Here is a 144,179-nt window from a genome sequence, read left to right as displayed (position 1 = left end):
CACAGCTGTCCAACAGCCTGGCAGAAGGGAGGGGAACATCCTGCTTCCACCTATACCCTCTGCTATACTCTGGGGTACAAGGGTGGTGCCCCATATTGAACCTTGGGGTATGATGGTGATTTCCCACCCCAGGTTATACTCTGCTTGAAGTGGAACCATACTGCCTGACTCCCCCAGGACCATCAGGATCCTCTCCCTGCCAGTGACCATTGTAAATGCATCCAGCCATCAGTGTGGTAGCAAGTGGAGTTGATCCTAAATCATTGATTTAGGATTTAAATATGTATTAAGTTTGTTCACACTGTGAATTAAAATGCAGACTTACTTACATGTTTTTGTTTTACTGTGTTTTTGCTCATTGAGATTTTCTATATTTTTCTGAAATGACTGTGCATTGCTTTGTTCATAATAAAAAATTAATGATTTTTAATTATAAAAATTGAATTAGTTTGAATTAATTCATGAAATAATTTTGAAAATTTCACAGAGAAAGGGATGAAAAATGAAAAAGGTACATGTCAAGAGATGGAATGAGAGATGAGAGATTGTCAAGTTCTTTAACTGGTTTGTATTGCATGGCTTGTTAAAATAAGCCAAACAATAAAAAAAAAAAAAAAATTGAAGAAAACCTAGGAAAAACTCTCCTACACATTGGCCAAGGTAAAGAATTTACAGCTAACACCCTCAAAGCGAACACAACAGAAACAAAATAAATAGGACCTAACTGAACTAAAAAGCTTCTGCACAGCAAAAGAATCAACAGAATACATGGGCAACCTATGGAATGGGAGAAAATATTTGCAAGCTATACATCTGACCGAGGCCTAATCTGAATATCCAGAATCTATAAGGAACTCTAACAAGTCAGGAAAACAAAGCAACTCCACTAAAAAGTGGCAAAAGACATGAACAGACATTTTTCAAAGTACGTGAAATAAATGGCCAAAAAACATGAAAAATGCTCAGCATCACTGATCATCAGGGAAATGTGGATTAAAACCACAGTGAGAAACCACCTTACCCCTGTCAGAATGGCCATTCTTCTCTTTCCTTTTTTTTTATTTTTTTATACTTTTTTTTATTAAATCATAGCTCTGTACATTAATGTGATCGTGAGGCAACATACACTGATGTTTTTGTTTGTTTGTTTATTTTTGTAATTTGAGAATTATTTTATTATCCTAGATTTTATCAAACACAATCTTTTTTCTTTTTATTGTTAAACCATAACTGTGTACATTAGTGCAATCAAGGGGTACAATGTGCTGGTATCATATACAATCTGAAACATTATCATCAAACTGTACAACATAGCCTTCATGGCATTTTCTTAGTTATTGTATGTAGACATTTGTATTCTGCCTTTAGTAAGCTTCACCTGTACCCATTCTAAGATGCACCGTAGGTGTGGCCCCACTATTACCCTCCCTCCACCCTAACCTCTCCCCTCCCTTTCCCTTTGTTGGCCCTTTCCTCATAGTCTTGTGCTATAGTTGGGTTATAGCCTTCATGTGAAAGCTATAATTTAGCTTCATAGTAGGACTGAGTACACTGGATACTTTTTCTTCCATGCCTTAGATACTTTGCTAGGAAGAATACATTCCAGCTCCATCCATGTAAACATGAAAGAGGTAAAGTCTCCATCTTTCTTTAAGGATGCATAATATTCCATGGTGTACATGTACCACAATTTTCTAGTCCATTCTTGGGTCGATGGGCACTTGGGCTTCTTCCATGACTTAGCAATTATGAATTAGGCTGCAATAAACATTCTGGTACAGATGTCTTTGTTATATTGTGACTTTTGGTCTTCTGGGTATAAACCTAGTAAAGGAATTATAGGATCGAATGGCAGGTCTATTTTTAGGTCTCTAAGTATTCTCCAAACATCCTTCCAGAAAGAACATATTAGTATGCATTCCCACCAAGAGTGTAGAAGTGTGCCCTTTTCTCCACATTCACGCCAACATCTCTGGTCTTGGGATTTTGTTATGTGGGCTACTCTTACCGGGGTTAGGTGATATTTGAAAGTAGTTTTGATTTGCATTTCTCTGATGATTGAGGATGATGAGGGTTTTTTCATGTGTTTGTAGATCGTGCATCTGTCTTCTTTAGCGAAGTTTCTCTTCAAGTCCCTTGCCCACCCTGAGATGGGGTCACGTGTTCTTTTCTTGCTAATACATTTGAGTTCTCTGTGGATTCTGGTTATTAAACATTTATCGGAGGTATAACCTGCAAATATTTTCTGCCATTCTGAGGGCTCTCTGCTTGCTTTACTTACTATGTTCTTGGCTGTTCAGAGGCTTTATAGAATGATCAGATCCCGGGAGTGTATTTTTGATACTGCTTCAATTGCCTGGGGAGTCCTCCTCATAAAGTATTCACCCAGGCCGATTCCTTTAACAGTTTTTCCTGCACTTTCTTCTAGTATTTTTATAGTTTCACGCCTTAAGTTTAAATCTTTTATCCAGTGAGAGTCTATCTTAGTTAATGGTGAAAGGTGTGGGTCCAGTTTCAATCTTGTACAGGTTGCCAGCCAGTTCACCCAGCACCATTTGTTAAATAGGGAATCTTTTCCCCACTGAATGTTTTTAATTGGCTTGTCAAAGATCAAATAATGGTAAGTAGCTGGTTTCATCTCTTGGTTCTCTATTCTGTTCCAGACATCTACTTCTCTGCTTTTGTGCCAATATCATACTGCTTTGATCACTATCGATTTATGGTACAGTCTCAGGTCTGGTAGCATGATTCCTCCTGCTTTGTTTTTATTGCTGAGTAATGTTTTGGCTATTCGAGGATTTTTCTGATTCCATATAAAATGAAGTATTATTTTTTCAAGATATTTAAAATATGACAATGGAGCTTTAGTAGGAATTGCATTAAAATTATATATTGCTTTGGGTAGTGTAGACATTTTAACAATGTTGATTCTTCCCAGCCATGAGCATGGTATGTTTTTCCATTTGTTAACATCTTCAGCCATTTCTTTTCTTAGAGTTTCATAGTTCTCTTTGTAGAGATCTTTCATGTCCTTTGTTAGGTATACTCCCAAATATTTCATCTTCTTTGGCACTACTGTGAAAGGAATAGAATCCTTGACTGTTTTTTCAGCTTGGTTATTGTTGGTATATATAAAGGCTACAGATTTCTGGGTGTTGATTTTGTAGCCTGATTCATTGCTGTATTCCTTGATCACTTCTAAAAGTTTTGTAAGTTTTAGAATCCCTAGTGTTTTCCAGATATACGATCATATCACCTGCAAAGAGCGAAAGTTTGATCTCTTCTGAACCTATGTGGATACCCTTGATCGCCTTTTCTTCCTTAATTGCAATGGAGAGAACTTCCATTACAATGTTAAAGAGCAATGGAGACAATGGGCAACCTTGCCTGGTTCCTGATCTAAGTGGAAATGATTTCAATTTAACTCCATTCAATACAACATTGGCTGTGGGTTTGCTGTAGATGGCCTCTGTTCATTTAAGAAATGTCCCTTCTATACCAATTTTCTTAAATGTTCTGATCATGAAGCGATGCTGGATATTATCAAAAGCTTTTTCTGCATCAATTGAAAGAATCATATGGTCCTTATTTTTTAGTTTGTTTATGTGCTGAATTACATTTATAGATTTACGTATATTGAACCAGCCTTGAGACCCTGGGATAAATCCCACTTGGTCATGGTGTATAATTTTTTTGATGTGTTGTTGGATTCTGTTTGTTAGGATCTTATTGAGTATTTTTGCATCAATATTCATTACTGATATTGGCTTATAATTTTATTTTCTTGTTGGGTCTTTCCCTGGTTTGGGGATCAAGGTGATGTTTGTTTTGTAGAATGTGTTCGGTAATATTCCTTCTTTTTCTATATTTTGGAAGAGGTTTAGTAATATAGGTACTAGCTCTTCTTTAAAGGTTTGGTAGAATTCTGACATAAAGCCATCTGGTCCTGGGCTTTTCTTTTTAGGGAGATTTTGTATAGTTGATGCTATTTCAGAACTTGATATAGGCCTGTTCAACATTTCCACTTCATTCTGGCTAAGTCTTGGTAGGCGATGTACTTCCAAGTATTGGTCGATTTCTTCCAGATTTTCATAATTCTGAGAGTAGAGGTTCTTGTAGTATTCGTTAAGGATTTTTTGGATTTCTGAGGGGTCTGTTGTTATTTCATCATTATCATTTTGATTGATGAAATTAGAGATTTTACTCTTTTTTTCCTGGTTAGGTTGGCCAGAGGTTTATCTATTTTATTGATCTTTTCAAAAAACCAACCTTTGGATTTATTGATCTGTTGTATAATTCTTTTGTTTTCAATTTCATTTAGTTCTGCTCTGATTTTGGTTATTTCTTTTTTTCTGCTGGGTTTGGGGTTGGAGTGTTCTTCCTTCTCCAGTTGCTTGAGATGTCCCATTAACTTATTAACTTCCTCTCTTTCCGTTTTCTTGAGGAAGGGTTGCAGTGCTAAAAATTTCCCTCTTAGTACAGCCTTTGCAGTATCCCAGAGTTTCTGCTAATTCGTGTCTTGATTATTGTTTTGTTCCAAAAATTCAGTGATTTCCTTCTTAATCTCATCTATAACCCATCTATCCTTCAGCATAAGGTTGTTTAGCTTGCACGTTTTTGTATGGGTATGCAGGTTCCTGATGTTATTGAGTTCAACTTTCATTCCATGATGGTCTGAGAAGATGCAAGGAATAATTTTTTTTTTTTAATTTGCTGAGGTTAGATTTTTGGCCTAGAATGTGTTCAATTTTGGAGTATGTTCCATAGGCTGATGAGAAGAATGCGTATTCAGTTTTGTTGGGATGAAATGTTCTGTAGATGTCTGTTATCCAGATGTTGAATGGTTAAGTTTAAATCTAAAATTTCTTTGCTTAGCTTCTTTTTGGAGGATCTATCCAGCACTGCTAAAGGGGTGTTAAAATCTCTAACTACTATGGAACTGGAGAAAATCAAGTTGCTCATGTCTGTCAGAGTTCCTCTTATAAATTGGGGTGCGTTCTGGTTGGGTGCATAAATATTAATAATTGAAATTTCATCATATTGAGTATTACCTTTAACAAATATGAAGTGTCCATCCTTATCCTTCCTTATTTCAGTTGGTTTAAAGCCTATTGTGTCTGCGAATAGGATTGCAATGCCTGCTTGTTTCTGCTTTCCATTTGATTGGAGTATAGATGACCATCCCTTCACCTTGAGTCTATATTTGTCTTTTACTGTAAGATGCGATTCTTGTATGCAGCAGATAATTGGCTTGAGTTTTTGTATCCAGTCAGCCAACCTGTGCCTCTTTAGAGGACAATTTAAACCATTCACATTAATCGAGAATATTGATAAGCCTTTTAAGAGTCCGGTGGACATTTTTAATCCTTTTGCGACTGTGGAAATTGGAATTTGATCAAAATTTTCTGGGTGGGTTTACTTTTGTGATGGAGGATAGGTCTGAGAATATCCTGGAGAGCTGGTTTAGTTATGGCAAATTTCTTCAACATGTGAATGTCGTTAAAGTATTTAATTTCTCCATCATTAATGAAACTCAGTTTAGCTGGGTACAGGATCCTGGGTTGAAAGTTATTTTGTTTTAGGAGATTAAAAGTCGATGACCATCCTCATCTAGCTTGAAAGGTTTCAGCAGAGAGATCTGCAGTTATTCTAATATACTTGCCCTTGTAGGTGATGGCTTTCTTTCATCTGGCTGCTTTCAGAATTTTCTTCTTCATATTAACTTTAGTGAAATTGATTATGATGTGTCTAGGGGATATCTTATTTGAGTTAAGTCATGCTGGAGTTCTGAAACTGTCTGCTATCTGAATTTCAGAATCTTTTGGCATGTCTGGAAAGTTCTCCTTCATAATCTCATGGAGAAAAGAAACTGTGCTTTTTGAAGCCACTTTGTCGCTTTCAGGGATCTCTATAAGACAAATATTGATTTTCTTTGAATTATCCCAGCGCTCTCTGAGAGAGTGATCTGTTTTTGCCCTCCATTTCTCATCCTCTTTGAGAGTTTGGGAGCGTTTGAAAGCTTTGTCTTCGATGTCAGAAATCCTTTCTTCTGCTTGCTCCATTCTGTTACTGAGGGATTCTACTGTGTTTCTCAGATCGTTGAGGGCTGCAACTTCTTGTCTCAATGTGTCAAAATCTTTGGTCATTTGGTCTTTGAATTTGTTGAATTCTTGAGATACCTTTTGGGTTACTGCTTGGAATTCTAATTCGATCTTATTTGCTATCCAGATTCTGAATTTGATTTCTGACATCTCAGCTATTTGTTTGTGCATGGGATCTAGTGCTGTGTCTGCCCCATTGATCCTTAGGGGAGTTGATCTACTCTGATTATTCATATTGCCAGAGTTTTTCTGTTGATTTTACCTCATGATTGTTTTTCACCGTTGCCTCTGGCCATCTTCAGAGTTGCAGAGGTGTCTCTCCAAGATTACACCCCAGCGGGATCACTCTATTGTTGCTGGATCTTTATAGGGAGTGACTCTGTGTAATTCCTCTGGGGCTGCCCCAGCCGGGGAGTTCTGGTTGTGGAAGCAGCTCCGGAGTGTGACCCACACGTATCCAGTAACAGGGTGGGAGGTAGTGCACACGGTTCTGTGATTGCCTGGCGTCCAGTGACTTTGGAACAGAGAGCCCAAGGCTCCAGCAATCTCTGCCCAGGAGAAGGGCTATGCGCAGAGGCAGGGAGGGCTCTGGTCTTTGGTTTTTGTGATATGGGCTAATCTTACTGGAGTTAGATGATATCTCAAAGTAGTTTTGATTTGCATTTCTCTGATGATTAAAGACGATGAGCATTTTTTCATATGTCTGTAGGACATGTGCCTGTCTTCTTCAGAGAAGTTTCTTTTCAAGTCCCTTGCCTAACCTGCAATGGGATCACTGTTCTTTTCTTGCTTATACATTTGAGTTCTCTGTGGATTTTGGTTATTAAACCTTTGCCGGAGACATAACCTGCAAAATCTCTCCCCATTCTGAGGTCTGTTTGCTTACTTTACTTACTGTGCAGAAGCTTTTTGGTTTGATCAGGTCCCAGTAGTGTATTTTTGAAGCTGCTTCAATTACCCAGAGGGTCCTCCTCATAAAATACTCGCCCAAACCAATTTCTTCAAGTGTTTTCTCTGTACTCTCTTCTAGTATTTTTATAGTTCCATGTCTTACGTTTAAATCTTTAATCCAGTGAGAGTCTATCACAGTTAATGATGAAAGGTGTAGTTCCAGTTTCAGTCTTCTACAGGTTGCCAGCCAGTTCACCCAGCACCATTTGTTAAATAGGGAATCTTTTCCCCACTGAATGTTTTTAATTGGCTTGTCAAAGATCAAATAATGGTAAGTAGCTGGATCCATCTCTTGGTTCTCTTGTTTTGTTCCATACATCTACCTCCCTGTTTTTGTGCTGTTTTGATCACTATCGATTTATAGTACAGTTTCAGGTCTGGTAGCATGATTCCTCCTGCTGTGTTTTTATTTCTGAGTAATGTCTTGGCTATTTGAGGTTTTTTCTGATTCCATATAAAATGAAGTATTATTTTTTCAAGATCTTTAAAGTATGACAGTGGAGCTTTAATAGGAATTGCATTAAAATTGTATATTGTTTTGGGTAGTATGAACATTTTAACAATGTTGATTCTTTCCAGCTATCAGCATGGTATGTTTTTCCATTTGTTAACATTTTCAGCTATTTCTTTTCTTTTCTTAGAGTTTCATAGTTCTCTTTGTAGAGATCTTTCACATCCTTTGTTAGATAAACTCCCAAATATTTCATCTTCTTTGGCACTACTGTGAATGGAATAGAGTCCTTAACTGTTTTTTTCAGCTTGACAATTGTTGGTGTGTATAAAGGCTACTGATTTAGGAATGTTGATTTTGTAACCTGAGATACTGCTGTATTCCTTGATCACTTATAAGAGTTTTGTAACAGAATCCCTGGTGTTTTCCAGATATACAATGATATCATATGTGAAGAGCGAAAGTTTGATCTCTTCTGACCCTGTATGGATACCATTCATTGCCTTTTCTTCACTAATTGCAATGGCTAAAACTTCCATTACAATGTTAAAGATGAGTGGAGATAATGGGCAGCCTTGTCTGGTTCCTGATCTGAGTGGAAATGATTTCAATTTAACTCCATTCAATACAATATTGGCTGTGGGTTTGCTGTAGATGGCCTCTATCAGTTTAAGAAATGTCCCCTCTATACCAATTTTCTTAAGTGTTCTGATCATGAAGGGATGCTGGATATTATCAAAAGCTTTTTCTGCATCTATTGAGAGAATCATATGGTCTTTGTTTTTTAATTTGTTTATGTGCTGAATTATACTTATAGATTTACGTATATTGAACCAGCCTTGAGACCATGGGATAAAATGGACTTGGTCATGATGTATAATTTGTTTGATGTATTGCTGGATTCTGTTTGTTAGGATCTTGTTGAATATTTTTGCATCTATATTCATTAGTGATATTGGTCTATAATTTTCTTTAGAACATGTTGGGCAGTATTTCTTCTTTTTCTATATTTTGGAAAAGGTTGCATAATATAGGTACTAGTTCCTCTTTACAGGTTTGGTACAATTCTGTCAATGCCATCTCATCCCAGGCTTTTCTTTTTATGGAGATTTTGTATGGTTGATGCTATTTCAGAACTTGATATTGGCTTGTTCAACATTTCCACTTGATTCTGGCTAAGTCTTGGAAGGTGACGTGCTTCCAAGTTTTGGTCAATTTCCTTCAGATTTTCATATTTCTGAGAATAAAGTTTCTTGTAAAATATTCATTAAGGATTTTTTGAATTTCTGAGGAGTCTGTTGTTATATAGTCTTTGTCATTTCTGATTGATGAGATTAGAGATTTTACTCTTTTTTTCCTGGTTAGGTTAGCCAAAATTTATCTGTTTTATTGACCTTTTCAAAAAACCAACTTTTTTGTTTATTGATCTGTTGTATAATTCTTTTGCTTTCAATTTCATTTAATTCTGCTCTAATTTTGGTTATTTCTTTTCTTCTACTGGGTTTGGGGTTGGAATGTTCTTCCTTTTCCAGTTGCTTGAGATGTCCCATTAAGTTGTTAACTTCCTCTCTTTCCGTTCTCTTGAGGAAGGCTTTCAGTGCTATAAATTTCCCTCTTAGGACTGCCTTAGCGATATCCCAGTGATTCTTATAATTCATGTCTTCATTGTTGTTTTGTTCTTAAAATTTGGCTATTTCCTTCTTAATCTCATCTGTGACCCAGCTATCAATCAGCATAAGGTTATTTAACTTCCATGTTTTTGTATGAGTATACAGATTCCTGTTGTTACTGAGTTCAGCTTTTATTCCATGGTGGTCCGACAAGATGCAAGGAATAATTTCTATACCTTTAAATTTACTGAGGTTAGACTTGTGACCTAAGATGTGATCAATTTTGGAGTATGTTCCGTAGGCTGATGAGAAGTATGTTTATTCAGTTTTGCTGGGATGAAATGTTCTGTAGATGTCTGCTAATTCCAAATATTGGATGGTTAGGTTTAAATCTAAAATTTCTTTGCTCAGCCTTTTATTGGACGATCAATCCAACACTGCCAAAGGAGTGTTAAAATCTCTGACTATTATGGAGCTGGAAGAAATCAATTTGCTCATGTCTGTTAGAGTTTCTCTTATAAATTGAGGTGCATTCTGGTTGGGTGCATAAATATTAATAATTGGAATCTCATCATATTGAGAATTACCCTTAACAAATATGAAGTGACCATTCTTATCCTTCCTTACTTTTGTTGGTTTGAAGACTATTGTGTCTGCAAATAGAATTGCAACACTTGTTTTTTCTGATTCCCATTTGCCTGAAGTATGGACGACCATCCTTTCACTCTGAGTCTATATTTATCTTTTAAGGTAATATGAGATTCTTGTATGCAGCAAATATCTGGCCTGAGTTTTTGTATCCAGTCAGCCAATGTGTGCCTCTTTATAGGACAGTTTAAGCCATTCACATTAATAGAGAATATTGATAAGTGTGGTAAAATTTTGGGTATTGAGTTTTTCGAAAGTCCGGCAGACATTTTTAATCCTTTCACCACTGTGGAAGTTGGAGTTTGATCAAATGTTTCTGAGTGAGTTTACTTTTGTGGTAGAGGATTGGGATGGTCATTATGGAGGATAAGTCTGAGAATATCCTAAAGAACTGGTTTGGTTATGGCAAATTTCTTCAACATATGAATGTTGATTTGTTGTTTAATTCATTAAAGTATTTAATTTCTCCATTATAAATGAAACTCAGTTTAGCTGGATTCATGATCTGGGGTTGAAAGTTATTTTGTTTTAGGAGATTAATAGTCAATGACCACCCTCTTCTGGCTTGAAAAGTTTCAGCAGAGAGATCTGCAGTCATTCTAATATTCTTTCCTTTGTAGTTAATGGATTTCTTATGTCTGGCTGCTTTCTGAATTTTCTCCTTCATATTAACTTTAGTCAAGTTAATTATGATATGCCTGGGGGATGTCTTATTGGGATTGAGTCGTGCTCGGGTTCTAAAACTGTCTGCTTTCTGAATTTCAGAATCTCTTTGCATGTCTGGAAAATTCTCTTTCATAATTTCATGGAGAAGGGCCTCTGTGCCTTGCAAAGCCACTTCATCACTTTCAGGGATTCCAATGAGGTGGATATTAGCCTTCTTCGAATTATCCCAGAGCTTTCTGAGAGAGTGACCCATTTTTGCTCTCCATTTCTCTTCCTCTTTGAGAGTTTGGGAGCGTTCAAAAGCTTTGTCTTCAATGTCAGAAATCCTTTCTTCTGCTTGTTCCACTCTGTTACTGAGGGATTCTACTGTATTTTTCAGATCTTTGAGGGCTGCAAATTCTTGCCTCAGTGTGTCAAAATCTCTTGTGGTTTTGTCTTTAAATTCATTGAACTCTTGAGACAACTTTTGAATTTCTCCTCGAATTTCTAATTCCGAATTTTGAATTGCTCCTCAAAATTTAATTCCAATTTTTCCTCCATTCTATTAATCTTGTTTGCAATCTGAATTTGATTTCTGACATCTCGACCCGCTGTTTATGAATGGGATCTTAAGTTACATCTGCCATATCTTTCCTTGGGGGTGGTGTTGGGGTTGATCTTTTCTGGTTATTCATGTTACCAGAGTTTTTCAACTGATTCCACCCCATGATTATTTTATACCATTTGATTTGTTGCCTAAGCTTTGTTGAAGACCTGTACAGTGCTACAGCCTGAGAAACTGGGGACCTGTTTGGAGTGATGGGGCTAAGTGACTCTGTCTTGTTTTCAGCTGTTCTCTGTCTGACCCTAGTGAACCGTTACTCTGGGTTGAAGTCTCAGCTGTGGAGAAATACCAGCAATTAAGTCACCCTGCCCTCCACAGGTAACAATTGGAAATGGAAAATCAAACCTGCCTATAACCATACACCCAGGACACCACTTGGACTGTTCTCAGGCAATTGGATGAGTTCAAAAGGTCCAAATCAATTGTCTCAGTCAGCACCTGTCTCAGGTGGGAGAGTTTCAAAGGTCTCTGGCAACTAGATCACAGGAGTCTGCTGACAACTCAAATATGACTTGCTCTGGTGCTCCGTGAAGTCAGGAGGGCCCACCCTTGCAAATAGATTAGTCTGGGAAGTTTGATGCCTCCTTCTCCACCTTGCACCTCTGTCACACCCAGTCACTGATAACCCCACAGGGCTGTGACCCAGTTACTTCAAATGAGCAGATACTCCAGGGGATTGCACCTGCCTAAATCACAAGGACATCTATGTCTGCTCAGCCAGGCCGCTGCTCTCTGCCTCTATCCAGCAGGGAGTGTTGAGGCCCCACAACCTCAGGCACTTGATGGAGGCTGGGGGGTGTTCACTCAGTTCCAGCCCCACCCTTGATTGATGTTACTGACAGAATAAAACAACTTTGCGGGAATTTGTTTCTGTCCATGCTAAATTCCCCTGCAGAAGAGAAGCTGTTTTGAGTTCCCAGAACCTGTGCCTCAGGCACACAGCCCTGTCTGTGCTGCTGTACAGTCTCAGTTGTTTGTATTCGCAGCACGGTTACCTGTCAGATCCAGCCTCTGCCTGCCTTCCTTTGTTTAAGCTGATGGTCCCCTGGGGGCCGGGTGCATCCTAGGCTCAGTAAAGTGGTCTTCTGGGTCAGCCCCACCCTGGAAATCTCCTGGCTTTGCACATGCGTTTTCTAGTCCCCGTGCTCCACCCAGGCTGGTACTACCTCAGGCAAACCCTTTACTCACGGGGCCTGCGTTTCCATCCCAGATCTGTTCCACGGTGGTTGCCACCTGAGAAGATGCCCGGCCTCCTCTGGTTGCCCAGAGAGACAGGGGGTGTGACTTCAGAATATCTGGGGGTGAGCCCTATTGTTACCAAAAACAGCTGCTAGTCTGCACCTCAGGGCACCACCGCTCTTGTGTCGTTCCCTCTCAGCCGACAGTCCTTTCCTCACTCCCGTGCCACAGAATCAGCACTGACCAGCTGCAGTCCAGGCCCTGTCCACACCCCTCGAGAAATCACCCACGAATATGGACTCCTTGGGGACAAGCCTCCAGATCTCAGAGTGAGAGTGGAGGGGAGCCCTGGGAGCTCAGAATTACAGGTAGAGAATATATACAGTTTTACACAGTTTTATGCCTGGCAAGAGAGTGCCAGGGCACCCTAGTAGGGGAGGTAGGTCCAGTTTTTAGAGGGTCTCTCCCATGGAGTATAGTGAGAGGACCTTTGAACTCTGCTCGTTTGTTTGTGGGGCACTCCAAGCTGTTCTCATGGGGGAGGGGACTCCCAACCGCTTGGTGATGGATTTTGTACCTTCTGTTTGTATCCTTGGGTCATAGCTTGCCTCAGCGGGTTTGATGTGTGTTCTTCAACCTTCTGTCTTGGTGCATCTCTAATCCACCAGGTTACTTGCTAAATTTCTGTTCTTTAACTCTCCTTCTGGATGGGAGCCTCTGTGGAAAGCTGGCTTCAGTCCTTTTTTTAATAGGAAAGAGTCTCACTCTGTCACCCCTGGAGGCAAGGTGGGGTCCAGTGGCATGATCATAGCTCACTACAGCCTCAGACTCCTGGGCTCAAGTGATCCTCCCACCTTAGCCTCTTGAATAGCTGGAACTACAGGCTAATTTTGCAATTTTTTGTAGAGACAGGGTATCTCTATGTTACACAACCTGGTCTTAAGTGGCTGGCCCCAAATTATCCTCTTGCCTTGGCCTCCCAAAGTGCTGGCTTAACAGATAATGAGCCACCATGGCTGTCATAGAACTCAAAAAACAATAGATGCTGGCACAGATGCATAAAAAGGGAATACTTACCCACTTTGCTGGGAAGGTGAACTAGCACCACCTCTGTGGTAAACAGTATGGTTACTTCTCAAAGAACTAAAAGTCGACCTACCATTTGATCTAGCAATCCCTAGATTGAGTATCTACCCAAAGGAAAAGAAATCATTTTAAAATACACCTGCACTCATATGTTTATCACAACACAATTCACAATTGCAAAGATGTGAAACCAACCTAAGCACCCAACAACTGTTGAGTGGATAAAGAAAATGTGGCATACTATAGAATACTACTTAGCCAAGAAAAAGAATGGAATTTCTTTTGCAACAACTTGAATAAAACTAGAGGCCATTATCCTAAGTAAATAACTCACTTTACATTATGAGAGAGAGACAAAATGGACATCAGAGACTCATAAAGGGGGTGCAAGATGAAAAATTACCTATGTACACTGTTCTGGTAATAGGTAACCTAAACACCTAGACTTCTCCACTATACACCTCATTCATGACCTGCCTTCTACAGTTAACAAATGTCATTTTTTTTCACATTTGCTTCAGATCTTTAAAAATAATTGTGATAATCAAATACTATGATTATTGGCTGCCCACAACCCAGTGACAACTGCTTCCCTGAAGGTGATGTATATCTTCCTGTCCAATATTTTACACAGATATATCTAAATAATTATAAATATTTAATATAAATATATATTTATATATTTTTTAAATATATGTTATTTAAAATATATATTATATATATTAACATAAATAATATATTTATATTTAAATATATATAAAATAAACACAGATTATATGTGTATATATATAAACAGCTGTGTGTTAGCTGTCTTTTGTGTTTTATTTTTTATATCAAAATAGAGCAATTTATTCAAGGCACTGAATATGATCTGTTGATTCTCTCTTGAAACAAATGAACTACGACACACAAGGTGATTCTTATTATTTTTTTTTTTCCAAAGAGCATGAGGGTGAGCATGGGTGGAGAAGAGAATGGAACAGGGGTGGATGTCGTTTGAACAGAATCTGGAAAATGCTGATGGAGAAACATGTCTGGCTATACGTCTGACACAGACAATAAAAACCGCAGAAGCCAGAATTCAAAACTTCAGGGAGTGGTGGAAAGAACATTTCTGCATCGGACAAGAAACACAATTAAAAAAAGAAAAAGTGAAACAAAAGGTTAGAAGAGAGGAAAATAACAAGGAACAAGCAGACCCTTATGTCTGACAAAGTGCACTTGACTTGGCTCCATGATCTAGTTCTAAAAAGATGAAACAAGTCCAGTCCTACAGTGCTGTGGGGTCAGAGGGTTGAGCCCTGTCACGTCCGGCCCGTTTGGTCCCCCGTGGGCAGCATCCGTTTCCCAGGTGTCAGCCACTGCACACCCAACGAAAGACCTCAGAAGGGACCCTTGCGCTGTCTGCTCTCAACATTACGTTTGGTCACTAACACACTTTCCTCACCATTTTTTAACAGCTGTAAATGACGGACAAAAACATTCCAACCAGGCCACCCCCTTGATGACAAAGATGAACCTGCCAACTTTCCGGCAGCAGAAGGATGAAGGCGGGCACTGGCCACGTCCTCATGCTGGGCAGCCCTCTCGGCTAGCGGCAGGTGGGAAGCCGGGATGCAGACAGTTTCCATTCGTCCAAGGGTTCCTCACAGGCACAGGCATGGAGCCTGAGTCCAAGGTCACACAGCCCCAGGCTCCAACCTGACGATGACGATGAGGTTCACATACAAAAGACTACAGCCGACACTGGAGAGACCCTGGCTACGGACACTCATGTGAAGATTATCTATCTTCACGTCTTTATCAACTTTTTATGAGATACATGTGACTGTGTCATTCATTTTTTTTATTAAGTCATTTGGACATAGATCATAAATACATTTATGCCATTATGGAATTCGATGTATTGCTTATTTGTACAAATTGGAGTGCTTACATCCTACTAATCAACATAGCTTTCACCCCATTTACCCAATTACGGCATTAAGACATTTGTGTTCTACACCTGATAGATCCAACTTGTACTTGCAATGTGCTGCATAGGTGTGGTCCCCCTACTAACCCTCCCTCTATCAACCTACCCACCTCCCTTCCCCTCTCTCTCCCCTTCCCTCCTTCATCCTAGGCTATAGTTGTGTTTCGTTTTTCATTCATTTTAGACTGCCTTAAGCAGTCTATTATATGACTCTACCCCAATTTATCCATTGAGTGGATTGTCCAATTGATGGATATTTAAGACATTTCTAATTTTTCTCTGTTGTAAAATTTGCTACATTGAACGTCTTTGTTCATGTCTTCTTGTGAACTCAAATCAGAACCCACCCACAGGATTTTCCTAGGAGACGAATTGCTGGTCCATTAAAAAACATTTTTAAATATGAGTGAGAGAGAAAAAGAGAAATGGACAAAGTCTTAGCTTTTCTTTAAAAATTATTGATTTTAATAAGGATTCCATGTCATCTCATTTTGCCGAAGGATGAATTCTGCAATTCTCTTTGTCACTTTTCTCCCAACTTTGAAAACTGGAAAACCTCTTAATCAAAATGCTGATTATGAAGAATTTCTTATTCGGCAAAGAACTACCTCATCCTGAAGCTGAACTGAAAGGGAGACATAAATTATTTTTCCTATCCTTTCTCTCAGAATTTTGCATATCAATTTAGAACATATTAAACAAGACATCAAGACTAATGAGCTTGTTCAAAAAAGAAAATAAGTCCTGGTAGATAGAATGATAAATTAAAAATTCTGAGTCTTTATGAATCCAGGCTGAAAAATGGCCTCTCGTCTGAGCAGCATCCTGTGATGTTAGTTTATGAACCTTCTATAATAGTATTTTTTCCCTTCTGCTAGATCAATTTCAGCGGGTTGGTTATCAGCAGATTCTGGGTGATGGATAGGCAGCTTCATTCTAATAGTCTGTTGGTATAGGGTGACCTGTAGCCCTTCCAGAAGAGGTAACATAAATTCTCTGATTATTGCCCTCTCCTTCCTCACTCCAACCCCATCATTAATCTCCAGTCCTCCTGATCTGAATTCCCGACTGACAGACTCCGGGAGGATCAGCTACTACCTGGTACCTGTGAGCACCTGCAGTTTCTTCAACCCCAAGTGTAAGCAACTCTGGACAAAGGTCAACAGCACCTGCCACAGATCTTCCCAAGTTTGTCCCAAAGTGCGATATATACACAAGGTGTGATATGCAACAGGAACAAAAGTGGCCTACTGCTAGGTGTGTTGCACTTTAATAGTTATTAATTTTATTTTATTTTTTATTTATTTATTTTCTTTGAGACAGAGCCTCAAGTTGTCACCCTGGGTAGAGTGCCAGGGCATCACAGCTCACAGCAACCTCCAACTCCTGGGCTCAAGCGATTCTCCTGCCTTCGCCTCCCAAGTAGCTGGGACCACAGGCGCCTGCCCCAACACCAGGCTATTTTTTGGTTGCAGTTGTCATTGTTGTTTGGCGGGCCTGGGCTGGATTCAAACCCACCAGCTCTGGTGTATTTGGCTGGCGCCTTATCTGCTTGAGCCACAGGCATCAAGCCAGTTATTAATTTTAAGACTTACTTCATGGATGTTGTTGGAGATGGGGCTAAAATAGCTTTGAGCTAAAGAAACCATTCTTGATTAAAATATATATATATATATATATTAAGTATGTAAAGTTGCATGTGACTGTGGCAAGCATTATGATGGTATGCAAATGACTACATGTAGGGGACAATGACTGAAGCAAAGTGTAGTCTGGCTTAGAGTCCTGGAAGTCCCTGGATTTATGTCAGTATTATAAATGTGTGAATGTTTTCTTTGGACACATCTTTTCAGTTCCTTGGTCTCAATTTCCTTACCTGGAAATACAGGGGTTGGACTAAATCAGAGATTCTCAGTCTTGCTTTCACCTTCGAATTACCTGGGACATTATTTAAAATACTAATTCCTGGGACCCTCTCTCAACCAATTCAGTTAACAACTTTGGAGGGTTAGGACAGGCATCAATATTTCTTCAAAGCTCTTCCAGTGATTATAACAAGTAGGCAGGATGGAGAACCATTAAATAAGATGATGTCTGAGGTTCCTCCCTGATCGAAGATTAGTTGATCTTCTGATCCCTTGGATAGACTATCAATTCAAAGTAAGTACCAATTCAGTAACCGTGGAGGAGGCTCTGTCCCCTTCAGGCACAGCCATGACAAGAGTGATATTTACCCACTCTCCAGATCTGGGTCAACACTGATTTAGAAGCTCTCCAAGGGCAGAGACTCTGTCCTTTACATGGGTTTTACCAGTCCCTACCACAGTGCTTGGTATAGAGAAGGTGCTCAGTAAATGCTAGATGAAAAAATGATAGGCTAAAGTTAGGAACATGGTTTTATTAGGGATTCTAGAATTAAGTGGTCAGATGTTGTTCTGTACTAATCAAACTCACAAGAGACTGAATTTTATATCAGAATTCCAATTTATTAGCTTGTAAAAGGAGCTGTTCTGGGTCCAAGAAATAGAACCAATGTCTATTCCAAAGCATTCTCTTTCTGATGAATGTGATCAGAAGGTCACTTGGTGAGCACAGAACAAGAATTGGGTCTTATTCTATGCTATTTCTTTTTTTTGTTTGTTTTTTTTTGTAGAGACAGAGTCTCACTGTACCGCCCTTGGGTAGAGTGCCGTGGCATCACACAGCTCACAGCAACCTCTAACTCTTGGACTTACGCGATTCTCTTGCCTCAGCCTCCCGAGCAGCTGGGACTACAGGCACCCGCCACAATGCCCGGCTATTTTTTTTTTGGTTGCAGTTTGGCCGGGGCTGTGTTTGAACCCACCACCCTCGGTATATGGGGCCGGCGCCCTGCTCACTGAGCCACAGGCGCCGCCCTATTCTATGCTATTTCAATTGAACAGAATCTCACTTTATCGCCCTTGGTAGAGTGCTGTGGTGTCACAGCTCACAGCAACCTCCAACTCCTGGACTTAGGCGATTATCTTGCCTCCACCCCTGAGTAGCTAGGACTATATGCTTCTACCACAACACCCGACTATTTTTTGTTGCAGTTTGGCCAAAGCTGGGTTTGAACCCGCCACCCTTGGTAGATGGGACCAACGCCCTACCCACTGAGCCACAGGTGCCGGCCAGAGCCTCCTTTTCCTTAAGGCTATTTCTACGTAAAGTGTCAGGATCAGTCACCAGTCTTCCTGTTGGCTCTCCTGGTGACACAGTAATAGATTTTCACTTTCCAACTTTCCCTTTTCGAATGTTCAGGCGACCACTACCTTTGCCGTTTACACTCCTTGTTACCACAACACAGTTTCCTAAGTGCCATGTTGTTTTGCTGCTTGCTAATGACATACTTGGGAGAAGCACTTTAATCTCCTCCCTAAGGTCACTCCAAGTCACTCTGCAAGATGGGTTCCTCCTGGAACGCTGTCCTGTAGACACCTAATCCTGTCCTTCTTGCAGGCTTGACTTACGAAGATGGCATCTGCTGACCTTACGCTTTTGAGAGCCATCTTATTTTGAGGGCTGTAGTGCTCTTCCCACCAGCTACAATTACCACGACTAAAAATACTCTGGAGGGTGAAGAGTCTTAAGGAGACCTTGCAGCCCAGAGTATACGCCTTCTATTCTGGTACCATATTTCAAGGCAATAGACATCATGCTGCACTGAGATGCATATCCTACCACACCAATATTCCATTTTAGAGTTTATTGGAAGCTAGTCTTTATGCTGAAACTTATGATTATGTCACCTTTCTCCCCTAAATGTACCCCTGACAGCACCATCACCAGGTAGCCACCATATGCAGAATTAGCTGCCTTCCGGGTCAGCGCTGCGTTTCCCCACGGAGGTGTGAGCTTCTAGCCAGAAAGGCATAACCTCCTGCACATCATCTCCATGTCCCATCCCCAACAGAGTGAAGTCGGACAATTCAGTTCGCCAACTCCTCCCAGATAAGGTGCTGCATACCTTACTGCTTGAATATCACTATGGTCACCTTCCAAGTATCCCTTCTTGGCCATCTAATAACCGTAGTGATTGATATTCAACAATGACAAATGTAGCACTTTTTGTAGGATGAGTTCGTGAACTCAATTGTCCAGCCTCGTGTAATTTGGGAGAGTCTTCATAAACCTAGGATTAGAGAAACAGAGACACCTTTGTGTTCCTGGGATCTGGTGTTGGTCTAGAGATGGGAAAAATATGAAGTGTGTAGCTGCAGGTCCAAATTGAACTGTAAGTTTCTGTCTTTTTAAGACATTGACTCCATGAATGGTCCGAACAGTCCCCCCATTTCTGCAAAGTTGGCTCATTAGTGTCACTCAGAGTCACTCATGTGCCAACAGGCTGCCGCCCCCTAGTTTCAGGCATTTACTTGTCAGGCTTCACCATGCCCTGCCCACTTCTTAGTGGGTTTAAATAAAAGGAAGTGCCTCTACCATATAAAAAGGTTAGAGTAACTCTGAGGATGTCTTCTCATATTGAGGAAATTCTTTCTTAAAAGTAATTCACATTTTTCTGCCTAGATTGTCAGTCTAACCAGACCATTAGGGAAATGTGTGTGTGTACCTGAATTTCTGGAATGATACACAAGAAGCTGCAAACAGTGGTTACTTTAGGGAGGGACCCTGATGAATTGGAGTACAAAAGACACTATTTTTATTTTCAAGCCTTTTGTGCTGTTTCAAACTGCTTCTTCATCCATTAAGTAAAAAATTAGATTTGAATTGTCGTATGATCTTCTGAGCCCCTTCTCTAAGAAGCTGTAATTCTGCGAATTGGGGCTATGTTTCCATACTTCCTCTAATCTTTTTCCTTTGCTGAATTCAACCCTGTTGATAATATAGAAACACATCATTTCTCAAGCATTACCTGAGAATAAAATTTTCCACATTGAATTCTCTAGATTTATGAAGTTAATCTCTTTATATTGTTGAGATCTGAAGTAATTTCTAAAAGAATATGTATAAGCTGCGTTCTTACCTTCATAACTTCTTTTTTTATAGCTTTAGGAGATGTATTTCATGTGCCATAACATTTATCTATTAAAAGTTCAGTGGTTTTTAGTACAGTGTATTCACTGAGATGTGCAACCCTGACCACAATCTAATTTTAGAACATTTCAACATCCCCCAAAGAAACTCGGTACTCATTAAGCATTCACACCCTTTTCTCCCCTTCTCACAGCTTGTGGCAACTACTCGTGTGTTTCTTTCTGTGTGGATTTGCCCATTCTAGGCATTTCACATAAATGGAATCATATAGAACAATAGAACCCCCATAGCTGACCACCTACCTACATCAACCATCTCCTTAAGTTGACCTGGTTTTCATAGACCAGACATGCACCCCATGTACATATCAGTCTAGGAGGCCTACTTCCTTATGTTGACACCTCTTTATGTTGACCAGTTGTTACTGTCCCTTGGGTGGTCAACTTACAGAGGTTCTACTATATAGCGTCTTTTGTTCCTATCTTCTTAAAGTACAGTTAGTAGTATTTTACTTTTTCTTTATGATTAAAGCTTATTATTGACAGCATGCCACACTCATGGTGGCCTCCGGAAGTAATGAGACAAGACAGCTGTTTGTCTAGATGGCTCAGTAAGGTATTCATAGCCGTGTCCGGGCTCTGTAGCTGGGCCATCAGGGACTGCTTGAATACCTTGTCTTAGGATGCTTACCTCTTCGTTTTAACTATTATTTCCTTTCTGGTTCCCCCATGTCTGCAAGGTTGGCTCATTAGTACATAAATGAGATCAAGCCTAAGGTTCCGTACCTTCTCTTGACCCAGGCTCACAATGTAACTCCACTGTGAATTCTTTGGTGTGTTTTTCTCTTTCTCCTGGAGTGATTAAACAAGCTGAAACCTTCCTGTCTTTTATTGCTATCTTGAGCATCTTGTCTCATTCCATCTTAGTGATAAATCCCCCACAAGTATTTTATGATCTCTCTGTTTTGAGCAGTGTTAAATCCCTTGATTCCTGGTATCCTTCCTCTCCTCTTTCTTAAAATAGTCTGTAGCCCTCATGTCAAGGACCTTATTAGCTTCTCTTTCTCTAAAATTTCATAATCACCCCACTCTGAAGCCTGAAGGCTTGAGCTGCGGCAGTACAACCGGGCAAGAGTCTGGGAGGAACTGAATTTGCTCGCTGCCGACTGGGCTCCCTGCGGCTCAGAGCCCCTGCTGGCTCTGGGCTCCTGGAGCTCTCCCCACCCTCGCTCTGTGCTCTGGAGACCTGAGCACCTGCCGTGTGGCCGGGCAGGGAACTGGGTGGAGCTGAGTCTGTTCACTGCCTGGCTGTTCTGGGCTCCAGCCACTCCCCCCAGCCAACCCCCCCACTCTGAAGCCTGGAGGCTTGGGCTGCGGCAGTGTGGTGGAGCCAAAGATTGGGAGGAAAGGAGTGAGCTTGCTGCCAGTGGCTCTGAGCTCCCAGAACCCCACCCCACCCACACTCTGGGATCTGGAGGCCTGTCCCCCGGGAGTCTAGATTCTTGAGGGATTTGTCGGGGCGTGGACAGTGCCCGAACTGCGGCTGGTCGGTCCTGACTCTGGGACACAGGATTGAGGCTGGGGGAGACCCACATCAGAGCGGCAGTTCCCTGAGGCGGCTGAAGCCATACCCCCTGCCTCCCTGGGCAACCAGAGGAGGCTACCCCTGAGTATAGGATTTGCCTGAGGTGACTCACAGACCCCGGAAACATCCAGGGTAGGGCCAACTCAGAGAAGTGAGACTTCAACCCAGAGTAAGTGCTTCACTGAGGTCAAACAGAAGCCAGCTGACAATAAGTCAGAACCACTCAGCCCCACCACACCAGATGGGGCCCCAGTCTCTCAGGCTACAACACTGAACGGGCCCTCAACAAAACCCTAGGGGAAAAATCAAAGGGAGTAAAACAACCATGGGGCAGAATCAGCGGAAAAACTCCGGTAACACGAATAACCAGAATAGATCAACCCCCCCCCCCCCGCAAGGAAAGAAATGGCAGATGTAATTGAAGATCCCATTCATAAACAACTGGCAGACATGTCAGAAATTGAGTTCAGAATTTGGATTGCATACAAGATTGATAAAATGGAATTAGGAATCCGAGGAGAAATTCAAAAGTTGTCTCAAGAATTTAACAAATTTAAAGACAAAACCACCAAAGACTTAGACACACTGAAGCAAGAATTTTCAGCCCTCAAAGATATGAAAAATACAGTAGAATCCCTCAGCAACAGAATGGACCAAGCAGAAGAAAGGATTTCTGACATCGAAGATAAAGCCTTTGAACACTCCCAAACTCTCAAAGAGGAAGAGAAATGGAGAGCAAAAATGGATCTTTCTCTTAGAGAGCTCTGGGATAATTCGAAGAAGGCAAATATACAAATAATAGGAGTTCTGGAAAACGATGAAGTGGCTTCAATGGGCACAGAGGCCCTTCTGCATGAAATTATGAAAAAGAATTTTCCAGACATGCCTAGAGATTCTGAAATTCAGATAGCAGACAGTTTCAGAACTCCAGCATGATTCAACCCCAATAAGTCATCCCCCAGATATATCATAATTAGCTTCACTAAAGTCAACATGAAGGAGAAAATTCTCAAGGTTATCAGGCGAAAGAAAGCCATTACCTACAAAGGTAAGAACATTAGAATGACTGCAGATCTGTCTGCTGAAACTTTTCAAGCCAGAAGAGGGTGATCATCAACTTTTAATCTCCTAAAGCAAAATAACTTTCAACCCCAGATCTTGTACCCAGCTAAACTGAGTTTCATCTATGATGGAGAAATTAAATACTTTAACGACATTCAAATGTTGAAGAAATTTGCCACAACCAAACCAGCTCTTCAGGATATTCTTAGACCTATCCTCCGTAATGACCAACCCAATCCTCTACTACAAACGTAAACTCACTCAGAAACTCCTGATCAAACTCCAACTTCTACAATGGTGAAAAGATTAAAATTGTCCACTGGACTTTTGAAAAACTCGATACCCAAAATTTCACCAAACTTATCAATAATCTCCATTAATGTGAATGGCTTAAACTGTCCTCTAAAGAGGCATAGGTTAGCTGACTGGATACAAAAACTCAAGCCAGATATTTGTTGCATACAAGAGTCACATCTTAACTTTAAAGACAAATACAGACTCAGGGTGAAAGGATGGTCATCCATATTTCAGGCAAATGGTAACCAGAAAAAAGCAGGTGTTGCAATTTTATTTGCAGACACAATAGGTTTTAAACCAACAAAAGTAAGGAAGGACAAGAATGGTCACTTCATATTTGTTAAGGGTAATACTCAATATGATGAGATTTCAATTAGTAATATCTATGCACCCAATCAGAATGCACCTCAATTCATAAGAGAAACTCTAACAGACATGAGCAACTTGATTTCCTCCAACTCCATAATAGTTGGAGATTTTAACACTCCTTTGGCAGTGAGGGATTGATCCTCCAACAAAAAGCTGAGTAAAGAAATTTTAGATTTAAATCTAACCATCCAGCATTTAGATCTAGCAGACATCTACAGAACATTTCACCCTAACAAAACTGAATACACATACTTCTCATTGGCCCACGGAACTTACTCCAAAATCGATCACATCTTAGGTCACAAATCTAACCTCAGTAAATTTAAAGGAATAGAAGTTATTCCATGCATCTTCTCAGACCATCATGGAATAAAACTTGAGCTGAGTAACAACAGGAATCTACATACTCATACAAAAACATGGAAGTTAAATAACCTCATGCTGAATGATAGCTGGGTCAGAGATGAGATCAAAAAGGAAATTGCCAAATTTTTGGAACAAAACAACAATGAAGACACGAACAATCAGAACCTCTGGGACACCACAAAGGCAGTTCTAAGAGGGAAATTTATAGCACTGCAAGCCTTCCTCAGGAGAACGGAAAGAGAGGAAGTTAGCAACTTAATGGGACATCTCAAGCAACTGGAAAAGGAAGAACACTCCAACCCCAAACCCAGTAGAAGAAAAGAAATAACCAAAATCAGAGCAGAACTAAATGAAATTGAAAACAAAAGAACAATACAACAGATCAATAAATCAAAAAGCTGGTTTTTTGAAAAGGTCAACAAAATAGATAAACCGTTGGCCAACCTAATCAGGAAAAAAAGAGTAAAATCTCTAATCTCATCAATCAGAAATGACAGATGAAATAACAACAGACTCCTCAGAAATCAAAAAAATCCTTAATGAATATTACAAGAAACTTTATTCTCAGAAATATGAAAATCTGAAGGAAATGGACAGATACTTGGAAGCTCGTCACCTTCCAAGACTTAACCAGAATCAAGTGGAAATGTTGAACAGGCCCATTTCAAGTTCGGAAATAACATCAACCATACAAAACCTCCCCAAAAAGAAAAGTCCGGGACCAGATGGTTTCACATCAGAATTCTACCAAACCTTTAAAGAGGAATTAATACCTATATTACTCAAACTGTTCCAAAATGTAGAAAAAGAAGGAAGACTCCCCAACACGTTCTGTGAAGCAAACATCACCCTGATCCCCAAACCAGGAAAAGACCCAATAAAAAAAGAAAATTATAGACCAATATCACTAATGAATATAGACACAAAAATATTCAACAAGATCCTAACAAACAGAATCCAGCAACATATCAAACAAATCATACATCATGATCAAGTTGGCTTTATCCCAGGGTCTCAAGGCTGGTTCAATATACCTAAATCTATAAATGTAATTCAGCACATAAACAAAGTAAAAAACAAAGATCATATGATCCTCTCAATTGATGCAGAAAAAGCTTTTGATAACATCCAATATCCCTTCATGATCAGAACACTTAAGAAAATTGGTATAGAAGGGACATTTCTTAAACTGATAGAGACCATATACAGCAAAGGGACAGCCAATATCATATTGAATGGAGTTAAACTGGAATCATTTCCACTTAGATCAGGAACCAGACAAGGCTGCCCCTTGTCTCCATTGCTTTTTAACATTGTAATGGAAGTTTTAGCCACTGCAATTAGGGAAGAAAAGGCGATCAAGGGCATCCACATAGGGTCAGAAGAGATCAAACTTTCGCTCTTTGCAGATGATATGATTGTATATCTGGAAAACACTAGGGACTCTACTACAAAACTCTTAGAAGTGATCAAGGAATACAGCAACATCTCAGGTTACAAAATCAACATTCATACATCAGTAGCCTTTATATATACCAACAATAGTCAAGTTGAAAAAACAATTAAGGACTCTATCCCATTCACAGTAATGCCAAAGAAGATGAAATATTTGGGAGTCTATCTAACAAAGGATGTGAAAGATCTATATAAAGAGAACTATGAAACTCTAAGAAAAGAGATAGCCGAGAATGTTAATAAATGGAAAAACATACCATGCTCATGGCTGGGAAGAATCAACATTGTTAAAATGTCCATACTACCGAAAGCAATATACAATTTTAATGCAATCCCTATTAAAGTTCCACTGTCATACTTTAAAGATCTTGAGAAAACAATACTTTGTTTTATATGGAATCAGAAAAACCCTCGAATAGCCAAGCCATTACTCAAAAATAAAAACAAAGCAGGAGGAATTACGCTACCAGACCTCAGACTATACTACAAATCGATAGTGATCAAACAGCATGGTATTGGCACAAAAACAGAGAAGTAGATGTCTGGAACAGAATAGAGAACCAAGAGATGAACCCAGCTACTTACCGTTATTTAATCTTTGACAAGCCAATTAAAAACATCCAGTGGGGAAAAGATTCCCTATTTAACAAATGGTGCTGGGTGAACTGGCTGGCAACCTGTAGAAGACTGAAAATGGATCCACACCTTTCACCACTAACCAAGATAGACTCTTACTGGATTAAAGACCTAAACTTAAGACATGAAACTATAAAAATACTAGAAGAGAGTGCAGGGAAAACCCTTGAAGAAATTGGGTTGGGTGAGTTTTTTATGAGAAGGACCCCCCGGGCGATTGAAGCAGCTTCAAAAATACACTTTTGGGACTTGATCAAACTAAAAAGCTTCTGCACAGCCAAGAACACAGTAAGTAAAGCAAGCAAACAGCCCACAGAATGGGAGAAGATATTTGCTGGTTATGTATCTGACAAAGGTTTAATAACCAGAATCCACAGAGAACTCAAACGCATTAGCAAGAAAAGAACAAGGGATACCTTCACAGGCTGGGCAAGAGACTTGAAAAGAAACTTCTCCGAAGAAGACAGGCGCATGGCCTTCAGACATATGAAAAAACGCTCATCATCTTTAATCATCAGAGAAATGCAAATCAAAACTATTTTGAGATATCATCTAACTCCAGTGAGACTAGCCTATATCACAAAATCTCAAGACCAGAGATGTTGGTGGATGTGGAGAAAAGGGAACACTTTTGCACTGCTGGTGGGAATGCAAACTAATACATTCCTTTTGGAAAGATATATGGAGAACACTTAGAGATCTAAAAATAGATCTGCCATTCAATCCTGTAATTCCTCTGCTGGGCATATACCCAGAAGACCAAAAACCACATCATAACAAAGATATTTGTACCAGAATCTTTATTGCAGCCCTATTCATAATTGCTAAGTCATGGAAGAAACCCAAGTGCCCATCGATCCATGAATGGATTAACAAATTGTGGTATATGCACACCATGGAATACTATGCAGCCTTGAAGAAAGATGGAGACTTTACCTCCTTCATGTTTACATGGATGGAGCTGGAACATATTCTTCTCAGTAAAGTGTCTCAAGAATGGAAAAAAAAATATCCAATGTATTCACCCCTACTATGAAACTAACTTAGGACCTTCACATGAAAGCTATAACCAAGTTACAACCTAAGAACAGGGGGAAGGGGGAAAGCGTGGGGAGGGAGGGGGGAGGAGGGTAGTGGAAGGGGGATTGAAAGGATCACACCTGTGGTGCATCTTTCAAGAGTACATGTGAGCCTTGGCAAATGTGGAATGTAAATGTCTTGGCAAAGTAACTAGGAAAATGCCAGGAGGGCTATGTCAACTAATGAGATGAAAATGTGTCAAATATTCTATGAAACAAGTGTATGGTGCCCCACGATCATATTGATGTACACAGCTATGATTTAATAAAAAAAAAAATAAAATTTCATAATCATATAAGAAAACTTTCCTTAAAAAAAAAAACTGCAAAAAAAAAAAAGAATACTTTATTTTCCTTGAGGAGCATATGTTATCAAAACATTCTTAAATGCAAACCTTTGATCCGGGTGAGGCAAGGGAGCCCCTGAATCAACAGGCAGGTGTATTCCAACTCTTTGAGCATTCGAATGTGTGACAGTGAGAGAGAATATTTGATATCTAAACTTTCATGGGAAGTAGAGTCTCTGTGAGTATTTTCTTCACCTCTTGGTAGGAGTGGGGTGAAGGGGGAAGAATCTGGTTTATGGCATTGTCACAGTTCTAGGTCAGACTCTTACGGGGCCATTTCAGGTTTGATGAGTCAGCCTGGCAGGGAGGGAATTGTTACTATTCTGAATTTGACCAAGGGCTCATGGCAGGATGCAACCATGAATATGTTATGCAAATTTGAGATTTGGGGGTTCTCACCTTATGCTTGTTGTAAGGATAAGCCCAGAAGTGGGGAGAGGGAAGGCTGAGTCTGAATCTGAAGAGACCAAGAAATTTCAGTCCATGTCAGAAAAACCAACCCTTGGTGTGGCCTGACTTGGGCCAGGGAAGGGATGGCAAGTGGAACAGTGCCTGGCACATGGCAGGCACCAGAAATATCGGCCGAATGACCAAATCACTGATGTCAGTCTGAGCAGGTGGTAGTGACTGTCTGGCATGAGATGCTGGGAAAGATTCTCGGGCCAGGCTTGGTCGGAAATACTGAACTTTAGGATTGATCTTCCATGGGTGCAGGTGAGCGTGTGGACAGGAGCACCGCGTGCAGCGCCCGCTCTGGACCTCAGGACAGAACCAGAGCCTGAAGATGTTGAGGTGGCGGAAACTGCAGGTGGGGAACAGAGAGCTTGGGTACATCCACCTCTGTATAACCTGACACCAAGGGGCCTGCTGAGCTCAGACCTGGGCAGACTAGCAGACAGGACACCCTAGCCTCAGCCTGAGGGGTTAGAGTTGAGGCAGCCTCCTGGCAGCCAGCATGGCTGACTGGGAAGTAACTCCTCATAAGTGGCCCAGCACTGCCCCCTGGCGGTAGTCTCCATAACTGCATCTCGGTTTAATTCACGTAAAAGCCTTTTTTACTGACATTTTAGCAGATGCCTTCAGCATCTGGGCTTCTGGACTGATAGTACTAACCTGCACGAACCCAACCAACACTACCATGCTGTGAGTATAAGAGGAAGGAAAAGTCAGTGCATTTCGTTCCTCTGTCTAAATTCACCAATTGCCTGAGGCAATTCAGTTATAACGTGACAGACATCAAATGGGCCCCTTATTTGTCCTCCCATGAATGGTCTAGGGTAGGTAATCTAATTATTCACATGTTACAGAGGAGGAAACTGCAGCACAGAGGAGGAACATTCACTGTGGCTGCAAGGATATGACCTACAGTTCTGGGTGTCACCAACCTGTTGATGACCATGCCTCTCCACCACCCCTCACCCCACCGTCTGGACAGTGGGAATGAGAGGAGCACAGACAGGGCCGAGCATTTTTTTTTTTTTTTTTTTTTTTTTTTTGTAGAGACAGAGTCTCACCTTATCGCCCTCGGTAGAGTGCTGTGGCATCACACAGCTCACAGCAACCTCCAAATCCTTGGGCTTAGGCAATTCTCTTCCCTACAGATTTTTAATTGTAGACTAAATTCAGGTGTTACTTCACCAGTCTAGTATATCCAGAGGTGCAACCAGGAAGGAGGGCAGGACACAGGAATGAGGGCTCTTTCACCTTGACAGGATGTGGTTTTATAGAAATAGGGTGGCTCTCTGATGATCCTTGAAGAGCTGACAGTAGGTTTGTTCCAAATGTGTTTCCAGTGTCCAGACCCAGGACCGGGGGACAGAGTTCCTAAAAATAGTTAGCTGCATGTGGTAACATGCAATTGCTAGTCAGTCAGGGTTGACCCACTGCTGGAAATAGTGCACTGGGGGGTACATGTTCAGAAGGGTTTGAGTTGGGGGTGGGGGGGTCACCAGGGAGTTACATGGGAGATTCAAGGGTGAGGAGAAGAATGGGTTCTAAAGCTTTAATGCCTCTGATGTTGGGCTGTCCCTGACTGTGGTCCTGTGGGGGCAGCCTTGGCTCTATGGATCCCAAGCCCTGGTCCCCGCCCTTGGCTGGACACTGTTTTCGTCTCAAGGTTTAAGGTGTTACAAACCACTGATGCAGCCCCAAAGGCGCTGATGGAATTGGTCTTGGGTGGGACCTGAGCATAGGGGTTTTTAAAAGCCCCTCGGGTGGTTCTAAACCAGGGTCGGGAGAGACTGTGTGCGTGCTTTGAACTTGCCATTTCTGTGGGTGCAGTGGGCAGACTGTTTCACTTCCTTTTCTGTCCCTGTGCTCTTCAAGGAGCCTGAACCTACAGATAGAAACTGGAAACATCGTCACCAGAAGCTACACAGAACACTAGCTCATTAAGATCAAGAAAATAAAAAGGTCCCTCTTAAAACAAGAAATAGAGAAGAAACAGAAGCGCAAACCACAGGGGAAGGCGTAATAGGCATTTAATTCCCTCAGGAAATGAATTAAATCAAGCCATGTGGGCAAGGGAACATTCTAGAAGGCAGGGTGACACTCAAGCTCAGTAAGAAATGGGTGATTCACAGGGAGAGTAAGGGGCCTCCCAAGCAAGACTTTTCCTGACAGCAATTGGGGTCCTGCCCATGACAGTGAACAAACCTCACCCAAAGCCTCTGTCCCCAGGTATGGTGGCCGCTCTCAAGTCTGTCTTCACCCAACATCAAGATCTCACAGGAAGAAGAGGCCGTTGACAATGACAGAAATGGCTATGGCCATAATGCTTTAAAGCATCAGGGTACAAACCACACAGCCATGGCCCAAGCCTGGATAGGGCAGGCAAGGGACACCCTCTTCAGGTGCAAAATCTAAGGGGGCTCAAAAAATTCAGTGATCAAGACTAATCATACTGTATTGCAATATTTTTAATTCAAAATTAATGCAAAAAAAATTAACATACAAATTTTAAATGAAGGTAGGGTTGGTCTTGTTGCCTGTCCCTCTTGCCTTTACTCTGGTGTAGCACAGCGGAGCTCTGGACCTCTCAGTCATCTACTTCTCGCCCACCCTTTGCCAGAAGAATGGGTCAGCTTTGGCACCTCCAGAACTTTAGCACTCACAGCCATGCCTGGCTGGGGACCATGGCGCCTGGCAAAGCAGCAGTGCCACCTAGTGGGAGACTCTGGTGCCAAGGAGTGAAAGGTGATGCCAGGCAGAGCAACAGAGGTGTCCAAGAACTGTCCAGGAGGGACAATTGTCTGTGGGCACTGGGACACTACTTGAGAACCTGCACGGTTGGCAGCTGAGGTGGGGCAGCCGGGACTCTGTGTGGACATATGGAGCAGGGAAGAGAGTTAGCAGCACTGAAACCGTCACTGTCCTGCAGGCAGTGCCCCCAGGAAGGAAATTCTCCCTTGCAAGTTCAGCATTGCTGCCAGCAGGTGGGATGACCTTGAAGCAGTCACTTACCCTCATCTAGGAAATAACGAGAGGCTCGTCGTGATCCTGGCTCTCATCACTATCGTCCCCTTCAACATTCTGTACGCAAATCTAGTTCCTTCTTGGGCAAGTGTGAGAAACAGCTTCTGAAAGAAATAAAACACTCCTATCAGGAGCTGCAGGCTGCTTTTAAAATTTTTTTTTAATTTCAGATTTATAGAGAAGTACAAACAATTAGGTAACATTGTTTCATTTGTTAGGTAAAGTCCAAGTTGCAGTTGAGCCCTTCAGGAGGTGTGCTGTACACCCCTACATTGAGCCCGCCCCAATTCCCCACCCTCCCCCCACCCCACCTTCCTCTCTTCCCATTTGAATGTAGTTGCGTTTTTCTCTCGTGTGGGGGTGTAGTCATTCATCTGCTGGTTTCATATTAGTATTGAGCACATTGGACATTTGTTTTTCTTTCTTTTTGAGACACTTAGTCACCCTCAGTATTGTGGCATCTTAGTTCACAGCAACCTCAAACTCTTGAGCTCACATGATTCTCTTGCCTCAGCCTCCCAAGTAGCTGGGACTATGGGTGCCCATCACAATGCCAGCTAGTTTTTTCTATTTTTAGTAGAGATGGGGTCTCGTTCTTGCTCAGGCTGGTCTCAAACTCCAGAGCTCAAGCCATCCACCCATCTTGGCCTCCCAGAGTGCTAGGATTACAGGCGTGAGCCACTGTGCCCGGCCTAAGGATAATTGCTTTTCTATACCTGTGATACTTTACATAGGAGGATGTCGTGTCCAGGTAAGTACAAAAAATGTAACAGGCCACTTCTGAAGTCCTGAGAGTAGCATCTCCTGCCACAGGGTGTCCAAGCAGAGGGAGAGAAAGGAGGAAAGGATTTCCCCACACCCAGCCTCAGGGTGACTTTCTTGAAACTTTTATAACAAATCGGCCTGTGCCAAACAGCCATATCTGTTTCTTAACACTTAAACAGTTATACTGATAATTAGTTCATAGGATCTTAGACACTCAGGGTGCATAAATAGGATTTTGTGAGTGCCGAGTGCCCAAGTAGATCAACACACACAATGGAGAGGCTTCACTCTTAGAAGTAGAGTTTTGGGAAACCTTCCAGGGCCTGGTTCTCCAAGGACAGTCCTGGGACCAGCAGCATCGATGGCACCAGGGAACTGCTGGAAATGTAAGTCTCAGGCCCCATCCTAGACCTGTGGGTCAGAAACAAGCTGTCAGGTCCATGGAGTGTTTAGGTTCGAGAGCCACAAATCTAGAGCCTGCTCCTGAAACCCTGAGGTGTCTACCAGTCGCCTGGGATCGTTTTAGACAGATTCAGATTCGGGAGCCCAGGGAGGAACCTGCAATCCCTCACTTCTTACCAGCCCCCAGGTGGTACCATGCTGCTGTCTCTGGGCTAGTCTGTCACAGGGATCCAGGCCTGTGTTTTCCAGACCAGTCTTATGATAAAAATCACCTGGACGCTCGCTAACCACACAAGTTACTGTGTCTCTGCCCTAGAAATGTCCATTTAGTGGATCTAGCTTGAGGCCCAGGGATCTGCTTTTTAAAACTCCCTCTCTAAGATCATCAGAATCACCAGGGAGGCTTTCACTGAAGGATCTCAGCCCAACCCACTGAGTGGAACTTCTGAGGGGTAGAGCCCTAAATCCTGAAGTGTTTTACAAAGTACACCAGGCAATGCTGATGCCCAGCTAGATTTAAAATCCCCTGGGTCATTCAGACCCAAAAACCTGGAAAGTGAGCTGCCTGGGATTATAAAAGAAACTGGAAGTAAAGTTAAGACTGGAACCCAGATTTTCTCATTCTCTTTCTTTGAGTGCTCTTCAGTGACTATCTTCACCCTGTGCGCACACACGTGTGTGTGTTTTGTGTAATTTCGAAAATACAGTAGAACCTCCCTAGCTGACCACCTCCTTACATTGACCACCTCCTTAACCTAATTTTCATAGACCAGAATTGCACCACGTGTACATGGCAATACAGTAGGCTGGGTTCCTTATGTTGACCAGCTTGTTACAGTCCCTTGGGTGGGCGATTTATACCGTACAAGATATTGGGGCAGGCACAGTGATATAAAGGTAAGACAGTAAGTCACAAGTGCTCCTCAGGGAGAATAGAAGGAATAAAAAAGTGTTCTTAGACATGAACGCAAAAGAGTGGGGCATGACCATGGGTGTATGCAGAGGACAAGAGAACCTGAGGTGTGTTAGGATTTGGACAAGTGGAGGCGGCTGGGCAGAAGGAATGAAGGAGAGCCACGTCTGTGGGCACATAGGAGACGCCAAGCTAAGGGTCAGTCCCAGGCAAGTGTAATCAGCTGGTAGACCAAGGGGCTATCGATGGTGTCTGGACAGAGTTGTGTTTCTAATAGGCCTTGTCTGAGGAGGGTATGTTGTATCAGCTAGTTTGAACAGCCTCAGCGTGACTTTGCCTTGAACACCACATGTTCTTTGGTGCCAAGTAGTGAATGAACCCTGCGTACTTCATATTACCAGATCTTCATAACACCAGCTTTTAAAATCCAGAACCAGTTGCAGTTGAGTCATGAAATACAGTAACAGACCTGTCAAGATAGCTTCTTCTTTTTTTCTGTAGAGTAATGATTAATGTCTTTTTTATCTCAGGAGCTCAAGATGATTTAAACCATAGAACTAGTCCATGTATTAACATTTCCTTACAGAGGAGGAAAGTGCCACAAAGAAAGTCCCACATTCATCTCCACATAGCACCCATATTTTAGACAATGGTACAAAGGCAATAGATTGCTTGGGATTACAAGGCAAGACAAAGCATGAGGAAAGGAGGACAGGAGGGAACCAAGGTGGGATGTGCATTAACCGTGTGCTGGACACCAAACCGGTCGGGCAGCAAAAACATTCCTGACCTCCAAGTCAGGAATTCAATTCTTGCTTGTGAGGCTGTTCTGGGGTTTAGAGTTTGGGGTCCCTCCTTGCCTACAGAACCCACACCAGGTTTGGCAGCCTAGCTGGTGTTGCCTCTCTGACCCCTCCCTCAGGTAGGCGTAGGGGGAGTGTGGGGAGGAAGCAGGTGCCTGGAAGATGCCCTATTTGAAAGGTCCCTCTACTTGTAATAGGACCTCTGGAGGCCACAGGTGAAGAGCTGACCTTCCCAAAGGGAATGGCCCTTATTCTGTTGTGTCCTGTAGAAATTCTCAAAGGACAAGGGTGAATCCCACGGGGCTTATTCTCTTGGCCCCAGAAATTAATTGTGGCCACATCAGATTAATTAGTGAGTCCATTGATCATCTGCTACATGGAGGACCCTGTGTGGTCAGGATTGACTGTGGGGCAGTAAAAAAAAAAAAAGCAAGGCCCTTAAAAAGGTAAAATTCATGTTCTTTTATTTACTTTTCAGTGAGAATGTCATTTCTGAAGGTTCATGGCCTTTGGCTGCCTTATGGGAGGGAGGCAGAAGTCACCCTGGAGGGTGTTGGACAGTGTTATCCATAACTGGCTGCTACTGTCCCGTCACCAGGCCTGGGCACTGGGGATACTAAGCCTCAGGGTGTAGCAGTAAGAGAGGGGCTGGCTTGTGTCTCCTCGACCTGACTCTCCTTGTTGGCTTTTCGGGAGCAGAGCTGATTGTGAGAGGAATGTATGCTTCACCCCTCACCAGCCCAGGGAGGGATGTACGTCCCAAACCTACACCCTTTCCCAGAGCACCACCACAAGCTGAAGCAGGTTCTGACAGCCTCAGCATGGTGGGCGCTCAGGAGTCAGAAAGGGGGGGCTTTTCACATTTTCAGCTGGAGGTGATGAATTGAAAGGTTGGCTTTGCTCCTGGGAATGGTGCCCAGACACACTCAGAATAACCTCCCAGGTATTTTGCCATCCTTCAGGTCTCAACACCTGTTGCCCTTGGGACAGAGACCTCCTGCCCAAAATAGGTGCAGCTGCTGTGGGTGCTGTCTCGCCCCAGCTGGGCCATATTTGGAAATGACTGTCCTTCCATGCCCGGCAGACCTCCCCATATGGAGCCCTGGGAATCTAAGACCTAAGTTCTCTCTCCTCTTCCTGGTCTAGCTTTCTTACAGAATTTCTGCTTCTCCCATTACCTGTTCCTGGGCACATAGAAAGCAGTTGGTAAATGACAGAAGAATGAATATATATAAAAGAAATACCCAAAACTTCTAGTGCAAGCCTGGGGGAGCTGAAGGCTCTGGCCTCAGGGCTCCCTCCCTCACAGGGCGGCACCTCCGCCCCGAGGGCATCCTCTTGGATAACCAATCCTCTCTTCAGATTTGTGAGCCAGTGTTAATTTCAAACAGCCATGCTCACTCCCCAAGTCGAAGATGTCAAGTTTATGGTCAGGCTTGATGGGAAATTTGTAAATAACCACTTCTGGGCTGTTATTATCTCTTTATTACTGATATGTGAAGGCAAAAAGTCAGAATAGAAAGAATGTGTTTTGCCCAAGGGCACAGATTGTCAGACCACTTCGCTTTTCCTGCTAGGAATTCAGTCCAGTGGGTGCATTGAGCACTTGCTGTGTACAGAGCCCTGTGCTCCCAGGCCAAGGGATCGACTTTCTTTTGATCTCTGACTATAAAATCAGGTCACCCTGTCACTTTCCTCCATTACCCAGTGCCTCTACGGTTTTTGTTTTGTCTTGTTTTTTTCCTTCATCATTATTTGGGAACTTATATTCCCTTTACTGTCCTTGAGGTCTGAGGTCCTGTTTCTTTCATCTTCTTATCCTGGGCTCACTGGGGAGTTCTGTGGGCCTGATCACTCTCTGTGTTCCTTGTCTCAGCTGCCGCTTCTCTCAGGAAGCTGGTGTCAGGCTTCTCCACAAAGGTGGCCTAGGGGTCTTCACATGCCCTCCTGAGTCTCCGCAGAGCTCCCAAACAAGGCCACATCCCGTGGAATACTCCACAGAGAGGACCCACAAGTGCTCAAGAGTTGGGGCTTTTGCTGCCATGGAAAGGATGAAACATCTTAGATAAAAATAATCCATGCCTGGCTCCTCCTGGCCTGCTGTCAAGGTCTCTGAGCCTCCAGAATGTCTCAGCATTGTTGAGGGTAACCGGACTGCTGCCAGATCCAACAAGCAGCCCCAGAGCCTCTCTGCCTCAGCTGTTTTTAGCAGTGGGATCATTGGTAGGGGTGTAAATAGCCCTCCATGTTCTGGGTGGCTTGCTCACCCACATTCCTAGGCACACTTGTTTTATTAAAGCTCTCAGCTGTCGGGTGATCCAGGCGTGGAGAAATGAAAGGCTGCCCTCACCGGCAAGTGGTGGACTGCAAGCTGCAACCAACGTTCCCCCATAAGGACATGTTACTCCTATTAGAAACTGTGTCCCTCACATGTCCTTAAGAAGGGGCCATCTGCCAATCACAAATCAAGATCTCATCCATTCCAAATAAAGAATGAGTCTTCCCTGCTAGCTGGCGGTCCTTTTATAGTTGACCTTTTTTTTTTAATCCTGTGCTTGGGCATGTATTTCTTGTGTAATTAAAAAATTATAAAAAATAATAAAATATAGAATCCACTGCTAAGAGATTTAAGACTCAATAAAGAATTCAGAACTCCAGAAGTTTCTGGCAAGTATAAGGTTTATAGGGAGAAAGTAAATGAATTCTATGCCTAATACCTGCCAGGATAATAAAAGAGAAAAGCAAGGCTATTTAAGAAAGGGGAAATCAATTGGAAATGGCCTTTCATTTAGAGATGGTGGGATCCCACCTAAAAGTGACCCAGAAAAGGAGATGCTCCTTATTTTCTTTTTGCCACCCTGTTTTGGAGCTGGTGGACATCACAGATGAGCTACAGGTCATCTAGGTGCCCACTGAATGATCACATGGCCTGTCTGAGCCATGTGAAACAGGATGGGGTGGTCAAGCTGGTGCAAGAGGAGGGTTAGACTGAAACCTCGCAGGGGAACTAACAGACGTGGTCCTCAAACAGAAAACCCAAAGTGCACTTGGAGTGTGATGAGCTCGGGTGCGGCACACTTTTGCCCCAGACTCCCCTCCTTGAGGAATCTCTCCTGTCTCTTGGCAGGTAGATGCTAAGTGCCTGGCAGGTAGAGTCTCCGGATCTAGAGAGAATCCCAGATCTGCCACTTTGACTTTGAGCAAGACTCTGTTTCATAATTTCTTCACCTGTAAAACAAGAATTATAAGGTCCACCTGGTCCTTGCTGAGGCTTTATAAGGATAGTGTGAGATAGGGCGCAAGGGAGGAGTTCAGTAAATAGCGGACGACATCGTCCTCCTCCTCTCCCAGCCAGATGAGACCTCCCTTCGGCCTGTGTGGCCTGGCAGCTCCTTTTTTTGGAATGAGATTCCTGCTTTCATTTTTCTGTGCTCAGTAACGCAACTTGTATTTTCTATAGTTGTGAACATCTTTTGCTTTGTGGAATGAAAGGAATGGTAACATTGGACGTAATATTGATTCTTAGAAAATGAATTGTTCTCATTTATATCCTTCACAAAATCAGAGCCTCACAGAGATAGTCATAGAGAGCTTCCACAACCAAATTCCACACCTTCTCGCTTGTGTGAAATACTACATATCACACTTGTCCAATAAACGGACATATCTGGTCCTACGGTCTCAGAGATGGTCAAGTTAGGGGTCCAGTTCTGCATAAAAGGCTCCAAGAGCCCCCGTAATTGATCCTTTAAGTCTTAAATTCTGTAACACAACTTCACTTCAAAGATAGCTTGCCCATTCTTCCTTTTTGATCTGTAAATGTTTTGTCATATATTTTTAGAAGAAAAGAGCTATATTAGGAAATATAATCACGCCATCATATTATACCTTAAAAATGAACAATAATCCCATGTCACCATCAAATACGCAGTCGATATTCAGATTTCACCAATCAGAGGATGCGCGTGCATCTCAACAGCTTGTCCATTCAAATCAAAATCCTCACAAGGTCTGTACCGTGCAATTAGTAAATAGCTCCAGTAAGCCTCTTTAAATCTGTAAGTCCCCTTTCCGTTTCATTTATATTTTTTCTTGCAATTTATTTATGGAAAAATCAAGATTACGTGTTCAGCTGAGCTCTCCTGCATCGTGGACTTCACTGTTTGCATCACGTGTCTCTGCCCCTGTATTTCCCACAGATTGCTAATAGTCCCACCTAGAGGCTTAATCAGACCCAAGGCAGATGGTTGGGCAGGAATTCTTCATAGGCAATTGTGTGTTCTTCTATCCAAAAGTGTACAATGTCTGGCTGTCTATCTTTTTGTGATGCTAGGAGCCATCATTTTTTCAGGGCTCTTACTTCATATCAAAATAGTGATATTCCAGTTCTTTTGGTCTCGTTGAAATACCCCTTACTTCCAGGTTGGAATATACTTCCTAAAATAAGAAACTTCATTTGCTTTCTCTATGTCCCTCTTTCCGTGGAAGGAAATTCTGTAAATTCTGAATGACTGCCAACCTTTAGGCCTGGTGTCAAGACTGGGCATGGGTCAGCCTTGTTCTCATTGCTGTGACTTCCTCTCAGCAACAACCACCACCAGCAAGCAGTACAGGTCAGTTTTGAGTTATAGTGCTGCCATTAAGTATTGAAAGCAAGTTGAAGACATACCAAATGAGTTTGCATCACTAATAGGCCAAGTCGGACGCTGATGGTGACTTGCTTTCTACGACAGTGACAAATCCCAGCAGGTGCGCAACTTGGTGCTGGGAGCTACAGAGAACTCCCCTTGGTCTTTCATTCCCACCTGAATCAAACAGGGTGTCTCCCTGATCTTCTAGAATCAGACAAAGAAGAGAACTTGGTGACTATTTCTGGTCAGTTTAATTATGACAATAAACAAAGGATCCCAGATTAGAAGATGCTGACCAGCAGCAGATCAGCCAGAGGGTTATTTTGACTTCCTGCCATATTCTCCCTCTGAAGGTAAGGACAGGTCCACCCCAGGTTAGGGGTGGGACTTTCTGTGCACTGCTTTGCAGTGTTGTAGTTTAGATCGAGCTAAGACAACAGGACTCAATGGCAGATTCAGACTGAGAGGACTGAAGGGATGAGGTATTATTTTATTCATTGGTGCATTCCTAGTGGCACAGTGATTGTGTGGAGCAACTGCCCAACAAATATCTACTAGATTCAAGATCTATTTCCCCAGCAGAATGCAGAGGAGGAGAATTTATCAGGGCCTCTGCCTTATAACCCTGTCAGCCTGAAACAGGGTTCTCTTGAACCTAATCTTAGTTTTTCCCTTGTCTCATATTAAGAGATGACTCTTTTGAAACACCCTTCCTCCCACTCCCACCAAAGCCATGGTTAACTTAGGGTATTTTTTTTCTTCTTTAATTTAATCTCAAATTTAAACCAAGGGTGTTCTCTTTTTCCCCCACATATACACAACCAATTGGGTTTACCAAGCCCCGTCTTTACCAAGATTTCTACAGTGGGCATAAAAGTCACCAAACAAGAAACCATTTCCATGAGGGGAAGAGGAAAACGAATACCATGAAACAGCCCCAAAGTGAAAACCGAGTAGAGTTTATTGCATGTGAGAGTCCCATGGAAATTAAGTAGCACGGTCAGGAACATGAAAATACACATTTTGCATATCTTCTGTCCTGAGCCAGAGGCCGGCTCACTCTTCACTCTCATGGATCACCATCTGGAAAGAAAGTATGCACCTGGAGTCAAGTTGGGGGACAGAAACACATTTCCAGCCCCCAGTTCTTCCACCAAGCATCAGGGAGTTGGCTGTGTCCTTCAGGAGGATGCAATGATCTTTGGACATTAAGAAAATGCATGACTGCGTAAGTCAGTGGTTCTCAACCTTCCTAATGCCGCAGATCTTTAATGCGGTTTCTGTGGGTCACGACTCACAGGTTGAGAACTGCTGGCATAAGTGAAGTCACCCCATAGACTGAGAAAGTGGCCCTGAGAAAGAACAGACCCTACGCGCCAGACAGCACCGGACCCCTGTGTGCAGAGACTGGGCTCTCCTCGCGCTCCAGGATGCTCCTGCAGCAGCCTGTGTTTCTTTTCTGTGACCTGCAGTCCTGGATTCTGGCAGGGCACTGCTCGGCTAAGTGACCTTCAGCAAATCCCTTCTCACTGTGTGCCTGGGATGCCCCAGCTCTCAAGTAAAGGGTTCTGTAAAGTTCCTTGCAGCTCATAAGCTCCTCAGTCCCTGGGGTCTTTCCCTCACCCTGCTGGAGGTGAAGTCGCGGGTCTTGGCGCGCAGCTTATTGACTTGAGACTCTGCAATGTCCGCCCGTTCCTCAGCCTCCTCCAGCTCATGCTGAGCTTTTCGGAATTTGGTGAGATGAGCATTGGCTTGTTCATCCTGAAACCAAAGCACCCAGGTAGGTTAGAGGAGCATGCACCTCCGTCCATGGGCCCCAGCCCAGGCTGCCCCAGGGTCACACGCTGATCTGACTTACAGCCTCCTCGGCCTGCCTCTTGTAGGACTTGACCTTCACTTGCAGTTTATCCACCAGGTCCTGCAGTCTCAGCACATTCTTCCTGTCCTCTTCACTCTAAAAATGAAAAAATGAGAGTATTATTGGAGGGGGGAGGGCAGAGTCACACAAGGCCTGGCCAGTTAGTGAAGAGTCCAGGGTGGCATTTGCAAGTGACAGAGAAAATGACCGTTGTGTTTTCTTTCCACTGACCTGATACGTCAGCTCCTTGACCCGCCGCTCATATTTCCTCAAGCCCTTGACAGACTCTGCATTCTTCTTCTGCTCCCCTTCCAGCTCAAACTCCAGCTCTCGGATCTGAGGAAGACGGTGGGGAAATGGGTCTGGGGCCGAGGCTGGGCAGTGCCGCTTGTGCCCGCCGTCCCAGCTGCATACCCGCGTCTCCAGTTTCTGGATCTGCTTCTTCCCGCCCTTCAGCGCCAGCTGCTCGGCCTCGTCCAGACGGTGCTGCAGGTCCTTCACCGTCTGCTCCAGGTTCTTCTTCATCCGCTCCAGGTGGGCGCTGGTGTCCTGCTCCTTCTTCAGCTCCTCAGCCATCATGGCGGCCTGTACAGCAAATCAGACCCACTAAGACACAAAGCTTGTGTGCCTTGGAGCTGTCAAAACCTGGGGTCCCCCAGAGGGCCAGAGCTCATGCTGAAGAAAGAGGAAAGTAGGTGACACCGTGAGGGAGCACACCCTTCACCATGGAGTAAGACAAGAGCTACACACAGTATATAAAATAACCTAAAAAATGGAACCTTCAAAGACTCGGTGGGAAATAGTTTCTTTCCTTTCTTTCTGGGGACTTGCCTTCCCTAGGAAATTCTTTTTTTCATTATTACCAATATAAGGTTTCAAAGGAATCTGAGATGTAAAGAAGAGGGATTTGATGCCTGGCATCACAGATTTGGGGACAGTGAGGATCCAGGTGGTGTGTGGACATGGGGGAGAGCTTGGAGGTACAGTTCTCACATCAGGCAGTAGGGGGCACCACTGGGACACGGCTCGCAGGGAGAAGGCTGCCCAGACCCAGGAAAGTTAGGAGGAGGTGGGAGAACTCTGGTGCCTGTTGGCATCTGAAGGTCTCATTGTCATATTTAGAATGAGTCAGACTTGAAGGAAAGAAGAGCACGCTTGTTTTGTTCTTGAGCAGAACGAACAGGAGATGGTCTCTCTCCTTTTCCTCTGTCTCCCTTTTATATGTGCCAAAGGGAACAGGTGAATTTGAGGGGAGGTGGGAGCAGTTTGGAGACAAAACATACACCAGGTGTGTCTGGGAGAGACCTCATCTGCCTAATGTGAGCTATGGGGTGGGGGGAGGAAAATGGGGACTTGAAAAGACTATCGCCCTGGCAGTCAAGGACAGGACGGTGACGCCTTACGTCGGTGATGGCCTTCTTCGCCTTCTCTTCTGCATTCCTAGCGTCCCTGCTGGCATCTTCCACCTCGCTCTGGAGCTGCGTGAGGTCTGTCTCCAGCTTCTTCTTGGTGTGGATGAGGCTGGTGTTCTATGGCAAGAGCAGGGAAGTCACCAGGGTGTGTCTGAGTTGAGACCCTCACATCGCCTCTTCCCTGGCCCTCCCCTGGGTGTGCACCCTCACCTGGGTGTGCAGCAGCTGCACTCTCTCATTGGAGTCCAAGAGCTCCTGCTCCGCCAGTTTCCGGGCTCTCTCCGTCTGCTCCAGAGTGGCCCGCAGCTCCTCCACCTCGGCCTGCAGCAGGTTGGCTCTGCGTTCCATGATTGCCAGCTGCTCCTTCAGGTCCTCCTGGCCCCGGAGAGCGTCATCCAGGTGGATCTGGGTGTCCTAGCCAGAGAAAAGAGGAAAACAGTATTTGACGTTGAGGCTGTAAGGCCATGGGCCTTGTCTACCCTCTGAGTATGAAGGCCGGGAGAGCTCCCTCCCCACCCAAGGGAGCTGTCTCAAACCTTCAGCTGTCCCTGCACGCCCCTGAGGTGTTTGAGGGTCTCTGCAGCCTGGCGGTTGGCGTGGCTCAGCTGGATCTCGATTTCGTTCAGGTCCCCCTCCATCTTCTTCTTGATCCGGACGGCCTCGTTCCTGCTCCTCACCTCGGCGTCCAGGGCGCTCTGCATGGTTTCTACCGTTCTCTGGTAGTTCCTCTTCAGCTGCTCGGTCTCTTCCTCTTTCTCAGCAATCTTCCTATCAATTTCTGATTTCACTTGTGTCAATTCAAGCTGGATTCGGAGGATCTTGGCTTCTTCGTGCTCGAGAGCAGCCTTTAAGGAACAAAACACAACAGTGCCACTGCCCTCCAGGAACAATACTGCAGTGGGAGAGTCCTAAATCTAACTTTAGAATATTCAGAACTACTTTAAAAAAAAAAAAAAATCCCTGGGCGGTGCCTGTAGCTCAGTGGGTAGGGAGCTGGCCCTCTATACGGAGGGTGGTGGATTCAAACCTGGCCCAGGCCAAACTGCAGCAAAAAAATAGCCAGATGTTGTGGCAGGCGCCTGGGCCAGCTAAACAACAATGATGACAACCTCAACAAAAAAATAGCTAGGCATTGTGGCCGGCGCCTGTAATCCCAGCTAGTCAGAAGGCTGAGGCAAGAGAATTGCCTAAGCCCAGGAGTTGAAGGTTGCTGTGAGCTGTGACGCCATGGCAGTCTACCAAGGGCAATAAAGTGAGACTGTCTCTAAACAAACAAACAAAAAAAAAAAAAGTCCCCAAGCCAGGTGGGGTGGCTCACACCTATAATCCTAGCACTCTGGGAGGCTTAGGTGGGTGGGTAGTGTGAGCACAGGAGTTCGAGACCAGCTTGAGCAAGAGTGCAACCCCATCTCTTAAAACATAGCCGGGCATTGTTGTGGGTGCTTACAGTCTCAGCTACTCAGGACGCTGCAGCAAGAAGATCGCTTGAGCCACAGAGTTGGAGGTTGCTGTGAGCTATGATGAACATGGCACTCTACCAAGAGTGATAAAGTGAAACTGTATTTGAAAAAAAGAAAAATCCCTAATTTGGGTGGCTCAGTGGGTAGGGTGCCAGCCACATACACGGAGGCTGGAGGGTTCGAACCCAGCCCTGGGCCAGCTAAACAACAATGACAACTGCAACAACAACAACAACAACAACAACAACAAAAAACAGCCGGGCGTTGTGGTGGGCGCCTGTAGTCCCATCTACTTAGGAGGCTGAGGCAAGAGAATCGCTTAAGCCCAAGAGTTTGAGGTTGCTGTGAGCTATGACTCCATGGCACTCTACCAAGGGCGATAGCTTGAAACTGTCTCAAAAAAAAAAAAAATCCCTAATTTATCTCAGTACTGAAATAAAATCTGTTTCATTGCCATTGGGTTTGGAATATACTGTCAAACAATAACAGCATTGAAATTATTATATTTCTTGGGAAGATAAAACACTTTATAGATGTTTTAAATCCATCTTAGATTTTGCAAAATTTCACTTTTAGACATATTTTAATGTGATGTTTTTCTGCAATAAGTTCAAGGTAATCTACATATTATCCCGTTCAGCCTCACACTCATGCTGTGTGAAGGGAGAGGACAAGGCATATGGACTATGACTTGAACACACAAACAGAGAAGGCCCACCAGCTGCCCAGGCCACAGCGCCACCGTGACTGCGTCTGTTCTGCACCTGTCACCCCAGCAGGGCTCACCTCTGCTTCCTCGAGGGCCAGCTGGATATCAGCCTTTTCCAGCTCCATCTGCTTTCTCGATTTCTCTAGTTCATGGATGGTTTTCCCATTTTCAGCGATTTGTTCTGTGAGATCTGCTATCTCCTCTGTAATGAAATGTTTCAACTGCATATAAATGCCTCTGCATGGGTTTCCAGGCATGAAAAGCACTAACCCAATGCTTTTTAACTAGTTCATTGTAATTCTAAGGACTCCTGTTCCTAGAGATAATATACTGCATTAAAAGAGACTCAAAAATAACCTCTCAGACAGTGAACACTCTCTGTACAGACATTAACAGACATGCATGTGGGGGCCTGAATAAAGGAGTCACAGACAGGTCAGCAGCACACTCTTGGGCAATAGAGCCTGAGGAAGGAGGTTTCAGACCATTTCAGACTATTTCAAACGGCTTACGCTCTAAGTTCTTATTTTCCCGTTTCACGGTTTCAAGTTGATCTAAGGCTTCCTCGTAGGCATTTTTCAGTTTGAAGAGCTCAGTGCTCAGGGAGCGAGACTCCTTTAGAGATGCCTCCAGCTCTGCTTGGCTCTCCTCACACTTGGTCTTCCATTCAGCCAGCACCTGAAACACCAGGGTGGAAGGTGTCTCCGCTTGTGAGCTCCCCTCCTCCAGGCTTCTAGCTAAATATTACCACTAAGTGTAGAGCCAGGCTACCATCACCTGCCTGGATCCTTGTGATTGATTATTGGACTAATCAAGACTTACTCAAGGTAATCAGTCAGTAACAATTGTGATCTCAAAAAAAGCAAATAGATCCTTTGAGAAGGAATTAGCTGGGTATAAATGTCCCTTCTCTAATGCTAAAATGGCCCTGCATAGCCAGGCATGGTGGCTCATGCCTGTAATCCTAGCACTTGGGAGGCCAAGACAGGTGGACTGCCTGAGCTCACAGGTTCGAGATCGGCCCTCATCTCCAAAAATAGCCAGGCTTTGTGGCAGGCACCTGCAGTCCCAGCTACTCACGAGGCTGAGGCAAGAGAATCTCTTGAGCCCAAGATTTTGAGATTGCTGTGAGCTATCAGCACTCTACTGAGGGTGACAAAGTGAGACTTTGTCTCAAAAAAAATAATAAAATAAAATAAAATGTCCCTGCACTTCCAAGTATTTTATTAAAACATTGGTTTGAATCAAGCTTATCTGCCATCAGAATGGGGGCTTCCAGAATGGCCCCAGCAGTACCCAAGTCAGAGTCTGCCATGTCAGCCACCTTCATGTCAGCCACCTTCACAGAGCACCAGGCTGGGGGGAGGGAAGATGTCTGGAGCTGAGCAGTGACGCAGACTTCTCTCCACCCACACTGTTGGAGGAGGTCCTCGACCTGCATCCCTTTCCCATTCTGTTTGACAGATGAGGGAGTCCAAGCCGGGGTGGGGTTCAGGAGCTGGCCCATGGTCACACTGCTGGTGGGGGTAGAGTCAGGCTGGGACCCAGCCTCCTCCTTCCGTGACTACTAGAAATCCCCCTGCATCATGGCATTCAGCCAGCACGGAGCTGACCCCACACCTTGTCGAAGTTCCTCTGCTTCTTGTCCAGAGCGGCAGCCAGGGAGTTGGCTCTTTCCACGTCGACCATCAGGTCCTCCACCTCTCCCTGCAGCCTCTGCTTGGTCTTCTCCAAGGAAGCACATTTAGCATTCACCGCCTCAGCCTGTTCCTCAGAATCTTGAAGACGCTGAGCAAGTTTTTTCCTTAACAAATATGAAAGAGAAACAGATGCTATTTATGTTTCAATCTGCTTGAACATCACTACTCATCACATCGGAATCGCGACTAATCTATGTGATTCAAATGCCTGCATGCCTTCACAGCGCAGGAGAATTTCCTATCTGCTTAAAATCCAGGACCGATGATTTGTCTTGCCCCTAACCAAGATCAAAGTTGTTTGTCTTAATGAAATGTTCTAATGCCAGGTGAAGAAACATGAGATGGGAAAACATCTAATAACAAAGACAAATTCATCAAATTCATTCCCAAGTCGTTCTAAAGCTAGCACCCTTGACCCTGGGACTATGCGAGGGCTCTGGTTCTTCTAAAGGCAAACAGTCGCGCACTTGGCCTCCTCCAGCTCCTCTGTGCGCTGGATGGCGTCTGTCTCATATTTGGTCCTCCACTGGGCAACCTCGCTGTTGGCCTTGGACAGCGCCCTCTGCAGCTCAGCCTTGGATTCCTGCTCCTCCTCATACTGTTCCCGCAGCAGGTCACAGTCATGGCGGGAGGACTGCAGGGCGTGGGCCAGGGCGTTCTTGGCCTGCAGAAGTCAAGAAAGAGGAGCCCCCCCCCAGAGCATTTAGTGCCACCTGCATGATACAAGCCAGATGTGCTCCTGCCATCACCCCTACTGCAGGCAGTGTCTGAAAATGAGATCGAGGAGGCCTCCTTTGGGTGCTATACCTTGTTCTCTTCCTCCAGCTGCCTCTTGAGCTCTTCTATTTGTTGGGTAAATGCTTGCTTGCTCCTGGAGAGTTGGGACACTATGCTTTCCTTTTCTTCCAGCTGACGACTCAGCTCACCTGTGAACAGAGGGAAACATTTTCATCATCCACCAAGTTCCTCTTACACTATTGGTGTGACGCTACTTACTGGTGCAAGGAACTGTGCTAAGATCGGAGGAGGGAGCAAACTATATGATGTGGGCCCGTGCCCAAGGGATGTGTCTGTTGCTGTAAACTACTGGAAGCCGAGCGACCCCTGTCAATAGAACCTACTGAGAACAATTGTGAATGTAAACACTGCAGGGGAAACCACACGATTCCCACCAGGTTGCCCCAGTGGGAGGTGTTTCCAGCTGTTGTTGATTTGTTATCAATAATACTTAGAGCAGTAGTTCACAACCTTCCTGATGCTGTGACTCTTTGATACAGTTCCTCATGTTGTAGTGACCCCCAACCATAAAACTATTATCATTGCTACTTCATAACTATAATTTTGCTACTGTTATGAATCGTAATGTAAATATCTGATATGCAGGATGTTTCCCTTGTTACAAAGGGGTCGCAACCCACAGGTTGAGAACCTCTGACTTAGGGGATTACTTAGGACTTTATATCTCCAGTCATTTGAATTTGGGAGAATATGGTGTTTAGATGCTTAGAGAAAAAGTGGGGGAGGAAGGCGGCTTTATGACCACAGAGTTGAATCCCCAAGGTTATTGTGGAAGTGACAGCTAAACTTCTCTTCTCCACTCTCTTGGCTGTAGTTGCTGGTAAAGGATTGATTCACCAGTGCTGGATGGAGCCATATTTTCTAGGTGAAATCTCTACAGACTGCTTCCTTACATTTTTATTATACAGTAAGAACCTGTAGAAATTGGCCATGTGTTTCTCTTTATTCTCCTAAAACACTTGAATGCAAACAATAAATCTGAATTAATGTGCAGAAAAAAGCAGCAACACCGTGGGACTTAGTTTCTAGTCCTAGTTCCGCTGGGATTCTGGATTCTATCTGATGTATTAATTTTGAACGAAGTTTGAAGTAGGTAATTCTTGGTCCCTTCTCACTCAGGTCTGTTTTTCTCTCTTGTTCTTTTTTATCTCAATGTCGTCTCACTTCAGGACATTTGAATGGCCCTTTCTGTGGGTTATTTCCATTACTCCTCTCTTGAAAAATATACTTCACCAGAAATTCTCCCCCAAATGCACATGCTCCCTTAGCTTTGCCCGGCTGCTCGCTGTGTGAGTCCATGAGTTTTCTGCCCTTCTGATTTCCTGCCCCCAGCTCACCAGCCTCAGACTGGAGACGAGACTTCTGTGTGGTCAGCTCACTCAAGCCCCTCTGAATTTCCTCATTCTTGCCCCTGGCCTCACTTAATTGATCCTCCAGGGTTCGGCATATTTTTTCCAGATTTGCCTAAAGGATTGAGATGGGGTAGGGGGAGTGGAGGAAAGTCGGTCTTTGACCACAGAGTCTCCCCTCTGGAAAGCCTGGGTCCCTCCCGCCCCAGCACCTTGGACTTGGACACGCTCTCCATACTGCTGGACAGGTCATCAATCTCCAGCTTGAACTCGCTCTTCTCCTTCTCCAGCTTCTGTTTGACCCTCTGCAGGTTGTCGATCTGCTCCCCGAGCTCGGCCGTGCTGTCCGCGTGCTTCTTCCTCAGGGCGGCCACCATGGCCTCATGCTGCAGGGTGGCCTCCTCCAGGTCCCGGCGCAGCTTCAGGAACTCGGCTTCCCGCTTCTTGTTGAGCTCGATCTGTGTGGAGGTGACGCCTCCTGCCTCCTCCAGCCTCTCGCTCAGCTCCTCCAGCTCCCGGGCGTAGTCACTGCGCTGTTTCTCAGTCTTTGCGCGGGTGGCCCTCTCTGCCTCAATCTCCTCTTCCAGCTCCTCCATCCGAGCCTGTAGGGGACAGCCAGTTGCCCAGGGATGGTCAGTTTCTAGGGGGATGCTGAGTGTCAAGAACAGGCTGGTTTCCATCCCCATTAGACAAACCGAGTCCCGAACTTTCCCCAGAGAAATATGAATGTCGCTACTTTCCTTTCTTATAAATCTTTCCTGATCCATCACAATCATTACTCCTACAGTGACCAATGCAGGATATTTTTCTATTCAACTAAATGTTGATCCCAAGTACTTTAATTATGTATTTAACTGGAAGTTATGGGGAAATGGTTCATCTTTGCTGCAGCAACCTAGCAGAAAGAGAACCCACGAGGCAGCCCCGTGGTCCCGCCCGCTTGCTCTGTATGGCTTGTGGCAGAGGGCTCCCTGCTGACTGTGCGCAACCTGACATGAGAAAGAAACCCAAAGGCCGCTTACCTGTAACTCTTTGATTTTCTTCTGAAACTGGAGGCCTAGCGTCTGCTCATCTTCCACTTTGCTTTGCAGCTGACTATATTCAAAGTCCTTCCTGTGAAAGGAAATGGAGACTATATGAAGATGAAATACCCAGTAACTTTCAAAACTGAAACCCGTGGTGGTGGGACGTACTTCTTGAGCCTTTCATCCAGCTGCTGCTTGTCATTCTCAAGGTCTAATATGGACTCTTGGGCAAGCTTCAAGTCTCCTTCCAGCTTCCTTTTGTGCCTTTCCAGGTCTACACGGAGCTTCTTTTCTTGTTCTAGGGAGCTTTCCAGCTGAAAAAGATACCATTTCCTTTTGGAGACAAATGCTTTGCAAGAGGACCCTTGGGTGCTCTTCCAACCCTGAAGTTCTGGGACTCCCGAGTAGCTCTATTTACTTACGTCATCCACTTGCTGTTCCAGTTTGCTCTTGATTTTGCTCAAAGAATTGACTTTGTCTTCTTCAGCTTGGAGGTCATCCAGGGTCTGCTGGTGGGCCTCTTGGAGAGCCTTTTTCTCCCTGGTTAACTTTGCAATTGTTTCATCTAATCCGGCAAGCTCCTCAGTAAGGTTCTTAACCTAGGAAGAAGCCACAAGCAATTATAAGAATAAAGTTTAGTTTGCCGTGACTACATCAAGTTAGAAAGACCCAGAAGAAGAGTACCTTGTTCTCTGTGGCATGTTTCTCCTTCTCAACCTTGGCCAGTGTCAGCTCAAGGTCATCAATGTCTTTCTTCAGTTCTGAACATTCATCCTCCAGTTTCCTCTTCTTGGCCGTCAGCTCAGCATTGAGCTCTTCCTCATCCTCAGCTCTCTCGGTCACCTCCTTGATCTTGGCTTCAAGTTGGAATTTGGCTTTGATCAGCTGGTCGCATCTTTCCTCAGCATCCAACAAGTTTTCACTTTCCTTTTTAAAAAAGAACCGTAATTCCTTTTAATGAGATAAAGTTTGTGACATGCCAGTATTTTGTTATATATAAGTTTTTTATGATACATCATAACTAAAAAGCAAAAATCTCCCCCCAAGAATGCTGTTTTCTTAAATAAATAATCAAATTTAGAGTGAAAGTTTAAAAAAAAATTAAGAGCATTAAACACGCACAGCTTGTACTTGAAGCTGCAGGTCATTCTTCTCTTGTACCAGAGTCACCAGTTTTTCCTCTAGCTCCTTCCTTTTTGCCTCTGACTTGGCGAGCTCATCTTTGGTTTTCTGGAACTCTTCCTTCATGGTGGCCATCTCCTTCTCAGTCTCTGCACTCTTCAGGAGGGGCTTGATCTTGAAGAAGAGTTTCATCCAGGGCCAGTGCTTGACGTTCATAAAAGAGCGGATGTTGTACTGGATGCAGAAGATGGACTCCCTAAAAACAAAACACGTCTTATTCGCAAAGATACGGCTCATTCCCCCACCCCCAAAGAGCTCATGTTTGTGCAAAGACCCTGCTCGACCTCCTCTGCACCATCTTCTGGAACTCCACACGCATGAGAAACCCTCTGCACACAGCTTGCGTCCGGGTGATCAGTTTGGCCAGGCGGTCATCCCGCATCTCTTCCAGGGTTCCCAGCAAGCCAGCTTTGAAGAACACCTTAGTGGGGAGAAGGAGGACATACGGCCACTTTCCTGAAGAAGTCACGTCAAGAGGACATAAAGGCCAGCATCTGTCAGAACTGATGCATCACCTTGGTGTGTCCAAATTTGTACTGAGTGTGGTCGATGTCGATGGATGCCAGAAGCTTTTCACAGGCCTTCTTGCTGTCAATGAATTGTCCCTCAGGGATTGCACTGGCATTCAGCACTCGGTATCTGCATTATAAACACAAAATTCCCTCTCAAATTCCAGCATCTGCACATCTCATCAAGAAGCAATACACAGGGCAGCGCCTGTGGCTCAAGGGGTAGGGAGCCGGTCCCATATGCCGGAGGTGGTGGGTTCAAACCCAGCCCTGGCCAAAAAAAAAAGAAGCAATACACAATATTTGTATCGCGCACCTTTGTTTAAAATCCCCATAGAGAATCCTGTTTGGAAATCCTTTCCTACAGATGCGGATCCCTTCCAGGACACCGTTGCACCGTAGCTGGTGCAGGACAAGGCTATGTTCCATAGCCCCTGAGGACAAAGCAGGACACATCAGCTTCATGTAGAATTTTTTGAAAACTGAACACCATCGAGAAAGCCAGTGGGTGTCTCACCTGGGGTTTTGGTTTCATTGGGAATTATGCAACGCACAAAATGAGGGTGAGTAGTTCTTAAATTTGACATTAGCTTATTCAGATTTTCCTAAAAAAAAAAAAAGATTAAATTTGACAACCTACTGTGGACTTCTACAAAGACAGAGGTGCATAGTAATGAAAAGTGTGTGTTTTAAATTTATAAGGAATTGTAAAGAACAGTTCATTTAACTCTCTCTTTTAATACTCCTGTGGCCAGAGGTGTGGGGAAATAACTGATGTAATAATCTTTTGCCTGCCAGTGAACCAGAGGCTCTCCAAGTACAAAATGCTTTCTGAAATCAATTCAGAAGATGTATCTGGCTCTACTAGGAGCCCGGTGGTCTATTGCTTGTGTCCTTAAGGCAAACTGGAGAGTTCATACTGGGACCTCACCTCCCAGGCCAGCCAACCCAGCTACCTGCAGTACAGAATGATAATGAAATTCTGGTCCCATACTGGTTAGACCTCATTCAGACATTATCACTCTGTTACTCCATCTCACTAAGTGGCAGTACTCAGATTAAGATGACATTATTACCCTTGAATAAAGCAAGTTTAAAATGTCTGCATTAATTATTTTTATATGACTTAAACCAATTACAAGTAAATGAACTTGCATTTTTCTTACCCTGAAAAGGGCAGAGACAGTTTGGAAGGAAGAACCTTTCTTCTTGGCAACTTTCTTCTTTCCACTATCAGCTGAGAGAAATAAAGAAGGGCATGTTTTGTAAGTAGATCTGTAAAGTTTTTTCCGATGCTGTGTGACAAATGGAGGGGGCATTTTCTGTACTTACTATCTGCTGTGGCAAAAGTGGCATAGAGGTGTGCCAGGAGCCTGTTGGAGGACTTCTGGTACAGCCCAACAACAGTCTCGTTCAGGGGGTCCTTGTTCTTCTCCAGCCAGCCCGAGACACTGTAGTCCACGGTGCCTGCATAGTGAATCAGCGAGAAGTGCGCCTCTGCCCTGCCTTTGACAACCTTGGGCTTCTGGAAGTTGGCAGACTTGCCCAAGTGCTGGTCATACAGCTTGTTCTTGAAGGAGGTGTCTGTTGCCTTGGGGAACATGCACTCCTCTTCCAAGATGGAGAAGATGCCCATAGGCTGGATTTAGGGCAAGATGAAGTGTGTAAGGATAAGTATGAGCTGCAGTGACAAGAAGCAGAGCTAATGAGAAGTAGTCACTGGGTGGGTAGGACAGGATACCTTCTCGATGAGCTCGATGCAGGCGGCCAGGTCCATGCCGAAGTCAATAAACGTCCACTCGATACCTTCCTTCTTGTACTCCTCCTGCTCCAGCACGAACATGTGGTGGTTGAAAAACTGTTGCAGTTTCTCGTTGGTGAAGTTGATGCACAGCTGCTCCAGGCTGTTATACTGACACCAAAATAATAATGTTCACATGGCAGTTACACTTCTTTCAAAGTCAAAGACCCATCAGTGCTCGTCCTTGAGCCTCAGGCCCTCACCAAACTCACTTATCCTTTCAGATACGGTCACATTCTTCAAGGCCTGGCTCATATCACCTCTACCCCTTGGAGTCGTCTCTACACTTCCAACTAGCAGGTATTTCCCCTCACCTGAGTTCCCATGGTCTGGGCATCTCTGTGCACTTTCTCTTATAGTTGCTCCTCTGTGTGCCTTGTAGATTTATATATATTTTTTCCTCTGCAAGTTCATCTTTTCCTTCCCTAGCAGATCTTGTTTGGGGCAGATATCAAATATATACTTTGATAAATGGCTACGTGCATCTGCCCCAACGCAGGAGGATATTTATGTGAAATATTGTGTGATTGACTTCTTATCAAATTATCAAATTTTTTTCTAGGTCTCCCTAAATCAGTAATTGCATTTGAGTTTTTTCTTTTATCCTTTCAATGATGTAATTTAAAATTCTGCTTGAGGGCAGTCTTCTCCACTCCTAAAATAATACAAACTCTCCCAACTTCTCCTCTACCTGATCCACTGTCCATCTGGTTTCTTTTAAGAAACCCCAAGATGGCCACCTTGGTGTCATTCCCTTTAGGAACATGCACACTAACCCTTCTGTACAAAGCCATATAAATATAGGAACATAAGTAACCCAAACCTCAAAGATCTCAAAGCCTGCAATGTCCAGAACACCGATGAAGTGTTGCCTTGGTAGCTTGGTGTCCAGTTGCTGGTTAATGCGCGTGACCATCCACAAGAACAACTTTTCATACACTGACTTGGAAAGGGCATTCACAGCATGGTGAACCTTTAGGGGAAAGATCAGCTCTGAGCATAAGGGCAGCAATCTTCAGCCTGCTTCCCTTCCTGGCCTTGAGGCAGTTACCTGATCCACAGTTTGGCCTTTTGTAACATACTCATTTCCAACTTTCACTCTAGGGAAGCACAAGGCTTTCAGGAGATCTGAAGAGTTCAGGCCCATCAGGTAAGCTGTTTTGTCAGCCACTAGCAAGAAAAAGAAAAAGATGCTATGGAAAGTAAAAGAGCCACTATGAAGGTCATCCAGATGTTTCAGAGCCTGGCCAAGTTTGCCTTGGTATGTGGTACATTCCATATTCATGAACTGTTTATATGTGGCCCATGGGGAGCTAAGTCACTCAGAGAATATGATTGACTTCATGAAGAGGCTGGGCTCTAGACAGCCCTGGTCACTTCTTCATTACCCAAAACTACCCTGTTTCCCCGAAAATAAGACAGTGTCTTATTTTAAGGTGTGCTCCCAAAGACGCGCTAGGTCTTATTTTCAGGCGACGTCTTATCTTTCCTGTAAGTAGGTCTTATTTTCGGAGGATGTCTTATTTTCGGGGAAACAGGGTAGTAATTCCGTGATTCAGCAAAAATGAGTGCAACAGTGCCTATAGGCTTCGGAGACCCCAGAAACATACAACCACCTCTCCAGGTGGAAGAAAGATCAATCATTTTCAGAAGAGGAACAAAATGGTCTCAGGTGAGCAACCACCCTGCTCTGGCTGGCGGCCCTCTGTGGAGTTTGTACCTTCGGTGCCGTCTGGCTCTGCCTGTTCCTCACGCTGCTTCTGCTTGAACTTCATGTTCCCATAATGCATGACGGCTCCCGTCAGCTTGTACAGCCCAGATTTCTCCTCTGGGGTGAAGCCCAGGATGTCAATGGCACTCTGGCATTGAAATAACAGCTGGTCAGGCAGTTGGCCCCAGGGATGGGGGAGGAACACCCACCCCTTTCGGTGGTTCCACCTACATCCGTAGCCAGCAGCTCCTCAGCATCGTCTATGCTGGCCACCAGGATCTCACCCTGGCTGATGAACGGGTAGTCGTAAGGGTTGGTGGTGATAAGCAGCAGCTCTGAAATGATAGGCAGTGTGAGGGCACACAGGTGCAAAGAGGACGTCCACCGTGTGGGATGAGCTCCCACATCCTGGGCTGGGACTTTGACTTCTGGACCCCAAATAGAATTTAGAGTTAGAAATCTCTTTTAAACAGCTTTTTGATACTCAGGCTGTCCCTGAAAATACAGTCCAAGCAAGACTTTGCAGTCCCCAGTGCAATGGAGAATTAAGAACCCTAGAAAGAATATTTTAATTCTCTTGCTTTCCATGTGAATGGTGCATGTCAATATTGGCTGGGAAAAGTTAACAGGAAAACCCGCAGAGTGTGGGTCTTGACAGGAACCCACACTGGTAAGTACAAGCTGTTGAAAAGAAGCAGCCTGTCTCCAGGTTGGAGATCTGAAGCTTGAGCAGACACAGCCAAAAAGCAAAGACAACTGCACGAAGGCCCCTGCCAGGACACGGTGGACCGTTGGTCTGAGTGTGCCTCCGTCTGGCGATATGTTGGTTTCTGTGCCAAGGCACGAGGGGGCGCCAAAGGACAATTAAATGCTCCTGTTGAGCCTTGCAAAGCAGCGCTGAAGTCGGCAGCGGTTTAATCTGTACCATCCATTTGATTAGGTTTTTCAAATTGGCATGTCATAGCCTAAGTAGACACCTACTGTCTCTTTTTAAAAAAAAAAAATTTATGTTTAAATGTATTTTATTTCCTATTTATTATTATTATATTTTTTAGAAACAGAGTATCACCCACGCTGGAGTGCAGCCTCCAGCATCTGGGCTCCATCGATACTCTGGCCTCAGCACGACCAAACAACTGGGATTATAGGCGTGTGCCACTGCACCCAGCTTGCATCTCATTTCTAAAATAAACTTCCTTCACTAGCTATAGAGTCACCTATGCAAGGACATAATTCTCCTCAGTCTGGTGATCTAAGGGCCAACATGACTAAAAGTTCATTCTCACCTATGAGCTCAGGCTTCTTGTTTGAAAGAATCTGGTAGAAGATGTGATAGCTTCTCTCAGCCTTCAGCTGAAAGGTGACTCTTGATTTTTCTAGCAGATCTGGAACACAAATAAATAAATACAGGATGCTCTTCCAGACTGTTCCCCATCACTCCAAGACATCGTCAGATCTCTGTGGATATACTTACAAGTTTCAATATCAGCAGAGGCCAGCTTCCCAGTGGTTCCAAAATGGATTCGGATGAACTTGCCCTGTGTGGGGGGAAAGGAAGACCAGATTTTGCCATGGCTCTGATTGTTCCTACTGTCTCCTGGTAATGTGAATAGGAGATTTTTCCCTTTATAATTTTTAACTAAATATGGCTTCCCTCTCCCTTCCCCATTCAATGGAGTATTTCCCCCTTTTTTCCCCATCCTTTTTATTCTGTGCTCTTCCCTCCCCCTGTATCTAGCCAACAAAGCAGCTAGAGGGATTTTTTTCAAGATGTAAATCAAACCATATCACTTCCCTGCTTACAGAATCCTTCAGCTTCCTGTTCCACTTGGAATAATATCCAAACTCCTTCTCATGGCCTACAGGCTCCTCTGCAGCTTCTTCCAACTCACCTCATGGGACTTGTCCCTGGCCACACGGACCCTCTCTAGGTCCCATGATTACACCAGGCCCTTCCTCCACTCAGGACTGTACAGTTGTTCTCCCCCTTTCCGCTTCTCCTCTCTGTCATTTCAAATATGGCTCCTTCTCCCCAGCAGATCTTGGCTCAGCCCCCCCAGAGAGGCCTTCCCTGCCATCCCATCTCTTGGAGGCCTGGGCCCCTGTCACGCTCTCACGTGCCCTTTTTATTGAACTTCACATGGCTGTATCATTGTCTGGAATCATTCTGTTGAGTTGTTTTGTCTTTTCATTGTCTGTCCCCGCTGGTCGCCACACTCCCTGAGGATGGACATCTTGCCAGTCTTGTGGGCTGCAAAGAAAATCCCGTCTTAACAAAAGTCAGACTCACAAAGCGGGAGGAGTTGTCATTCCTCACAGTCTTGGCGTTCCCGAAGGCCTCCAGCAGTGGGTTGGCGCTGATTATTTGGTCTTCCAGAGTCCCCTGATGCAAGAAAGTGAGGGGGGAAGGTAAAAAAACATTTCTTTAAGCCACAAAATGATAGCAAAAAAAAAGTTCTCACCCACCTTGTGAGTCTTGCCTGCCCTGGCTCCACCCTGACTTTCCAACTTTTGGACCAACCAGAACAGCAGCACATCTTACTCAGAACACGTTTGCTGTTTTGTTACATTTGTCTAAGACTGGTCTCCCCTCTTAACATTTAGCCTGCAACTCCTTGATTCTCCACTTAGGTGGGTCATCTGTGTTCATTTCATACCACCGTAATAATTTGTTTCAAGGGAAGTATATGCTATGATTCTCTCGCATTGGGATTCTGCCATCAAGGAACAAGCTCTTTGAGTCACCCACAAATTGACCTTCCTTACTTAATTAAGTCTTAGACTTAGAGCTTTGTCTTCTTAGAAATCACAGGGTCTGGTCCTGTAGGGTCAACCCCACACTGTTGTCAAGGATGGCCAGCTGCCCTGCAAGATTTTAAATCCTACCCTGCTCTCTTGTCCTTGAAGTGTGGGAAATGTGATGACATTTGGCCTCCTTATTCCGAGGTTAAGACAAGGGTTAGAAGTGGAAGCACAGCTCAGCTTCCGCTCCCTGCCATACCTTCATTTTGGAGTCCTTCTTCTTGGCAAGGTCTCCAGTAGCTGCAATTGTTGCAAAGTACTGGATGACCCGTTTGGTGTTCACAGTCTTTCCTGCCCCGGATTCTCCACTGTTTGGAGTGATCAAAAGAGAGAAAGAAAAAGAAATGAGTTGTGTTAGTAGACACAGGTGAGGACGTAGTCTGAGCCATGTCTCACACAGGCCTACCAAACAAGTGTAGGACACCACTGGAGGAGACCAAGACCCCAGGGAAGACCCCAGAGCCACGGGCTCAGCTGACCTAAGGATGTGTAACTCCCTCTTACTGAGCCCTTCTCCGTACACCTTCTCGCCCATCTCCAAATCGATCTTTTCATCATAGACTTTCCTCCAAATGCTTTCTTTTTTTTTTTTTTTTTTTTTTGTAGAGACAGAGTCTCACTGTACCGCCCTCGGGTAGAGTGCCGTGGCGTCACACGGCTCACAGCAACCTCTAACTCTTGGGCTTACGCGATTCTCCTGCCTCAGCCTCCCGAGCAGCTGGGATTACAGGCGCCTGCCACAACGCCTGGCTATTTTTTGATTGCAGTTTGACCCGGGCTGAGTTTGAACCCGCCACCCTCGGCATATGGGGCCGGCGCCATAGAGCAAGTGGCACCTTCAGTCACAGCTATGAAACCATTCTATGCCTTGGATACTTACGTGATCAGAATAGACTGGTTTTCACGATCTGTCAAAGGGAAAAATAAAATAGAGTTGATGGAAACATAAAAAGAGCTTCCAAATTCTACCCCATTCATTTCTCAAGCAGTCAGCATTAAATGACACAATTCCTCCCCCCTTTAATTTTTTTCTTTAGCCCTAAGTGGGAGTTTGAAGAGCCTCCTTCTTACTTTATAACTTTAAAGTTTTGTTTTTAATTGACAAGTAATAATTCTGTACATTTATACAAATGGTGTTTCAATATGTGTTTGTTTAGTAGAATGATTAAAACTCTTTCAGATCCTATGCTGGACCTTGTCCAACATAATGATTTTCCTGCTATGTTCTGTTGTTGGAAGACGTCCGACATGTTTTTTGATGTTGTTGCACTCTACACAAGCCCTCAAGCCCTTGCTTAGAAATTGCATACAATGAAAACACATATAACAACAACAGTTATGGCTTCTAGGAAGGATTTTCCAAGTGATACTTCAGGAATATGAATTATGTGCCTATCGGTGTAATATGAAAAATGATGTGCCTCTCATCCCATGACAAGAAGTTAGTGACAGTGCTGAGTACATTCTTTATCCCTCAAACACAGTTGATCACTGGTTTAGAAAGAAACAGCCTGTTTGATTGGAAAAACCAACAGTCATTTTAGAATAGTCAAAGTTTCTGGGAAGAGTGGACAGAGATCAATACTGTAGATGTCACAGATTTATAAGGTCTTACAAATGGTGAAAAATTATCCTTCTGGCTGAGAGAAGTTGGAGTTGTGAACAGCTACATCTTTTACTCATTAGATAAGGCGGAGCATGGAGAAAAAGTGCGGACACACCTTTCTTACAGGAGAAACCTCATCACTCAGCTGTGAGCAATGTGAGGAACAGAAATTCAAGAAAGAGGGGAAGACCATCGTCTCTGACATGAGGAAAGGCTAAATGGGAAGACGCATTTTATAATGTAAAATGAGAAAAATAATCAATGTAGAATTGTATGCTTTGCAGCAGAAGACATGAGAAAGGTGGAGGAGAGAAATCATATTCTACTGTGAGACAAGCAAGAGGAAGCTTAGACTTCATCCTGGAGATTGTATCAAGAAGTATCACACTCAGGCCAGGCACAGTGGCTCACACTTGCAATCCTAGCACTCTGGGAGCCTGAGTGGGTGGATTGCTTGAGCTTAGAACTTTGAGGCAGGCCTGAGCAAGAGTGAGACCCTGGGCTCGGCGCCCATAGCACAGTGGTTACAGCACTGGCCACCTGTACCGAGGCTGGTGGGTTTGGACCCGGCCTGGGCCAGCTAAGTGACAATGACAACTGCAACAAAGGAAATAGCCGGGCATTGTGGCAGGTGCCTGTAGTCCCAGCTACTTGGGAGGCTGAGGCAGAATTGCTTGAGCCCAAGAGTTTGAGGTTGCTGTGAGCTGTGACCCCATAGCGCTCTACTGAGGGAGACATAGTGACACTCTGTCTCAAAAAAAAAAAAAAAAGAGTGAGACCCTGTCTCTAAAAATAGCCAGGCATTGTGGAAGGAGCCCATAGTCCCAGCTACTCAGGAGGCTGAGGCAAGAGAAATTCACTGAGCCCAAGAGTTTGAGGTTGCTGTGAACTATGATGCCAGGGCCCTCTACCAAAGGTGACAAAATGAAACTCCATCTCAAAAAAAAAATAAGTATCACACTCAAAAACATTATAAACAAAATTAAAATACTTTATTTTATGTAACCTAAAATAGATAATAAAATTATCAGGTGAGTTCATATTTATGTTTTTCTCTTTTAAAACTGCAGGATAATTGCAAGTAATCCATCAAACTCTTTCCCACCCAAAATAAATAAGAGCTGAGGAGTATGTGGGTGGCAGAAAAATTGGATTGGAAAAGCTAATTAACAAAGCCATCATCTCACTTATCATTTTTTTGTGATGAAAACATTTAAAATCTACTATTTTAGCAACTTTGAAGTATACGATGTATTATTTCTAATTATAGTCACCATTTTGTGCTAAAGGTCACTAAAGCTTATTCCTGCTGTCTGAGACTTTGACTCTTGGACCCACATTGAGAGCCTCCTTCTTAAGAATAAGACCCAGAGATGCTAAGCCCTTGATTAAAACCATCCAATGGCTTCTTATCCTTGATTAAAACCATCCAATGGCTTCTTACAGTTACAGTTACAGTGCTGTGGCTATCTACTCCCCTGTTGGGTTGAATCATAAGAAATTGTCAACCCTTATTTTTTTTGACCCATGAAAAGTTCAGTTTTGTTGTTTTTAGCCAATACTTGCATTAACCTCAAAGTTGTCACCAGGGCCTGTGAGGCCTTCCCCCTCCTTTCCCTTGTGCTGGACACCACACAGTGTCAGGCCCAGCGGCCAAGGGGCAGCAGTGCCCGCACCACTACCCCCTCCTCAGCCTTCCTCCCGGAGACATACCAGTCAGCATGAACTGATAGGCATTGTCAGAGATGGAGAAGATGTGGGGTGGGGCCTCCTGGCGCTTTTTGCCTCGGTATCCATTCACCACCTCGGGGTTGTACACCGGCAGCCACTTGTAGGGGTTGACAGTGACACAGAAGAGGCCCGAGTAGGTCTATGGGATGAAAAGGTATACATGTAAATATGTGCACGTGTGTGTATGATATGAGAACTTTAGCCTTTATGATTATCTCGTGGGTCTTTATGATACCCTTGGAGGGAAGACACGATTTCTATAGATGGGGCAACTAAGACTCAACGAGGGGAGCAGCTGAGCCTCCCACGGCTGGCGAGTGCCAGTGCCGAGACCCAGCCTGGCCCCATCTTTCCTCCTCCACCCTCCTTCTAGCTGCACCTCTTCTTTCTACTCTACTCGTCTCTTGCTTACTCATCTTTTTTCTTTCTGTTTCCCTTTTTTTCTTTTCCCCCATTTCCCCTGTTTTGTTCAGTGAATCAGGCACCAATCTCTGTAAATCCCGGCACCCACACACACATCTCCACCTCCCTCCCAGCCCCACGTCAGATGTCCCCGAGGAGAACCTCACTGACATAGATCATCCAGGACGTGTAGCGGTCCTTGAGGTTGTACAGCACGGCCGGCTCGTTGAGGTGGGTCAGCATGGCCATGTCCTCGATCCTGTCAAACTTGGGGGGGTTCATGGCATACACATCCTCTGGCTTAACCACCAGGGTCTGAAAGGGAAGTCACAGAGAGTGCTGTGGCTATCTACTCCCATGGAGACTCTCGAGCCACAAGGACCAATGCTAGAGAAAGCCCAGCTGATGCAAGGTAAGGAAGGTTACGGGGTGGCTTGTGGTAGTGGCTGTTTCTGTTACTCAGGGCTTTTTTCCCCTCTCCAGTGGGCCAGAGGGAAGGGAGGGAGGAAGGATGACAGAAATGACAGAAAAAGATCACTGTGAGAGCGTACGGATGACAATGGCAGGGGACTGTAGCTAGCTCAGTAATGCTACAGTTACAGTTATAAATCCAGTTCCCGCCTCCGAAGGGCTCTTTCCTGTCTAGTCAGAGGACAGGGCACATCCAGGGGCCAGCCCTGGGGTGGGGGGGAAGAGAAGGAAGCTGCTGGCATGGACGGCCAGGCTGGTGCCCACAGAGTAAGCCTACATTCTGAGCTTTCTGACAGTGGCCTGGACACCCCCGGCCCCACATCTTGCTCCCTTCATCCCCTACCCTGAGCCCTGCCCCACCAGATGCCTCCCTGCCCTTTCTGGGGACAGAGTATTCCAAGCCAGGTGAGAGGCACCCAGAGGCAAAGCAGGGGCTCCAAGCACTGGTAAGTGTCTGCCCTTCACTATCAAGGAGAGGCCAAGCCCCATGCCCCAGGCTTCTTGTCTTTCTTTCCTCTGCTCTGCCTTCTTCCCGCCTCTGAAAACACTCAACTTTCCTGGTCCCATCTCTGGGCAATGTGAGTGAGAAGCCTGCCTTCTAACAGTGCCAGGCAATCGGGGCTGCTACTAGACAGTCTTTGATGACCATTCACTACCTTTAGCCTTAGCCTTGCCTGCTGCTTTATAAGCCTCAACTTCTTTATTTGAAATATGCACAGAGCCACCTTCTGGGAGCTTCAATGCTTGGTAGCAGTGTGAGCAGTTCTTAATGCCTTTTCCCTTCATGCCCAGCACGACGACACTATTTCCTTTACTTATCTTTTGGGTTTCCTTTTTCCTCTCTTATTTTTAATCACTTTTGTTCTTTCTTCCTTTTTTTTTTTGTGTGTGTGTGTGTGTGTGTGTGGCTTTTCTTGGGACATTTCCAGAGTCTTCTGGTCTAGACTCCAGAAAGTAATGAAGTCCAGAGTTCCTCCCCGCATTCCCACAAGGGCTTGGGCCAGACTGTAGAGGGCTGCAACGCTCAATGCCTTCCTGATACAGGGAGGCTGCTATTTGAGCTTGTGGTCCACTAGGGTCCCTCACACGTTTTCCCTACTTCCTCAGTTAGATGGTCATTTCTAGAAGAACTAGGGGGGAACCTAGGCTACCAAAGGACAGTGCTCTGGCAGAGCTCCCCTAGTGTCAGACTCTGAGCTCTGCACTCTTGGGACTCAAGGAGCTTGTCCCCTCTGCCCCAGAGTGACGTGAACATTGACAAAGGCACTTGGAAACTAATCAGGTTTCTGGTGGATCAGACACAGTCAGACTCTTCTCCCACCCTGTAACCTGAGGGCAGTATTTACTCTGCTTTCTCGGAGGACACCTGGGAAGCCTGAGGCCGTGTCATACGAGGCATTGCAGTGCCAGAGCCACCTCTGGAAGCGGCCGGGTGGGGCAGGTGCACATACAAGGAGCGGCCTGCAGAGGGAGTCTTACCCTGCTGTCTTCGGTTTCCACGGTGACCTTCCCGTCTTGAGAACTCTTAATTTTCCCCTTGGCATATTCTTCCTTTGAGTCCACCACAAAGCAATACGTTTTGGCGTCAAAGGGCTGGTTCTGAGCCTCGATTCTCTCTTTTTCCGACTTTCGGAGGAAAGGAGCGGCTATGCCGAACACTTCCATTTCACTGTCACTACTCATGGTATCAGCTGGAAGGCAGACCCACCAGTGACCCAGGCGCCCCCGGCAGCCCCCGGCCTGTCTCTGCACCTGCCCTGCCCCCGTCAGCCGCAGGGGCCTTCAAAGGTGGGGCCCCGGCAACAAGGCTGACCCCCTGCCCCGTGGAGCTCAGCCCAGAGACCTTAAGTGCCGGGAAAATCACATTGCCACTTGTTTGCTGCGTGGCTACTTTTGGCAAAGGGCAAGGGGCCCTGTTTCATCCAAGCTCCTCCATTATCTGAGGCTGGAACTGATGAAGGGGCCTTGGGGACCTCCTTTTCCTCTTCCATAACACCCAGGTGTCACTGAGGGAACATTTAAAATAAACACCATTTAAAAATAAAGAGTGGGCGGCGCCCGTAGCTCAGTGGGTAGGGCACCTGCCACATACACCGAGGCTGGCGGGTTCAAACCCGGCCGGGGCGGCTAAACAACAATGGCAAAAACAACAACAACAAATAGCTGGGCGTTGTGGTGGGCACCTGTAGTCCCAGCTACTTGGGAGGCTGAGGCAAGAGAATCGCTTAAGCCCAAGAGTTGGAGGTTGCTGTGAGGTGTGATGCCATGGCACTCTACCCAGGGCGACAGCTTGAGACTCTGTCTCAAGAAAAATAAAATAGTGTACTTAAAAAAAAAGAAAAGAGTGTACTAAGAGGCACATAACTAAGGAATTTTTGAACCTTCTTGAATCAAGGTGGTTACATCCTTGCACACAAGGACCAGACTTTGCTCCCTTCAGGAGCTAAGAATAGCAGTGAGCACCTGACCTCAGCATCTGAAAGCGTCCGCCCACCCCTGCCCCGCTTCTCCTTGTCTTCCCAGCACCTCTGGCTCTCTGTGCCTCAAAACCAGCAGGAGGAAGGAGGACTGGCTCCCTTGGGTCACCTGGAGACTTCCAGCACCCAAAGGATAGGGTCCGAATTCTCACCTAAGTGTCCCACCTGCGGGAGAGCAGAAGACAGGAGCGGCCGGGGAGACAGCAGACCTGCGGCAACAAGCAGGGGTGCAAAGGCTTAGTGACACCTCCTTCCTCAGTAAATGGTTCTGTTCCCAAGCAGCTCTTGGCAAGGTAACTATCAAGGATAAAGGACTAATAATGTGAAGAGGCTGGCTGGAGGAGAAGGTGGGGCATGACCTACTGGTAGCCTGTTAAGATGGGAAAAGCCCTCAACTGCCCGGTTAGTCCCTCTCTGGTCCCTCTCTCAGCCTGGACAGCCTCATATTTTTCTGCATGCCTTCCATTCAGAATCATGTAACAGGGACTGAACCCCTATTAAAAATCCTTTTTCTCTTGAGACAGAGTCTCACTATGTCACCCTTGGTAGAGTGCCGTGGCAACACAGCTCACAGCAACCTCCAACTCTTGAGCCTAAGTGATTCTCTTGCCTCAGCCTCCCAAGTAGCTGGGACTACAGGTGCCCGCCACAACGCCCAGCTATTCTGCTGTTGTTGTTGTTGTTTAGCAGGCCTGGGCCAGGTTCTAACCTGACAGCCGGCGCTCTAACGAATGAGCTATGGGTGCCAACCCCCCATTAAAAATCTTGAGGGACCAGGCCAGGGGCCGGTCTCCCTGCTTTCTGCAAACAGGAGAACTCTCTGAGATGGGCTAATTTATACCTGGTGGCACAGGCCAGGCAGGAAAGGTGAGGTTGGGCAAGTCCTGAGCCCTTCTGGTCACTTCATAGTTCACTGAGACCATGGGAGAATGTCAGGTCATGGTGGACAGGTTTATGGGGTGTCCAAAGAGGAGGACAGGGGAGAGTGGGAGGTGGGTGAGGAGCTGGAGGCACCTGGGCCCAGGGAGACTCGCCCCACATCTGACTAATCTTACAGAAACCCCTCAGTGAGAAAGGAGGCACCACCTTACCAGGGCCACAGCACAGAGCGCTGGGCCACACCAGGCTGGCGCAGTCCATGCCGCAGAGACCGAAGAGAGGAGGGCTATGACTTACCTCTGTCCACGAGCAAGTGAGACACAGAGGGGCGGCTGCTCCCCTGGGCTTTTATAGGCCTCTGCTAACCCCCATGGCCCATTCCTTCTCTATATTTGGAAAAAGAATGACCTACACCCCTAGCTGAGAACCGGCTTCTTCCACACGTGTTTTTTATCATTGCCAAGGGCAAGGTATATATAGAAATGAGCAGGGTCCGTAACCATTTTCCATCTGCATTAAGTCGGGGGGTTGGGATGCCTTTCTTTGAACTTGGGGCTGGGCTTCTTCACTGGGCTTGATGGAACTGCCTGGCAGTGGTGGGTGTCACACTTCGAAGTCAGCACGAGCTCCTACCTCATGGGGACAGAGGACATTCAGTTGGGTGGTTTGCTTAGAAAATGAATAAAACTGGGATGTAAAAGTTGAAATCTTCTTGGAATTTTAAGCAAGACTTTTGTCACAACCCAAGGCTGTGACAGGGGTGTGTGATTGTAAAATTTGTGCCAGGAATAACAACAACAACAATAATGATAATTCCTCCTCTCCTCCCATCAGCCTCCCTTTCCTCCCTGTCCTCATTTTCTCCTTCTTCCTCTTTTGTTTTCTTATGTAAGTTCTGTCTCATTAGTAGCATTATTAACTTAATCCTTTCTTAAGCATTAGTAGGACCAACAAGGAAAGTAATGATGGGGAGCTCTGCCGCCAGCTGGTATTTGCAGCAACAGCTGCTTGGGAACGCCTCATTATTAAGATGCATCACCAGTTAGGAAAGCCCAGCTGCCGCCTGGGTGGGGGGACGGGATGCTGGTGGCCTGTGGAGTGGGGGGGCTGTCTAACAACTGTGGTCATTTCTAAATCAGGAGTGGAAAAATAAAGCCCCAGGGGAAGAATAAGGACGTGTTGGACAGTTTTGCCCATTCCCATTCTACTTTTTCTTTTTTTTTGACCCCTTTTTTTTTCCTGACCAACTTATTGGGAGGGTGGCTGGATGGGCAGCCTATGGGGGTTTATTCTAGACACAGACTTTCAACATTTCCCACTTAAGGCTCAGGCACAGTGGCTCGCCCCTATATTCTAGTACTTTGGGAGGCCAAAGCAGGTGAATTGCTTGAGCTCACAGGGTCGAGACCAGCGTAAGGAAGAGTAAGACCTTGTCTGTACTAGAAATAGAAAAACCAGTTGGGCACTGGGGCAGGCAACTGTAGTTCCAGCTACTTGGGAGGCTGAGACAAAAAGATCACTTGAGCCCAAGAGATTGAGGTTGCTGTGAGCTAAGATGATACCACTGTACTCTACCCAGAGTGACAGAGAGAGGCTGAGTCTCAAAAAAAAAAATTTTTTTTCCACTTGTTAATGACAACTGTGCCCAACCAAAACAACACGGCCACACCCAGCCCAGACATGGAGGCTACACGTTTGGAGGGTAAGGTGAGGCTACAGGCCCGAGGTCCCTAGAAAGAAGGGACGTGTACACATACAGAACAGCCACAGTGTTCTGGCCCTCTTCAAAGCAAGTGGAGGATGAGGGCTTTCCCCAAGTAGTTTGTATTCTAGACAATATAGACTCATTTCTAAGATCGCAGCAAATTGTGTTATTTAGAGTCTGTTCTGCAAATGCCAAGCAGGTCAGTAGCTGCCGGGGACAGGATTGCCCCCATCCCACTGCCCCTTTTCTTCCAATTTGGCCTGGAATGCCCATGTGGGGAGCCTCTCCTTGTCCACGAGGAGAGTACTCCGCAAATGTCCCTCTGTGACCTGAAAGGGAGTGGTCTCCTGGGGCTGTGTCCTGCTTGGTGACATACTTCCCCAAGCCATTGTGCCATTGGCTGGCCATCTCCCTGACAGACCTGTTCAGGACAGCCATGGGACAGGTAAATGTCACCAAGGGGAGCAGAGGTGTTCACAGGCTGCATGGGGCCAAGGGACAGTGCCAGGGGCTCCAGATGCCTTTTCAGGAGTGGTGTGTGTGGGCCAGGCCATGGCTGGGCTGGGTGCTTGCTGTTCCTGTTAGACAGCCAGCGCTGTTGCCAGGAGGAACTATTCAGAAACGAAACATAGGTTAATTTTTGAGATGCTGCTGGCCTCCTGCCCCGGATTTTCCAAAATGATCCTTCCTTCCATCAAACTTCTGAATCTTCAACAAGCAAATATAAGTAAGTCTGAGAGAAAACTTGGAGGAATCCTAGAGTGGACCTGAGAGATCCTTTGCTAAACAACCCTCTTTTGCATGTGAGAAAATAGAAGGCAATGGGAAGCTTGCTGGAGGCCCTAGGAAGAGGGTCAGGGTCAGGGGTGGAAACAGCTCTCAGAAGAAACCCCAAGGGAGTGAGCAGTGACACCTCCAGAGGCAGCAGCTTAAAAGCCAGATGTCGAGAATCAAAATATCTGGCCATTTGGAACATGATCTTTAGGACAGGGGAGAACGTGTAACCCCTGCAGCTGCAGGTCGCAACAAGAAGGGCACGGAGCCTTAGAGCCACCAGGCCTGGGTGCGAATCCCTCCTGGCCACCCATGCTCCCTTGTGACGGCCAGTGGTGTGTTTCTCTGAGCCTCCGTTTTCTCATCTATAGAGTGGGTTTTCCATGCCAGCCTCACAGACTAGCTATGTGCACCCAGCAGGACATTAAGACAAGAGGCATGCCATCCTAGTGCTGCATTTGTTCAATTTGTTTTGTTTTTTGAGACAGAGTGTTACTCTGTTGCCCTCAGTAGAGTGCTATGGCATCATAGCTCACAGCAATCTCCAACTCTTGGGCATAAGCAATTCTCTTGCCTCAGCCTCCCAAGTAGCTGGGACTACAGGCACCCGCCACAATGCCTGGCTATTCTTTGTTACAGTTGCCACTGCTGTTTTAGCTGGCCGGGGCCAGGTTTGAACCCACCACCCTCGGAATATGGGGCTGGTGCCCTACCCACTGAGCCACAGGTGCCGCCCCGTTTGTTCCATTTGATAGATGTGAGCTCTCTTCTCCACCTGAAGGTACAGCACAGCATAGCTGGTTTTATTAGTGATCGCCTTGAGCAGACTGTACTGAACACCTCACTTATCGAGACGGGGTGGGGGAGACCCTTATAATATTTTTTTAAAAAGGATTCCATCCAAAGAGAGAAATCTTAAAGAAGAGAACTTCCTGCTGCTTTAAGGGGCCAGACGGATACTCTCTTGCTGTAGAATTCCTCCTCTGATGAACAGGGGACAGATGACTTATTGGTATATTATTAGCCAGCTTTTGGGAACAGAAGGAGCCCTTATTCTTTCAGCCATCACACAACCAGAGCTAATCCCCGAAGCCAGGGCAGGGAGCTGCATTTCTCTCTCGATGAGCTGGAAAAAATATGTATTGCGTCTCAGGAATGCAAGCCAGCTTAGGAGGCGGCTGCCTGAGCAGCTGCACCCCTCTGTGACACTTGCCCCTTTCTTCCCATCTATTTGAAGTCCAGTCTCAAGGATGGACACTGGGGCTCCCAGCCACGAGGCAGCTTCCCAGGACCACTGTCTGCCAGAGCATGAAGTCAGTCTTGGAGAGCACATGACTCTCGGGTCAAGTGCTGTCTCCATGTCCCACGGTGAAGGGGATTAGATGTTGCTGGAAATGAGGAACTGGCTTATTCTGGGCCAAGACTGCTCTCTGGCCCTGAAGTGAAGGGTGGGAGTCCTGGGCCAATGCCCAGAGTCCCAGGAAGAAATTCAAGCAGAGAGGGGCCGCAACTCTCTTTCTAGTTTTTCAACTGAACACACTTTCTAAACTTTCTATTACGATAAATTTCAAATGTACAGATAAGTAGAAAGTGTAATAAGCAACACCGATATCCAAGTGCAGCAACTGTTTGTACATTGCACTTTGCCATGTGTTTTCTCCCTCTTTCCCGTCTCTCTCGGCCTCCTGTGTCTTATTGTGTTGTCCCAATTGAGAGTCAGTACTAGACCATCATGCTTCTTTGCCTTTGAATACTTTAGTGTGTAACTTCTAAGAATAAGGGCAATCTGCACAATGCCATTTTCTCGCCTAATAAAATTAACAATGATTTTATATCATCTCTTGGGTAGTCCTCAGTTAAATTTCTCTAATTTGCTGGACACAGTGGCTCATGCCTGTAATCCCAGCACTCTGGGAGGCCAAGGCAGGTGGATTGCCTGAGCTCACAGGTTTGAGACCAGCCTGAGCCAAAGCGACAAAAATAGCCCGACATTGTGGCAGGTGCCTGTGGTTCCAGCTACTCAGGAGGCAGAGGCAAGAGAATCACTTAAGCCTAGAAGTTTGAGGTTGCTGTGAGCTGTGATGCCACTACACTCTACCAAGGGCCACAAAGTGAGACTCTGTCTCCACAAAAAAATAAAATAAAATAAAAATAAAATCTCTAATTGAAATAGAGATAACAACTGGATAGCTGAGTTCTCTCCAGCTCCCCCATCAGGATTGAATCTAGTTTTAGTCATTATAATTGTGGTTCTGTCTCTTTAGTTTCTTTTTGTCTAGAACATTCTTCCCATCTTATTAATTTTTAGTAACATAAACATTATTGAACAACAGCCCCAGGGAGATATGCATGCAGAAGGTTCAGTGTCTGCCTCTGAGGAGGTGGCTGTCTCTAAGGGTGAGAAGAGGATGGAACATTTGCCCCAACGAACGGTGTGGTACAAGATCAAAAGTGACCCGCGGACCAAGCTGGCATGCATGCTTGCAGCATTCAAATGAAGGAGAAAGAAATCCCAGCTGGACACGGTGGGCAAAGGGCCCCAGGGAGGGAAGACAAGGGTGCATTGTGATGAGGTGGCAGGGTGGGGCCTGGGAAGTGGGAAGAGTAGTTTGAGTAGCCCCGTGGCAGGACAGCATTCTAGAGGGGGAATGGCAGGACTCAGGCCTGAGGTGACACAGGGCTCCTGAGGGGCTGCTGTCCAGGGAAGCCAAGTCAGTGGGCACCAGACAGCTACTGAGTTCTCAGAAGCTTCCTTTCCTCTGGGAGAACTGGGTGGCCGAGGGGACAGAGGACAGGATCAAGACTTTCTTTTGACCTTTGCCACTTATATTTTTGTAACTTCAGAACAATGTGACTGGTATACAAAGTTAGACAAAATTGAGTTTGCAAACTTATCCTAGAAAAAAATGCCACCTACCTCATTGTTGACTATCGCTATGGTCACCTTCGAGGTACTCCCCTTGGCAGGCTATGCACCAAAGCCAGCATCTAGTTCACCTTTCAGAGCAATTCTGCAACTCTTTTTCTGGAATGGCCAGTAGAGCTGTTGTACAAGGTCTGACAACTAAGTTCACAAACTCATCCTGGAAAAAGTGCTACATCCCTTATTGCTGAATATTGCTATAGTCACCTTCACAGTACTGCCCTAGGGAAGCTATGCACCAACACCAGAGCCCAGTCCACCTTGCAAAGCAATTGTGAGGCTCTTTTTCTGGAGTAGCCATCAAAGTTGTCATCCTATTACCCTTGACGTCCTGAATGTCATCAAAATGTTTTCCTTTTACTATTTCTTTTATCTTTGGGTAAAGAAAAAGTCACTGAGGGCCAGATTAGGTGAGTAGGGAAGGTGTTCCGATAGTTATTTGTTTACTGGTTAAAAACTCCGTCACAGACAGTGTGTGAGCTGGTGTCTTGTTGCGATGCAAGAGCCATGAGCTGTTGGCCAAGATTTTCAGTTAAGAGTTTCCTGTTTCTCTGTCAATGTTTAACTTGGTCTGCTGTGCTTCTCACAGCTGATGATCTTGATGCATGATTTAGCACACTTTTACAAGGTTTACTGGCCGCCCTGACCTCTCTTCATCAGTGATGGTTTCTCTCCCCTTAGAGAAACTTTTAACCCTTTTGTACACTGAATTTTACTTCATGGCATTATCCGCATAAATGTGGGCTAACATGTCCCTGATTTCACTTCCACTCTTGCCAGGTTTAACAAGAAATTTATGGATGTTTGTTCATTGCTCTAGTTCAAGCTCCAACATTCTCATGACGGCATGCAAAAACACACAACGGCAATAATGAGTTGCCATTCAAGAAGACACACCACGTGTTGGCCCGGACGTAGTGTGAGACACTGATCTACCAAGGCTGTTTGTGAAGTGCTGCCAACACAAGTGGACAGTGGTGAGTCCACAAACTTAACTGTCGAGCCTCGTGTGTTTTAATATTCAGCAGAATGTCCTAAGGCTTCTCTTTTGGCAAGATATTCTTTACCATACATGCATGAAATTTAGAATCACCTTCCTAGAGCCAAAAGAAAAAAAATAGTATTTTGTGGGGATTACACGAAATTTATATATTAACTTGGGGGTAATTAACATCATTATGATGGTGAAGTATCTTTTTTTTTTTTTTGGCTGGGGCAGGGTTTGAACCCGCCACCTCCGGCATAAGGGACTGGCGCCCTACTCCTTGAGCCACAGGCGCCGCCCGATGGTGAAGTATCTTATCCAATTGGAAGGAACGTCTACCCTGTGTCTTGAAGCTTTAAGGCTTCACACATCTCCTGTTAATTTTATTCTTAAGTATTTTTTTTTTTTTTTTTTTGCAGTTTTTGGCCGGGGCTGGATTTGAACCCGCCACCTCCAGCCTATGGGGCCAGCGCCCTACCCCTTTGAGCCACAGGTGCTGCCCCCTATTCTTAAGTATTTTATCCTATAGTTGCTGTGAGGTATTTTCTTCCATTTGGGCTCATATCTTCCAATAAATTATATCGACCATTTTCTTTTTAACAGCTCCTCAGGTAATTCTAAGGTATAAAAAACCACTGCTTCAAATGAAAATTCATTGTTATCCTTCAAAGGAAAAGTTATGGCTTAAATCTTAATTCCCCAAATTAGTCACCTTTCTTCCAGATTCTCTGTTATTGCAGAGACCTTTGTTCCCATTTCATCCCCTTGGTAACCTCACAGTGATCTCTGATCTTTCCCTTCTGTGCCCCACCTATAGCTGTGGACAAATCTATCTGCTTCCTGCCTGTGGCACTGTTCAGACATTGCTTTTAATTCCTATCCCCAAATCCCCTGGCAAGGCTCTGTGCCACGTCTGCATCTTTATACCCTACTTTCCCTTGGAATCTGGCTCCTCCTGTCCTGCTTGAAGCCTTCTCCCCTGCTCTGATCACATTGCTCCATGCTGCGGGCCACAGGGTCCCATCAATCACCTGCTTCCAAGGCAGCCGCCAGCTGCCCCGCCTCGGGTATGCGGTGCTCTCTCTGCCAGCGAGTGCCTTGGCCCTGACTCTCGCCCTCCTCTGCGGTCCTCTCCGTAGGTTTCCCAGTTCTCTGTGTGGCGTTATTGCCTTACCTGGACACCTTTCAGCACCAGCTCTCTCTGTCACTCACAGATTGAGGTTTGACATGTTCAAGAAGTTTGCTCTGGTTAACTTTGCAGACTTTCTGGTTCATGTCATCCATCTCCTGATTTCTTCCCATATAGCCAGTGAAGTGGTTCATAGTGGGGTTTGGACGTCAAACTAAACTCTATTATAATCTTGGCCCCTCCCACACTAGACGCATACACCAAGCGTATTTCTTCACTTCTCTCATGCCTTGGTTTTCTCTTCTATAATACATAGTTATGGTGCCTCTTTCACAGAATTTGTGTGAGCATTAGATGAACCAATGATCATACAATCTTTAGAGCAGTGCCTAGCAAAGGTGAAAAACTGCTGGCAAGCTTTACCCTGCATGAATAGTATGCTTATATTATGCTATATAACCCTCTGGAAAGCAGGCCTGATACTCCTTTTTATTTTATTGGCAGTGTGGGAACCATACTTTATATGATATCTTTTTGAAAACATTAATTAATTAGTTTTTGAAATAGGTAATACATAGGCATTGGACAATTAAATTCATGAACTCATCCTAGAAAAGTGCTACAGACCTTCCAGGTACTCCCCTTGGGAAGCTGTGCAGCAATGTCAGTGCCTAGTCCACACTTCAAGGCAATGTTGGAACTCTTCTTCTGGAATGGCTATCAGAGTGTCATCATCTGAGGTTAGACAATTAAGTTCACAATCTCATCCGAGAACTTAACTGCCAGACCTCATACACTAGGATAAAGTCTGTGTAATGAAGAGTGTTGTACAGGTGCAGGAAGAGACAGACTAACAGAAAGAACATCACAGAAGGTCTAAAAAGAGGCCTCAAAACATATGGAACTTTGATACAGGAAGGTGACATCGTAAGCCAGTGAAGCAAGATGGACTCTTTAATAAGAAGCAATGGGACAATTGGATGATTGCTTGGAAAAAGATGAATTTGAATCCTCACACCGTACACCAGATTAAATAACAGAAGTATCAGATCGGAATGTGAAGAAATGAAGCAAGGACTAAAAGAAAACATGGGTGAATTCCTTTATAAACAGGAGTGAGGAAGGCCCATTATGACTCAAAATTCATAGGGGCAGCAAAATAAAAACTAGATAAGTTCAACATCATAATAATCTTTATAGCAAAAAAAAAACACAGTGAAAAGACTAAACAAAAGAAAATATTTTCATCTTACATCACAAAGAGTCGAACCAATCTCCTTAATACATAAATAGTGCTTAGTTTAAAAAGAAAAAGAAAAAACAACAAAAAGCCTGGGATAGAAGAAACACAAACCAGCAGATTATAGGAAAAGATACGCAGATGGTATTAAAATGTCTGACAAAATGCTTCACTCTTCCTTATTTTAAGAGAAATGCATATTGAAAACACACCCTCTCACCAACTGGATCACAGGCAGCACATCCTGTTGGCAGACTGGGCCAAACGGTGGGTAAAAAACTATACAATTGCTATGGAGGAGAACTTAGTAAATACTAACAAAATTATATATGCAATTTCCCTTTGACTCAGCCAAACCACTTCTAGGAACCTATTCTTAAGATACACTTTCACAAATACTGAAACATTGTAAACGCAAGGTTATTTATTGTGGCACTGTTCTTTTTTTTTTTTTTTTTTTTGTAGAGACAGAGTCTCACTGTACTGCCCTTGGGTAGAGTGCCGTGGCATCACACGGCTCACAGCAACCTCTAACTCCTGGGCTTACGCGATTCTCTGGCCTCAGCCTCCCGAGCAGCTGGGACTACAGGCGCACGCCACAACGCCCGGCTATTTTTCTGTTGCAGTTTGGCCGGGGCTGGGTCTGAACCTGCCACCCTCGGCATATGGGGCCGGCGCCCTACTCACTGAGCCACAGGCGCCACCCTGTGGCACTGTTCTTAATAGTGAAAGACTGGAAGCAGCCCAAGTGTTTATTGAGAGGAGGCTGACTGAATAAATTGTGCTGTATCCACATGACAGAATGTTATGCAGCCATTAAAAACAACTAGAAAGATCTTCGTGAACTGATAATTTCCAGAATATATTACATGTAAAAAAAAAACAACAAAAATCCAGAACTGGGTATATGGGATGCAATCTTTTATGTAAGAAAGGAGACATATTTGCTCACTTTTGCAAAGAGAAACATGGGAAGGATAAACCAGAAACTAATGACAATGGTGCCTTAGAGGGTGAGCAGAAACCATAAGAATATGCCTTCTTGGGCGGCACCTGTGGCCCAGTGAGTAGGGCACTGGCCCCATGTACTGAAGGTGGCGGGCTCAAACCCGGTCCCAGCCAAACTGCAACAAAAAAATAGCAGGGCCTTGTGGCGGGCGCCTGTAGTCCCAGCTACTCAGGAGGCTGAGGCAAGAGAATCGCCTAAGCCCAAGAGCTGGAGGTTGCTGTGAGCTGTGACACCACAGCACTCTACTGAGGGCAACAAAGTAAGACTCTGTCTCTAAAAAAAAGAAAAGAAAAGAAAAAAGAATATGCCTTCCTGTATGATTTTGAGTTTTGAACCATGTAAGTGATTTATAGACTCAAAAACAAATTGAAATATAAAAATCGAAGGAAAAAGCAAATCCTGAAACTGAATACAAACAGCACGAACAAACCTAATGTCTATCAAATTAATAACATAAATAACTTAGTAAAGGTCCGATCCTTATCAATTTTGAAAAGGACCCTGTACATTCATAGTGAGATACATTCAAAGTGTAGAAAGAACTGCAAAGAAATGGGAAACTTCCCTCAGTAGTTCTATTAGTTGTGACACTGAATTGTAATTTGAAACTATTTGATGTATTTTTGGATAATGCCAATGCTAAATCAATGTACTTAGGAGAAACCAAGATTTTCACTCTAAGTGACACAAGTCTAAAATAGAAGAAGGAAGGGAAACCCCTGCGAATGTGAATTTGAATGTGAATGAGTAGGGATGGATTTAAGCTTCTGAAAGAATAGTGACTGCTTTAGAATATCAACACATCCAGTAGAGAATAATCTGTGAGCTCTAAAGTGAAAGGGGTACAGCAGCAGGGTTCTTTACAGAAGAATGCCACTAATGAACATGGAATGATAACATTAGAAAAATCATTATTTTGTCACCCCCTATTAATAATCCACGCAGGCAAAGATCAACAGTAGATGGATGCTAAAACCTCTGGGCGAAGGGGTATCGGGAGAAGAAGATTCACCACTTTAAGCACGGGAGGAAACAGGACCAGGGAGAGGGAGGCAGCCTGACGTCCCAGTGGGAGGCAGCACGTGCTGCCCAGGACACCCCAAAATGTTGAACCCAATGGAGCCTTTAGGCACAACTTCATGTTTTCAGGAAAGTGACACCATGAAGAAACAATCAGATCCAAAATGTGGGATATTGTGCAAGAAAACTGGCTAGATAGTTAAAAATAAATCAATGTCATTAAAAAAAAAAAAAAATCTGAAGAGCCTGTTCTGGTTGAAAGACACCGAAGAAATAGAACCAAGTGAAATACGACCTGAACCCGGGTTAGATCCTAGGTGGAACAGAAAGAAGGAGAGGAAGGAAGGGAGGGAGGGAAAAAGGAAGGAAGGAAGGAAGGGAGGGAGGGAGGGAGGAAGGGAAAAAGGAAGGAAGGAAGGAAGGAAGGGAGGGAGGGAAGGAGGGAAAAAGGAAGGGAGGAAGGAAGGAAGGAAGGAAGGAAGGGAGGGAGGGAGGGAAAAAGGAAGGAAGGAGGGAAGGGAGGGAGGAAGGAAGGGAGGGAAAAAGGAAGGAAGGAAGGAAGGGAGGGAGAGAGGGAAAAAGGAAGGAAGGAAGGGAGGGAGGGAGGGAAAAAGGAAGGAAGGAAGGAAGGATGGGAGGGAGGGAGGGAAAAAGGAAGGAAGGGAGGGAGGGAAAAAGGAAGGAAGGAAGGAAGGGAGGGAGGGAGGGAAAAAGGAAGGAAGGAAGGAAGGGGGGAGGGAGGGAAAAAGGAAGGAAGGAAGGAAGGAAGGAAGGGGGGAGGGAGGGAAAAAGGAAGGAAGGAAGGAAGGATGGGAGGGAGGGAGGGAAAAAGGAAGGAAGGAAGGGAGGGAGGGAGGGAAAAAGGAAGGAAGGAAGGAAGGAAGGAAGGGGGGAGGGAGGGAAAAAGGAAGGAAGGAAGGAAGGATGGGAGGGAGGGAGGGAAAAAGGAAGGAAGGAAGGGAGGGAGGGAGGGAAAAAGGAAGGAAGGAAGGAAGGGAGGGGGGAGGGAGGGAAAAAGGAAGGAAGGAAGGATGGGAGGGAGGGAGGGAAAAAAAGGAAGGAAGAAAGGAAGGAAGGGAGGGAGGGAAAAAGGAAGGAAGGAAGGGAGGGAGGGAGGGAAAAAAAGGAAGGAAGAAAGGAAGGAAGGGAGGGAGGGAAAAAGGAAGGAAGGAAGGAAGGAAGGGAGGGAGGGAAAAAGGAAGGAAGAAAGGAAGGAAGGAAGGGAGGGAGGGAAAAAGGAAGGAAGGAAGGAAGGGAGGGAGGGAAAAAGGAAGGAAGGAAGGGAGGGAGGGAGGGAAAAAGGAAGGAAGGAAGGGAGGGAGGGAGGGAAAAAGGAAGGAAGGAAGGGAGGGAGGGAGGGAAAAAAAGGAAGGAAGGAAGGAAGGAAGGGAGGGAGGGAGGGAAAAAGGAAGGAAGGAAGGGAGGAAGGGAGGGAGGGAAAAAGGAAGGAAGAAAGGAAGGAAGGAAGGGAGGGAGGGAAAAAGGAAGGAAGGAAGGAAGGGAGGGAGGGAAAAAGGAAGGAAGGAAGGAAGGGAGGGAGGGAGGGAAAAAAAGGAAGGAAGGAAGGAGGGACGTGGGCAGGGAGGGAAAGAATAACCTGAGAAGGCATTTGTGGTACAAATTGAAGAAATTTGAACATAAACTGGATATTAATTAGGTGATATTTACAGAATTTTTCTTAATTTTCTTAGGTATGCAGTCGCAGTTGTATAGGAGACTGCCTACTTACAGGAGTTTAATACTGAAATATCTGGAGAGTTACCACAATTTACATATCCAGCTTCAACTAGTTCAGCCAGAAAAAGAAGAAGAATTCCCATCAGTAACTTACTGGCATTTTAATTTGCTTTTCTTCTTTTATGTGGTGGTTCATCTTACATACTTGCTGGTCATTTGTAATTCTATGAATAGACTTTATATCCTTTGCCCTTTTCCCTCTTGAAATGTTAATATTTTTCTATTTTGAGAACTTTTCATATAGCAGGGATTTTAGTAATCTCTCGCGTATATTGCGAATGTTTCCCCATTCGTTTCCTTAGCTCATTTGCGCCTCCGCCAATCCTAGAGACTAGCAAAGCAGGTGGAATAATCTCCACTTAATTGGTAGGGAAACTAGACTCCGTGGGAAGTGTCTGCCCAGAGTAACAGGGCTGGGGGAAGACCTTGTGCACCAGGAGGTCCTACTGCTCCCAGAGGGACTTGAGTTCTGATGGCATCCTTTAGAATTATGGGACAAATAATTTTTCCCTTAAACAAATCAAAATTACTTAAATATGTAGGCTTCAATTTCTTCCTCTGGGGGGGGAAAAAGGAGTTGAATGAAATGAACTCTTAATCCCTTTTCAGCTCTGCTGTCTTTCGATTCTGTGATTTAAGGTTGTAGCCTGTGAGGAATGGAGCCACACAGCAGGAGCTGAGCTGCGGGTGAGTGAGAGAAGCTTCCTCTGCTGTTAACAGCTGCTCCCCGTGGCTTCCATCACTGCCTGGGCTCCACCTCCTGTGAGATCAGCAGCTGCGTTAGAGGCAGGATCCCTCCTGTAACTGTGCATGTGAGGGATCTAACTTGCTCACCCCTTATGAGAATCTAATATCTGATGATGTGACGTGGAGATGTAATGCACTTAACCATCCTCAAACCATCCCTTCCACTTTTAGTCCATGGAAAAATTGTCTTCCATGAAACCAGTTCTTGGTGCCATAAAGGTTGGGGACCACTGATTTAAGGCACAAGAGAGATCCACTGGAAAGAAAGCATTGTCTTTACCCTCCCCACTCACTAAAAAGAGGAAGGAATGTCTTTATCCTCAGTGTGCGTGTGTGCTGAAGAGCTGGGCTATCCATCTCCAGGTAGGACGTTTTCCAGGGTGAATGTCCTCAATGGTGCATTCCCAAGAGCACTTCCTTCCTAGACCTCCCCCCGGCTCTGAATCAGGAGCCTGAGTCCTGCCATGCTTCTGTTCCACTGAAAGCAAATTGAGCACACGTTGCAACAATAAACTTCAGCGTCCGTGTTTCACTGCTGTGGTATGTTGATAAATTGCCATCTGGAAAGACGGCCACACTTTGCCTTCCCCCAGTCCACCTGAGAGTCCATTTCTCCCCCATCCCCAATGAGTAACATCACTCTGTCAGTGCGTATCAACCTGAGATAAAAGTTTCCTTGTTTGAATTAAATTATTAACTATTCGATATTCTTTCCTGAGGCTATTTATGTCTTTTGGCCTTCTTTTTCTTAGGGTGTGCATTTCCTGGGGATAGGGTTAGGGTTGTATGTTTTCAATCAAGCCTAGCAATGACTTACTTTATATTTTCTACCTTGGTATCACATTTACAAAAGCTTTTCTATTAGTCATGTTTTCACCGTTTTAGGAACTACAGGCTCATTGGTAATGTTTAGAGAAAGGGGAAGAGGGGCCAGTGTGTCTTGTAAGACAATGCTGAGAAAATATGAAACCGGACCGCTCGGGAACTCGAAGGCAGGGGCCTCCAAGGTCAGGAGGACACTCAACACTGGAGTGTGGGAAGAAATTACATATAAAATGTGGGAAAAATAATTTTTAATTTTAATTTTTATAAAAAAATAGAGCAAATGTACCTAAGAATATGAAAAAAATATGCAGTTTATAGAATAAGAAACACCCATGTATCTACCATCTGAGCTAATTTATCTATCTTATCCTTTTGGGTTTTTCTCTATTTCCACATACCACCCTGGCAACAAATTCTAAATATATAGCAGTACACATATATATTTGTAAATAAGTAAATGTACATATAGTGGAGAACATGTGTCAATTTTTTTTAATCGTTTGCTTTCATGACAAAATTTGGAGACTACTGCTCCAGGTGGCACAGGAAAGTGACTCCCAATGCTGGGGATCACTTGAAGTCCAAGTGGGTCCGTGGCTTCTCACAGGAAGGAATTCAGGGGTGAGCTGCCGGTGTAAAGTGAAAGCAAGTTTTATTTAGACAATACATACAGAAAATCTACTCCAGGATCTGCTCCACTTTGGATTGTTTGGGCGCGAATTATCTTGAGCTTGGCTTCCCGAAGGGTTTCTGAGAAATTAGTGATCAAGATGCCTGGTAACCCACATGTTTCCAAGAACAAGTCTCAACAGTTAAAAAGAAATTCAAAAAGGAAAACTGATGATGATGAAGAGTTGTCAGAGAAAAAGGTTAGAAACACAGGAAAAAGAAATAAAAGTCATTCAAACCATCTGTTTTCTGAAGGACAAACAAAGCAGATAAAGATAGCACCCAACAAAAGGAAAACCTGGCAACCACTTTCAAAGAGTAGCAGAGAGCAGTTGCAAACAATAATGGAATCAGTAATAATAACAATTTTGAGCAATAGTAGTCGAGAAAAAGAAGAAATACAGTATCATCTCAACTTACTGAAAAAAAGATTGCTACAACTTTGTGAAACCCTGAAAGTCCCTCCTGAAAAGCTGAAGGATTTAACTCCTGTGTCAAGTCTACTGGATGTGGAAGGGCACGGGAGCAAGCTAAGAAAGAAGATCTGGCATTATTGCAGGAAGAAATAGAAAAAATGGTAGAGACTGCGGAATTGATGACTGAGGATATTCAGAGCCTAAAGAACAAAATTGAAAGTCTGGAAAGTGAGTTAGAAGAGGAAGAGAAGACACTAAAACAAGTGCTTCAAACGGATATTAGTAGTGTCCAGAACTTTCTCAGAAAAGTCTCAAAGCACCCACACTTCAGCAAGAAATTTTGACACTAATTCCAAACCAGAATGCTCTTCTAAAGAACTTGGATGTTCTTCATAATTCCTCCCAGATTAAGAACATGTTAACACTCATTGAAGAAGCCTATAAGAAACTGGATGCCACCTGAACAGTTTTTTCTTGGAGTGTCCCATATTAATGTTTATGATTTGTGGGGGTTTTTTTGTTTTTTGTTTTTTTCAATGTTTATGATTTGTAAAGCTATTAACCTATGGTGATATTGCAGAGGCTGAGGCTTCCGTAGGATTTATTATGCCCTGATAGGCACTTTAAAATTAGCCTCTGTAGATCTATCATTAATATCTAATGTAGTTCTGAAAATTCTTTTTAGCAGTTGTCACATCTAGGAAATTAGCATTTATATTGTTGTATCTGCAATTACTTGCCTAAAGCCATTAAAAAGAATAGTAGGCATGACCTAATAGTTTATAAGGGTTAAATGGAACTCATTTATTGGTTAAACGTGGAATTGTGGTGTGTAAATTAAGTACAGTACCTAGTATGGAAAAGCATTAGAGTTTGCTATTACTAATTCTGTAGCTGATGGGTTGTATTTTCTGCCTGATCGTTTGGAAGTGGAAAATCCTCACTTTTTTACCTTGTTCCTTAGTCTTTTTGGAAAGTGGTTAAGAATTGCCAGCTATGTTTAACTTAGGAGGTAACATCAATATTTTATTTCTTTGGTAGGTAACTGAATCGATTTATTTTCTACTGTCATGAAAGCATATCTTAAGAAAATTATTTTAAAAGGAACCATAGCACATTCATTCCCCCTACAATAAAAAACAACCAAAAATAAAAACCCTTTCTTTATAAACCTTTCCCAATGTAAAAAAAAAAAAAAGAAAGAAAATCTACTCCACAGAGCAGAGGCTCGTTCTCCCTGTATTGGAGAGCTGGCCCCATGGATCAGGCTCTGGATTTGAGCGACTGGCTAATTATAAGCTAAACATGTCATTTCTTGGAAAGGGGTGGTGTTGTCCTAGAATTAGAGTGGCACCCTCCTTTTGACTGTGGTCAAACAGGAAGTGGCATGGCATCAGGTGAATGGCAGGGGTGGGAGGTTTCCTTAGAGTGTTTTATGGCAATGGAAGTGCCTAATGAAGCTGAAAGGTCAAGAAGAGGTTAAGTTCTCCATCTCGGGTCTAACCTGTGGGAGAACTGGTCCTGCTTCCCTATTGTTTTGATCAAGGTAGTTTGAAACTTTGTTTTGGGACTTCCTGACTCATAAACTATGCAGGCATTACCTGTGTCAGGAAGCCGCAAAACAAAGTTTCAAGGGAGGCTGAGGCAAGAGGATCTCTTGAACCCAGGAGTTTGAGGTTGCTGTGAGCTATGACGCCACAGCACTCTGCCCAGGGCAACAGAGTGAGACTCTATCTCAAGCGGAAAAAAAATACCTAAAGCAATGCCCAAAGCCATGCCCATCCATTCCCTGTCTCCTTTCTAGGGTTCCCACTTCTCTTCCATGCACTTGCCACTTTCTCTTTTCCCTGGCAGTGGGCTACCTTTGCTTACTGGTCTATATTCATCCCTTCAGCTTGCACAGGGCTCCTTGGGGCGACCTCTGCCCTGTTGCTGGCCCTCTTCATCAGGACTTTCCTGCTTCAACTCCCCTTGCCGGTCAGCCACAGTCTGTCTCTGTTCATATTCCAGAGAGTATCTGATGGGTCCACCCTAGAAACTGGCCAGCTCTGGCAGGGGTGTGATCTTGTGGTAGAGTTCACAGCCGCCGCCCCTCAGCAATAGGTGCATGTGGGCTGCCTCCCTCAGAAACGTGGAGAAGGCGTTCACCAGGACACTGTGCGTAAACCTGTCCCCACATAGTGTGACTGTTCACATAGATTTCCTACTTTTATTGTTATTTTTTTGCTTAAATTTTTAATTCATCAGAGTTCATTTTAATGGAGGATATAGAAAAAGAATCTAGCCTTTTCATCTTTTTATCATTGTTCCAAATTATGTTTTAATAATCTTCAATATAGTACTTTTGTTATATTGTAAGGTTTAATATAACTTAGATCTTTTTCCATACTTTATTTCTAACTTGATCTTTCTGTTAAATAGTACGTAATTACTACACTTTTAAAAAAATAGTATATTATCTGGCTTAGTAATAGACCTTAATATTTGGAGGGCAAGTCCCTCCTACTTGCTCTTATTTTCACTAACTTCCTTTATCTTCCTATGACTATTTTTCACATTTTCCCAGATTAATTTCAAAATCTTTTTGTTGAGACCCATAAAAATGGCACTGCAATTTTTTAAAGGCTTATTGATATACATTAAAATTCACCCTTTTGAAGTGTACAATTCAATGAAATTTGGCAAATACATGCAGTTATGTAGCCAGTACTACAATCAAGACATAGATCATTTCTACCACGTCTCAAAATTCCTTCATATCCCTGGCAACCATTTGGAATTGAAAAATCATCAAAACTATGCTGAAGATTGAAGTAAGAGAATTGACATATTTACACCATTGAGTCTTTTCATCAAGGAGCAAACTATGCTTCTTTAGTCAAACTAAATTTGATTTGTTACATTTTTTCTAAAATTTTATAATGTTCTTCATATAGATTCTGAATCACTAAATTTATTCAAATTTGTTACAGATTCTGTGTGGTCATTGCAAATTTAATCATCTCAACATAATGTTTGACATAACATTTATAATCTATAATCTAATCATAAATATAATGTTCTGGTGTTTGCATATTTACACTGGATGCTGACTAGATACATAAAACAAACAAGAGAGTTTAAGTGTACGGGTGGCAAACTGGTAGGGGCAGAATGTCTAAAAATCGTCTTATTCTTTATCCCTTTTAGTTATTTGATCCCAGAGGCACCCTCCAGGGACTGTCTATATATCCTAGTACTTAGCCTAACATAGATGATCAAAAAAAGGTTGACTTCGTAAATGAATCAGTGACTGCTTGGTGCTGTGATCTCTCACGTTGCAGACAGCGCTTTCTGAGTCTGTGGGGTCACTGCCTTCTGTACTTGCATGGGTAGGGGAGAGGGAAAACCAAGCCATCCCAAGTCCTGCCCTGCTTTGGACACTAAATGTTTGCCTGTTGCTGTTGAGAATGGAATTTAATCCTTGCAGGGTTCTGTAGCCTTGATTTCTTCTGTAACTAAGAGCACCTTACCGAGCCTGAGCTGACCGGCAGACAGACGAGTTAGGCTCTCTCAGCTTCCCTTGGCTCCATCAGCAGTTCCCAGCAGCCTGACTACAGCGGGGCCCACGGAGATCCGGAGGTCCTCCATCTGGTTTCAGTTCTGTATTTCAGAACGCACTGAGCCTCACAGTCTAACCAGTCAGTCAGTCTAATTGCTTTTTGATGGAATTATATCAACACATTGGAGAAACCCCTGGTATCTTGTGCTGAACAAAAGTTCTGACAGAGAGTAATGATGTCTTCAATTAAAAAAAAATTTTTTTTTTTGAAAGAGTCTCACTCTGTCACCACTCGCTTCCCTCAGGAAGTTCTAGGATTAGCTTTGTACAAACTAACAGATAAGACTCCAGTTAGGCCCTCCCTCCCCTACACAATCAGGACACACTAGGTGGTGATACAGTGATGGCAGAACCACCCCCAGGTCATCACAAGACCTTGGTGCCCAGCAGGTCCCAGGGGAAGGCTCTCGGTACAACCTCTTAAGACTGAGAGGCTCACGCCTGTAATCCCAGCACTTGGGAGGCAGAGGCGGGTGGATTGCCTGAGTTCACAGGGTTGATAGCAGCCTGAACAAGAGCAAGAACCCATGTCTTAAAATAGCCGGGCATTGTGGTGGGCACCTTTAATCCCAGCTACTCGGGAGGCTGAAGGGAATCGCTTAAGCCCAAGAGTTTGAGGTTGCTGTGAGCTGTGACACAACGCTCTACCCAGGGTGACATAGTGAGACTCTGTGTCAAGCCTGGGCCCCTTACCTTTGAGTTATCTTTGAACAGAAAATGGATAATGGACTACCAACTGTGGACCACCCAGGAATACTTCAGATAGCCCAAGTACAAGGGTAGCGTCTTTGGCTTACTCCATTGAAAGGGAGTAAGACTCAGTGGAGCCATCCTAGGACCTGACTGACAATGATCAGCGGCCACTCACTGCAACAGCCAGGAAGGAACACGCCTGCTCTTTTCATCTGTTTTTCCCTCAGTGTTGAGGTCCCGGGTCCTTGGAAGTCTCCCAAGCTTCTGAGCAAACTTCTTTGCCTCTCAAAACTGTCCAAGCACTACCTCCTGTCCTCCAGCTTGGCAGTCACTGGAGCTATTGCTGTCGTGCCCTTTAAGTGGGGATGAGAAGAGAGATGATGTCCACTAGCCTGCTTTGACCATCCACATCACAGCCCAGCCTACTCTTCCAGCATTGCTTGCTGGTTTTATTAAAGCTTGCCGAGGGTCCGCCTCTGTGCAGACCCTCTCAGACCCTCTCTCACCTGGGCAACCGGATGGTGGCATTAGCGTATATTGCTCTGTCCAAGGTGCCAGCACCGAGTGTTGTCTGTGCTTCTACACATCACAGACTTGTTTCCTTTTAAGCCTGCTTTTCACAGGAACTCTTTTTTTTTTTTTCCTGTTTGCCTTTGGAGTTACAGGTTGTATACAATAAAATGTAAAAAGCTTAAGTTTATAGTTGAATACATTTTTAGGCATGTAAGCTATAGAACAGTGGTTCTCAACCTTCCTAATGCCACAACCCTTTAATACAGTTCATGTTGTGGTGACCCCCAACCATAAAATTATTTTAGTTGCTACTTCATAACTGTAACTTTGCTACTGTTATGAAACCTAATGTAAATATCTGATAGGCAGGGTGTATTTTCATTGGTCGAGACCCACAGGCTGAAAACCGCTGAGATAGAAGAACACGTCCCTCATCCTGGAAGCTTCCCTTGTGTTCTCTTCTTTTATCAGGCAATTTTTCAAACATACAATACAGTGGAAACAATTATACAGTGATCACCCATCAAATACATTTCATAACATTTTCTTCTTCTTCTCATGTAGGAAATTTGTTCATAGGGAGGCCACAAGTTTAGTGGCCCTCATCACAATGACCCCAGATTCCTGTTGGGTGTGTTATAAACAGAGGAGCCATTCTTCAGACCCCTGCTCTGAGCACACCCATTGTATTCTCTTCTTGATCAACTCCTGCCAGAGGTAAGCACCACAGGTTAGTTTTCCGTTATCACAGCACTACTTCTCCCTAACACGATTATCCTTGTTCCAGAAATAAAAAGGAAAAAAAATTAAGGCCAAGTACAGTGGCTCACACCTGTAATCCTAGCACTCTGGGAGGCCAAGGCAGGAGGATTCATTGAGCTCAGGAGTTCAAGACCAGACTGAGCAAGGACAAGGCCCTGTTATTGCTAAAAATAGAAAAAAATAGTTCGGCATTGTAGTCCCAGCTACTCAGCAGGCTGAGGCAGGAGACTCACTTCAAACCAGGAGTTTGAGGTTGCCATGAGCTAGGCTAACTCACGGCCTGGGGCTATGGGTGAGATTCTGCCTCAAAAAAAAAAAAAAGCAAGTTGGGCGGCGCCTGTGGCTCAGTCGGTAAGGTGCCGGCCCCATATACCGAGGGTGGCGGGTTCAAACCTGGCCCCAGCCAAACTGCAAAACCAAAAAATAGCCGGGCGTTGTGGCAGGCGCCTGTAATCCCAGCTACTTGGGAGGCTGAGGCAAGAGAATCGCTTAAGCCCAGGAGTTGGAGGTTGCTGTGAACTGTGTGAGGCCACGGCACTCTACCGAGGGCCATAAAGTGAGACTCTGTCTCTACAAAAAAAAAAAAAAAGCAAGTTAAGACAAATGGGTTGGTCTTTCTAATCTGATCCAACCACTACCTCTATAATTGAGAATGGGAGGTTTGGGGAAAAGGTCATCTTTCTCTAAACCCCTCCTCTCCTCCTTGAACTGCATAAAAAACAGGGGCACAGTCACATGTACAACCCACAGAGACACACCAGCAAAATGAACCCTGCTGTGTGTCCTTAAAATCAAAGGGCCCAATTATAAACAAGTTCTCACTAACTGGATTTTTTATATTAAGCAGGGAAAAAAATCTCTTTTTTGGTGTAACAATGGGACTGTGGACATGTTTCCAAAGAGACAGATCTGGTCTCTCTTAGAGATACATGCTGGATCCATGGGCTGGGTAGGCGTGGGTGAGGTATTGATGAGCCACAGCAGCTGTTGTGTTGGTGAGTGCTGAAGCCTGGTGATGGCCCCAAGGTCATTAGTCTACTCTGAATGTTTGAAAATTTCCACAATAAAAAAGGGGGAGAAAGAAAAAAAGAAAACATATTGATTTTCTTTTTTCTTTTTTTGTAGAGACAGAGTCTTACTTTATGGCCCTCGGTAGAGTGTTGTGGCCTCACCCAGCTCACAGCAACCTCCAATTCCTGGGCTTAAGCGATTCTCTTGCCTCAGCCTCCCGAGTAGCTGGGACTACAGGCGCCCACCACAACGCCTGGCTATTTTTTGGTTGCAGTTTGGCCGGGGCCGGGTTTGAACACGCCACACTCAGTATATGGGGCCGGCGCCCTACTGACTGAGCCACAGGCGCTGCCCAAAAACGTATTGATTTTCAATTAAATATTCACATAAATGTTCTCATGAACTAGTACACAAGATGAGTGATTTTTTGTTTTTGTTTTTTTTTTTGAGACAGAAAGTCTCTCATGGTCACCTGGCTACAGTGCTGGGACATCAGCCAGGCTCACGATGACCTCAAACTCCTAAGCAAAAGTGAACCTCCTGCCTCAGCCTCCCAAGTAACTGGCACCACAGGCACCCATCACCATGCCCAGCTAACTTTTTCTCCTTTTAGTAGAAATAGGGAGGGGGGGGTCTCACTCTTGCTCAACCTGGCCTAGAATTCCTGAGTTCACGTGATACTCCCACCTCAGCTTCCCAGAGTGCTAGGACTACAAGTGTGAGCCGCCGCGGCCAATCAGGGTGAGTGATTTTTAAGACTGCTCACGAGGATGAGAGCGGCATCCTTGACCCTCCCTCCAAGATCACACTGACACCACCTACCCCTCACTCTGTAAGCCCTTACCTTCTTTCACTTTTCCTTGTATCACTTATTACTATCCGACATCACAGTACATGTGTTTTATAGTCTTTGTTTGCCTCACAAAAATAAGTTCAGGAGGGCCGGGACTTTGTTCTGTCCACTCCAGCCTCCCCAGAGCACAGGGCCAGACCAGCCTCTGCCCCAGGGATGTGGCTGAGTCCCTGGTGAGTGGGTGAACATGGACCCAGTGAGCACTGCGCCTCCATGCTGTGTTTGGGAGACTGTGGATGATTTGAAAATTTTAATTTCTTTTAACCTTAAATTTTAAAATGATAAAAGCTATTTTAAAATATCTTGTGTAGATGCATTTACAATTTCAAATTGTTTTACTAGATTCTCATTAGCTTCCCAACTCACGTAAATGTTACACTGGTATTCAGTAAATCTTAGCTCTTACACATAAGGTCTCAGTTGCCTGGTGAACAGCCAGATGCATTCAGTATTTTCATGCCTACTGCACTGACAGAAGTCCTCTAATTTTCAAATAAACAAATGGCATTTCTTAAAATATAAATTCTATCAAAGTCTTGGGAAAACACTTTAACCTACTCAGGCAAAGATCTGCAAGTGATACTCCATGGAAAGGCAGCCTTGATTTTGATTTTCCAAGATCCACAATTGCAAAGTTGCCCCACTGGCACGTGGTGCCCCCAGTTCTGGCTGGATTCACATGGTCACCAAATGTGCACCACAGCGGGGGAACACGCAGGAAAGTAACCAGAAATTGGGACCTAAGTTTTATACCTTAATTCTCTAGGATGGTCCTTTCATGTGCATAGATTAGGGAGATTTGGAAGACATCATCTCTGAAGCCCCTTTCCCTGATTCTAATATCCTCACTTTAAGCCTTAAATTTGACATAGGAATGAAGAGCAACTAAAAAGTTTCTTCAAAAGCTGCTGTTCCCTCTCGGCGTCACTACACTGGCTCTAACTTGCAACAGCTGAGAATGAGGTCCACTTGCTGCAAGAGCCACACAAATGTGTGGTGCCTTAAAACAGCCATTTTTAAATGTTTGACATTGCAGATACTTAATTTCTTATCAAATAAAACCAGCCTAGTAGTAACTTCTTTGCTTTTTTTCTTTCCCTGTGGCCCAGGATGGAGTGTAGTGATCTGATCGTAGCTCACTGCAGCCTCGAGTTCCTCACTTTCTTGACAAGATTCCTAAAAAAGTTATTCCAATTCCAAACCAACTGCTTCTGAGCAGTTTACATAAACTCAATCTTGCAGTTGTTTATTAAGGAACAGACTATTGTATCAGTTTGCTAGGGCTACTTTAACAAAACATCACAGATAAAGTGGCTTAAACAAGACGTTTATTTTCTCCCACCGTTCTGGAGTGTAGAAGGCCAAAATCCATGTGTCAAAGTGGGTGTGGTGGCTCATGCCTGAAATCCCAGCACTTTGGAAACCCAGGTAGGAGGATCACTTGAGGTGAGGAGCTGGAGACTAGCCTATGCAACACAGTGAGACCCCATCTCTACAAAAATAAAAAAATTAGCTGGGCACAGTGGGTTTGCCTGCAGTCATAGCTACTCAGGAGGCTGAGGCAGGATTGCTTGAGCCCAAAGTTGGAGGTTGTAATAAGCTATGATGATGCCACTGCACTCTAGCTCAGGCAACAGAGCTATCTATATCTCAAAAAAGAAAAACAAACAAACAAACCAATAAAAATCAAAACAGAAAACCAAATCAGGGTATCAGCAGAGTCAGTTTCCTGTGGAGACCTCTCCCCTGGGTTAGTAGAGGGCTGCCTTCCGCCTTCACATGGCCTTCTCACTGTGCAAACACAGGTCTAACCTGTTTTAAGAACACCAGCCATCCTGGATTAGGATGTAGCTAACAGCATTATTTTAATCACTTCTTTAATGATTCTATCTCAAAATACAGTCACATTCTGAAGTATTGAAATGATTCATTACTGCCTAAATTCTGCTTACCACTTTTTATGAGAAGAAACCAGAAAACTAACCACTGGTTTAATTAAATAATCTATAAGTCCTAATATAATATTTAGTCCTGATATTAGTAACAGGAATGGAAATTCAGCACGTGAATTTTGGGAGACATAATTTAGCCTCTAACTTCTTTTTCTCATACTTTTACTTTGATATAAATACTTACATTAGGTTTAACGTAAGTATTGAAAATTTAAAAACCAAAAGATCTCATATGCATGTAAAAACAACTGATGCGTAAAACGAATCCTCTGACTAGGCATTACACTTGCTGCATCTTAGGATTTGCTGAAAAATTTTCAGAGAACCTTGCCCGAGGACAGCAATTTCAGGTGGAAAAGGTGATATAATCAAGCCCTGATATCCAGGGCAGTTAAATTTAGGAACACAGGTCAAAATTCATTCTATCAGTCAACAGTTTTTTGGCTGACACGCTATTTTACCCCAAAATACTTTCTTAAGGCATAGTTCCAAAACCACCAGCATCTGAGTCACCTGGGATATCTGTTCTGAATGCAGTCTCTACATCCTACCCCAGACTCAATGAATTCAGCTCTGGGTCTGGGAACCTGCATTTCAACAAGCACCCACCTTCCCACCCCCGGAATCTGAGTTCTCTGCCCAGAGAGCTGTGTGCTGTCTGTGTGCCCACTTCACCCGTAAGAACGCCCATGCTTGCTTGAGTTACAAAACCAAATACACCTTTATTTTACACACAGTGCAATCTCCTATATGCAAAAAAATACTCTGTATCACACTTATAATCAGTATCTTTCTATTTCCATTTGGTTGGTCACTGAAAATCAGGCACATTTACTTAAAACTTATATAATGAAGACCCCCTACTGAAAGTGGACTAAAGGTTTTCTCCAAATAGATTTCCCCTTCATTAATCAAATCAGTACCTGCTGACGGGGCATGAAAGGCAAACCTGACAATGATATTCATGAACAAGGAAGACGAAACTTAAACTTTCAAGTATAAAGATTAACTCTGAACAGCAGAGAACCCATTGTAACTTGACTGTTATCAGCCACCAGGAACTTAAGAGTAATGAATTCAAGAGGAGGAAAGCTAAAGCACTATGGGAATTACATTCTTTTCTGCACAATTCAGTCCCATCACCTGTATCCTGTATGAGCAGGGGTCCAACACACTGGAGAGGCAGGGAAGCTGTCTGGGGGCCTGTTCACCAGGGGAAAAGGCTGTGCCGCTCCCCGCTATGCCTTCCGCAAGGTCCGCTCTTCACTGGCTGCACTTTAATCTGGTCTTCTGGTCTTACCAAAGCTGCTTGGAAGACTTCAGGTTATAATCTTTACATTTCCAAGAATCTATTTTGGCTCAACCCAAGGGTAACATCTCATCCAAAATGGAGATGTTTTCATAGTACTAAGGTCATCCTGTAGGTTGCATATATATGTTGGCTCCTATGGGAGACAAAGCTTCCTTCCTCTTCAGCAAGAGAATATTGCATCCTGCAGTGCTGGTTTGGCTAGCTCTTTTTCCTGTGTTCCCTCATGTGTGTGGCAATTAAACCAGCTATTTCTCCATTCTTCTTGTTCTGGCCAAAATAATCTAGAAACACACCATCTGGTCCAATCAAGTACATTATTATTGTATGATCCACCTGCAGAGAAAAGGGGGAGGTGTAACAAAAAGATTAACCAAAATAAGCTGCATAATTTACTGAATAAATGCTGTAGGATAAGAGTTTACATTAATGCTTAAATAACCTTTGTAGTATCTATTATTTATGGAATGGGCCTAAGCTTGATACAGCACATTCGCAGTGATGGACTAAAATCTTTTGTGATCTAGAAATTTGCACTGGCTATTGCATATAACATTAGCTAGACCTTGGAATTCTGTTAACATACTCATCTACACACTCTCTTGAGAAAAGAATCCACGTTCTAAGAAATGGTGGCTGCAGGACTTCATAAAATAGTCAGTGCTTGAGGAATAGCAATGCATGTTTGAAAATAATTTCATTTTGAGTAAAATATCTTATCTGATCTCTTAACAGTATTACAAAGAGATATCACATAGAATTAAAAGTGCTGCTGAAAAATTATCTTCTTTAGTAGTTCTTAGGTTTATTCCTTTAAGTTTCAGGGAGAACTGGTTGTCTTTCATTAGTGCCTAAATTCTGCTTACCATGTTTTATGTGAAGAACTCAGAAAACTAACCACTGGTTTAATTAAATAATCTATAAATCCTAATACACTAGTCCTTATTAGTAACAGAAACAAAAAACTGGAAAAGACATGCTTTTCCCCTAGGAGACTTTGATACACTACGGTGAACAATCCTAACTAAAGCAAAGCACCCAGAAAGCAAATCCTCAGAGGCCGTAAATGCTCTGCCCCAAGGAGTAATCTTAAATGCATCATCCATTTTCCCAGCAAAGTTTTTAAAATCTTCCCAGCTTGAACTTAAATTTAGAATAGTCATCAATTTTTTTAGCTAGATGCTTCCACAAAATCCAATTTTAAATAAGCAGATTTGTCACTGCGAGTCTTTGTAATTTATTGCAGGCTTGATTACTGCTTGGCAAGACAAAAGAAAGACAGATGATCAGACATACCAAACTGGAGATACTGCCCCAAATATACCCCAGCACACATTCTATGTCTGTGAGGTGGTTACTTTTTTATGCACATATATTCATAAGGGGGATAGCAAATGGAGAGAGCCTCTTGCCTACCCAAATAAGGAAAGAATGTACATAAGAGCTCAAACAGCTGGGGATTTCATGTGTCATGAAATAACTTACTATAAGAGCAACAGAGGGGGTCTACGTTTCTCCACGTGATAAATCAGAATGAAGTCTCCAGTTCTCTCTTCAAGCCTTACACTGTAGCTTATACCTTTTTTCTCCTTTTTCAATTTTCTTTTTTCTATTCTCTCTCCCTTAAGAAATAGAATTATAGTGTGTGGAATTATATTCTGAGTGTTCTTAATATAAATTACTTTCTAGTACACAATAAAAATATTGTTCTATCTATATCTGTCAAACTTGTCAGTGGTTACTTCTCAATACTCATTTGGGTTGTGGGCAGAGCAACCTGACATTTATTCTAATATACCAATCTTCCAAACACTAGTACTTCCTAGAATAGGAAAAGGAAACTAGTGTTTATTGACAGGTTCTTTAGTGAGTCACCTTATCCCACCAGTCAGGTATGCTCCTCCTGGAAAAATAATATAACAGGCTAGAGAGCAAGTTATACAATTAGTTAAGTATCAGACCTAACCTTAAAACCTAAAATGGGTCTAATTTCAAAGTCTACAATCTTTCATCACCATGTTGCCATTATTTCTAACTATACTGGAGAGCAACTGAGTTTTTCTAAATGTGTATTTTTTTTTTTAGTATGTTTTTATTTTGTGAAAAGATAATACATACATGTAAAAAATATTTAGTAAACATGTACAAGGAAAGGCTTCCTTCCATTCTGGACCCCCAGAGTCCCTCAGTTCTCCTAGAAGGACCACCACTGCCAACAGTTCCTTCTCTATTCCTCCAGAGAACTTCTCTGCACTCACTATTGTATGTACATATCCTCCACCGCCCACTTCTTTTCACACACAAGTAGCAATACACTATACAGTACTTGTTTTCTCAGTTAACAACATATTGGACATTTTTCTAAATCAGTACATAGTTTCTTTAAAAAACGGTTTGTTGGTTTCCAGTCTTTTCTCGTTACAAACAATACTTTAGAGTATAACTGTAGGACAAACTCCAAAAAGTAAAATTTCTGACCTAAAAAGCATTTCACTGTAAATGCTTAGAGTTACTGCCAAATGGCTCTCAGCAGAGGGTATATGTAACAGTTTAATTCTTATCAACAATGCATGGAAATATCTGTTGTTCTAAATTCACTCCAACGGTATATCTCCTGTTTTTCCAATTTTGACATTGCTGACAACTGCTAAACTAGTAGGTGAAAAATGGCATCTCATTATATAAGCCACAATTCCTTTATTATGAAACTGAACTTCTCTTATTAGGTTAAAGCCATTTGTGTTCTTTTTTCAGGAGTATTTTCTAATTAATACTTAATAATATAATCTTATACATACAGTATAATGCAATAATGGGCAAATTTAGCTTTCTATGGAATTCCAAATGTTTGGCATACCCAGTTTATGTACATTATCAGTCTAAAGATTCCATTCAAAAGGCAGAAGTTTACCTTTTCTTTCTGCTCTTTGAGATTTAGAAAAACTCAATCCATTATATCTCACAAGAAACCTTTAAAGCACTCTCTCACTCTTTGCATGTCCTTAAATCTTTGCATGTCCTTAAATGAAGTTTTCCAAACCATCTTGCAGATGAAAATCTGTGACCTCAAGGGACTGAAATCATGCTAAAGAAAAACCTAAGAAGCTAGAGAGTGTCGCCCCCTATTGGTTGATTCCACAAATGTACAGCAATGAACTGCTCATGGATACTTACCAAAAGGTCAAATTCTTATGGCATTTCTCAAAACGGGGCCTAGCGTATATTCTATAACATCCAAGAAGTTTCCATAAGATTTATATATTTGCATTTTAATTCGTCAGATTAAAAAAATTACTATCCTACTATTCTGGATTATCTGCATTATGAGTATAAATTTCAGTGACTACAAGTGCGTTTGTTTTTGAGAAGCTGTGCACCTTTGGTTATAGGCAATTAATAGGAACATGACACATTCCTGCCGAGTAAACACCAACCAGTCAAGGCAGGCTACACAATCAAAGGTTTCAAAGAATTTTAAGTAGAAAAACACAGGGCAGCTGACTACAGTTGGGCCAAGCCCCACTCTTGTGAGCAGCACTTTGGCTTCAGCAAAATGTCTCTTCACTTTAACTAATTTTGTCTTAAAATTGAAGTTTTATAGGCTGTTGGTTTTATTTGTAAAATTTCTTAACTTCATGGGTAAAGACTAGGGAGTGTTACCTAGTTTAGGAATATATACATTTAGGGGCGGTGCCTGTGGTTCAAGGAGTAGGGCGCTGGTCCCATATGCCGGAGGTGGCAGGTTCAAACCTAGCCCCGGGCAAAAAAAAAAAAAAAAAAGGAATATATACATTTAAATAATTTAATAAAATTCATTTAATGTTGGAAGTCAGACTGATTAGGTCATCATCAGTTAAATTCAAAACCAGTTAATACAACTCTCTATAGTAAAAGGAAAGAAGTATGAAAAGTTCTTTTTCCTTGCTTCCTCTCTTGGCCACTGTGCCCTTGGTTTTCCCTCACCCTGCTCAGGCTGCTTATGTTTAAGAAAAAACTAAAGGACAGTCCCTCTATTTGCTTTAGAGGAAAAATGTTTGTTTTCCTCTTGTCTTTTTTCCCAGTGACTCTAAATTCCCCTAACTCTTTGAGACACCAGACTAGAAGGTAAGATCACTGTGTGGGCTGAATTAAGGCAAAAGAGACAGAAGCCTGCTTTCAGTTTACACCACAGGCTATAGAGACACATACTATCTCCAGGTTCAAAGGTGACGGAGAAATCACAGTGGAATGTAGAGACAAGCACCGTAGTGAGATGTCGCCTCTGCACATCACACTTGGAACAGGCCATGGAGAGCTAGTGTATTAGTGATAGTGATTCGGGGCCCTGAACCTCTTTCTTTTCACAAAACCAGCTCTGCAGCTGGAAAGCCTCTCCTGGAGGCTTGGCCCAAACAATATTAAAGAAAAACCAGATATGATAACTGAGGGGAAAAAACCTGAAATTATACTAAGATACAATGTGAACTCTTCATCTGATAAGAAAAAAATATCTAAATTGGGAAGAAACTGAGTGGACAGGGGTGGTGTTTATGCTCTTTGTTGGTACTTTACTGCAAAACCAATGTTAAGAAAGCAAACACAGTCACTTGGGCATTACCCTAAGACTTCTGAGGCAGTACTGATGAATGTGAAGACAGCTCTTTAACATAAAGCTACAGACGCACAACTTAACAGAATTCCCTTTTCTTATCATTAAAAAGCATATATTAAACACCCAATTGCATAAAGCATATAACTGGTATGAAATACAGAAAGTCTATCTTCCAATAGCTTTCATCTTTTCTCTTGCTTTTCAGAATTCTTATTCCCTCCAAAATTGCAGTTCCTTATGGCCTAAAACTGCTTCTCAAAAGGAGAAATTTCTAGCTGGGGGCAATGGCTCACACCTGTAATGCTAGCACTTATGGGAGGCTGAGGCAGGTGAATTGCTTGAGCTCAAGAGTTCAAGACCAATCTGAGCAAGAGCAACATGCCATCGCTACTAAAAACAGAAAAACTAGCTGGGCATTGTGACAGGTGCCTATAATCCCAGCTACTCGGGAGGCTGAGACAAGAGGATCACTTGAGCCTAAGAGTTTGAGGTTGCTGTGTGCTATGATGCCACAGCACTCTAGCTAGGGAGACAAGAGTGAGAAACTGTCTCAAAAAAAAAGAGCAATTTCTTTTATCTCTTCACTAGGGACACAGAAAGAACCAATACGATGTTTTTAAACTAAAATAAGCCTTGCCCACCAATGATGGCTCCTCTTTATTTCCAGCATAGTACCAAGTATCTGATTTTATGTTGCCCTATAATGTTATATGTCACCAGAAGAGAAAAACAGGCAATTATGAGAACAGTGAACATAAATTAAAAAAATATGCTTCCATTACCCTTTCAAATACCCTAAATTCATAAGGAATTTATAATAATCTTAGGTTTTCTTTCATCTCAGAAGACAAGTCAGTCACTTAAAGCTCTATGAATATTTGGGATCTGGGAGCTGGGCATGGGTTAAAACCTGAGCATTTACTTACAATGTAATCATCATCTTCATCCTTTGGACCAGGGCTATAATACACCCTATACGCACGGGCCACCTGATCAATTTCTTCTTTTGTGCCAGTCAAGCCAATCAGTTTGGGAGAAAATTCTAAATGAAAAATGAGAAAAACAGTCAAAAGTAAGAAGCCCAGTAAAACAAAAATGTCTACTTCAGAAAACATCAGCTGTAGCTGATAATGTAGCCAATAGAGTAGTTCTATTTCCCCTTTCTTCCTGTAATGAGTCTCCAGACATTTCTTCATGATTCAAAGGAAAAGAATTCTTTTTTTTTTTTTGAAACAGAGTCTCACTTTGTCACCCTTGGTAGAGTGCCATGGTGTCACAGCTCACAGTTTGAGGTTTGGCAACATCAAACTCTTGGGTTCAAGCGATCCCTCTTGCCTCAGCCTCGCATAGCTGGGAGGTGCCCGCCACAACGCCCAGCTATTTTTAAGAGAGGGGTCTCGCTCTTGCTCAGGCTGGTCTTGAACTTCTGAACTCAGGCAATCCACCCACCTCAGCCTACCAAGTGCTGGGGTTATAGGCATGAGCCACCATGCAAAGAAAAAGAATTCCTATAGAACAAATGAAAATTCTCTTTTGTAACATGTAAGTCCTTTAATGTAATCCAGGAAAGATCTGCAGAGAATACTTTCAAATTATTTGAGAGCATAATTTTAATTAATTTAGTTCAAAAAAATACATGTAGTTCTGAGATACACTAAAGAACTTCTATACTGTTCTCCATTATGGCAGCACTAATTTACATTCCCACCGACAGTATAATAAAGAAGGAATAAGTAAATAAGTGAAATCGTGTTGTATTTCTCTTTCTCTGCCTGGCTAATTTCACTTAGCATAATGTCCTCCAGATAGAACCATAATTTGCCTGTTTTTAGAGAAGAAATTAAAGCTGCAAACAGAGAAAGAGAAAATAATGAAGCAGATCCACAACAGAGATTGACTCTTGGCTTTCCTCCAGACCACGAATCCAGGCTTTTCCTGAAAACTCGTGCTGCCCTTAAAAGTCATCAAATCCCTGTGAATACTTATAATTCCATCCTTTCACTTAGGCAACTTTGAGCTTATTTCTATTCCTTGCAGCAAATTTTTACTGACACACTGCACTACCATGTTAAAAAGAAAATGTCCAAGGCCTCCTTGGCCTCAGGACACAGCCCCAAACACCTCAGCCAAACCCAAAGCCCTGGCTAACTTTCTCAGCTCCTTTGGGCTTCTTAGCCCTCTTTTGACTTACATTACTCTGACTAGAGATTTCAAACACTTTTTCTTATCTTTTGGCCACCGAATGCCTTCTTTTGAGAAATATTTCAGTTTTGCTGTTGAGAAGTATGAGTTCCTTATATATGAGGTCAATTAAGTGCACAAACTCATCCTAGAAAAAGTGCTGCAAACCTCACTGCTGAGTATCACTACGGTCACCTTCCAGGTATACCCCTTGAGAAGCTATGCACTGACACCAGCACCTAGTCCACCCTCCAGAGCAAGTCTGGAACTTGTTCTTTTCCTGGACTGGCCATGAGGGCTGCATCATACTAGGTTTGACGATTAAGTTCACAAACTCATCCTAGAAATATGCTACCTACTTGGCTGCTGAGTATCACTGCCATCTAGCAGGACAATCTAGCAGCCTTAACCAAGTACTTCGAAGGGGAATGGAGTGATACTCAGCAATGAAGTGTGTGGCACTTTTTCTAGGATGACTTGGTGAACTTAACTGACTAACCTCACATTCTGTATATAAATCCCTATTATCATTTATCAGATGAATAGTTTGCAAGTCTCCCGTTCTGCAGGCTGTTTCTTCATTCTGTTGACTGTTTTACTGTGCAGAAGCTTTTTAGTTTTATATAAAACCATTTGTCGACTTCGACCTAAGACACCTGTACTTTTAAGGCATTTCCCGTTTTCTTCTAATAGTTTCAGGTTTTACACTTACGGCTTTAATGAATTTTGAACTGACTTTTGTTCACAGTAAGAGATAAGGGTCTGATCTCAATTCTTCTGCATATGGATATACACATCTCCCAGTGCCAATTACCGAAGAGACTGTCCTTTTCCCAGCATTATGTCCTTTGTATCTGTTGGTAAATAGTTGGCTGTAAATATGTCCAATGATGGGACACTTGGGTTATTTTCCACTTATTGGATATTACAAATAAAGCTGCTAAGAGCATTCACATAAAAGATTTTGTGTAGATACATGCTTTCATTTCTTTTGAATAAACACCTAGGACTGTACTGCTAGATCATATGGTAGGTATATGCTTAAGACGTTGACTAACTGGTTCCCAAAGTGGCTGTACATTTTTTGTGTCCCAACCAGCAGAATATGAGAGTTCCAGCTCCTCCCATCCTCACCACACTTTGTATAATCACTCTTTTTAATGTTAGCCACTCTAATAGGTGTTTAGTGATTCTCTCATTATAGTTTCTTTTTTTTTTTTTTTTTTAGAGACAGAGTCTCACTTTATGGCCCTCAGTAGAGGTGCCGTGGCCTCACCCAGCTCACAGCAACCTCCAACTCCTGGGCTTCAGTGATTCTCTTGCCTCAGCCTCCCAAGCAGCCGGGACCACAGGCGCCTGCCACAACGCCCGGCTATTTTCTGGTTGCAGTTTGGCCGGGGCTGGGTCCGAACCCGTCACCCTCGGTATATGGGGCCGGTGCCCTACAGACTGAGCCACAGGCGCCGCCCTCATTATAGTTTTAATATTCCTTTTCATAATGACTATTAATGTTAATCATCTTTTCATGGTCTTATTTGCCATCTGTATGGCTATAATAGTGTTCACATCTTCTGCCCATTTCTTATGGGGTACTTTGTTTCAGAATCTATGTGTGTGTATATATATCTACCTGTATCTATATATATAATTTATACTCTAGGTATAAGTTAGGTATATGATTTGCAAACGTTCTCTGCTAGTGGCTAGTGTATGGCTTTGTCATTTCAATCTCTTTTTGTTGTTGTTGTTGTTGTTGTTACAGTTTGGCCGGGGCCAGGTTTGAACCTGCCACCCTTGGTATATGGGGCTGGCACCCTACTCACTGAGCCACAGGCGCCACCTGTCATTTCCATCTCTTAACAGAGCCCTTCAAAGACCAGTTTTCAATTTTTAATAAAGTCCAAATGTATCAATTTGGTCTCTGATACATAGGTCTCTTGGTTTGGTATATAAGAAATCTTTGCTTAACCTAAGGTTAAGGTTAACCTTAACCTAAGGTTACAAAGGTTTCCATTTCTTCTTAAAGTTTGGTAGCTATTATATATATATTTAAGCAGAAATTATGTCTACAGTTTGCAGGTTTGTCAACAACTTGGGCAATAGCATAGCCATTTACCAATGAACTCAGTGGCTTATACACAATCTTCAATTTAAAAATGTGTTACAATGGCAATTATTTTTATTATTTATTGACCAAACCATAATATTCCCAAATGAGTAGATATTTGAGTTTCTATACCTAACTGAAATACCAAAACCTCATGGTAATATTCTTTTTTTTTTTGAATCAGAGTCTCACTCTACCCTCAGTAGAGTGCCGCAGCATCAAAGCTCTCCTCAACCTCAAACTCTTGGGCTTAAGCGATTCTCTTGCTTCAGCCTCCCAAGTAGCTGGAACTACAGGTGCCTGCCACAATGCCTGGCTATTTTTAGAGACCAAGGCCTCCTTCTAGCTCAGGCTGGTCTCAAACCTGTGAGCGCAGGCGATCCACCCGCCTTGGCCTCCGAAGTGCTGGGATTAGAGGCATGAGCTACCGCACCCAGCCCCTCCTGGTAATATCCTTCAACACCACTTGCATACAGTGATTGAAGATATAATCATTATTAGTTGTATTTTGGAAGGATTTAAAAATAATTAAAGTTGGGGGCGGCACCTATGGCTCAGTGAGTAGGGTGCCAGCCCCATATGCCGAGGGTGGCGGGTTCAAACCCAGCCCCGGCCAAACTGCAACAACAACAAAAAAAAATAGCCGGGCATTGTGGCGGGTGCCTGTAGTCCCAGCTACTTGGGAGGCTGAGGCAAGAGAATCGCGTAAGCCCAAGAGTTAGAGGTTGCTGTGAGCCGTGTGACGCCACGGCACTCTACCCAAGGGCAGTACAGTGAGACTCTGTCTCTACAAAAAAAAAAAAAAAAAAAATTAAAGTTGGCATTTAGAAAAATACTTCAAATTCAGCAATTCAGCAACTTTTTAAAAAAAAGTTCGGATGCACAGCTGTGTCAAGTTTCATTCACCTTTCTCTTCGTTTATTCACAGAGTAGATAACAAAGGCAAGCTATCCTGCCTGTTCAGAACCCAAACAATTTTTGTTTTCAATGAGAAATAAAAATAGGCTTCTATACCTTTGGAGGAAGGAACTTCTGTCAAATGTTGAACTATCATTTCAGTAGTCTTATAAATCCTGTTGTTTTAAGTGACTTTTACCAGCTTGGTTACATAGATTCCAAAAACTTAACAGCAGATAGATGCTATGAATGATTTACTCTTAGCCCTGAACTTTTAAATAACTGCTATTTTGGAATGATAAGTATTAGCTATCTAGCCCTTTATCAGAAGTTAAGAATAGCATCTGGTATCTGTATTGAGATTATTTGCTGGAAAGTAAAACATAGATGTTTTTGACCTGGTATGAACTTAACTGCAAAGCAAATTTTCTCATCTGATGCAATAAAAAACTATAGTACTTACTTCATGATACTTTTAAACCTTAGTGTATCTCAGAACTACAAGTATTTTCTTAAAACTACATTAAGAATGTGATTTAAATAATTAGAAAGCATTCCCTCCAGATTTCTACTAGTAGTCATAGAAAGACATGACTTGTATGTTATAATGGAGAATTTTCATCTGTTCTGTATTTCTTAGTTATGTTCTGACTAGCCACAGTAACAATTCTGAACTTTATCTTTTCATCTGCCTGTAAAACTGGTTACAACACCATTTGTCCTGCTTTACAAGGCATTGCAGGGTACAAATGAACTGATATTTCAAAAATTGTAAGAATTAAATAGGTGTAAAGAATTAATAAGAAGACATACCTTTCACGTAATTTGCGATGGCTTCTTTTGTGTCCCTCTCTGGGTCAATGGTGATGAAAAGTGGAGTTAAATTTGGCAGAGATGGAATATCATCTGAAAGGAAGTTCCAATCAGTCAGTTCCTTTTTGTCTTAAGGAAAAAGACAAAGGAAACCACCCAAAACAGAAGAGTATATTAAGAGCTACAGGGAGGTTTTAAGGAAACAGAGGGACATCTTAATATTCGGGTGGAAAACACAGGGAAGGGGACAGGATGGCCGCTAGGAGGAGCAGATCCATAGGAATACTATCTGTGGGGAAATCAGATACATATCCTGTCTAATACCTGCACCAGTACTGAAATGTTGCTACCCCACATCATATCATGTGGGGATCTCACATCCCAATCCAATCCAATGTTGCCAGTTTTTCTCTCCTACCATATCACAAAGGCAAGGTACACTATTAATAAGAAACGAAAATCCTGAAACACTTCATTAGGGAGGAGGCACCCTGTCTTCTTATTGATACTAATAAAATGCCGCTGACTGCGGACCATTTCTACAGATTTCCTTGACTAACCATCACAGTCATTGGGGAAAAACGCAATGCCAGTGTCTGTGATGAAAGGCTACAGGACAGGAAGGGATGCAAAAGCAGAGTTAAGTGAGACTCAAACCACATCAACATTTTTGAGTGATTTAACATTAAACATCAAAACAAATTTCCTTTAGCGGAGAATACAGTCTCAGTAATCAAAACACAAACAGGCCAAATGCTGAATGCGTATGCTCTTGCAAACCAAATAATTATAACACCCCACCCAACAGAAATATGAGATGTGAAAATATGTAGTAACATTAAGAAAACATATACTTTGAATAGTTAGTGATGGCTTCTTACCTATTTCATCTACGACTTGAATCATTTTTTCTAGTTCTTCTGGACAGATATCAGGGCAATGAGTGAAACCAAAATAAATCAGTACCCACTGTCCCAGGTAGTCCTTATCCGTTGTAGGTTCTCCTGTATGAGTTGTGAGGGAAAATGGGCCCCCAAGTAAAGGCTTTCCGATGCTTCGCTGCCGTGCCTTTTCCAGCTCTTAAAAGAGATATAAACAGATACACCAAAAAAAGGTCAGTCTAACCAGAGTAAAAGGCCTGATACATGGACAGCATATAAGGATTATGAGGGAACAAAATGTGGAAGACATAGTTTCACTTTTCAAGAAGCTCAAAAAATCTTTTCAGAAAAGTAAGCATAAAACAATGAAACAAAATCAAATTAAAAAACACTGTAAGAAAAAGAAAGAAGTAAAATATTTCTTCCTCTCTGGGAGCAATACTCAACAAAGAAATGTGTCCATGCTGAGGGTGGAAAAGGGACATGGTATCCTAGAGCAGAAGGTCTGAACCCAGGTGGGAGCCTGGCATAGGGAGTCTCAGGCTGAGCACACAGAGGACGGGAGCCGCGTGGGGAGGGAGCAGTGGGGATGGGACCTTAGTTGTACACAGGGAATTGATGAAATAAGTAAATATATTCAAGACAAGAGAGTTACAAAAAAAAAAAAAAAAACAAGAGAGAGAGAGAGTCGACAATGGAGACCAAGAAAACTAGAAGGAACTCTAAAGTACTACAAAGACAGTAGAGGTACTAGTGTGAGCTTGTGATTTCTATATGGAAAGAAAACAAACACACACAAAATAACAGACATAAATGTATACATCTATTTCATATCTTTGTCCACTGAAAGGACCCAGGAGCAGACACACCCCAAGAGCAATGAGCCCCAAATCTGATTTCTAAATACCATTTTTTATCAAAAGGAAACAGCTTTTTGGAGAAAGGGGTAAACAAGGGGCTGTACAGAAAGTACAAGATGAGCCTGGAGCATCCAGCAGCAGCAGGAGAACTCACACAACATTTGAGATGTCAAAAAGACACTGAAACTTCCTGGAAGGGACTCCCAGTGGTCAATCTGAGAGGATTTAAATGTCAAAATAAAGAGAATGGACTAAAATTCAATGAATACGTAGGAAGTAATGAGTCCAAAGATAAAACAGTTTGATGGGGAACAGAATATGTAAAAACACATTACAAAATATCTATTACTTACACAAAGGAGTAACTTTTCAGTAGAAAAACCTATTAGACACCACCTTTTTTTTTTTTTTTTTGTAGAGACAGAGTCTCACTATACCGCCCTCGGGTAGAGTGCCGTGGTGTCACACGGCTCACAGCAACCTCTAACTCTTGGGCTTACGCGATTCTCTTGCCTCAGCCTCCCGAGCAGCTGGGACTACAGGCGCCCGCCACAACGCCCGGCTATTTTTTTTTTGTTGCAGTTTGGCCGGGGCTGGGTTTGAACCCGCCACCCTCGGCATATGGGGCCGGCGCCCTACTCACTGAGCCACAGGCGCCGCCTAGACACCACCTTAATCAAGTGACCACCCTGAATATTATCAGTAATGAGCTAGCTGACACTATAATGAGAAAACTGCAGCGCTCTTATGGTATCTCTGCTAAAGGTCTATAACCTAAAGCTAATCACAGAGAAACATCAGACAAAGGCAAAGTAAGGGACACTCTACAAAATAAGTGGCCTGTAACCTTCAAAGTCACCAAGGTCATGAAAATCAGTGAAAGCCCAGGAAACAGGTACAAACCGAAGGAGGCTAAAGAGACAACAAACAGGAACAAAGGGTGGTTTTGAATTGGATCCTTTTCTGTAAAGAACATCAAGTAGCAAAACTTGAAGAGCGAACTGTATATAAAACTTGACAATTACTAAAGATTGAAAAGTAATTAACATATCAATATGAATTTTCTGATTTTGATGCTTATATTGTAGAAGGCTGAACAATGTCCTTGTTTATAGGAAATACATAACTATGTATATGGAAATGATGAGGCATCATAACAGCAAATACCCTCAAATTATTTAGGAACACTTTTAAGATTATCTCATGATAATTTTTTTTCCTTAAGAGACATGGTCTCTCTTGTTTTGTCACCCAGGCTGGAGTGCAGTGGCCGAATCATAGCTCATAGCATCTTCAATCTCCTGGGCTCAAGCAACCCTACCAAATAGCTAACGTTACAGGTGCGGGCCACCATGCCCAGCTACTTTTTAAAATTTTTTTTGTATACACAGGGTTTCACTGTGTTACCAAGGCATCTTTGGAACTCCTGGTTGCAAGCTATCCTCTCACCTTGGCCTCTTAAAGTGTTGGGATTCCAGGCATGAACCACCATGCTTGGCCTCATAACACATTCTTTTAAAATAAAACAAATGTTAACATAGTATTTGAAATTCCAAATTAAAATCAAAGAAAACACATACTCTAGAATTTTGTCTTCATTACTTTCCTATCACTCCACTTTCGTTTCTTTGTAAAACTAAAGGAACTTATTGCTTATTAGAACATAAAATATTGCCATATGTATCAGTATGGAATTTATATTGCTAAGTTATATGCCAAAGTCTATAAATTCTCACTTCTAGATTTAAACACTACCCTCTGCATAATAACATCAAAAGAACTCTAAAGTCAAGAATAAAAAGACTTAAGCAATCCTTTAAAGATCTATCTAACATTGCTGGGCGGCGCCTGTGGCTCAGTAAGTAGGGTGCCAGCCCCATATACAAGGGTGGCGGGTTCAAACCTGGCCCCTGACAAACTGCAACAACAAATAGCCACGCATTGTGGCAGGTGCTTGTGGTCTCAGCTACTAGGGAGGCTGAGGCTGAGAATCACCAAAGCCCAAGAGCTGGAGGTTGCTGAGCTGTGATGACACGGCACTCTACTGAGGGCGACAAAGTAAGACTGTCTCTAAAAAAAGAAAGAAAGAAAGCTAACATTCCTAAGCCAAATCTTGAAAGTCCTAGAATCTTCACTAAAATAGAAAGTTCTTATGAAGAATTTTTTAATGTTTCAAGATTCTAATCAAGAGTAGTTCTTGCTGTTCCCTAACCAGGCTCACTCTCTCTCCCTCACTCATGGTCAGCCTCTGGCCTCTTCCTCTGCCGATACCCAGTGGTTTGCTGTATCCACTCACACTGTTCCCCATGCCTCATCCCCATGCCTCATCACCCCCCTCCCCCATCTCCCCATGCCTCATTTGAGAAGGAAGCCTTCTCAAATCCCAATGTTAGGTCCTCCTTTGGCTCAAAGAGCATCCTAAGTTTCCCTCTGGCCTTTACTAGTGAAATCCTTTACTCTGTGTCTTTCTCTGTCATGTGCACCTCAAGGGCTGGACTGTATCTTAGTCATCTTTGTACCCTCCTCACTTCATCTTTCCCACATGCTAATCTGCCCACAGTAAGTCTTGTTAATATTGTTAGGCAGTGGCATCCTAGAGCGGATCTTGGAACAGACAAAAGATGTTGATGGAAAAACAGATGAAATACAAATAAACTGTGTAGTTAACCATCTTAATTTGATAAATGTGCCATGGTAAAGTAAGGTTAGCACCTTCCTTCAGGAGAAGCTGGGTGAAAGGTACATGGGACCTCTAAGGCCATCTCTGCAACTCTTCCATAAATCAAAAATTATTTCAAAATAAAAAGTTTAAGAACAACAAAAACATGCTAGTCCATAGCCAGGAAGGACTTTATTCAGAACTGACCATGACATCTACTTACTTTCTTCCTTTTCTTTCTTGAAATACTTCATTCCAGCCAATAAAGCTCCTCCAATAGCAAATGTGACTGCTAAAGACTTCCAGGAAACAGGCTACTGGGACAGAGATTTCAAAAATAAAACCCTAGTAAGAAACAAACATTTAACCATACTGAACTTACTAATAGTAGTTTTTAATGTGTACACACAGGTGATGATCTTATTAAATGTACAAAAAATTTCTTGGATAAGAAAACAATGAAAGTTACTGTGGATGAATACAGACTGGGAACTGAAGACAGACTATTACAAAGACACTCATTTTCAGGGGAAAGTTCCTAAGTTCAGACTCCGTTCATGTGACAAAAACACCCAATGAAGTTCCTGTACCAAGACTGTTACCACGTGTGTCCTTGGCCACAACTGCTGATTTAAAAACCTATTACCTGCTTGAGCTGGTATTGAGAATATAAATAAAATAACTCTGGCTTCCAGAATTAACAAACTCAAAATAGGAAAAACGTCTAAAAGTGGGGCTTCTTGTAAGATACATCCAGTATTTCTTTGTACTTTTTCAAGTCCCTGAAAAAGGAAGGTGTTGACCATCTAGGCCCAACTCATTAGCTTTCCCCCAGCTCCAAAAGCCCACTTCTCTTAATTATGGCTGGAGGGTACTGGCTCTGAAGTTCTTTGGGGGTCAGAACTAGAACTCCTGAGGAACCCCAAGCAAAAGACTTATCAGTATGTAACTAAGATCCACTTTTTGTTTCAATTTCAACGTACAGACGTTATATCTGAAGGCGGTTAAGTGACAGAAATTAAAAACGTGTTCTGATTCCATGATCACGGTAAACAAGGTTCAGAAAACCTGAAACTCATTTTTATTTTTCTGGTGAAAAAGCTAACATAAAATCCAAGGCTGGGTATTTACCTAATCACATAGAGAGACTGTAGGTTCTCTCTTAAGGACTGGGACTACTGGCAAGGCCAGGGAAACGCAGGATGAGATTTTATGACTCAGGTGGCACTACGGGCGATTCTAGGTCAGGCCCTAGAATTCTCAGGTTATGACCAACGGGCGAGCCCACAGCGTGACAAGCACTGGAAGAGCTCCAGGTACGCACTCACCCCGGGCTTCGAGGGGCGCGTGGGGTCTCTGCGGCCCTGCTGCTCGGGCCCCGAGGACCCGGGGGTTGGTGGCACCGCAGTGCTCAGGGGTTGGCTTCCCAGGCACCTGCCAGCGAGCCCCGAGGCCCGCCACACCTCCTCTTGCCGCGCGCAGAACTGCCTCAGCAACACTCTCGCGGATCCTTCGGCCGAGCCCCAAAGCCCGAGTCCACGAGGCAAGAGACGCCAAAGTCGGCCACCCAGAGGCCGCATAAATGGGCCGCGTACTAGCAACAGCCGCGCCATGAACTTCAGAGACCGCGCCTCCCTCGACCCGCCAGTAACTTCCGGCACTGTCCGCTTCCTCCGGAAGTCGTGAGGAGCCGCTCTTTCCGCTCCGCTCGATGGTAACGCGGTGGCCTGGCGGATAGTCGGGGAGCGCGCAGGCGAGGGCCCCGCGCGCGGTAGGTGGCCCCTGGTCCGGTGCGGGCTGGGCGGGTTGTGCTGGGCAGCCTGGCTGCGCTTGCGCGGGGCTCCGGGCAGCTCCGGGTTACAGGCCTGAGCCATCGTGCCGGGCCCTTGAAGCCTTTTACTAACGGAATTGCTACTTTTCATTAGTTTCGCTGATCTGTAACTTACTGGTAGTCTCATTAACAAAGGCAACAGCCAAGAATCTTCTTATGACTATAACAGACGTATTTATATCAGACGTACTGAGAACTACGTGTGCATGCGATCAGCGCCCAGCTCATTGAAGTGAAGTTAATAAGTATTTCCAAAACTAAGTTCTTCAAAATGTATTACATTTTGTTCACTATTCCCACTCTGTACTTATGTCAGATTAGTGCTATTGCACTCTCTTTGTCACACTTGCATTTTTTTCACTGTTCACAGGAAATCTTTGTCACTGTTTAATTTCTCTTTGGTCTCTGACATGATCTTCTCCTTGATGTTTTATTGCATTTTCTTTATCACTTCTCATAGTTTATTCTAGTTCTCTATTTTTATACTTAAAATCCCAACTCAATTAAGTAAACAAAAGCTCTGCAAAATTTTCCACTTAAGCAGTCAGACATAAACATTTTATAAACAGTGATACACTGTGTTAGTTTCAAAATAGGGAGTTTTTATTAGGTTACCTGGCATACACATTCTAAGGTTAATTATAAAAAAAAATTAAGTAAACTTACATTTAGAAATGCATAAAATCTAACAAGATTAATCTACTAGTTAACCCATCAGCATCAATATTTATGACTGGGCATTATATTCAGTTAGTCATTGGATGCCTGTAATTGTTTGGTTGATGTGGTCATATGGTAATCATATCACCTAAACACAAGTATTTAGATATGTTACTAAATAGAACCAGAGAGAGATAAACTTTAAGTCATATTCTGAAGTTTATCTAACTCCCTTAATGAAAAATAATTCGTATTTTTATTTCTGTTTCTACTTTTTTTAGAAAGATGGTCTCACTCTGTTACCCAGGCTTGAATGCAGTGGCCTGATCACATAGTTCACTGTAACCTTGAACTGGACTCAAGAGTTATTCCCCCACTTTAACCTCCTGAGTAGCTGAGACTGAGGCACATATCACCATGCTCAGCTAATTTATAATTTAATTTTTTTAGAGGTGAAGTCGCACTATACTGTCCAGGATGGTCTTGAATTCCTGGCCTCAAGCAATCCTGCCTCAGCCTCCCAAAATACGTGGGATTATAGGTGACAGCCACCACACCTGACCCATATTTTAAATATTATTAATCTATTCTCAGTAGGATGGAATAAATTAATAATAAGACTTTCTTTTAGAAATCTCAGATGTGGGGTGGCACCTGTGGCTCAAGGAGTAGGGCGCCGGTCCCATATGCTGGAGGTGGCGGGTTCAAACCCAGCCCCGGCCAAAAACCACAAAAAAAAAAAAAAAAAAGAAATCTCAGATGTGTTGAAAAGAATAGATTTAAAGGATGCTAACACTTCTGAGTTAGAGCTAAATATATCTAAATAAGGGAAACTTTTAAGAATTATTAATGATTAAAAACCAGTATTAAAAACTGATAAGTTTTGTTTTAGGAAATACGGTAAATAGGATATCTGGAGAAACTCTCTTAGCATGGGATACCTTAACATGTGAGATAAAAGGAAAGATGTTCTAGAATGTGACTGAACTATCAGGAAAGTAGGGCTATCTTTGAAGGACAAAAACACTATGGAAGCATTAATCTTAAGAAGCATTATGGGGCTGAGCCTAGGGTACCTCAAAAGGATCTGCGTATCATTGGTGGGATAAAGTCCTGACTTGAGAGACTTCAGAGGAGCAGGAGATAGGCAAGGGCACAAATGAGACCTCCATAAAAAGACAAGACCATTAAAAGGCAATGTCCTCAGTGGATGAACTAGGAAGAAATCCACTTTAGACAGAGATGGTGGGGCTCTGACTTGGTTCTAGTAGAAGGGAAATTAAGAAAAATGTCACTCCTCTAAGAACTGTTAGCCACACACTTTCTTTACTTGGCCCTATAGACTGTATTTTCCAAAAGCAGCTACAGCATTATTTCTAGTCCTACATGCACTTCTAGAACTTTGGCACTCCTCATCAGGAGGTAGATTCTGTTTCTCTCCTTGAACCTGGACGTGACCTGTGACTGCCTTGACGAGGAAAATACAGCGGAAGTGATACTGCATGATTTCCAAGTCATGTCCTAAGAGGAAATATAGCTCCTCCCAGCAGAGGCTCTCTCTCAGGACACCTGCCCAGGAACCCAGCCACCAGGCTATAAGGAAGTCCAGACCCCATGGATGCGCTTTATGAGGATGTTCTGACTGACACCTCTAGCTAATCCCCAGCCAACAGCCAGATGTGTAAGCAAATGAGTCTTCAGGTGATTTAGTCCCTAGGCTTTGGCTCCTGGAACTGAGGTACTAAACATTTGGGGGCAGAGACAACCATACTCTGACGTCATGAGAAAGTATGATTATTGTTTTAAGCCATTAAGTTTTGAGATAATATGTAGCATTAGACAATGAATACACTTAGGTTTGGACTACTTAGGTTTACACTACTTCTTTGACCTGAAAAATCTCAATCTAAAGACTGATCTGAAGTAGGGTAGTGTCCTTAACTACCTGGCTAAAGCAAAAGTAAATCATCAAAATATTACTGCAGATATGGTTCTAAGAAACATATGCCACATTTAAAAAAAAATCACAAAATATACAAGGGAAACAAGTCGCCCAAATGAGTTACTAGAACAAAAAGCAGAATCAGATATCCAGGCTACAGAAATAGGAATTATTAGAAGCGGATGTAAGTGTTTCATATTTAAAGAACTGAAAAAATATCAAAGTACGAAAAAGTAACGGAGACCATAATATTTGCAAATGGAACCTCTAGCCATGAGAAACACATTAAAGGACAAAATTACATATCACCATCTCAATACACATGTAAGACCTTAATAATAAAACTATTAACACGCATTAAAGGAGGCCAATATAAATGAGGAGACATACCATAAAATCAGGGATAGAAAGACCTTTATATTGGAAATATGTCAGTTCTCCTTATATTTAGCAATAGAGCCAGAGAAATTACAGTAAAAATGCCAGCAAGGTTTTTCTTGAACATGACCAGGCTAATTCTAAAATGTATTTGGAAGGAAAAGGTCAAAAACAGCAAGCATGCCCTGAAGAACAATCAGAGGACTGTTCATACCAGATGATAATAATGCCATAAAAGCAGCAATAATTAGTACACAGATGTCATACTGACTAAAGGAACAGTGTAGAAACCAGAAATACATGGAAATCTGGCAGTGCAGTCTAACGGGGAAAGGATAGGCTGAATTGATTTTCCTAACTCAAGTTTTCTCTCTCATACCACTCTCCACATTGACACCAGAATGAGCTTTCTAAAACACAGAACTGATTGTTCCGCCTCTACCAAATGAATTCAGTGGCATCCTACTATCTAGAATACACATATCCATGTATATTAATAGGTATTTCAGTAGTTACATAAATTGGAAAAATGCTGAATGAAAAATTATTTTTCCTTTGTCCTATCCCTTAAACTGGAGGTCTAATTAGAATGAATTATTCATACAAGTCCAAGGCTTACTGATGCCTTTATGCCTTTGTTACTGCCTAGAATGACTTGATCTGCTTCCTCTCTATCTGCTTCCGTTTTAAAACCCAGCTCAAAAGAAAACCCATTTGGAGGTTTCCTTAATCTGAAGCCCTGAAAAGAGAATGTTTTCCTTCATTTTGTGCCCATTGTATTATATTTTCTCTATCACGCCATTACAGCTTTCATTATATTGTACTATAAATTATTAGCTTTTTGTTTTATGTGTTGGAATGTTAAGTCAAGATTGTGGGAAATGTTTAAAACATACATTTTGAATGAGTTGAGAATTTTAAAAGTAATTTTTTTAAAGTACAGGAGAGAACAATTTAAAATTGCTAGTTGGATTTAGAGTAAGTAATGGAAGGACAATAATAAAAATATTAAGTGTCCACCTGGACATTAGGGCTTATACCTGCAGTCCTAGAACTTAAGGAGGTTAGGACGAGAGGATTACTTGAGGCCAGTTCAAGACCTCAGTGCTACAAAAAAAATTGAAAAATTAGCCCCGCATAGCGGTACACACATGTAGTCCTAGCTGCTCACAAATAGGAGGACTGGTTGAGCCCAGGAGTTTGAAGTTGCAATGAGCGGATGACTCCACTGCACTCTAGCCCAGGCAATAGAGTGAGACTTTGTTTCTCAGACACACACACACACACACACACACACACACACGCGCGCGCACGCGCACACAAAGTGCCAAGTGCATTGCATGTTTATGTGTGTGTCTATATATAAAATTGTGGTTTCTGGTCTCAAATTTATATAAACCTATTGAAAATGAGAAATTTATTAAAGGACACAATCCACCTATAATATTTTACAAATAAAATCCAGTTTTCTCTTGAAGGTCTTGAAACGAACTTGCTTGTAATTTTATTCCCATAGTTGTAGTGTAAAATATAAATTAAATTTAAAAATATATATATAAATTAAATTAAAAGCAAAGGAAAAATGGGGCTATTACTTGCAACTCTTTGCTATTAATATCCTTAATACAGCACAAAGGGAGAATGCTTAGACCCAAATTCTTAGTAAGTACAAAAGATGGTTTATTCCCACTGGTAGCAAAAGATCTTTTTGAATAATTATATTAATCAAGAAAAGTATAAAAAATGCTAATCAGTGCTTTAGAGAGGGTAATATAATATACATAGTTAGACAAATTGTATAGTATTTTGGGGAATATTATTTGCACTGAAAGATTGAAAACAGCCAATTTTAGGAATTAATCCTAATGAATATGAAATAAAGATGTCATTTGTAATGAAATATTATTTATTTATTTATTTTTTGAGACACAGTCTCATTTTGTTGCCCTCAGTGGAGTGCCCTGGCAACACAGCTAACAGCAACCTCAAACTCTTGGGCCCAAGCACCTCTTGTCTCAGCCTCCCAGGTAGCTGGGACTACTGGCACCAGCCACAATGCTTAGCAGTATTTAGAGATGGGGTCTCGCTCTTGCTCAGGCTGGTCTCCAGCTAGTAAGCTCAAGCAATCTGCCCTTCTCAGCCTCCCAGAGTGTTACAGGCGTGAGCCACTGCGCCTGGCCTGTAATGAAGTATTTTTTAGAAACCCTGAAATACATACACAATAAAGGAAGTCTACGGTTTATCTCGATGAAATCATTTAAAAGGCTGTATATTTAGCTCTTAGCGTAAATATGACAACACAGTCCTCACCTAGCTTGTTCTTCCTGTTGTATCCCTAGATCACAGTAAAGTCTAGCAGATAAATGTTTAATAAATACTTGCTAAATAAATGAAAAATTAATGTTAAGTGAGAAATATATATAATTTTACAAAATGTGATTTCTTTTTTTATTGTTAAATCATAGCTGTGTACATTAGTGCAATCAAGGCAAAATGTGATTTCTATAAAAGATCTGTATCGAAAAAGAATTGGAACCACACACAACCAAATGGGAAAAGAAGTCACGGGCAAATTTTAAAAACAGCTGTAATTACTGAGGTATAATTTGACATACTATGAAAACCACCCATCGTATGTGTACAGTTCAATTACTTCATTTATACAACTGTGCAATTATGCCAATAATTTCGGTATCATGGTCAAAATTCGTTTTCTCATTTGACCTTCTCTGTATTGTCTCAAGAAAGACCTATTTTAAACTTTCACTGAAAATTGAGTGGAGGTGAACTCTAAAATACCTACAAAATTATTTTCTAATCAATCAATTGGGTTTACTTCTTCAATGTGACAAATGCATCAGAGTGGAGTGCCGCCGCCTGGCAGAGGGAAGACGTGAGGGGACAGGGCGGCGCCGCCCAGGAACGCGGCCACTGTACCAGCGCGCCTGACCCGCGGCCAAGGTCGGTTTCCACCCCCGGAAGGGGCGGAGCCGGCGCCGGACCCGCGGCCGAGGTAGGTTTCCACCCCCGGAAGGGGGCGGAGCCGACGCCGGATTGGCTTCTGCCGGCGCTGGGGGCGGAGAGGGGTGGAGTCCAGATGGCGGCTGCGGCTGGGCGGAGTGCTTCGCTTTCTCCGTCGCACGCCCCGGCGTGGAACCGCGAGCTGGTTGGGCTGCGGCTCCCGCGCTCTACCGGCTCCGGGTGAGTAGACCCCAACCCTCGCAGCCCCAGCCGCCGAGGTTCTGCTCGTCCCAGGGCTCCCCGGTGCGGAGACAGCTTTTCGGCTGGGCGCGGGGCGCCGTAGGCCCGGCCACGTCGCGACGGGTTCCAGCCGCCAGTTCTCTGCTCTGGGCCGCCCACGGGCCAGTCGGGAATGGCGGGGAGGAAGCTTATGGAGTTTGGAGGAAGAATGGGCTGCGACGTGGTGTCCTGTGTGGAGCCTGCGGGGCAGGCGACCGAGACCGGGAGGCCGGGGGCACCCGGCTGTGGCCGCGCAGGTGGCCAACCTGGGCTCGCTCCGAGGCGGAGTCGAGTGTGAAAGGGGCTAGGGAGGGTGACAGCGATGGGCAGGTGCGTGGAGATCGAAGTAGTTCACCTTTCTAACCAGACCCCTTGTAATGGGGAAGGGTGGGCAGTGGTGGCGATGGCAAAGATCCGCACCCTGTCCCTTCCGCCGCTTATTGGTGTTTTGTGTGTGAAGTCGGTGAATGCACTTCCTTTTGGGTAAAGAGGAATTTGAAAAATTAGTTGATCAATCGCTGTTAATGGCGAGGAGACGCAATTCTTCGAATAAACTGGATCAGGGATAGTAATGTATTAAAGAAGAGAATGAGAATGAGAGATACTTGTGAAAAATATTTGCTCACAAAGTGACACCTTTTCTTTCCGTGATAGTTGCATGTCGTGGTGGCTCTTCAACAGAAGACTTATCCTTAGAGAACAGTAGCCTGGATAATTACAAATCTTTGGGATTAGTATATTCACCTGGATCAGATTTGCTTCTCCCTTTGTTTCCTAATTATATTGACATTTACATTACTAGTGTGCATCCAGGTGTGGCAGTGTGTAACAAGCAACAGGCCTAGAATTTTAAAATGCCTACAGAGATTCATTCATTGGTTCAGCATATCTTGATCAATAGCTGCTGATTCTGGGTCACATGATGGTCCTGTGGATAACTGAAGAGTTGCTGACATTATTTAACGTTTACTAGCCTTTTGAAAATGTTTGATGTGCCCCTTCATAAAGACCTTTTTCGGACAAACCAACTTGTACTTGCCTGGGCTCCGAAGCACACCAATTTTATTAAGAAATTCTTTCTTTCTTTCTTTCTTTATTTTTTGGAGACAGAGTCTCACTAAGTCGTTCTCTGTAGAGAGCTGTGGCATCTTAGTAGACAGCAATCTCAAACTCTTGAGCTTAAGCGATTTTCTTGCCTCAGTCTCCCAGGTAGCTGGGACTACAGACGCCCGCCACAACACCCGACTATTTTGTTGTTGTAGTTGTCATTGTTTAGCTGGCCCGGCCGCGTTCCAACCCCCCAGCCCGGGTGTATGTGGCTGGGACCTTACCCACTGAGTACTGGCGCCGCCCAGGAAATTCTTACATATATAGGAGTAAAACTTACAGAAGAAATAACCACAAGATACTGGAGAAAGAAATCTTGTGTCTTATATTCTCATTTTAAAATGCAGTGGAAGTTTATTTATTTTAATATTTGTAGCCCCCAGTTGCTTTGCCTTGTTTTGAACACACTTCATACCTATTTTTTATATTATATAAAATACACTAGGAAGTGATTGATTGTAGTACCAAGGTACTCTTTCCTTTTACAAAAGGCTTGCCGTGTATTGAACTACTCCCCCCGAGAAAATACATTAATAAAAATAGTCTTAGGTGGCTCATGCCTGTAATCCTAGCCGTCTGGGAAGCTGAGGTGGGTGGATTGCCTGAAGTCACAGGTTGGAGACCAGCCTGAGCCAGAGCGAGACCCTGCCTCTAAAAATAGCCAGGGTTTGGGTTGTGGGGGGCACCTATAGTCCCAGCTACTTGGGGGCTGAGGCGAGAGAATCGCTTAAGCCCAAGAGTTTAAGGTTGCTGTGAGCTGTGACGCCACAGGACTCTACCGAAGATGACAACGGGAGACTCTGTGTCCAAAAAAAAATTGTCTTGATTTATGTAACTGTGTGACACTTTGGAATTGAATGAATCTTTCTGTGCGTTAGTTTCTTCATCTGTATTATTAGGCAAACATTTGCTCTCCAACAAGGTTGGTTGTTGTGAGCCTAAAGGGAGTTACTAGTTAGGAAATTAAACAGATGAAAGTTATATTTCAGGGAGGTGGTACATTCTGCATTCTGCGGTCCTGTAATGTTTTCTTCTGCACATTTCTAACTGTTAACATTTTCTTTCTTATAGTTATTTAGTTACTTTTTCTCCTCTTAAGAGCAGAGTAGATTCTGATTTTATCTTTATGTTTAAGGCATGGGTTAGGGGCATGTGTGTTTTGGTAATTGACACTGCAAATTTTTGTTGAATGAGTAAGTAGAATTCAATTAAAAAAAATGTATTCACATTACAATTGTCAGAATACACCCGTTATCTACTGTCACACATCATAGCTGTGATTCTCTCCATGGCCTCTAGAGCAGTGGTTCTCAACCTTCCTAATGCCGCGGCCCTTTAATACAGTTCCTGTGGGTTGTGTTGAGAACCGCTGCTCTAGAGGAATATATATTTTTAACTGGATGTTTTGGTGAATTTAAAAGATACAGTAAAACTTAAGTATTTGGATTGTCCTCAGTGTTGTAAACTAACTTAAAAACTAACTTTTAAAAAAAACTTAAAAAAAGAATTAGTTGAATAAAAGTTTGTACTAGGGCTAGGCAAGTTTAAATTATTCAAATTGTTTTAAACATTAAAACCAAATTGTGAACTGGTGAGATTTTCCTGCTATTGCTGTCTGCTGTAGAAAGTAAAGGCCTATGGATAGACTAAGGCAGGCATCCTCAAACTTTTTAATCAGGGGGCCAATTCACTCTCCCTCAGACCGTTGGAGGGCCGGACTATAGTTTAAAAAAAAAAAAACCATGAACAAATTCCTATGCACACTGCACATATCTTATTTTGAAGTAAAAAAACAAAATGGGAACAAATACAATCACACCTCTTCATGTGGCCCGTGGGCCGCAATTTGAGGACCCCTGGACTAAGGATTGATGTAGCTGAATATGAGGCTATTTGTTATTCAGGTTTCTTTGTATGTGTTTGTTACTAATTTTTTTTTTTTTTTTTTTTTGGCTGGGGCCGGGTTTGAACCCGCCACCTCTGGTATATGGGACCAGTGCCCAACTCCGTTGAGCCACAGGTGCTGCCCTAGTTATTCAGTTTTATTTTTTATTTTTATTTTTTGAGACAGAGTCTCATTTTGCTGCCCTCAGTAGAGTGCTGTGGCGTTACAGCTCACAGCAACCTCAAACTCTTGGACTTAGGGGATCCTCTTGCCTCAGCCTCCAAAGTAGTTGGGCCTACAGGTGCCGGCCACAATGCTCGCCTATTTATTTATTTTTTTGGCCAGGTCCAGGTTTGAACCCGCCACCTCCTGTATATGGGGCAGGCGCCCTACTCCTTTGAGCCACAAACAGCCCTGCCCGCCTGTTGTTTTTTTTTTCTTTTAGAGACAGGGTCTCTTGCTTGAACTCCTGAGAGGAGATGATCCACCCACCTAGACCTCCCAGAGTGTTATGGTCACAGGTGTGAGCCACTGTGCCTGGCCGCCTTATTTAGTTTTAACTGTATTCTGTGATCTATCTTAGTTATAATTTCAAATTCTTACTGATACCTGAGGAGGACAGAGCTCTTGCATATTTAGTTACTTCCACCTGTTCTTTTACTTCAGATATTGGATTTTACTAGAATATGTTGTAAAGCACAAAGTAAAGGTTGATAAAAAGGTATTATGTATAGCCTTATTTGTAGATTAAAGATTCTTGTATTTTTGTTCACTAAACTTGTTCAACCAGTGTTAGGTGCATCTTATGTTCAGGACACATTACTAGATGCCAGACATGTGTTAAGCATAGAACAGCAGATCAATTATATGCACAAGTAAGTAGCTCTGTTTGTCTCATACTTTGTCCTTTTCATGTTTGATGATGCAGAAAGTACATTTAGATGGCTAAGGAAACGATTCTATTAGAACTTCTTAGGAGTAATGACAACTAGGAAAAGCTTCTGAAATGTAGCAATGACTGTATGTGGAGCATCTTTTTTTTTTTTTTTTTTTTGTAGAGACAGAGTCTCACTTTATGGCCCTCGGTAGAGTGCCGTGGCGTCACACAGCTCACAGCAACCTCCAACTCCTGGGCTTAAGCCATTCTTTTGCCTCAGCCTCCCGAGTAGCTGGGACTACAGGCGCCCGCCACAACGCCCGGCTATTTTTTGGTTGCAGTTTGGCTGTGGCCGGGTTTGAACCCACCACCCTCAGTATATGGGGCCGGTGCCTTACCGACTGAGCCACAGGCGCCGCTGGAGCATCTTTTTTATTTTGGTTCTTTTGTGGTATTTTTTGCGGGAATTTGTTTCTGTTCCTGCTAAATTCCCCTGCAGAAGAGAAGCTGTTTTGAGTTCCCAGAGCCTGTGCCTCCTACAGGTTTGTATTCAGTTAGCTGTCAGCTCTCACCTCCTGCCTTCTTTTGTCTATAGGCTGATGATCCCCTGAGGGCCGGGTGCATCTTAGGCTCAGTAAAGCCGTCCTCTGGGTCAGCCCCGCCCTGGGAATTTCCCGGCTCTGCACGTGCATTTTCTAGTCCCGGCGTTCCACCCAGGCTGGTACTGCCTCAGGCAAACCCTTTACCTATGGTGCCTGCATTTCCATCCCAGATCTGTTCAAGGTGGTTGCCACCTGAGAAGATGCCTGGCCTCCTCTGGTTGCCCAGGGAGACAGAGGGTGTGGCTTCGGAATATCCGGGAGTGAACCCTATTGTTACCAAAAAAAACGGCTGCTGCTCTCCACCTCGGGGCTCCCTGAGGAGCAGCGATTTGCCTCAGCCCCCTTGCATGGGAGATATGCCATGTTGGCCTTCCAGAGTGCTGGGATTATAGGCCTGAGTCACCATGCCCGACCTCTTGGAAGGCAGAGTTTTCCTTCTCATTTCATCAGAACTTAACTCTTTTCTGTTGCTTTTCTGTTTTGGTGGGAGTAATAACTGCACTTTAGGCTCAGATTCTGATAAAAGAATTTCTAGGGATAGATTATGTCACATATGACTTACTTTTAAACTTTGTCAGGTTAAAAAAATAACAAAACAAAAACACAAAATTATTTAAAAACCTACAATTTTTCAAAATGGCTTTGTAGAGGCCAAGAGGCAAAATGCAACCCTAGAAGTGCCCCACTCTAAATGTTGTGACCATGGGGGATGTTTGTTCTTACTGACGATAGCTACGGACATTTCAGAATTTTGACCTTTTAGGTAGGGTTATGCTTCAAGTAAGACTTTCCAAGTTATTGTGTCACATTTCCACTTCTTTTAGTAGAAGTTGTGACTCCAAAGACAATCTCCTGTGATTATTTATATGAGGGCTCCTGTGCAGGAAGTCACAGTGGTGGCCACAGAAGGGGCTGCTCTGGCATTAAGGCTGAGCCCAGGGGGTTTGGCCATCTCTGTGCCAAACAGTGCACATCTCTGTCTCAGCCTCCATTGGGCAGAGTTGTCTGTTCCCCACCACAAGATTCAGGGGGCCTGATCCCTCTTGTCCTGAACCGGGGCCAGCACCCCAGAACTCCCCAGCTCACTAGGGCACGTGAGGCTTCTTGACTCCTATATTCCTGGAGCCCGAGGGGGAATTTCAGCCCTAAGATGCCTCTGCAAACCCACCCCTACTGCTGCACGAAGTTCACAGCAGAGGGAAATCCAGGGAGAGAGAAGCAAGCTAGGTCCCTGGGCAGGTGGGGTCTCAAAGGGGTCTGACAACCTGTGGACTCTCTGTAAAGACCTGGCTACGAAAACAAGGTGCAGTGCAGGTCCCGGGGGTGAGGGTGACTGGTTGGGGGCACAGGTTCTCTGCGTCTGTGGCCCAGGGAGGTGGTATGGTGACCAGAGGCCTCACCTCTCACCATTCCCCTTTGCTCTGGGTAGGAGGGACTCCAGGGGCAGCAGAAACATCCACCCCTCCGGGCCTGGAGTTTTTCCTGATAGCTGTCGAAGTCCAGGGACCTGCATTCTTTCTGGAGCCCCGGTTTATCCCCTAGAAACTCCCCAAATAGTTTAATGGCTGCCCGGACTTCAGCAGCTATGCTGGGCAAGGATGGCCTTCCTGAAGCTAGCCCTAGGCTCTGGGCTATGATTGGTGCAGACTTGCCTCTCTGAAGGGGGTCTTCCTGCACTTTACCCCTTTTACTGGCCTCAAGGCACTGCTGAAAGTGGCCAGTCCTTTTACTGAAGTGGGTTTCCCAAGGTTCCTATATGTTTTCTGTCATAAATTTATAGTATGCGTCCAAGCAGCGCAGCTCCTCTCACTGGCTTGGGCGGTCCTCGGTCCTGCAGACCTTGTTTCCTGCTCTTCTGGTGTGGGCTTCCTGCAGGGCTCTGTCTTGCCAGTAGGGCAAGTATCTTGATGTGGCTCCACGGGGCCTTGATTTGTAAGCTCCGGAGCTCCTGTTGCCCCTGGCGGCTTGCTCTGTTCTATGTATGGTCACATATTCTCAGAGAAGCTGGCATTTCCCCACTGGACATACTCTGGGAACAGGACTGAAGGTCCTGAGCAGGCAGCATGTCTGTAGCGGTGGGGGGGGAGGCCAGCAGATCAGTGTGCTGGCCTGGAAAGTGCAGGCCATCTTGGAGGACAATGCCAGTGGCAGGGCCTTGAAGCTGGTTCTCTGACTCTCCCTCTTCTTGGAACCCAAACTCACAGCCTCTGCTTTCAGGCATAGCTCTCCTGAATCCTGCCTTGTGTAAATTCTAGACAGCTGGGAGCCCTTCCTGGTCCCCAGAGACTCACATGGCTTGTTTGGGAGTTTGTGATACTTTCCATCAAGATGACTTCATCACCAGGGAATAACCAGGGCAGGGGAAGGGATAGGTGAAGTCAGCATGGGGACAGTGGAGGGCCTTGGCTGCCCACCTTAACCTCCACAGGCTCCATGGGTTCTTGTACAGTGGTAGGCACAACTGAGTACCCATGGTTGTCCCTAGACTGGGCCCTTTTCAGGTCCCTCTGGACATCCTCTATCCCAGGTGAGGGGGCAGACAGAAAACCAGTCAGGGTGGGGACTGACTTCTCTGCTCCAGCTTTTCTCTTGGACCTTTGCAAGGATGTTCGCCCAGGAAATTGTCAGCCAAATTGATGGAGTTGTCCTGAGATTCCCTGATGGCCAGGAAGGAAGAGTAGGTTATAGAAGGGGCCAGGGTTAAGCCCAGAGAACTCCTAGCTCCATGGACTGGAGGTTGGAACCCTACCTGTTCCTCCCCTGAAACCTTCTGAGCTGGGTTTCTATCACCTGCTGAGTGGAGGGATGAAGGAAGAAGAGCTCCCGGAAGGTGTTCACGCAGCATCTCCGGCCCCTCAGGGAAGCAGGTTTCTAGGTTCTGTGTGGGTGTCAGACGTGGGAGCACCACAGCTGGCAGGAAGCCAGGTCCCTGCACAGGCACAGGGACCTCCCCCAGTTTCTGGTCCAGTTGGGGCTTAAGGGTGTTTGTGCCGTGCTGCTTCTTGGGGCAACTGGGTACGTAGTTTCCTGATTTTTACCTCTGGGGCCTAATCCAGTTGCTATCCGCCTCCTCACGGTCCTCCAGAACGTTCACTGAGGCATTTCTTGAGCCTGGGCACGGATCTTCTGAGCCCCTCTCCAGATCGTGCTTTAGGTCCCTGCTTGGGTCCTTGTCCCCTCTCACCCTCTCAGAGTCACCATTCTTGCCTGCTTCCATGTGAGGTCTCCCAGGAATGAAGCCTCAGGTGAATGGCAGAGAATAGGCTCCTGCCTGTGTTGGCTATGGTGGCTGGAGGGGAGGGGGCTCTTTTCCAGTCAAATTGTTCTCCTTGAAGTTCTCCTGACAGGGTGAAGGGTTCTCAGCCAGGAGAGCCAAGGAAACCAATGGGGATGAGGTTGCTGGAGAAGCACCATTCGCTTCTGCATCCTCCCCATGCAGCTGGTGGGCTCTAGCAGGCTCTGGTTTGCTCACCTCCCCCTGGGGATCTGGACAGCAGAGTTGATGAAAGTCCCCTTTGTCAGGGAGCTTCCCCAGGTGGCTTCAAGAGACAGGAGGCAGAAGCTTCAGTGAGGCTGGGGGTCAGGGGCAGGGCAGAGGTGGGCAGCCAAAGCTCACCACACCCCTCCACTGTCCCCTTGCTGACTTCACAGAGCTCTGCCCCTTCCAGGGCCCAGGGCTCTAGTCCTATCCCTTCCCCTGTCCTGGTCTCCCCATTCCAGGTTAGCCCTAGGCCATGGGATCCCATCCCAGGCCCTGATAGGAAGGAGGACAGGGAGAGAAGAGGTTGTCCCTCACCTCTGCAGCAGGGAAGACAGGTCCCCAGACTCTGAGGTTCCTTCAGGGCATCTCTGCAAATCAAGAAAGGGTATAGAGGGGGGAAGGAGGGGCCTGAGACTCTGGCAGGAGGCTGAGTGTTCCTCTAGGGCAGACTGTGGGGGATTAGATCCTGAAGCCTGCACGTCAGTCAGTGTCCAAGGTCCAGTGTCGAAGGGCACACGACCCCGGCAGTGACAGAAAGAAGCACCATGGGCAGCACTTTATCATATACCCAGTTCTCCTTATCTATCCCCCAGGGTCCTCACACCCTCTATGGGGAAGATGATAGGGGTCACCTCAAAGAAGAGCCAGCCCTAGCCGGGGGGCAGCTGTCCACAGTTTGGATTGGAGGTCTCACCTCCACACCTAGGTAGTTATGGGTCCCCTGCTAGGCAGCACCCATTCCTGGGCCACCTGGCTTCACGCTCAGCATGGGATGGAGAACCCCAGGTTCTGATCTCCTTCCCAGGAGCCCCTCAGGCCTCTGCAGCTGACTTCCTGGGAAACTCTTCCCTCAAGAACAGTGAAGTTAAGTCCCCCCTGGGGGCTCCAGGCACAGTAGCAGAGTCTCACTTTTCCAACCACGGGTCTTCTTCCTGCTCCGGGGCCTCCCTGTTATCACCACTGGATACTGAGAGACAAAGATCCAGGGGTAGGACACATCTTCACCTGCCTCCCCCAGACAACCTGCAGATGGTCAGTGCTCACGGGGGACATGACCTTCTTCTGGCTCTGCCTGTGCAGCTCTGCCACTCATTGTGAAAGGGCATGGAAACTTTTTCTGTTATCCTTCTTTGAAACATGCACAGAGGGGTTTTCTATGTGAGATGTATGTGGGTGTCTTTTGTCACTATTGCTCTGCCTGACAAACTCCTGGAGACCTACGGTCACCTCTCAACTGTCAGGCAGGATTCTGCTTTTGGAGAAGGCCAGAGTCCATTCCAGTCTCTGATGGGAGGTGGTCAGGGGCTTGACTCAGCCCTCAGGTCATCTGACACAGAGGAAATCCCAGCAGCAGCCACAGGAAGAATCTGGCATCTCCTTACTAGCCACTTGTGATTAGGTAGGGGAAGAAAACTCCAACCACTTCTGACTGGGAGAACCCACCCAGTGACATCACTCTGGGGGCATAGTGAAGCAGTGGTGGACTACAGGAGTCAGTGAGGAGGTCTGGAGCTGAGGAAAACCAGCACAGAAGGCAAGTGCTTGAAAATAAACAGGGACCAGCTGGCTAGCCCACCCATAGAGAACTGGGGATAGGAAAGGGCTGTCTTGCAATTTTTTCATTTGGGAATGGATAATTTCCTCACTGGAGTGGCCATGGAAGGCTTAAATGGGTGGGAGGACTAAAACAGTGTGCAGCAGCCAGATTAGATACCAGGTAGGGTGGATCTCTACTTGGCTTGGCTGCTAATGGGGTGTCACCATTGTGGGAGGGTCATGTGGAAGAAATGGTCCAAAGGGTCCTAGTTTTGTCACACCTGCTGAGCTTGGGCATCCACCCATGGGGAGAGCTGAGCAGCCCCAGTAATTATTGTTAGGGGGCACTGTATGACATGTCTCCTAAAGCATCTGACAAGAGCTTTAGGACCCTAATGCCATGAGGATTGAATGCTAATGAAGAAATCAGGCGCTGACTGAGGGCAACTAAGTTCAGAAGACAGAACCTGATCTCCTCCTCTGCAACTACAGAGTGGCTTACACACACACACACACACACACACACATTTCTTTCTTTCTTTCTTTTGATTGGCTGTATTTTTATCTTTTCATTTTTAGTTTCTTCAATAGCAAGGGTTCCTTCATTTTTGTTATGGTTTTTTAGCCCTTTTTATTCTCTCTTTTTTATTTCTCTTCATTTTTCTCTGTGTTGGTAGATATTTTTCTGCTTTTCTCATCTCTCCCACAAAAATTTCTCATACAACAGCTAAGATACTCTATTTATCTTATGTAATTGTGTCTTTAATTATCTTTATTATTTATTTGTTTTTGAGACAGAGTCTCAAGCTGTCACCCTGGGTAGAGTGCTATGGTATCACAGCTCACAGCAACCTCAAACACTTGGGCATAAGTGAGTCTCTTGCCGCAGACTCCCAAGTAGCTGGGACTACAGGCACCCGCCACAATGCCTGGCTATTTTTGTTGTTGTTGTTGCAATTGTCATTGTTGTTTTAGTTGGCCAGGGGCAGGTTTGAACCTGCCAGCCTTGGTGTATGTGGCTGGTGCCCTACCCACTGAGCTGGGGGTGCTGCCCATATCTTTATCTGGTTTTATTTTTTTCCTTTTCTCTGAATGCTGAGGTGTCATGGCATTGGTCTGGCTCAAGGAGGCCACAAGGTCATGGTCTAGGTTGCTCTTCTAGCTTTGGCCTTTGGAAAGACAGTATTGTCAGGTCCCCACTGTGACATAGTGCTGAATTTTTAATTTTTATTTATTCTATTTATTTATTTTTTGTTTGTTTTGTTTGGGTTTTTTTCCTCTTTCCATATTTGACAGAAATGGGGTCTTGCTTTTGCCAAGGCAGGTAAGGATCTCCTGACTTCAAGGTATCTGCCCAACCTGGCCTCCCAAAGTCCTAGAGTTGCAGGTGTGGCCATAGCACCCTACTGAACAAACCATTCCTCCTGTCAATCTCTTTTTCTTCTTTCACACCCCTTCTTTCTTCTTCTTCATTTCTTCTTTCTCTTTTTTTCTCCCTTCTCACTCTTTACCCTTCTCTTCCTTTTGGCCCTCTACCAAAAAGCCACTTCAATACCTAAGCTCTGAGACAAGGTAATTTAAAGCCAAAGAGGTATTGAGAAGGAAAAAATAGGGGAAGGAGGGAAAGAAGAAAACACACATGAGGAGGAATCAACCGAAAAATTCTGGCAACATGAAAAACCAAACAGAGCAACTCCTCTCACCTCAAGGAATCATGAAGTAGCTACTGCAGAGGATTCCACCTGTAAAGAATTAATGGAGATGACAGAAAGGGAATTTATAATATGAATTGGCAAAGACAATAAAGGGAATTGATGAGAAAGTGGAAAAACAGAACCAAGAAATGGATGAAAGATATGAAGACTACAGATAGATATGGTGGAGCTTAAGGAATTGAAGGAGTCAATCAGGGAATTTTTTTTTGAGACAGAGTCTTACTTTGTAGCCCCTGGTAGAGTGCTGTGGTGTCACAGCTCACAGCAACCTCAAACTCTTGGGTTTAAGTGATCCCCTTGCTTCAGCCTCCCAAGTAGCTGGGACTACAGGTGCCTGCCACAATGCCTGGCTATTTGTGGAGACGAGGTCTCACTCTGGCTCAGGCTGGTCTTGAACCTGTGAGCTCAGGCAATCCATCCACCTTGGCCTCCCAAGTGCTGGGATTACAGATGTGAGCCACCAGGTCTGGCCCCTCAACCATGGAATTTAAAGATGCAGTAGAAAGTATCAATAACAGATAACATGGAGAATAAAGAATCTCAGAGCTAGAGGATAAAGCTCATGTGCTAACACAGGTAATTGATGAAGCAGAAAAGAAGGCAAAGAAAACATCTACTGCCTTCATGTTAGAATTGAGTATGTTGGATTCTTGCTTCTCCATTCTCATGATGCTTTACTAAGAATGCCCTTAAAATCTTAGAAATATCACTCTGGCTAGTAAATGACTATTATTTTATAAAAACCTGTAATTTTTTTTTTTTTTTTTTTTTTTTGAGACAGAGCCTCAAGCTGTCACCCTGGGTAGAGTGCCATGGCATCTTAGCTCACAGAAACCTCCAACTCCTGGGCTTAAGTGATTCTCTTGCCTCAGCCTCCCACGTAGCTGGGACTACAGGCGCCCACCACAATGCCCGGCTATTTTTTTTTTTTTTTTTTTTTTGGTTACAGCCGTCATTGTTGTTTGGCAGGCCCTGGGCTGGATTCAAACCCGCCAGCTCAGGTGTATGTGGATGGAGCCTTAGCCGCTTGAGCGACAGGTGCCAAGCCAAAACCTGTCATTTTTTTTTAATGAAAACAAGTGTTTTAGACCTTTCATATTTGACAAACTTTCAAAAAAAGTTTTTAAAAATATCAAAACTCTAAATTTAGCCCTTTGACCTCAAACTAGTTTTATTTTTTAATATTAAAGCCATTGAAAATCCAAAAAAGACATATTCAATTTATTTGACATGTTAAAACTATACAGGAAACTTGATTTTTATATAAAAAGAAACTTAACTTTCCTTGTATCATATTTATATAAAATGTCATTAACATGTGTTTCAAACTGTATGAGATTCTTAAAATTCTGATATGTCTTAGTGTATGTTTTCATTAGTAATTAAAATTTTTATGTTAAATTGTTGCCAAGAAAATTAACCAAATTTTTTATCAATTATCTCTTTAACCATGACAATTCTAAAACTTTTATCATACATAAGCAATTATTCTTTTCTATTCTTTTCAAAATGCAGTTTTTATGATAACTATAATATAAAGATTTCCTTCTTCAAGAACATTTATAGAAAGGATTCTGATAGATTTTAAATTGAGGAGCATAGGTCAGGCATGGTGGCTCACCTCTATAATCCTAATGCTCTGGGAGTCCAAGGCAGATGAATTACTTGAGCTCAGGAGTTCAAGACCTGCTTGAGCAGGTCTCTACTAAAAATAGAAAACACTAGCCAGGCATGGTGGCTCATGTCTGTAGTCCCAGCTACTCAGGAGGCTGAGAGGCAAAAGGATCCTCTAGAGCTATAATGACCCAAGAGTTTGAGGTTGCTCTGAGCTACAATGACTCCATGGCACTCTACCCAGGATGACAGAGTAAGACTTGGTCTCCATAAACAAATAAATAAATGCAGGAGCATAAATTCGAACGGAGGAAACTTTCAAGGCTTTAATTAAAAAGCTGATATGTTCATGAGGATTTTTAACCCCATCTCAAATAAAATAAAAATTAATTACATGAACTAAACTTTTTATGACTTTTTATTGAAAATAATACTGATTTTTTTTTTGTATTTTGTTTTCCAGAAGTCAGAAAAACTACTTTACTTCTGTTTATTTAGGCCTTACAACAAATTAGTGAAGTGTATATATGTACTTCAAGTACATATAGAGTATAGTGAAATATATATATATATATATTTTTTTTTTTTTTTTTTGAGTCTCACGGTGTCATAGCTCACAGCAACCTCAAACTCTTGGGCTCAAGTAGTCCTCTTGCCTCAGCCTCCCAAGTATCTGGGACTACAAGTGCCCTCCACAATGCTGGTTATTTTTCAGAGACAGGGTTTTGCTCTTGCTCAGTCTGATCTTGAACTCTTAAGCTCAGGAGATCACCAGCCTCGGCTTCCCAACATGCTAGGATTACAGGCACGAGGCACCAAGCCCAGCCTAGTAAAGTATATTTTTTGAGTAATTTGAAACATTTACTTTTTTCTCTTCTTGATTTCTCCAGAATTTGGAAACTATTTATAAGTGAATACTCATGATAATATAGTTATTTGCTTAAGTTCATTAATAATCTGTTTTCTTTTATAACAGGACACAGTGGAAAACACTGGTTATTTTATCAAGGCTTTGACCAGAATGGCATATTTTCAGATATATCCAGACTGCTTTGAGGAATGAGGTTAACTTTATAAGGTCAATAAAAAGCTACCTGAGAAAATTGGCGTGATACCCATCTATAATATTTTCTGATCTGTGGCAAGTAAAGAATGTTACTTTCTGATAGGTCCAGGATTCCCAAGTTACTTTAAGACCTCAAGAAAAGAGGAATGTACCCAATTCATACAGGCACAATTAAATCTTGGGCTTGGCTCAAGTGGCTTTTAAATCTCACCTGAGATTTCTTACCAAAAAGTTCCACCAAAGCCAATGTTATTTAATTTTATTTTTTAAAAAAATTAAAGCCAGGGGCGGCGCCTGTGGCTCAGTGAGTAGGGCGCCGGCCCCATATGCCGAGGGTGGCGGGTTCAAACCCAGCCCCGGCCAAACTGCAACAAAAAAAATAGCCGGGCGTTGTGGCGGGCGCCTGTAGTCCCAGCTGCTCGGGAGGCTGAGGCAAGAGAATCGCTGAAGCCCAGGAGTTGGAGGTTGCTGTGAGCCGTGTGACGCCACAGCACTCTACTGAGGGCCATAAAGTGAGACTCTGTCTCTACAAAAAAAAAAAAAAAAAAAAAAATTAAAGCCATTTGAAAGATATAAAACCTACCTAGTCAATGATTATTCTTAATGTACTTTATGCAAAACTAAGTATGATGAGACTAAAATTATTTTGCAAATAAATTGGCCTTAGTATGTATGATTTCTTAATGAAAATGGGAAACTAGAGAAAGAAAATTATGTTTCAAAAGACTCATTATTAAATTCTAGCTTTTTTTTTTTTTAGTTTTCATTATTTGCTGAGAATTTATACTAAATCTCAGGTTATTCCTTGACTACCAGGAAAAAAAGTTTGTAATTTTCTTTATGATGTTTTTATTTGACTCCATGGAATAATTCTTTCCTTTTTTTCATGTTAACACCCATTTTCTCTTTTAATTGTCAAATTATTAAAGTAATCATGCTTTACTTCTGAGAAAACCAGAGTCATGATATCTTTGAAGACTAGAGATAATTAAAATGAAGCCTGCAAATCCTCCCTATCTAGAGTTCCATGGAACCTGACTGGCCATGCCCTGCTGGTGAACACACACCCTCCATCCCTCCACCTTTGCCCCAGGCCCAGGCACTATTATGGGAGAGGTGGTCATGTGAGACTCTTAGAGCCACTTCTGAGCAATAAAATTAGTTCAGACCCTCCAAGAATGGTCACACAATGCAAAAGTTTCTACTTTTCCTAAATTGAAATAGTCTTAATAAAATGCAATTATGTAGGTAATTGCTACAAGTCTGTAACTACCATTAGATTACAATAGCTTGATGTTTATAGATACATTAATTTTATAACCTTGTTTTGGTTTTAAGCTACATTGCTTAAAAGATTTAAAGGGGCTAATGAGTGCCCATCCTATTCCTCTCTGGTGCAAAATGTTTAATTGGCCATAAGCCTTTTTGGCTTTAAACATCTCCTCTCAGACAAAGGGGTCCCACCAAGGGCCTGTTATAAACCAGGGGCCAGGAGACACACCACCTGGACAGGATGAGACTTTTATGAAAATAAAAGTATGGCCATCAATGTTGCCACTGGCATATCTTTGCTCAAAGGAGGGACTGTTAACTAAAAATAAAATTCCCTCCTTTGCTCAAAGGAGGGACTGTGTTCTTCTGCTGACTGAATGCAGCCCATAGAAGGGTATATAAAGTAGGACTGTATAAAAATTCACGACTCCTGGGGTGGTGCCTGTGGCTCAAAGGGGTAGGGCGCTGGTCCCATATGCTGGAGGTGGCGGGTTGAAACCGAGCCCTGGCCAAAAAGCTGCAAAACCCCCCCCCAAAAAAAACAAAAAAAATTCACGACTCCTCCTACAGATTGTTAAATATGTCATTTGACCATCCTATTCAGTATTAATTCCTGTTCCCATTATGCCAACCTCAACCCTCCTGTTTGTGGTTTGTGGCTGGGAGCCCCACTTTCCAGCCTGACAGAATGGCCAACCATAGCCTGCAACACTTTATGAAAAATAAAGCTCCCCTTTCCAAATTATGAACCTACTTATATATATTTTTTTCAGTTAATAATAAAATGCAGATCTACTTCTAGAAGACAGATGCATTGGTCAGCTCCACCTGAGCTCACTGAACACAGTCCTCACTGAGAAGAGCCTCCTGGCAACTTCCGGGGCTCAGGTGGGCCCTGTGGATTCATCAGCCTGGGTGCTTCTTCTGCCTCCAGGATTTCACTGCCCAGGAGGGGCATGAACCCCAAGATCCCTTGGCAGACTGTGGGGATACCCTGGTGGCCATGCCCTGGCTGGACAGGGAGCATAGCAAGGACATAGGGATGTGGCCAGCTCAGAAAGCACAGCAGAGCTTTTATGGAAAATAAAACCTTTGGATGACATAGCTGCTTTTTCCCAAGCCAAGAGACACTTCAGGAGAGAACTTGGTTCCTAGGTCATTGCCACTTCCCCCTTCTCTGCCCTTCTGCAGGTTAGAAGAGGGGCACAAATGGGGTCCCCTCTGCGGAGATCTTTGGACAGTGGCCTGATTGCCTTCAGAGCCACATCAGCCTTTGGTGATGCAAGCACTAGTGATGTCACTCCAGCTCCTGCCTACTAGCAGAGGGGTTGGGGAGCCATGAGTTCTCCAGGGCTGTGGAGTTCATGGGCAGCCCAGATCTCTGAGGCTGGGTTTGCTCCTGATCCCTCAAACATGCAGGCCTACTCTGTCCTACTGGCATCTTCTACAGCCTCCCAGAGTGGGCAGTGACCAGCAGGAGAGAGGGAGGCAAGACCTGGGCTGTGGGAAAGTGGGTGAGGACCTGGGAGAGCCCTGGCGACAGCTCTTGGGTGCTGGGCTCCTGCCAAAAGGACCAAGCATCTCAGGAGGGGCAGCCTGTGTTCTTCAGCATCCCTCCCTGCTGGCCAGGCTGGAACTGACTCCAGTGCTGGCTCATCCAGGATTTCAGCCTGCACCTGTCCTCAAGGGTTTTACGGCCCCCTGGGTGCAGCCAAGGCCACATGCTGCAGCTGTCCAGTGGGCATCAATGGCATTCAGAAGGGCTGAGAGTCACTGAATGCCAGTTGTGCCCTGCTGGGAAATTCTGTGCTCTGGCCAGAATCACAGCACCAACAGGTACAGACACAGCTGGTGTGTGAGGCCAGGGGGGCAGGGACATGCTTCAGGGCGAAGCTGCACAGCTGGCGAGGTCCCTGACCAGCATGGGTCAGAGCAGCACAGACTTGTTGGGCTAGAAGGAGGTCTGTCTACATCTTCACTGTGTCTTAAAGGTCCCTTGAGAGTGACCGTGGAAAGCACAATATCCCCAGCCTCCACCCCAGCAGGTCAGGAGGCATGAGCTCAGGCCTCAGTGCCTGGTTCTAGAAAGATTTACAGGTGCTTCACATCATCCACCACAGGTGCCCCCACCCCTGCCTTGAAGAACATCACTCAGCAGCCGACTCTCCACAGAGGCCCTTTAGGACCTAGATCTTCCCAGGGCTTCATGCCGGCTGACTTCAGATCAGGGACTCCTGCAGCCAGTGGCTGTAGTGTGCAGAAAGCCAGAGATGCCCCATGACTTGGCCTCCAGTGAGGATCAGGGGACACTGACCAGATGTTCGTCTCCCTGAGGACTGCTGCAGGGCACTGGTGCAAGGGCACAGCTGTGAGCAAGGATCCAGCTGACAGGGACCAGGCCTCCTCGGCCCACTTGGGCACTCCTGCATCAAGGGCGCCCACCACACTGCAGGCCACTGTCTCTCAGCTCTCCGCTGGCCCTAGTGGCCCTGGCTGGGATGCCAGGCCAGGGCTGACCAGCATGGCCAAGCAGGAACCCTTGGTTCTGGAACCTCCTCACTGTGCCCTCCAGCCCCACTCTCTCCACATCTGATTTCAGGAACCCTTTCAGTCACTGGCCTCCCAGAGGTGGCTGTCCCTCCTCTGCAGCTCTCGTGTGGCCTGCTTCCCACTCAGGCATTTTCTGACCTGTCACTTATCCCCTTTCCTGGGACCTCCTTACTTAGGACAAGTGACAATCAGCCTGTATTTCCCTGGCAACCCCAAGAGAACCAGGGCCATTTTCTGTCTGTTCCTGCACTTGGCTTCATCCAGTCAGCATTGCTGACACAAGGGCTGAAGAGCTGATGCTGGGGCCGTGTTCCTGGCCTGGTCTGTGGAGCCACCCCACAGTCCTGGGGTCCCCCCAGGCCATGTGCACACATGTAGATGTTAGGCCATGCTGGGGACCCCACTGCTTTGCAGCTGAGGTCCAGACCTATGGCAGCACATGACATCTCTGAAACCTTCCTCCCCACCCACCAGACAGGAGCAGACAATGAAGAAGGTTCAGGAGACAGCAGGCCAGCAAGGGTATCACCCTCGGGTCTGACCTGGGTCCCAGGCCCAGCTCCAGGCTGTCTACTGTCTAGACTGCCTGCTCCTCAGAGCCTCTCCTCAGCTAAGGAGAGGCACCATCATCCTCTGGTGCCTACCCCTCCATCACCATACAACAGAGCATCACATCCATCCAGGTCATCACTACTGTGTCCAAGTGGTTAGTGATCTACCAGGAGCCTGGCTGACTGATCCACCAGGAGTCCAGTGGCCAGGAGTGGCTGCCTATGGGCAGTTAACTTGCCTGTCATCTGCCTTGGTTACCACAAGCCTTCCTTGAGTCTTTGGGCCCTGCCAAGGCCTGGGCTGTTCTGCCCATGGTGCTGTAATCACCACATTTATGGAGCAGTCAGATTCCCTGGACAGGAGCCCCCAGTAGAGAGGCCCAGGGCCTCCACGTGGGCTGAGCCTGGAGCCTCCCCTGCTAAGGGCCTCCCTGGTCCTTCTCCTCATTGTCCATCCTTGGTGGCCCCCCCTAGGACCTGGTGTTGCACAGGGGTAGAGGCTGACCTGAGAAAGTTTACCTCAGGCTTATAGTGGCTCTCAGCTGGGCTGTGGCTTCAATTCACCCAGAGAGATGTGAAATGCACAGATACAGGGGAGGGGGTGGGGCAGGCCATCAATCAGAGCATCTGAGGCGGGACCAGCCCAGACACGACAGGCTGTTAAGCTGCTCAGGCAGTACCCATGTATAGTCAAGGAATCACAGCACTTTAACCTCCTGGGGGTCATGTCTCCTTCAAATCTGTGTAAACTTTCATGAAAACTTATCCAGGTATGCAGAGCTTTCCATGTATCTTGTGGACTCCCTGGATGCCTGATTCCAGGCAGGACAAAATCCTGGGCTCCAGTCTCTGGCAGACTAGGAAACTGAGACTCAAAAAGAGAGGTGGCCTTGTCTGAGGACACACAGTCACCAAGCTGGGCACCTAGGCCACTGACCCCACCTAGCTTCCTGTCACTGTGAAGCTCCGTTGGGCCCCAAGTTTCACACCAGCCTCAGGGTGGCCTCAGTACCCCAGCTCCCTACCTGTGGGCTCTGATAGCCTGGTCTGCTCAGCAGCAGCTCAGAACTGCCCAGTTCCCAACCTTGGTCACTGACTGGCCTCCTGGAACATGGCCTACATGGGGTGAGGTAGGTGGAAAGAGTCAGGTCCAAGTATAGCCCTAGAAGCTGGCCTGCTTTGGGTGTAAATCTGAGCTGGCAGGGGAAGGAAGTCTGCATAGGGCTTGCAGTAAGAGCTGTGACAGAAGGTCATGTCCTGCGACCACCTTATGCCCCTTAGGAGGCCCTTCCAGATGGCATGGCTTGGCAGGAACACTTCCCCTGGCCTCCTCCCTGTGTCCCTGCAGCATAGGCGTGGTGAGTACCCAGCTACAGAGAATGTGTTCTGCAGGAGGGACCTACCCACGGGGTCCTCAGAAACCAGGAACACAGGGGAAGCTGCTGGGAGCACCAGGCCTCACCCTGCCCTTCCTTGGGGCCAGGCTGACTTTGATGCAGAGAGACATGGCCCTTGTCTCCAGGGACACTACTGCCCCAACCCTGTACACTTGGCACCTTCAGTCCAAAATTAACTTCAGCTCTAAGGTGGGGAAACTCCAGCCCAGGCAGGAGGCTGGGTGTGGACAGAGCTCTGTTTGGATGTGGCCAAACTACACTGCTCCCAAGGTCAAAGGTTTGAAGGGGCACAGTCCACTGCACCCTTGTAAGGTGAATCAGTCTCATTTGTGCTCCTTGAGGCCACGAGGCTCTGAGAAGGAACATTTCCAGTATTTGGGCTGCAGTCACAACTTAAAGGAAAGAAAATGCTGGAGACTCTCGCCAAGTAGTAGCTGGAGACAGATCATTTGCCTGGGGCAATGGACTGTTGCACTTAATCCCCTACCTCTATTTACACAAAAACTTTCAGTCATATAGGGAAGTAGGCAAACAGAACAGACAACCCAGCACTTTGTGGTTCATCTCCATTGTTGTTTATCTCCAAAGAAGATATTCTTGGTTTAGAAAGGTGTGTACGTACTTTGCTGTGTTAATGCTGACAAGGAATCTTTACCTTTTGTCTTCCTTGTTCTTGAAATTATTTTTGATGATTTTGGGCATATAAGAAAGTGAGTAAAGATGGCCAATTGCTGCTGTTCCTGAGTGAGCACCAGCCCTCCCTTAATTAACCATTCATTTCATCTGCAGTGCTTGCCTCTGTGTCTCTGACTAAACCAGTGGACAGCAACATCTGGCGCAGTGAGCAGGGTATGGCTGGACCGAACCTGGTCGACTGTCTACTGGATCTCTCGTCTCCGACCTTAACGTAGAACACTGGGAACAGGCAAAACGGGGTGGATGTGACTGAGCTGTAGGTACTCAGGTCTCCTGGCAAGGCAAAATTGAGGGATCATAATGGGAAATATGGCTTCCACAGAGGAGGAGTATGTTCAGTTATTGCGATCTTTGTTAGATGCCATGGAAGTGTCTTTTTGTCATCTTTTTGAAACCATTCGAAAATGTTGTTATTGGTTTTCTCCTGACTCAAAAAATCAGTTAAATTTGTCTGTTTGGGAAGATATTGGAGAGGATGTGAAAAGGTTTCATCAACAAGACAATATTATTAGTATGGATGTTTGGACTGTTTATAATTTAATCACTTTAGCATTACAAACATTTTCGAATGATTCAAAAAGATGAGACTCTCAATATTATCCTCATGTCTGTAATGAACCAGAACCTGATATTGGTAAACTCACTGTTAATGATGAAACAAAGCTATTAGCCCCTGCTGATATTGGTAAACTCACTGTTAATGATGAAATGAAACCATTAGCCCCTGATATTGACTCGGGTGACCCAGACAAGGAAGAGGTGCCTCTTTCCTCTTCTGCTCAGTCTTTACAAGGCAAAATGACCAATTTGAAAAGTTTTTTAAGGGAGTGTAATGAAATTTTTGATAGCTTAAAGCAGAAACCTCCCAAATTGTGGCGGCCACCTATTTCAACTGAGATGTATTTTCCTCCTCCAACCTGAGGAACCCAACCCTTTGTGCTCTTGTCCCCTGTATCCGGAGGGACTAGAAGGAAACTTTTATCCTGTTACCCACAGGCCTGTTCCTGCGTATGAACGTAAGAGCTTGATGGCAACTAGATTAACCAGATGAGTGGTAATTCCTAATCCAAAAGACATTAAAAGTCTTACTGAACCTGAAATTTTTAAGGAGGGCTCCGGTTCTCACAGCTGGGACCTTGAATTGATCATGCCTGTCTCTCACATTACTAACCTAGAAGGTGAGAACGAAATAAGGTATGCTGAGGTTGATTTGAAATTTCTTAAAACTTTGAAAGAAAGATGCTGTTACTGCCTATGGCCCTAATGCTCCTTACGTTCAAGGACTTTTAAAATCATATTGTGGGAATCGATTTTTAACTCCTAGAGACTGGAAAAGAATTGCCGAAACTGCCTTATCCCCTGCTCAGTATCTCCAATTTTGTTCATGGTGGAGAAATGAAGCACATAAGTGACATGAAAGTAAGCCTAACATTGCTTATGATCAGCTAACTGGGATGGGAAACTTTCATTGTCACCAGAGGCAAATTAATCCTGATTAAACTAATAAGGTTTGTCTTCAAATATGAGACATTTGCATGCACACTTGGGCTCAGCTTGAAGAGCCTGGCGGTGGACAATTTTTTACCAAAATTTTACAAGGAGCAAACGAGCCATATGCAGAGTTCCTTGCACGGCTCTGCTCTGCCATTAAGCATTCAATTCCAGGAATTGGCATGCAAGACACGCTCTTGCTTTCCCTTGTGTATGAGAACACTAATAATAATGTTTCTTTGGTACCGGTGACCTCCCATATGTTTTGGCTACTAGAATGTATGGGTCTGTCCCCAAGGGAACTGTAAGAATTATATTAGGACAAAGCAGTTCCTCTTTAAAAGGACTTTACATCCATTTTGGCGTAATCGACGCTGATTATCATGGTGAAATTTCTATCATTGCCTCTGTTACTCAACCAATGATCATACAGAATTATTTCATCTTTTTTATACTCTTCAAAATTTAATTCATAATAGAAATGTTCCAATTTTTATCACCCATATTTGAGCTCATTCTAATTTACCTGGTCCTTTAACTGCTGGTAATGAATCCATTGATCATTTGATTGGCACTGTTCAAAAGGCACAAGAGGAACATGCAATCCATGCAATCCATCATAATAATGCTTCACCTTTAAAATGGAGATATTCTATAACTTGGAGAGATGCTAAACAAATTATACGCTTTTGCCCCACTTGTCAGGTAATTACAATTCCCCATTTACCTCCCAGAGTAAATCTGTGAGGACAAAAGCCTAATGAAATTTGGCAAATGGATGTAACACAATTCCCTGAGTTTAGTAAATCTAAATATATTCATCATTCAATTGATACTTATTCTAATTTCTCTGCCGTTACATCAGAAAAAGCTGATTCTGTTATTACCCATTTTTTAGAAGCATTTGCTGTAATGGGCGTGCCACTGACTACTAAAACAGACAATGGTTCTGCATATGTTTCTCAAAAATGTAAACAATGTTTTCAAAATTATAATTTTAAACATATAACTGGAATACTAGGTAATAGCACTAATCAAGCAATTATTAAAAGATATAATCGTACTCTTAAAGAAATGTTGCTTAAACAGAAAGGGGGAATGGCATATAATAGGTCCCCCAGAAATAGATTACATTCAACATTATTTACATTAAATTTTTTAAATTCAGAGACTGAAGGTGATACACCTGCTTCTAAATTATGGGTGAAACAGCCACCTTCTCCAATTAACCAGCCTGTTTACAACCACCTTTTGTGTGGTTAAAGGGCCATGTTGTTTGGAACAAAGCAACAGGTGAATTGTTTTTTTCAACTTGTACTATGTATACACGCATTAACAATTTTGTTCAGTTTGATGTTTCCAAAGAACAGTTAAGAGCAAAAACCAGTTTAAGAGCAAAAACGGGTGTGTAGTTGCCAGTGAAGCTGACCTGCCTGTGACAAGAGTCCCCCTCAATTTTGATTCTTGTGAATCTGGCTCGGAAGCTGATGAAGAGGACCAAGCTGTTTATTGGTCTATTGATAGCAGCAATTCTTGGGATTATAGCCATCACTGCTTCTGCAGCCGCTGCTGGAATAGCCCTTACTGAATCTATTAAGACTGAAAAATTTGTATCTAATTGGCATAAAGATGCAGAAAGGTTGTGGGTTATTCAAAAACAAATTGACACAGAAATTCATAATGAGTTAGCTAATTTAGAACAAACAGTAGTTTTGTTAGGAGATCAATTGTATAGTCTAGATAAACAAATGAAATTGAAATGTGATTGGAATGTTTCTTCTTATTGTATTACTCCTGTTTTTTATAATGAAACTTTATTTCTTTGGCATAAAGTCAGGAAACATTTGCTAAACCATGAAAATTTAACTGTTGATATTATTGAATTACAACATCAGGTATACAGCATGTTTGAACAAAAATGAGAACGAATCAATGGAAATGAGATATTGCAAGGTATTTCTGATGGAATTGCCCAACTTAACCCATTAGATAAGATTCATGCCTTGTTTGGAACCTCCGCGGGTACTCTATTCTTGTTTTGCCTTATAATTTTCATACTTTATATCATTTGCAAAAAAGTTCAACAGGTAAAGAAAACCAATGAACATAATGCTGCTATCTTTTTGGCTATGACAGCAGTGCAGGCAAATAGTTGTTAATCACAAAGGGGGAAATGAAGGGGCACAGTCCACTGCACCCTTGTAAGGTGAATCAGTCTCATTTGTGCTCTTTGAGGCCATGAGGCTCTGAGAAGGAACATTTTCCAGTACTTGGGCTGCAGTCATACCTTAAAGGAAAGAAAATGCTGGAGACCCTCGCCAAGTAGTAGCTGGAGACAAATCATTTGCCTGGGGCAAAGGACTGTTGCACTTAATCCCCTACCTCTATTTACACAAAAACTTTCAGTTAGTCATGTGGGGAAGTAGGCAAACAGAACAGACAACCCAGCCCTTTGTGGTTCATCTCCATTGTTGTTTATCTCCAAAGAAGATATTCTTGGTTTAAAAAGGTGTGTACGTACTTTGCTATATTAACACTGATAAGGGATCTTTACCTTTTGTCTTCCTTGTTCTTGAATTATTTTTGTCCGATGATTTTGGGTATTTAAGAAAGTGAGTAAAGACGGCCAATTGCTGCTGTTCCTGAGCAAGCACCAGCCCTCCCTTAATCATTCATTTCATCTGCAGTGCTTGCCTCTGTGTCTCTGACTAAACCAGTGGACAGCAACAAAGGTTATCATGAGACACTCCCCTCCACCCCCACCAACACCAGTCAGCAGGAAACTCTAATCTTGGCACCCAGCCCAGCTCCATCCTAGATTCCAGGTCCTACAGGGACCAGGTGATAGATAGAAGTCTCCTCAGGCCCCCTTGGCCCTTGGCTGGGTGGAAAAGGCTGGGGGAGCTGAGCTCTTGCTTGGCTTTGAAGCTTACTCATTCCCTACCTTCCCAGGTTCCTCCTTAGCACCCCTGGGCCCCAGAGAAACAAAGTGGAAGGAGGGTACCCTGGGGGTAAAAGAAGACTTCACTGCAGAGCCTAGAAGGGTGAGCGAGGCTCACCAAGTCACAGTGGTGGCTGGGAAGGCAGGGTAGAAGGCAGCCTGCCGGAGAAGCCCCCACTAAGGAGGTGGTAGCCCAACTCCTAGCAGGACTTGAAGGTGGGGGCCACTCAGCACATGAAACCCTGGATTACCTCAGCATTCCTTTTGTGAGGACACTTCCTACAGAATGGAACAATGATCCAGTATACCCCTTGGTATAAATGACATTACAAAATATGAGTATCTGCTGAAGAATAATCTGGGGGTAATTTAAAGCCTAAAAGGCTGTAGTGAGAGAGAGATTTAACTGAGATGGCATGGTTAGATGGAAGTGACATTAGTATATCCATTTTTGCTGACAGCATTTGTTGAAGAAACTGTCTTGTTCCAATTGGGTGTTCTTGGCACCTTTGTTAAAAATCAGTTCACCATAGACATGTGAGTTTACTTCTAGGTAAACTAGAAGCAAACCCATTCCATTGGTCACTGTGTCTGCTTTTATGCCAGTCCCATGTTTTGATTACTATAGCTTTGTAATATGTTTTGAAATCTGATAGTGTGATGTCTCCAGCTTTGATTATTTTGGCCACATTGCTGGATAGTCAGTCTTTCATATTGCCTATGCATTTTAAGGGCTTTCTCCCTGTTTGTGTGAAGAGTTACATCAGAATTTTGATAGGGATGATTGCATTGAATCTGTATATCACTTCTGTTTGTATGTACATTTTAATATTAATTCTTCCAATTCATGAATATGGGGTATCTTTTAATTTATTTGTGTCATGTTCAAATTCTTCATCAATGTTGTACAGTTTTCAGTATACAATTCTTTTACTTTTTTGGTTAAAATTACTTTCTAAGTATTTTTTTATGCTATTGTAAGAATTTTCTTTTTTAGATAGTTCCTTGTTAGTGTATGGAAACATTACTGATTTTTGTAAGTTGAATTGCATCCTGCAACATTCCTGAATTTTTCACTTCTGTTTTTTGGAGGAGTCATAGACATTTCTTCATTCATGATCATGTTGTCAGTAAGCAGAAATTATTTCTCTTCATCCTTTCCTATTTGGAAGTCTTTTATTTCTTCTCTTGCTTAATTGCTCTGGCTAGTACTTCCAGTACTATGTTGAATAGAAGTGGTGGGCCTGGGAATCCTGGTATTGTTCTTGATCTCAGAGAAACAGCTTTCACCACCGCATCTGATGTTAGCTGTAAGCATGTCAGATCTAGGCTTTATTATGTTGATAAATATTTCTTCTACACCTAGTTTTTTGAGACTTTTTTTTATCATGAAATGATGCTGAGTTTATCAAATGCTTTTTTTGCATCTATTGAGATGATACACTTTTGTCTTTCATTCTGTTAAAATAGTAGGTCACATTTATTGATTTGCATTTTTTGAATCAACCTTGCATCTCAGGAATAAATCCTACTTGATTAGGGTAGTAGGGTATGCCAGTTCCCACCCCACTTTTTTCTTGTGTCCTGAGCAAAATTCACAGAATACCTTGATTACTCTATGACCCAGTCAGCTGTGGGTTTGCCTATCAGGCCTGCACCCAAACTGGGGCCTTAAACATTCCCAGGCACTGATAAAGGTATCTAGGTTTAGTAGGAAAAAGTGGTCCCAGACCTGAGCCAAATTCCACAACCCCTCATATAAACTCCATGCCCTGGCTTACTCCCCTCGCCTCCCCCACCCCCCGTCATGGACATACCTAGGTAGGACAGCAGCCCTTTTCCCTCATTATCCACCTAGAGAATTGCTGCAGCCAACTCCGTACCCAAGCTCCTTGAATGAATGCTTTCAACTGATCACCTTGGTGTTTAGGGCTTCTTTCTTTAGAATTTCAACCTGCTCCAGCTCAGGATGATTTAAAACAAACACCCCCCCCCCCCGCCCTTATGGGAACTCTCTTGACACTGCTTTGGGGCAACTTTACCTTTGGTTCAGCCAGAACAAAACAACTGGTGTATCCAGCAGGATTCTAAAGAATTGGGCTGGAGAGAAGAGGAAGCCACCTGGGATATCCTGCAATGGCCACAAGGGTCTATGTGGGGCTCCCCAGCTCCCTTGCTTGACTCCTGCAGGCTGTACTGGGAGCACCAAGATGCTCTAAAAGTTACAGCAGGCTTGACTAGACTGATGGAGGATTTGAAACTACAGCCATCAAGGAAGCCAGTTGGCCTAGTTGGCCAGAGGTAGGTTGGCCTCTGTTGTGGGCAGCCAGCTGGGAACACAGTCTTACCTAGCAGCTGAAAGCAAGGTCACAGCTAGAGGAAGAATTAATACTAGGCAGATCCCTGTGCTCCACAGACCCTCTATTAGTTACCAACATGGCCAAAAAATGAAAGAAACTGGACCTCAGAGAAGATAGGCCCAGGGAGCCCCCAGCAAGTCTGCCACCAGGGGAGCTGTAGGCAGCAACAGCAGTTTCAATCCCCACCTGTTGTCAGGGGTGAAGATAGAGAACAAAAGGAACTAGAGGTGGCACCTGAACATGGTTCTTACCTAAAACTTGCTGGTGGCCCTGGTGAGCAGTGGCTGCAGCAGCCCAGTCAGGCTGCATGGGACAGAGCTGGGTCTGCAGCAGTAGCCACTATGATGTGGATGGCAGGCTGGACTGGGTGCTGGGGGTGGCTCCAGCAGGCTGAACATGGGGAACAGCAGAAGCTCCAGGGGTGAGTGACAGAGGGAGGAGGGGCTGGGCTGGACTGGCCCCCTCTGTCATCTCCTGGGAGTGCACAAAGAGCTGGAAAGCTGCTACTCACCAACTAGAAAGGCCGGGGACAGTGTGCTCTGTACAGAGCCTGCCCAACAGCCCCACGTGGCTGTGTGAAAGCCTGATGGCACCTGGAAGGTGGCAGTTCATTTCTGGGAACTAAATAGGGTGACTCCAGCCAGACGCCAGACGTGCTGACTACTCGTTCAGGTGCGTGGCCTACTGTCCTGGATTTAGCAAACACTTTCTTTAAACGTTCCTTTAAATCAAATGTCCCAGGACATTTTGCCTTCATCTGGGAGGGCCAAAAATAGACTTTTCAGGTACTTCCCAGAGGTACTTACACACCCCACTATGTGCCATGAGGGAATTATTTCCCCACCGATGCAACGGGATGGATGAGAAAATCAAAGTTGTTCCACATTTTGTCTCTGCAAGAACAGCACTAATAGAGAATGGAATAAATTGGTGTAAATGATGGGAGATTACTGACCAGTTCCTGAGCCACCACGCACGTAATGTGGTCCAGCACACATACTGGCATTTTCTGGGTACACATAGCAGATTCAGGCTGGGAGAAGAAACTGGCCAATCTGGGTAAAGATGATCAATTCAAGAGAAAGAGCAATCATTTCCTCATGTATTGTTTCACTGTCAAGAAACCAGACACCCCCTCTTCCTATGCCCTCTCATCTAAGGACAGTCTGAAAACTAAGGAGATAAGACACAGAAAGAGAAAGAAGCCCTGAGAATCCTAGATACACTGGTGATGCATCACCAAACTTCCACCTGGGAGTGACCTGCCACCAGCCTGACTCATATGCACCTGCAGCTTGACCTAAGACCTGAGGGAGTGCTTTACTGTCCCAGTGTCAGAAGTTAAGATGGCCTGCCTCCTGTTGGTCATAAGAAAGATACAATGAATGAAATGAAAATCACAGGGTTTTATACCTTAATTAGACCTCTTGTTTAGAGGTATTATATAATTAATATTTAATTCCCAGGATTAACACCAAGTCCTAGGAGGCCTCATAATAGTCACACAGGGATTCTTGTTTTCATAACCAAGGAGGCTACTCTGGAACTTGTAACTTAATAGCTCTCAGTTAGAAGCAGTATCACAAATTCTGCAGCAGCCATCCTGGCCCTTCAGAGCTCTGTGTCTTCCCTACTGTGCCGACCCCTTGGAACACACTTGTTCTCAGTCATGTCTTCCATACATGGGACTTAGGCAACATCAGGGCACCAATCCTGGTTCTTGTAGTGAGGACAAGTGGCCAGAACACTTGGAAATGTCCTTCATGGTGGGTGTGAGAGTTTAAGGACTCATCCCAGATGGAGGAGTCACTGATGCTCATCATGCCAATCAGGCTCTAAGAGCACCTTGCACGGGAAAGCAGTACACATCAGAAGTTCATTGCTGAGTCCCAAATCTCCACAGGGATGAGCAGCTCATTAAGTACAGAGTGAAGAGGCTTAATTCAGGAAGGAATTCAATTGGCTTCTTCAGGTAGGGGGATTTGGAGCTCTCTCCTAGTATCACTGTAGGATAATTCCTTCATTTCATAATTTACATATAGAAAAGGACTTGTCAATTCTAAAGTACTCCCTAAATCAATGTTAAGAATTTCATGTAAGGCAGGGACAATAAGGATAATGTGTCAAGGACAAGGGTGAATTTGCAACCCTTAGTTCCTGAGCTCCTGGAAAGAGAAGACATTTGTGGTAATGTTACTTGAGACATTGTGACTGGCATTTACACAATCCTAAACATTTCCCTGTTACTGATGGACTTGATACCCACTTAACAAGTGGGAACTATATCCACAAAGTTTTATCAATATGACAGAATTCCATGTTAGGAAATGACAGAGAGAATATAAACATAGCTCTGTTGTCTCCAAATGTCAAATTGCTAATCATAACATGTCTTGAAGAGTAGATGCTGGACCCAGGTTTGTTTATTTCTTTTCTTTTTTTTTTTTTTTGCTGCTATGTTAGTAGAGAAATGGACTTTGATTTTACCTGGATATTTCCTCTCTCAAATGATTAGCATCCTCTTCCTCTTATAACCTTCCTTCTTTCAGCAAGTTCACACAATGACTCTCCAAGGTAACTTTCCTAATTCAGGGGAACCTTCAGTGCCTCCACTCAACTTCCAAACAGCTCCCTCCTCTCTTCAGTTTTACAGACGTTTCACCCACATTCCAGCACATATGCACCAGAAACAAAAATAATCAGGTACCTTCAACCTTATGTACTGGGGATGATCAAGACCCCAGTCCTAGATGAATCCAAATATCCCCCTCTCATGACTGCATCTGTCACAGAACATGGTGAGGATATCGACCAGGATAGGCATGTGCTGACAGTCATTAGGGTACAAATCTCTCAATGGCTTTCAAAATTAACTTGTATCCTATTATTTTACAACGGTCAATTTGGGATGATTTAAACATCAAAATAAAGAGAATATGGACTAAAATTCAAGGACTGTGTAGGAAACAATGAGTCCAAAGATATAAACCAATAGTTTGATGGGGAACAGAATATGTAAATACACATTACAAAAGTATTTAACCCCCTTAACTCAGAGGGGTAACTTTTCAGCAGAAAACCTATCAAACACCACCTCAATCAAGTGACCAAACCGAACAGTATTAGTAATGAGCCAACTGATATGGTTCCTAACTAGATGCAATGAGAACACAGCGGCGCTCTTGTGATATTTCTGCCAAAGGTGCATAACCTAAATCTAATTGTGGAGAAACATCAGACAAATGCAAATGAAGGACATTCTACTATGTAAGTGGCCTAAAAGATTCAAAGTCATCAAGGTTGGGTGGCACTTGTGGCTCAGTGAGTAGAGTGCTGGGCCCATATACCAAGGGTGGCGGGTTCGAACTCAGCCCTGGCCAAACTTTCTCAAAAAATAGGCACTGTGGCGAGCGCCTGTGATCCCAGCTACTCAGGAGGCTGAGGCAAGAGAATCGCCTAAGCCCAAGAGCTGGAGGTTGCTGTGAGCTGTGATGCCACAGTGCTCTACTGAGGGTGACAAAGTGAGACTCTGTCTCAAAAAATAAAATAAAATAAAAAAGTGGTCAAGATTATGAAACTCAGTCAAAGCTCCGGAAACAGTCACGAATAGAAGGAAACTCAAGAGACAAGTAGATACTGTCTACTGTACTGGATCCTTTTCTGTAAAGAACATCAAGTAGCAAAACTTGAAGAGTGAACTGCATATGAGACTTGACAATTACTAAAGGTTAAAAAGGAATGAACATACCGATGTTTGTTTGTTTTTTGTAGAGACA

The 144,179-nt window shown here is 43.8% G+C and overlaps 2 protein-coding genes, 1 non-coding gene and 1 pseudogene across 3 annotated transcripts; 1 reads left to right on the top strand and 3 right to left on the bottom strand.

The window, feature by feature from the left end:
• Window positions 1–39,413: 39,413 nt before the first annotated feature.
• LOC128570446 (myosin-3) lies at window positions 39,414–63,693 on the bottom strand. Its single transcript, XM_053569600.1, has 40 exons — window positions 63,623–63,693; window positions 62,473–62,684; window positions 60,694–60,837; window positions 60,103–60,259; window positions 57,664–57,691; window positions 56,983–57,091; window positions 56,272–56,364; window positions 55,456–55,519; window positions 55,268–55,366; window positions 54,213–54,316; window positions 53,991–54,129; window positions 53,322–53,440; window positions 53,094–53,243; window positions 52,211–52,381; window positions 51,802–52,108; window positions 51,636–51,706; window positions 50,987–51,074; window positions 50,786–50,903; window positions 50,476–50,599; window positions 50,245–50,381; window positions 49,901–50,156; window positions 49,463–49,705; window positions 49,201–49,377; window positions 48,947–49,092; window positions 48,776–48,866; window positions 47,966–48,355; window positions 47,742–47,868; window positions 46,414–46,532; window positions 46,074–46,270; window positions 45,527–45,710; window positions 44,419–44,584; window positions 43,984–44,108; window positions 42,274–42,582; window positions 41,948–42,151; window positions 41,729–41,854; window positions 40,740–40,910; window positions 40,557–40,661; window positions 40,326–40,421; window positions 40,091–40,228; window positions 39,414–39,550 (listed from the first exon to the last, which is right to left on the bottom strand). The coding sequence occupies exons 2-40, from the start codon at window positions 62,674–62,676 to the stop codon at window positions 39,524–39,526; spliced, it is 5,823 nt and encodes a 1,940-aa protein (XP_053425575.1). The 5' UTR covers window positions 62,677–62,684; window positions 63,623–63,693; the 3' UTR covers window positions 39,414–39,523.
• Window positions 63,694–79,163: 15,470 nt separating this feature from the next.
• On the top strand, window positions 79,164–79,991 carry LOC128570451 (centromere protein Q-like; annotated as a pseudogene).
• A 4,900-nt stretch (window positions 79,992–84,891) lies between these two features.
• On the bottom strand, window positions 84,892–85,019 carry LOC128571477 (small nucleolar RNA SNORA11). Its single transcript, XR_008375884.1, has one exon. It is a non-coding gene; the product is annotated as a small nucleolar RNA SNORA11 (small nucleolar RNA).
• Window positions 85,020–88,263: 3,244 nt separating this feature from the next.
• Window positions 88,264–106,857, bottom strand: LOC128570450 (protein SCO1 homolog, mitochondrial). Its single transcript, XM_053569612.1, has 6 exons — window positions 106,540–106,857; window positions 105,435–105,525; window positions 101,693–101,890; window positions 100,812–100,904; window positions 95,740–95,855; window positions 88,264–90,558 (listed from the first exon to the last, which is right to left on the bottom strand). Exons 1-6 carry the CDS (start codon window positions 106,822–106,824, stop codon window positions 90,424–90,426), a joined length of 918 nt encoding a protein of 305 aa, XP_053425587.1. The 5' UTR covers window positions 106,825–106,857; the 3' UTR covers window positions 88,264–90,423.
• Window positions 106,858–144,179: the final 37,322 nt, after the last annotated feature.

Source organism: Nycticebus coucang, chromosome 18 (genome assembly GCF_027406575.1).
Source record: "Nycticebus coucang isolate mNycCou1 chromosome 18, mNycCou1.pri, whole genome shotgun sequence".
Classification (NCBI taxonomy): domain Eukaryota; kingdom Metazoa; phylum Chordata; class Mammalia; order Primates; family Lorisidae; genus Nycticebus; species Nycticebus coucang.
The sequence above is the reverse complement of the archived record's forward strand: the minus strand, read 5'-3'. Positions and strand labels throughout refer to the sequence as shown.

Coding starts and splice junctions, on each gene's coding strand:
- LOC128570446 (XM_053569600.1), bottom strand. CDS start 62,676: ATGAGTAGTGACAGTGAAATGGAAGTGTTCGGCATAGCCGCTCCTTTC. Junction 57,692..60,102: donor CTATCAGTTCATGCTGACTG/GTATGTCTCCGG, acceptor TCCCTTTGACAG/ATCGTGAAAACCAGTCTATT. Junction 45,711..46,073: donor GAGGAGCTGGAGGAGGCCAA/GTGCGCGACTGT, acceptor ATATTTGTTAAG/GAAAAAACTTGCTCAGCGTC.
- LOC128570450 (XM_053569612.1), bottom strand. CDS start 106,824: ATGGCGCGGCTGTTGCTAGTACGCGGCCCATTTATGCGGCCTCTGGGT. Junction 105,526..106,539: donor CGCGCCCCTCGAAGCCCGGG/GTGAGTGCGTAC, acceptor CTGTCCCAGTAG/CCTGTTTCCTGGAAGTCTTT. Junction 90,559..95,739: donor ATGAAGATGATGATTACATT/GTAAGTAAATGC, acceptor TTTTCTCTGCAG/GTGGATCATACAATAATAAT.